Source organism: Rhinolophus ferrumequinum, chromosome 11 (assembly GCF_004115265.2).
Source record: "Rhinolophus ferrumequinum isolate MPI-CBG mRhiFer1 chromosome 11, mRhiFer1_v1.p, whole genome shotgun sequence".
Classification (NCBI taxonomy): Eukaryota; Metazoa; Chordata; class Mammalia; order Chiroptera; family Rhinolophidae; genus Rhinolophus; species Rhinolophus ferrumequinum.
The window spans coordinates 65,285,485-65,428,490 of NC_046294.1; the positions used below are offsets into that span (position 1 = coordinate 65,285,485).

The window sequence follows — 143,006 nt, forward strand, 5'->3', positions numbered from 1 at the left end:
CAATTTCTGAGTTCCAGTACACTGGAGCCATAAGGTAAAAAGATATACTTCGGAAAAGTAAAAGGAAGTAACCCCAGGCTCCAGTTTGTGGCTCCAAAGTTTTTTGTAAGTTGCTTGAACTTATTCTGCACTTTTACATAGAAAGTTTTATAAATGGTGGCATGGTTCTTTGGCCAATTCATAACAGCCCATTTAATCCATAATGTAGATAAATGGTAGCATTAGTTGTACCACAGAACTGCTAGGTAATCGTTGGTGGTCCAGGGTTCCATTCTCCATTATCTACTCCTTTTGAATTAAATGTCCCCCTGGCTGATCTCAGCCACCTCCACTGGTTGAACCCTCACACAGCAATGATCTGTATCTCTACTTACCCTCTCTGTTGAAAGCTCCAGATCAATATTACGTATTCAACTGCTGATTGGACATTTCCACTTGGAATACCCTCACACACTTAAAATTCAACAAGCTCCAAACTAAACTCGTTATATCCTACTCTTCCCTCCCTTTCTTACAGTTGCCCCTTCTCTGGTTCACCATGGTTAGAATCTTGGGGTCATCTCACAGTCCCCCAATTTCATGATGCTCTGTGTTTAAAGATGCTATTTCTCTGTCTAGAATCATCCTTTCTGCCACTCCAGGACCAGGAAAACTCTCATTCTTTAAGACCCAGCTTAAGCATTCTCTCTCCGAAGAAGACTTGCTCCTCCCTTTGACCAACACAATCCCAGAACCAGCAGCCAGTGTCCCCAAATCTACTCATTTAAAAGTGCTCCCATAATATGCAATCCACTCTCTGATGTTGCACTTCTCTTGTTGTACTCTATTTGTGACTTCTCTATCTTTCCCACTATACTGTCAGCTCTTTCAGGCTAGGAATGATCTTTCTAATGTTACCTCCGAGAACCTAGCACATTACTTACACAGGGGAAATGGCGGTCCTGCGATAGAGACATTGCACCTGGATTCAGACAACCCAGGATACAAGTCTTAATTCTTCTCAAGACTCCTCTTTCTATCTAGTAGGATCCTGGGACACATCAAGGTTTCAATCACTTAAACTTATATAACCCTCCATCCTCGAAACTCAGCATAAAACCTACTTTCTGTCAAAATAACGGTTATTTTCTGGTTCTGTTACTGGTTAAGCATTTTAAGTGAAGATTTTTTTCATTAGGTCTCTGAGAAGGTAAACAGGAGAAGATACAGTTCCACTAATGGGGAGAGCCATGGAATGAATGTCTCAAGATTTTTTTCTATAATCCTACAGGTTGAGTCATAGTCTCAGCACCCGGTCTAATTCTATGTTCTTAATTGCGATTGAGCTATTTTTTTCCTACTTCTCTTTTATCTCTGCTGTGTGCTTTGTTTCAAATCAGATGCTCAGAAAGTGAAAGAAGATAATTCAGCATGGTATTTAAGCCATTTGATTAATACTGCATCATCTTAAGGAGGGAATGATGATTAGGTGTTGTTTTTAACAATACTAAGTACACATTTTGTTAAAAGGTATTTCTAGAAAGCAACACTGGATCTGCAACTCATTTTCACAGGATGTAAGCGATAGCTCATTGATCTTACACAGTTTTGAAAAATGCTTTAATAAGATTTTTTTTTTTGCATTATCACTTGAGGCCATTAGTTTTAAGAGCTACAAAAGAAGTTATCTTTTTCTCATATTAATTTTATACTGATTTATATTTTATAAAGTTCATGCTCTGATAAAGACAAATTCTAGCAATTACAGGTGAAATTTTGCTTGCAGGCAATGGAACATAGGAAGTCTGTGATGTATGAAATATAATGATCATACCTTTCTGAGGAAAAACCAACACAGTGAAGTAAACAAGTAGGATCTGAATGTCAGTCAGATCTCGACCAACCAGACTATTCAAAAAAATACCATTAAGGATAGCATAAAAGCCTGAAATTTAGGGCAGAGTAATAAAATCTAATTTAAACTGTGTAAGGAAAATGACTGCACCCTTTATAGTATACCTAGAAATTGCTAAATAAAAGATCTTAGCACAGAGTGACCTTGGGCAAAGCTATGGACCCCGGCCTGGGTCTGATGGGTCATCCTGAGCTTACCTCCACCACAGCCTTTCAAAATATGATATAACAACCATTCCCATCAGTCTCTCCCATTAGAATAAGCTTCCTTGAGAGCAGGCACTCTGCTCTTTTCATCTTTTAAACCAAACCTAGCACGGTGCCTGGCACAGAGCGGGCTCTTACTAAATATTTAATGCATGAATATGTGAAAACATCAAGTTTTTGTTTTTTCAAAACAAAAAATTCCAAAGCACTCACACAACTAAAGCAGAGCCATTCATTTCACCATCCCTCCTTGACAATGGAACTCTCTCTCATAAACACAGCTGGCTGTGTGGTACGGTAGGAATATAGGCTACAAGTTACAAAGCCAGAGTTTGATTTCCGTTCTGCCACTGATCTCCTTATTTAAAACCAGAAACTGTCACCCGGTCACATGGGCTCAGTCGGCTAATCAGAACAGTGACCTGTTTCTGACAGTGACAATAAGGGACCTATTACAGGTAAAGATAGATAGTTCTCCACTGTGAAGTACTTTATTTTTTCTGAGTATAAATGGTGTTTGTAAAACAACACAAAAGAACATACCTAAGAAAATAAAAATCACACAATCCTGCTACCGTGTTTCCCCGAAAATAAGACTGGGTCTTATATTAAGTTTTGCTCCAAAAGACGCATTAGGGCTTATGTTCAGGGGTTGTCAGCCTGAAAAATCACGCTAGGGCTTATTTTCCAGTGAGGTCTTATTTTCAGAGAAACACGAATTAACATTTCAGTGTGTTTTCTATAAATCTTTTCACATAATTGAAATGAGATTTTATCAGTTTTTGTGTCCTGCTTACATTATTCTAAAAGCATTTTCCATGTTACTAATTTTTTCTCAAAAACATCCCTTTTAACGGCTGCATATTTTGTCTCATGGATGGAATACCACAGCATATTTTTCACTATAATAAATAACGCTTGATGGAATCATTTTTACATAAATATTTTTAGACTTTTTAAAAAGAAATATGGTATAATAAACTTATATATACCCATCACCCAGCTCCAATCCATTTCCGTTCCCCTTGTCCAGGTTATTTTGAAACAAATTTCAGATACTGTATCGTTATATTATTTAATCTAATATTGATAGATATATATATATATACACGTAGAGTAGTACATTATATGTGTAATATATAGAGTATATTATATATTTATATACGCTCTACTTTATATCAAATATTCAGTCAGTTGTACATAAATCATTCACCACATTTGATTCTCTCATTACGGTAGAGCCCAAAAAATAGAATTCCAGGTAAAGGAGGTGAAAACGTTTTAGAGCTTATGATACTTTTGCCAGATTGCCTGCTAAAAGGATATAACCATTTATACTCCCACTAGGGACGCGAACGCACCTTTTTCACTGCACACTAACCCACACCATGTATTTGATTTTTTTGAAAGGCATTGTAAAAGGTTTCTTTCAATGATTTTTTCAAGCTTTAAAAATCTCTTCACTCAAAAGCTAATGCTGAGATCTTTGGAGTCAGCCAGAGCTGGGCTTCAGTCCTCAGTCCATACAGCCGTGTGATCTGTGCACGTCACTCTCTGAACATCTGCTTCTTAGCATGACGCTAGGAAAGTGCTTAGCACAATCCTAGCATCTAAAAACCAGTCAATAAATGGTCTATCTCTTTTAGACTAAAAGTCCCATGAGGTCATATCTATTGTGGGTTTTTTGTTTTTGTTGTTTTATTGGCATTTGCTTAGTGCCTGATACATAGCTGGCACTCAATATTGACTGAATGAAAAAATTCTATTTGGATAGTTAAAAATGGTATGCCATTTAAAGTTTAATTTAATCACTAATAAAGTCCTAGGCTTATTAGCTCTTGGCATTTCCAGTCTGTGATTTTTTTTAACTCATGTCCTTTGGCCTTACAACAAGGCAATTTGTCAATTTTTACCAAGTCTTTAAATATGACCACGCTCAATATCCAAAAGTTCACATGTAAGAATTTATCTTAAAGGAACAAAGCAGCTAGGTTCATATATACATAGGAACAAATATGTATATATATTATATATTTTTTCTTTATGCTGTTTAGTACTTTTGGGTTTCCTAGAATATTTTTTTATAATCAGAAACAAAAACTAATTAATGTGATTTTGGGGGGAAAAAATCGAAAAATAGGAACACTTCCTGTGGGAAATCACTATTAAATAGGTTTTTGGTTGATGGACACATGAAAAGTACTAAATCAGAGAATTCCAGTGGGAGCCTGTTCTGTCTATCATCTATTATAGATTTTATCTAAACCAACTGGAAGCCATTATTTAGGACACATTATTTAATATGAATCCCTGTAGCCATCTGAAATGTAGCCAGTCCTCCTCCTGGGTTCACCCTGCCTGGGCCAGGCACCAACTTTAGACCCAACTCACATTCTGCCTTGAACTTGGCCCTTCTTTTCAGTACGATCGCTGTTCAAAGATGCGTTAAGAATTTGAGACTAACGTTTCTGGTTGTTAAGTCAGGACATGCCTCAGTTATGGGAGGCCGTGTGGTCATGAGGAAAGGAAATTTTGATTCAGATAGGATAAGTTTTAAATCTCAGCTGTACCACATATTAGCTGTGTGATCTTCTGCTTAAGCCTTATCTATCTATAAAAAAGGGTAATAATGCCTGCTCTATAGTGTTGTCATGAGAATTAAATGATAATATGTAGATACCTTGGCCTGGCATGGAATAGCAATTCAATAAACAGTTCTCTCCTTTATTTTCCTCCTTTCCTCATTCTCTTCACAGCATCTGCTGCACTTGATGAAAAGGGAGCCCTGAAGAATACTAGGAAATGGCTGTTAGGGAGCTGGAAGTGCAGATGGAAGGAAAGCAGTGGGTGGAAAGACAAAAGGGGTTGGTAGTGAGAATCAGAGCTGGAAGACAGCCTGCATTGGTTGTTTTGTAAATGCAGGCAGGGTCTCAACGTAAGAGGGAAAGATAGCAAGCACGTGCTTTCAACACGTTGGAGGAAGGGAAGGTGGGTGTGAGGTGGTGGCATAAGAAACATTATTCCCCTTTCTGGATTGGGGTATGTCACAAATGGGCAAAGGGATATTAAGTCAAGTAAAGGAGTTTGATAACATTTCAGGTAGTAAAGACTCTGGCGAGGACAGAGTTATCTTCCTAACCTCACAGAGCAACCGTTAGCTCTGGCATTAAAATCAGTTTCTTTGACTATCAAAGGAAATGTCTAGTCAAGCTGGGGAATAAGATCAAGGTTTAAATTAAATCAACAGCAACTGACAATAGTTAAGAATTATAACCAAACTGAAACTAGAGTTATTTTTGTTAAAACCTTGTATTAGGTCACAAGTAGTATATATAATTATAAAATTCACTTGAAAATTTGTAGAGCCAAGAATTACCAAGACATCCTTGAAAAAGGGAAATAAAGAAGGAAGACTTGTTCTGGTGAATAAAAAGGCTCATTATAAACCTACAGTAATTAATTCTAAATAGAGAAATGCAACAGAATAAAGAGTTCACAAACAGATCTGTGTATGTGTGTATATATATACATATATATAATATGTATATATATATACACACACACAGTCTCTTAATAAATCACTAAGATAGCTTTGCAGAGCAGGGGAAAAGAACAGTCACTTCAACAAATGGTGCTGGGGCAAGTGCACCATATGGACTAGAACTTTCCATATGAAACAACATTCCTATCTCACACCACACATAAAAATCAATTCGCAACTGGACTGTAGAGTTCAATGTGAAAGGCAAATCAAATAAGCTTCTGGAAGATAAAGAAAAATTTATGACATTAAGATAGGAAAAGGTTTTCTCAAACAGGAAACAAAACATTAATCATTAATCATTGTTGAGCTGGACTTCCTTAAAATTAAGAACTTTTGTTCCACAAGACACCATTTGCAGAAGAAAAAAGCAAGCTACAGACTGGAGATTTCGCAATACATATATCCAACAAAGGAACTGTATACAAAAGAATAGGATATAAATTATATATAATTATATGTACAATGTATACTTACATAAATATATCCTAGAAATCAATTTTAAAAGGGCAGACAACCCATTCAAAAACAGACAAAAGATCTGAAAATACATATCACAAAAAAAGGATTTAAAATTGCCAAAAAAACATTTGAAATGTTCCTCAACATCAATTACCAGAAAAATGAAAATTAAAACCACAATGAGATACTATATATCCACAAGTATGACTAAAATTAAAAAGACTGACAATACAAACTATTGCAAGATTAGAGAGCTTCCAGGACTCTCCTATATTGCTGGTGGGAGTGTAAAATGCTATAAGCGATGAAAAAGTAAAAACTACAGATACATGCTGCAACATGGATGTATATGTTGTATAAAAGAAGTCATACACATAAAGGATATATGATGAAGTTACTATTTGGTTAACTTACAAAATAATTTGTAATTTAAAGCCTGCCTGGAGAAGCAGAATTTCCAGAGCTATTTTTAGTTTTTTTCCTTCCCCCAAGTCAAATTGTTGTCTTTTCAATCTTAGTTTGTGGAGGGTGCTGTTCAGCTTCAAGTTGTCCTTTTAGTCTTAGTTGTGTCGGGCGCGGCTCAGCTCCAGGTCCAGTTGCCATTACTAGTTGCAGGAGGCGCAGCCCACCATCCCTTGCGGGACTCGAGGAATCGAACTGGCAACCTTGTGGTTGAGAGCCCACTGGCCCACGTGGGAATCGAACCGGCAGCCTTCGGAGTTAGGAGCAGGGAGCTCCAAGCACCTTAGCCACCGGGCCAGCCCTTTAGTAAGTTTTAACTTCTGTAACACCACACCAAAGTATATAGAATGACTGTAAAATGAATGCCTTCATTTCATGAGTCCTATTTCTTGACTATCGTAGGACCAACAGAAATGCAGTTGCGCCTCTCCGGCAATGGCTTTTTGCCTCTAGCAATTTTCTCAAAGTCCAAGCACACCCCACAATCAGTTCCAATGCATTAATAGGAAGACTGGCGTCACATTGATCAGTGTATAGTGGAGAAAATACTGATTTTTAAATATAACAAACATGAAACCCTTGAAACGAAACAGGCAGTGAGATCAGGGTACTTAATGCACTGGTGCTGGGCACCGCACATGGATCACGAGGACTGCGCAGGGTCTTCAGGGGGCAGAAGATGGTGGCCTGGGCCTGGCAGCCTAATATCCACTGCATTTGTTTCGGCTATTTAAGGATTATGTGCAAGAGACCTCTGAAAATCACTTTATCACTTCTGACGCCAAGGTACAGAGATTAAACTTTTATTTGGCACAAGTTGAGTGATAACATCTAAATTACACATTGGAAAGCAGTGCAATTATCCCTCAAAACAGACAATGATAGTTTAATTGAAAGCAGTTGTGGAAAACTCAGGATGTTAAGACAAATAACAAAGTGAACATATACCGTGATATGGGGACTAAAATATCTGACTACACAATTTGGGGTTCTAATTCAATGTTTGTTAGTAGTCATGCCAACAGTAACTGGAAAATATGTACCTAATGACTAAGAGGTTATGTTTGGGGAGAGGATTAAGGGGAAATATGCACATTTTGAGACATATTTCAGTATCTGAATTTTGAACATGCATTGCCTTTATACTTTAAAAACAAATAAAATCAGATCTAGTGATCAATCATGGTAAAGATATACCGTGTTTCCCTGAAAGTAAGTCCTAGCCAGACAATCAGCTCTAATGCACCTTTTAGAGCAAAAATTAATATAAGACCCGGTCTTAATATATGACCGGGTCTTATATAATATTAATATAATACGAGGTCTTATATTAATTTTTGCTCCAAAAGACGCATTAGAGCTGATGGTCCGGCTAGGTCTTATTTTCGGGAAAACATAGTACAAATGTGCATGACAATAACAAGCTATGTGAACTGGTTTTGCAGAGATCAAACTAAAATTCTAGTATTTACAGACCTAGCTAATAATAAATATTAAGTTAAAAAATATTAAAAGGGAATGAGATAAGCAAATGATGAAATGTGGACATTTTGCATTCAAGAACAGGGAAGCTCTTTGGATTCAAAAAACCAAATCTTCATTCTATAAACCTTTTATAATAATCTTAACGGTAGTTAGCTTTAAAAAGCCACAAAACACTATGAATTAAATACAATGATACAAAAAAGGACATCAGATTACATTGGGGGAAAGATATTTTTAAATACAGAACATTTCCACAGAAAAAATTTACCATGGGAGACTTAATTCAATTTTTCTAATAAAAGGTTTTTCCTCTTTATTAAAACATAAAACATCTTCAACCTTTATATGTAAGAACTGATCAAAGTGGCAATTCCCTTAGTAACAGGTTAAGCCAGATGAAATATATAAAGCAATTTACACATAAGGTTAGAAGGCTGATTTTGGTATTACTGCATAGGTTTAGTATTATTGCATAGGTTCCAAATGTATTACAAAACTACCCTTTTAAATTTTTGATTTGCAGTTGCCTCATCTTATCTGCCATCTCAATGGTGGAAGCACCACCTTGTGGCAAAAATTAAGAGCTTCTGAATTACAGAAGTCAAGACAGGTTACCCAGAGCAGAGAACACTCGAGCTTCCAGACACTAGTGATACTCTCTTTCCTAACCTGTATAGAGATGTCATGAGTGCTCCCTTTATAATTATTTGCTAAATAAACCACATGACTTTTCTGATATTGTATTTTGCAATTTTAAAAGTTTAGGGAAAAAAAGTTTTTTTATACATGCACCTGAATTAAAAGTCATATGCCTAAATGCTTGAATTTTCTAAGCACCAGTTATGCTTCCTAGAACTACAATGCATCCATAACCTTGTAAATGCACTACTGTATTTTTATGATAGCAAACAAAACAGAAAGAGATATTAATATATTCTTTGGTAAATGATGGAAGGATTTTTTTTCCTCAGAATGTTTTCATCACTACTCTTTTTCAGCCTCCAAGAACAACTGCAGGTACTCTGAAATCATCTGGAATCACCTCTACACGTCTATACTAACATGTCTGAAACTGTCCAAAAACGACTAGATTGGACTGCATCAAGACAGAACATCACGGATATATGGCATAAATAACTATGAAACAATATTCAATCAAAAAGGGTTTTCTTTCATGTTTTATTTACCATATCTCCAGGAAGTGACACACACTAACTAGTTACAAAATGACATGAATTAATTGAAGGGAATTTCACCTAATTGCTATAGAATCACTTTTCCTGGGAGCTAACCACATCACATTTAGTACTTCTTTCATGCTGTAGAGCAATTTTTAGAAAGGGAGAAAGCCTTATTCTTTTTGCTCAGGGACCCGTCAGGATCCTTTAGGGCCATCTCCCTCACTAGGACCCTCACCTGTCAGGGGGAGCGCTTCATGGCCCAGAGGCTGCCCCCCAAACTGGTTTCCACTCCACCATGGAAAGTAGCGCTCACTCCTGATTTCATCTCTGCTTCATTTAAACACTGGGAATATTAAAGATATGGACAGATGTGCCTGAGAATATTTCATAGGACAATGCCTTCCCCTGAGTTAATACCACCTGCTTAAATAATCCTTATGCTCAAGTTAGGTATAGAAAAAATTTTTTAAAGAAACTCAGAATGTTATATCACAATTGTGGACTTAGGCCATTTCATAGAGCTATAATATAAAGGTGGCCTATGCAAATGTTGTTTTATAACTTGACATGTTCCAGGTATGACTATGCCAATAACCATGAATATTGCATAGTCAAGTGTTTGTTTCTACTTATGAAGTTGTTAGGCTGTTGTACTGCCAAGATCTATAACTCTGATAGGAGCATTTCAATATAGCTGCCTCCTAGGTGAAAAGAAGGAATCCTTCAGGGGTCCTTTAACAGAATCTTACAAGTGAGAATAGAATTATTGAACTTAAATCTATAGAGGTCAAATTCTTATGTCCCCCTGAATTCAAGTAAGAAAATATAAACTTAACATGAGCTGCTTCACTAAGATTTCTGGAATTGTACATGCCTAATGTTAAGACAAAATATTAATTAGAAATATTGGCATTGATAGTCCAACAGAATTAATATTTAAGTATGTTAATGTAATAGGACCATAAGGTTAATCTGACCACTCTTTCTAAAAAAGTTCTTCAATATCTCTAAGAAAAATACATTCCTTTTCCTCCTAGAAATAGATGCGAGATACAGAAAGAGAGAGAACCATGACTGACAATGGAGAGTAATGAAGAGAATTATTACCCCTCAATGGGAACACAATGTTAACCGAAATGAAAAACTCAATAATTGACAGTTTGTTCTATTTTTTAATACAAACTTGTATCTAATTTTAAGGTACATCTTAACTATTCAAAGTCGCTGTGGCTAATACTCTCACAAGCATTAGAAAGAGAACACACACTCAGTAACAATAGTGCGTTTAGGCACAGTTTCCCATAGACTGTTTCACCTTCATGAAATCAAAATCTCTAGAAATTATTAAAATTATAAGAGGTTAAAATTTACAAGCTCTTTTTCTCAACTTTGGCTAAATGTAACCACATTAAAATGCCAACATAGTCTTTGATTGTGAAGCAGAAACGTGTAATGGTATATTTCTTCTAATTCTTTCTTAACAAGAATGATATTCAAGCACAGCTCTAAGACATACACTAATACATGTCAGGAAAATAACAGCCTAAATTTTATACAGCATCCCCAGGTAAAGTTAACAACCAGATAAAAAAATAAGGAAAGTCAATGCTATTTTACATGTCCTTGAGCTGGGAAGTTTCTCAAATAATGGTGTCATGTTTAAGAAATGATACTCAAACAGAGAAATTCTTATACATTAGTTTCTGTGTTAAGTCAGTCTCTCTCGAATTCTTCAGTTAACAACAATACTATAAAAATCTTCAACTGTAAACTCTGAGCTTGTAACATTTTGACTTTTCCTGAAATCTTGAAAATTTCAAAGTGCCACTAAATATATTATCTTCTGTTTCTTCTTAAAGAACTCGGGTTCATAAAAGGATCATCGTCATCGTCCTGAAATGACATGCAATTGTTATTTTAATAACTGTTCCACACTTCACTCAAATAAAACAGAGGTTCCTATGGTCAAAACAATACCCAAAACAAAGAGTAATTTTCCCCTTTCACATGAGGGAGACTTTCATTTTTTAATTTCCTTTATAAACATGGATAGTTTGTCAATTTATGTTTTTTCTTCCTCCCTTCCTTATTAGTAGCTATTTCACTGTTGAAATACATTTAAATTCTTAGCAAGCATTAAGAATAAAAACTTATCTGGGGCGGCCGGATGGCTCAGTTGGTTAAAGCGTGAGCTCTTAACAAAGGGATTGCTGGTTTGATTCCCACTTGGGATGGTGGGCTGCTCCCCCTGGAACTAAAGATTGAAAACAGAAACTGGACTCGGAGCTGAGCTGCATCCTCCACAACTAGACTGAAGGACAACGACTTGGAGCTGATGGGCCCTAAACACACTGTTCCCCAATAAAAAATAAAATAAAATAAAAACTTATCCTGATAGATATCTTTGTGTATATACCTACAATATTGACCAAATATATTTCTCTCAACTATTAACCTTAAATAAAGGTATGGACAAACCAGAAAAATAAATACTCTTCACATCATTTCTATTTGGTTTTTGAATAGGTTTTTTTCGTTTTCATTTTATTACTGAAGTATCTGATGTTCTAAAAACTCACAGCCAAAAAAATAATGAAGCCAGATGACCTAACTCAGAAATAGCTGTAATTCTTATTTTTCATCACTCATTTAGGGCTAGAAATAAATTGCTACTCTCAGACTGAGGCAAGAAAAAAACCTAGCAAAGTAATCTTTCAAATTTTTTTTGGAAAAAGAAATAGATGGAATATTTCAGTTTCAAAGAGTTCCCATGCTGCTGGGCTGTAGGTTATATGCATCATAAGAGAAGACAGGAATATAACAAATTAACTAAGAATTTAATTAAAGAGAATGAAAACTAATGAGCCTCAGATAAGTCCAAGTTACATAATTTCATAAGGATAACATTAAGTTGATTCTTTAGTATTTTACAACTAAATATTCAGAAGAAAAAGCAAATCTGTAAATTTTTGATTTATGTTTCTTCTAAGACATTAATAAAAAGGAATAATTACTTGGTGTTAGGCTTCATTGGTGGCATTAACATATTCAAATGTTAGCTAAGTTAGCTATCTCTGGTGAGAAATGAATGCCTTAAGAAATAAAAATTCACTTTCATTTATTGATTCATTTTCTGGTACTACTATTAATAAAACTGAGATAAATTCAAATTGAAGGTTCATGGATTATTTGTTAATAGTTCTTTGCAGTAAACATAAACTATATAAATTTTAAACTCTAACATATAACCAACACTTTCAAAGTTTAGATGCTTTGAAATTAATAACCAGTCAACAATCTCTCACTTTCCTCCTGGAGGAAACAGTATTTAACTGGTAGATTGAGCTCATGCTGCCATTTTTTTTCTCTACAGCCTGAGTTCTGGTGAGTCTTCTCCTCAAGCTGTTTCAAAACCACAGCTGGGATACAGGGAACACGACAGCAGCAGTTGAAGCTCAAAATAAAATGGGTAAGTCACGTGCAGAGATGAAACTGGAGGACGTTATGCTCAAATAAGCCAGTCACAAAAACACAAATACTATATGATAACACATTCGTAGAGACAGAAAGTAGAATGCTGGTTGCCAGGGGCTGGGGGGAAGGAGAAAGGGGGACTGGTGGTTGTTCAATGGGCAGAGATTTTCAGTTTGGGAAGGTGAGAAAGTTCTGTAGCTCTGCTGCACAACAATAGGAGTATACTGAACCCTAGTGAACTGTACACTTAAAAATGGTTACTTACGATGGTCAAGCTTCATGTTCAGTATTTTTACCACAATTAGAAATGTTTAAAAATAAAAATAAATAAACGAAAGGGGTGACAGGCTTAAGAAAAACGCCTTCCAACAATTCAACAAAAACTAGCAAAGGCTCCTCAAATGGCAGCCATGGAGGAAAAGGAAAGGCCTTCTCAGTTAAGTTAGAGATTTTATAATTTTCTAATCCAGACAGTCTCGAACACATCCCGCATATGGCATTTCAGTCAAAATCTGAACACCCCTATGACAAGCAAATCATCACCGTGGACCATCTTACATATGAAATGTGTGAAGCATACAGTAAGTAACGTTAATAGCTTTTAGGATATCATCACCATCATATAAATATAAAGGACAGAAGTGTTAAACAGCTAGGCTTCTGATCCTATTGTTAACTGGGCAAGTTAAATAAGAGTTGAGTGAATATCGTATTTTAAAAATCTGCAGGCGTTTTACATCTGAGGTATTTACACTGATGAGCACTCAACGGATACTCCTTATTGACTCAACATTAGCTATAGTGCAAAGGAAGGGCATCAATGAAAACATGTTTAAAAACAATTTCCAGCAAATAGCTTAGCAGTTTCTATTTAAATTTTATAGAGTGAAAAATTAAGATTTAACAATAGTACTTTATTACCTCATCTGATTCAAAATTGACCCCTTTAGCTATTTGGCTCTGGGACAAGGATTTGCTCGATGATGATGTGTTCAACCACCTGAAGCAAAAACAAGGAAAAAAACAAAGCAAATGAACCAGAGAATTCAGCAAACGTGGCTTTCATTCTAGTAGTAGCTAATGTGTAAAAATAACTAATACATTCCCTTCAACCTATAATAGAAGCAGTAAAAACTTAACAGCGAGGAAAACGACTCTGAAGCCAGGGTCTGAATTCCAGTTTTGCTATTTACTAGCTATGTGGCTTTAGGTAAGTTACTTAGCTTCTCTGTGCCTCAATTTTCTCTACTGTAAAATGAGGATAAGAATAGTTTTTTGAAGATTAAATGTGTTAATGTATGTCAACACCGTGTTTTATATATAAGACCGGGTCTTATATTAATTTGTGCTCCAAAAGACGCATTAGAGCGGATTGTCCAGCTAGGTCTTATTTTCGGGGAAACACGGCACTTAGATCAGTGTCTGACACATATTAAGCACTACACAAATGCTTACTTATGTTACAGTGTCTACTACCATCCCCCTCTCCTACAAAGTGTGGCGACATTGAAATATTTTTTATTTCAAATCTCAATTATATTTCTATAAAAGAATCTTATGAAAGGCTCACCCCCATCTGGGGCTGCACCACTGTTTGTATTATTCCCGTTCAATCCAAATCAGATAGCAAATACTTACCGAGTGCTTGCTCTTTGCCAGGGACTAAGATAAACCCTGGGAAATATCAGTGAACAAGAGAATCATGATTCCTACCGTTATGAAGCTTAACTTGTGGTAATGAAACTGATATTCCTTTGTCTTTTTATTAATGGGCTAAATCCAGCCTGCCTGTTTTTAAGAGCCTCTGAGGTAAGAATGTTCACATTTTAAAATGGTTACATTTTAAATGATTACATAAGTACATACATAATATCCTCGATTTGGCCTCTTGGTCTGCAAAGCCTAAAATATATACCATCTAGCCCTTTAAGAAAAAGTGTGCCGACTCCTGTCTTAAATGAAAATAGTGTTTGTGAATTCTTAGCCAACCTTGGGATGTTATTATAGCAAAACAAATAGGTCTGAGGTCTTGTCTGGACAAATAGGTTGAGAATCAAGAGGTCTTATGTCCGGGGAAAAAACACAGAAAAATCCACAGGTTCTTATGCACAAAAATAAAGGTCAGGAGGATTTGCTGAGCAACATAGCTTTAGAGGTAGAGGATCAGGAATTTACCAACTGACCCATTGAGGGAGTCCTCATGGCTCCATAACTGACCTAAGCAGGAACCCGTCAACTCTTGACTTGTTTCCGTCTGTGCCAGGAAGAAGCAGATCATCAAACGCATAACACCACAATGCCAAGGTGTTGTGCTGGGGGTTTATGGAAGAAACACCCATTGAGACCTGACTGCTTTCTCATGTCTCCCCAAAGAACCAACGCAGCCCAGAAATAAGCCAGGCATCTATGACGAACATTGGCTCCTCTGATCATAGCAAGAGCCCTAAGTCTGCATGCATTAGAGGACTCCCACAGACCAAGAAACCTCATCCGTGACAGGTCCTCAATCAACGGTGGGAAGGGAGAGACATGGTTACACTGCTTTGACTTCTGTCTGAGATGTCAAAAAGTGTTTGACTTGATTAGCCTCATGTGGATGACTGAAAAATAAGGGGGTGGGGTATATCAAATTGAGAGCCAGGAGCCGTAAGTTTTCCCCATTTTTGTTCAGATATAATTTGGAGCCATAAATTAGAATTCCTGTCGAGAGATGCTCAGCCACAGTCAGGTGTAGTGGCGTTATAAGCATAAGAAAACATGTTTAATTGGCCTTACACTGTACCTGGCACATAAAAGGTACCCCAAAAATGTTAGTTCCCCCCACTGTAAGGTTTAATAGAATTCCCTCGATCTCTCCTCCTCCACCTGACCAGATGGAGCCGCATCGCCTCTCACTTGCTGCTTTGAGGAGAGGTGGTTATTGACTGTCAGCTCTATCAACTCTGAGGAAAGGTCCTCTTACTCACAGTAGAAGGGTAGAGTTTGGATCAGTTTTTCCAGGGAAAAGTAGGCTTTCCATTGCTCATCTGGCAGAAGGGAGTTTTACAACTGTAAGTTATTTCCTTTTTAAACTTAACTGTCAAAAATATTAGTGCTATTATTGGTTAGCATTCTTCCTACTGTGTTTCCCCTAAAATAAGACCTCTTATTTTACTATAAGACCGGGTCTTATATTAATTTTTGCTCCAAAAGACGCATTAGAGCTGATTGTCCGGCTAGGTCTTATTTTCAGAGAAACAAGGTATCACTCCTGTTCTATTTCCCTAGCCTGCTATTTAATTTATTTAATAAGTACGTGTATAGCTATGTGCCAGGCCCTGTACTTAGCACTTTACAAATTTTAACTCATTTAAACCTCATAACAACCCTTTGAGGTAAATATTATTTTTATTTTACAATGAGGGACACTGAGGCACAGAGAAGTAAAAAAGCTTACATAAGGACTCCACCTAGTAAGTGGCGAAGCTTAAACAGTTTAAATTATGAGTGAAATAACCATACAAACCATGCCATTATTAAATAATTCTTCAAAAATAGCCTAAATTGTGTTATTTAGTTGCCGCCATCAGAAACACAAATCTGCCAAAGCTGATTTCAGATTTCTTGTCAAAATGTTAATTTCTAAATTGCCTCTCATCATTTAAATAAGTCTTATTGCCTGGACAGTGGTCTGAGAGCTTAATCTATTATGTTAAGAAGCAACAGCAGAGACAAGTTCTGGAGCAGCAGGCTGCCTGGCTGTGTGACTAGTTGGGTGACCTCAGGTAAGTTACTTAGCCCACCCTCCGCACTGTCTTCAAAGGTAAAATGGGGATAATGAAGTTATATACTATATTTAATGCCTGGGGTGGTTGTGAACCCCAAACAAGCTAATTCATATGTAAAGGCTCAGAACAGTACCTGACATATAGGAGTGCTAAACAATTCAGTTATTATTACCTCATGAGTAAATAAGAAGTCAACAGACTTTTCTACTGAAAAGTAGACAACCCAAAATGCTAACAAAATCAAGATATATTTAAGGGTATTAAAGAAAAAATTTGTCAAACATACCAAAATAGTATTTTCATTAGTTCAAAAAATGAAAACTAAGGACCCCATACAAGCTGAATCTTTATGGTCCTCTCAACTATTGATCCTCTATTGAAAAAACAGCCCCAAAAGCTAGAACTACTTTTTTTGGTGTTTTTTTTTTCTTTTTTTGCTTTAATTTACAAAGACAAGAACCACCAAACAAGTATTTAGAAAGTGACTCTTCCTTCAATGGACTGAGATATCCTGATAGTCTTCCAATAAATCTCCTTTTCCCTAAGGAAACTTGAGTTAGGTTTCTGTCAGCTGGAACCAAAGCAGTCCTGTTCAATACATGTAACTCAAGCTCGAGAAATTAAAGTAAATCTTCATATGCGCTAACTACCTCAATTATCCTCAACTATCTACCACAGATACACAAACTGACCTGTATCTGAGCCCATCTTGGTAATTTTCACTCCTACAAAGGCCAGCATTGGCTTCAGCAACTCTATACTGTCCTGGGTTTTTTTCCTGTCTTTCTCCTGTCTTTCTTGCTGTCTTTTCTGCTTTACCTAAGCTGTAACGTTTGAAACCCCAGGATCAGAACATACGCCCTCTTCTCTTTCTACTGCTCTTTCAAGGTGATAGATCCACTCCAATGGGTTTCAGTATCAGTTATATGCTATTGAGACATAAATTTAGGTTATCAGTCAAACCTCTTAACTGAACTCTGGACTCAAATATACAATCACCTAAAACTTCCCTTCATGTAAACTTCACAGGCATCTCAAACATTCCACAACTAAAGCAGAACTTTTGATTATCTATCACCCCCTACAAACATCTGTTTCTCTTCTTTTATGTCTTTCTCAATATATGGTACTCTCTAAGTGCTCAAGCAGGAAGTGTGGAAATCAACCATGAGTCCTCATTCTCCCTCACTCCAAATACTTAATCCAGCTCTCTCCAACACGGGATACATGGCTGTCTGCAAACCAGGAAGTGGGCCCTCAGCAGACATCGAACCTGTCGGCACCCTGATATTGGACTTCCCAGGGACCAGAACTGTGAGAAATAAATGTCTGTGGTTTAAACCACCCAGTCCCTGGTATCTAGTTATAGTACACCAACTAAGACAGGATGTCAGCAGGGGCCACAGTCATTTCAAAGCTTGACTGGGGCTGCAGTACCTCATTTCAACATGGCTGTCGGCAGGAATCCTGTTTCTCACCATGGGCCAGTCCGTGATTTTAAGGCCAGGGCAAGGAAAATACAAAATGATCCTAGAACATCTTTTAGCACCGCAAAGTAAGGAAGTACTCAAAAAACTTTTTTGTTTTTAATGAGGGCATGTCAAAAGAACCCAAGACTTGATCTGAAAAGGTTCCTGGTGACCAAAGCTAATGTAATTTGGACAGCAAAATGACACTCATATTGAATTATCATCCACAGAATAAAATAAATACCCTTGAGTCCATGCTTATATAAATAAATAAATAAATGAGAGCGAAAAAAGATACTTAATCCATCCCCAATTTCTGTCACGTCTACCTGAAAATATTATCTTGAAACTGTCTATTCTCTCCCTTTCCGCTGCTACCACTCCAGCGCAAGCCTCCATCAGCTCTCTTACCTGGATTACCTACCTTTCAGGTCAGCCCATTCCACTCCTGTCCTCCTGCACCACAGGGATCCTTATAAATGTAAATCACATGGTGCCACTACTCTCTCAAAATCCTTCCCTGGCTTCCCCTGCATTTATAATAAAGTCCAAATTCCTTACCCTGCTCATGTGTTCCTGCTTCATGATGTTCTCCTGCCTTTCTTTTCTATTTTCATCTCTAACCACCTCCTTTCCCGCCATGCTTTGGTTACTGGCTCCTAAATTGCAGTAAGCTTGTTTCTTCTTCAAGAGACTTTGCATGTGCTTTTCCCTGATTTTCCCAAGGCCAAGTCTGTCTTAGTAAAATTTCAGCTTAAATGTGACCTCCTCAGGGGCCTTCTCTGATCACCCTTTCAAAGCAGGTATCTGTGGCCTGTGACTTTATTCCTTGTTGCTGCACCCTGATGATTTCCTTCAAGCATTCTGACACATATGTTGATCACCAGCTCAAATGTTACCTACCTTCCTTGTAAAACTTTCAATAATCTATCCTAGGAAGGCATTGGCACTTCCCTTAGATTTCACTACATTTGAATAAAACATTTATCTTGGTGGATTTTAGTGCTTTGATTAGGATACCACTAAAGTGTCAATTTCTGGAAGGAATGAGACATTTCTTTTATATTTCTATCCCTAGCACCTAGCATAATGTTTAACTGTGGACCTCTACTTACCAATCTTTCCAACATAGACCCTTAATTCACATAAAGCATATATTCTCAATGGGGTCAATATCACACCCATGGAATGAAAACCAGGGGATGGGGTGGGTGAAAACTCTTAAGATATTACAATTGTTTTTGGCCCTCCCAAGCTTGATCCTATCCAACAAAATTTCATTCTTTAGTATTTAATTTATAAATTAAACTTAAGTCATGTTAATTTAAATCAAATTTTATTTTTATCCTTAATGAAAAAAGGTTGAGATCACGTAAAAAGGTTTGAGAAACACTGAGACAGAGCTTTTCCCTCAATCTCCCCCTTATTTCTGTAACTCCTGCTCACGTCATTAATCTCGGCTATCACTGTCCAGCCCACGAATCCAAATAATTCCTATCTTTAAAATCTCAGGTAAATTTCACTCCTGGGGTAAAAGCTTTTTCTTCTACGAGAGCCCACACTTCTTGCTCCATTTTCTGAGGACCTACAAGCACTCATATCTAGTTTGTATCCCAAAAATTTCACACATAATTATGTACTGATTCAATCATCCCTTAATGGATTGGAATATGTTCAACTCTCTTTTCCACTATAATTTATATTGCCTGAAGGTAGTAACCATATGTAAGTATTTGTTATGTTCCCCATCAGACCTAATATAATGCTCACACAGAAAATAAGTATTAAAAAAAAGCTGTCGATTATTTTCTTAAGAAGAAATTTTCATTAACTGAGCTTTAGTTAAGCAGTATTCACCTAAAATGTTAACACACAGAAGAAAATGATTAATAGTGAATTAAGTCAAGACTTACGGTAATAGGCAAAACCCAAAGAGGACAGAAAAAACAGGGAAGTACTTTGAAGGCAGAGAAAGTCAACATGATTCTCTTTTTAATGTTTAGCAATAGCACCCTGTATAATCTAGCATATAAAAATGAGTATAAACAGAAGCTGAAATCAAGTATTAGCAAAATACAAAACTATTTTGTTAATTGGAGAGAACACAGTACTCTCCATCAAGAAAACCACTGGGTAATAAAGACAAAAGGGAATGAATTACATGTTATTTAAATTTTCAATGAAAATACTTGTCATTAATTCTGCATCAATTCTATGAAATAGTCCTTGGTCTGCTTTTCACTTCTCTACATACTTGACTAGTTGAAAATAAATCTGTTAAACATCTATGGCATAAAAATACGTAAAAGTAGAATTCAGGATAATTTTTAATTTTTTCAGATGTTTCTTTTTGCAGGAAGTCACTGCACCTACCTTTGATCTGTTTTTGAAGTGGTAGGAAAAATGTCTTCTTCCACATCTGACTCATCCACCTCAATCACCTAATGGGGTGGAAAAGAAAGCAGCAAATAGTTTTTGTGGCTATAGAACATTTATATAAAAATGAATTCGATAACTGAATCTCAGATTTTTTTTAATATTAAAAAAAGTCAAAAGTGGAGGCAGAAACCATGTAAGCAACAACTATTAAAACTAAAGCTCAAAAAAAAAAAAAAAAAAAAAAAACTAAAGCTCAGCCTGGCATCCCTCCAATGTCACCAGTCCTCATTCACACATACTCGTAGTACTCTGTACAACATGTGCGACCTCATTTCTCTCCTGGCCACCATGGCAACCTGGGTACCTAAAAGAACGTGCACTTAGCTTGGTGAATGACTCGCATAGCGCTGTGTGCAGATAGTGCCCTGTGTTTTTCTTGGGTTCTAATGAGGAGTTAGATCATCAGTGTTCCATCTCCAATTTTAAATGAGGTCTAAGCCTGTGTTGCAAGTGCTGGGTATCTTCTCTTCCATTTATCACTGTTAAATGCCATTTGTTGGTTTTAAACCCCACTATAGATATTTGTGATTCTTGATTCTAACATCAAAAATGCTACCTATTCCTCTACATTTTGTGTTGTCTTGACACTTAATACACACATTTGCTAAGTCTTCATCTAACTGATAAAGCCAAGGATAAAATACTGAAAAAACAGCACCTGAGCCCTCCCTGTCTAGGCTGACACTGAACTATTAATCAAAAGTCATTAAATGAAGCAGTTGTTGTACAAGCTGCTATGATTCTAGCCAATATTCCTAAATTTTATCCATAAAACTATCATTAGATTGTCTGTCACATGTGCCTTGACGGAATCAAATGCATTCAACATTCCCCTAAAGTACCACTGTGTATCCTCAACCAAAAAAAGAAAAAAAATTAGTTTGGCACGATCTGTTCTTTTTGAACTTACGTTCTTGTCTGATGATAGAAAAATCTATAAGGGCAGCTACCTTGCAAACATGATGATAATTTTGTTTTCAGATACGACGATCTTGAAGCATTAGCAGGCAATAGTTGATTAGAAATAATGAAATGGAGCTCAGGATAAACACTAGCATATATAAGTGAATAACAGGAAGAAGAGAAAAAAGATTAAATTAAGAGAGACAAAACAAAAAGATTAGAATCAGGACAGAAAAGAAGTTCTCTCGAAAAGGGGGTGGTAAATTGTGTCCCATACTTGAGACATCAAGAAGAACAAAAATTGAGAAAAGGCTGCTAGGGCAGTGTGATATAGAACAATGATTCTCAACTGGGGGTGATTTTTAACCTGCATGCCCATCCCAGAAATATTTGGAAATGTCTGGCGACATTTTTGATCGTCGGAACCAGGGTGGTAATACTGGTATCTAGTTGGTAGAGGCCAAGATATTGTTAAACATCTTACAATGCACGGGACAGTCCCTCACAACAAAGACTTATGTGATCTAAAATGTTAACGGTGCTGCTGCTATGAAACCTTCATGCAGAGGGAAGAGAACGGGCTCGGGAGTTAAGACACATGGGTTCTGAAGGTGAGGTAACAGGAGAAGTCAAGTCCATATCGGACTCTTCTTGGAATCCAAAGGAAGAGCAGAAGGTCTGTGTTATATCTAGAGATGAACACAGAGGTCCTTAGATTCCAACCTTTTAGTTCTTGATACAGCTTCAGCCATTAAGATACAAGCTAGAGTATTATGAGAATATACACAACAAAAGGAAGCCAGGCATACATAAACACTCTGTATGTATTGAACTCCCATCTTCGATATTAGTATTCCACGCATGGGCCCTTTTGGTTCAACACTGTTATCCTTAAAAATAGTCCAGGTCCACACATTTATGGATTTCTAATCATGTGATCCTTATTTTAAAAAAAGAAAAAAAAATGCTAGAAGCCCTGTCTAGATATTAGTCAAGTTCTCTCCAGCTTTCATGTTCTATATTTTTTTCTTCCTCTATTTAATTTTAGATGAAAGAATAGACAATTCATAATGCAGAAAACATAAATTATTAAAACACAACTATAAAACTTTTTTCCTTACCTCTGAATAATTCTTCGTAGCAACATTTTGGGAGGGCTGCTGTCTTGCAGATTTAAAGGCTATAATGAAAAAGATAAAATATCCATTATGCCGTTCTTAAAATAACTTAGAAAAATTTGCACATTTCTTTAGCTGAAGATTTTCCAAGTTCTATCTGCAAAAACCCAAGATGACTAATTATAAAACCATTTACATTTTTTAAAATCGGAAGGGAGATACAATCTTATGTTCAAATATATCAATGCCCAGCTGCCAGTTTCATATGATTTCTTGGCTTACTCAACTATAGTTAAGAAACCGTGTTCACAAACATACCTACACGAAAAGTATTTTATAGAAAAATATCTGAAGGATAAAATCTGATCACCTAATGGACTGAACTCTAAATATACTGAAGGTAATAATGTCTTCCTTCTCTTATAGTTGGCAACACTCATCCCTGTGGCTATGTTAGGTGACATATGCTTCCAATAAGAGCTTTCTTCTTCTCCCCTATTTTGTTAACCACGTTCAGTACCTAAGAAATAGTCTAGAGGCTAATTCTAAAAAACAGCTACCTTTTATTCCATGATAAAGCTTTCTTTTGAATGCTTACTTTTTTATTTTATAAACTTGATTAGAAACATGAAGTTTAGTTAACCATTTATTTTTCCAGAGGCCAAAACTGTGGAATTATGATTTTCTTTATAATAAGAAATACATATTTGGTCTTTGTCTCTATTTCCCATGCAGAACTCCTGAAACCCTCTGAATTCCTGAGTGATAAGGGCCCTAAAGGTGTCTTTTGTTATGTTAATGTCGTGACTTGAGCACTGTGCTTTAACAAACTGAGCTAACTGGCCATCCCTTAATGTCTGACTTTAGGATTATACCTAAAATTGGAGGCTGGTTGGCAGGGAAATAGCCCCACTCCTTGATTTCTGGAGAGGGGAGAAGAGCTGGAAAATCTAAATAGACCGATCACCAGTAATGAAATTGAATCAGTCATCCAAAACCTTCCCAAAAGCAAAAGTCCGAGACCAGATGGCTTTACTAGTAAATTCTACCAAACCTTCAAAGAGGATCTAATACCAATCCTGCTCAAACTCTTCCAAAAAACTGAAGAAGAGACAATACTGCCTAACTCATTTTATGAGGCCAACATTACCCTGATACCAAAACCTGGTAAGGATAACACAAAAAAAGAAAACTACAGAATATCTCTCATGAATACAGATGCAAAAATCCTAAACAAAATTATAGCAAATTGAATGCAGCAATACATTAAAAAGATTATTCATCACGACCAAGTGGGGTTTATCCCAAGGGCACAAGGATGGTTCAACATACGCAAATCCATCAATGTGATATACCACATAAACAAAGTAAAGGACAAAAATCATATGATTATATCAATTGACGCAAAAAAAGCATTTGACAAGATACAACATCCATTTATGATTAAAACCCTTAATAAAATAAGTATAGAAGGAAAATACCTTAACATAATAAAAGCCATATATGACAAGCCCTCAGCTAATCTCATAATTAATGGTGAAAAACTGAAGCCCTTTGCTCACGTTCAGGAATATGACAGAGCTGTCCCCTATCACCTCTGCTTTTCAACAGTGTTGGAAGTCCTCGCCAAAGCTATCAGGCAAGAGAAAGAAATAAAAGGCATCCAAATTGGGAATGAAGAAGTTAAATTGTCACTCTTTGCAGATGACATGATGCTATACATAGTAAACCCTAAATACTCCACAAAAAAGCTATTAGAAACAATCAACGAATACAGTAAAGTTGCTGGCTACAAAATCAACGTACAGAAGTCCACTGCATTCCTATATACTAACAATGAAATCTCAGAAAAAGAAATAAAAAAAACAATTCCTTTTGCAATTGCAGCAAAAAGAATAAAATACCTAGGAATGAACTTAACCAAGGATGTGAAAGACCCACATGTTGAAAACTATAAGACATTTTTAAAAGAAATTGAAGAAGACACAAAGAAATGGAAAGACATTCCGTGCTCATGAATTGGAAGAATCAACACAGTTAAAAAGCCATAGTACCCAAAGCAATATACAGATTTAACGCAATCCCCATCAAAATCCCAATGGCATTTTTTAAAGAAATAGAACAAAAAATCATCAGGTTTGTTTGGAACTACAAAAGACCCCGAAGAGCCAAAGCAATCTTAAGAAAAAAGAACAATACTGGAGGTATCACACTCCCTGACTTTAGCTGGTACTACAGGGCTACAATAATCAAAACAGCATGGTATTGGCAGAAAAACAAGACACATAAACCAATGGAATAGAATTGAGAACCCAGAAATAAAACCACATAAATATGGACAGATAATTTTTGACAAAGAAGCAAAAAACATACAGTGGAGAAAAGACAGCCTCTTCAATAAATAGTGCTGGCAGAATTGGAAAGCCACGTGCGAAAGAATGAAACTGGACTGCTATCTGTCACCATGTACCAAAATTAATTCAAAATGGATCAAAGACTTAAGCATAAGACCTGACACAATAAACTGCATAGAAGAAAATATAGGTACTAAACTTATGGACCTTGGGTTCAAAGAGCATTTTATGAATTTGACTCCAAAGGCAAGGGAAGTAAAAGCTAAAATAAATGAATGGGACTATATCAAACTTAAAAGCTTGTGCACAGCAAAAGAAACCATCAACAAAATAAAGAAGCAACCAACTGAATGGGAGATTTTTGCAAACAGTGTCTCCGATAAAGGGCTAATATCCAAAATATACAAGGAACACATACAACTCAACAACAAAAAAACAAACAAACCAATTGAAAAATGGGCAGAGGACCTGAAGAGACATTTCTCCAAAGAGGACATACTGATGGCAAATAGAAAAATGAAAAAATGCTCAACATCACTAACCATCAGAGAAATACAAATAAAAACCACAATGAGATATCACCTCACCCCAGTCAGAATGGTTATCATCAACAAGACAAATAGTAATAAGTGTTGGAGAGGCTGTGGAGAAAAAGGAGCCCTCATACACTGTTGGTGGGAATGCAGACTGGTGCAGCCATTATGGAAGGCAGTGTGGAGTTTCCTCAAAAAATTATGAACAGAATTACCATATGACCCAGCAATCTCTCTCCTGGGTATCCACCCAAAAAATCTGAAAACATTTATACATAAAGACAAATGTGCTCCAATGTTCACTGCAGCTTTATTTACGGTGGCCAAGACACGGAAACAACCAAAATGTCCTTCGATAGATGAATAGATGAAGAAGTTGTGGTATATATATACATGGAATACTATTTGGCGGTAAGAAAAGATGAAATAGGACCATTTGTGACAACATGGATGGATCTTGAGATTACAATGCTAAGAGAAATAAGTCAGACAGAAAAAGCAGAGAACTATATGATTTCACTGATATGTGGTATATAAACCAAAAACAACAGAAGAACAAGACAAACAAATGAGAAACAAAAACTCATAGACACAGACAGTAGTTCAGTGGTTACCAGAAGTTAAGGGGGCAGGGAGGTGGTAGATAAGGGTAAAGGGGATCAAATACATGGTGATGGAAGGAGAACTGACTCTGGGTGGTGAACACACAATGGGATTTATAGATGATGTATTACAGAATTGTACACCTGAAATCTATGTAACTTTACTAAAAATTGTCATCCCAATAAACTTTAATTAAAAAAAAAAAGAATTCTAGTGTTAGATTCAGACCCATTTTGACTGACTGGCTGGGCAATTATGGCCAAGTTCTTTGGCCTAAGTCTCAGTTTCCTCACTTGTAACATAGTGCTAGTAATGCTTCATGCAGAAATTCGTTGAAAGGCTAAAAAGAGGTAGTTAACATAAATTGCTTTGGCAAATACACAATCAGTCATAGTAAGTATTCAAATAATGCAGCTAGTAATCCTAGCAGTAAATGTATTAGCGGCAGTGGTAGCCATGCTGGCAAACTAAATGCAAAGGCAAAGGCTTCAGACGCACCTTTCATTTGTTTTAGTCACCATCCTCTGCAGACACACTTCAACGGGAAATTCTGGGCTGTCAACTTTTATTTACAACCACTGCTGGCTTTAAACTCAATATCCACCTTTCCCAATAAAAGTCCAGTACAACTACAAATCTCTGTACTCCACGGAGCTTGTTATTAGAGAATTTGACCTTGATTTTTCTCTTCATCTCTCCTTATAGCAGGGCTCTCGAAGTTACAGTTTTAAAGGTGCTTTTGTCCCAAAGTTATGGTAACTATAGTTCATACCCCATGATTAGTTTTCGGAGACTTAACCATCAAATCTAACCTGCTAAAAATGGTTTACACAGATATATAAAAAATCAATTTCATTTTTTCAAAAAAAGGCCCAATGTTGAGGTAATCAGTTAAATTGCTAAACCATTAGACTGAGTCATTTACATAAAAGAAAATTTAGACTAATTTATAAAACTTCCATTTGTATTAAGTTTATTGTAAACATCGCCACTAACTCTAATAGCAGCAATCATTTATTTGATTCTTACTAAGTGCTATACTCATTGATGTATATGCGTAAGTTCTCTTAATACTTATAACTACTCTGTGAAGTCAGTACTACATTGCAAATTTTATAGCTAAGGGATCTGAAGCTGACAGAATAATAATGGTTTATACTTACTGGGCTTACTATGTATAGATATTAGGCCAGGTATTTCACATGCATTTCTCATTAATCCTCAAAATAGCCCAATGAGCTGGATGCAACCATCACCTCATCTTACAGATGAGGACACTGAAGCTTAGAGATGGAAAGCCTAACTGATCTGCTGGAGGACATGCAGCTAGTAAATAAAAGAGTCAAAGTTCAGACAAAGGTCTTTCTGACTTTGGAACCATGCTCTGAACTTTTATGCTACACAGCCTGTAAATCATTTCTATTCAACCATTCTCAAGTATTTAATGAGCATCTGCTATGTGCCAGGCACTGTGGACACAATGAACATGCAATCCTTGTTCTCTGGTGCTTACAACGCAGGGGCATGGAGACAGCAAACAGCTGGCCAACCACAGCAGGTCTGACTCTAGCTCATGGGTTCTAAACCACCCATGGCAAAAGGCACCACAGTTAAGATTTTTGCCTGGAATATAATTCCGGAAAACTTGTTTCATATTAATTTGGTTTACATACACAGCCCCTTTCTACAAATGAATATTATTACTTCAAAAGTGATTAGTCATGCCAATTAGTGAACATTTTAAAGCACTGTTATAACTGGTCTCTTGCTTCCTCCACACAAATAGAAGCTTTATTCCACATTATCAATGGGGAACAGAGCATGAGTCATTAAAGAATGTCTTTGAAAGTCTCACTGGCATAGTGGTTCTGAAAGGAGCTGATGTTAGAAAGTAAAACAAAAATGCCCACGAAACCCCTATAAGACACAGAGTTCTAGCTGCAAAGGAGGCAGCCACAGATGAGTTTTAAATAAAGAAAATAAAGAAAAAAACCTCTGTACGTCTTCATTATAGGCTAGATTATTCAGATAAACATTTCTGCTGAAAACAACCCAAAAATTACATCAAACATTAAAAAAAAAAATCTTAATGGCACTGAAGAGCTGATCACATAGTAAGGAATTAACAGGCCCAAACTGAAGAAAAGCTAGAACTCAGAGAGGCCAGTACAGCAGAATCCTTTTCCCTGAAGCCCCCTGTTGCTTTGGGCAAATGTTAACATTGGTTTAGACGGTTCTGTAGGGAGAGGGAGAGAGCTAAACCAAGGTTTGCGGCCTGTCCAAGATGGGGAGCCTAATGCATTTTCTCCCTACCTTAAGCTGGGATCCCAATGGTTAAGGAGGGAAGCAGACGTAAACAGGATTTTACAAATACCTATCACTTGACTGGTTTTCAACGCATACATTTAAACCTAAAATGGTCTAAGACTTGTGGTGCCCCTAAAAGCCTGGAAAAACAAATATGAATCTTCTCTGGAGGAAGACATTTTCACCCAAGATCTCACATTATTCCTCCTGGTAATTTTTTGGCAGGAACAACAGATAACAAAGCACACAAGGAAACGAGTCACCATAAATGAGAACCAAGAGAAACAGCAATCAGAAATAAAGAATAGAAAAAGGCCAAAGACATTCAGGTACTGGGCTATTAGACACAGAATAAAAAAAAAATCCTTACTACCATGTTTCCCCCATTAATATAAGACTTGGTCTTATATTAATTTTTGCTCCAAAAGACGCCTTAGAGCTGATGGTCCGGCTAGGTCTTATTTTGGGGAACATGTTATGTAAATACAAGAAATTAAAAACAGGTTTAAAAATATCTGTAGAGAATTTTAAAAACTATTAAAAGTGGCATAGCATATTTAAAAAGAACCAGAAAGAATTTCAACCCTCCCTCCCCACAAAAAAAGAAAATTAAAAATTCAATGGACAGTTTTAACAATAGATTAGTTATCTGGAAGATTGATTAGAAATAATTACTCAGAATGTAGCTCTGGGAAATAAAACAAAAAATACAGGAGAGGTTAAGAGTCATAGGAAGGACAGAGCTAAAAGGTCATACATTTATTTAATTGAAGACCCAGAAAGGAAGAGAAAAAGAATAGTATAGAGGTACTATCTAAAGGGAAAACAGCTAAGGATTTTCTAGAAACAATGAGAGACACCAATTCACAGTTCATGAAACCCAATAAATCCTAAGCAGTACAAAAAAAAGCATCCCATATCTAGATTCATCATAGGGAGACTGCAGAACACCAAAGAGGAAAAATAAACTACTTAAATAGGTTAAATAACAAGGTAAACTTATTTCTTAACAACAACAATGGAAACCTGAAGACACACTTTAAATAATTCTACCCAGTGGTGTCAAGAAAAGCTTCACACAAAACAACTAAACCATGATTTAAAAAGGGAAGTTTGGGGTAAGGTAAAGGTGGGTAATTTATAACATTTACGCCTCTGTGTTGCATGCTAACCAACTTTTGGTGTTTTAACATGGAACTGTTCATATTTTGTTGACTCCTCTTTTCTAACTCCGTTTTCTCTTTTTTTATAATAGCAATAACTAACAGTTCATAAATGCCTATTACGTGCCAGGTTTTTTGCTTTTACTCTGCAGAATAACCCAATATGGCAGGGATTATTATTCCCAATGTACACGTAAACAAACCAGGAGAGTGAGTGATCTGTCCAAAATCACAAGGCTTTTTATGTGGTAAACTCAGCCTAGATATTTACCATGCTGTCTTTTGTCTCTTTCTTTGTCTTTCTCTGCTTTCATCTTAAAAACTTGACAAGAATGCACCTTTCTGGATGCCATTTCCTAAATGGCAACAAAAACGTCATACTTCTGAAGTCAAAAGCTCAGGATCTCAGCTGGCTCTCCTTAAGTATTGAATAATCCTTGAGTAAAAATACAGCAACAGAATATTTGATCGGAAGATGCCTTAAGAGTCATTTAATGGATCTTTTGTTTATATCCTTTCTCCAATGTCAGTTGTCATTCAATAAATGTTGAAAACTTCCTTTGATGGAGTCACAACTCACCTCTTTCTGGGGCAGCTTCTTCCATCTTTATATTGATAGGTTATTTTATATGATGCAAAGACTCTTTCCTCTACTGAGAACCAGTAGCGAAGTCTCTAATGTAATCTTGCTCTGGAAACTGGTATACTAGTTAACTACTGCTTGTGAAGTCTAAAACCTGTGAGATCAATCTGAGCTCTAGAATTTACTAGTTGTGACACCTTGGGTAAGTTGCCTGTCTTTTCAGGGCCTCAGTTCTTTTCTGAAAAACAGGGATAATTTAAGTACCTATGCCACAGAGCTGCTGAGAAGCATGCAGTAACTGTTTTGTAGATATTAGCTATTAGTACTATAAGTGGTTTTATCAACCTAGGGCCATTTGCTTAGCTCAGTTCCCTTATCTATAAATGAGGGAGTAGGTGAAATTGTTCTTGAGTCTTCACAGTCTATTTTATTTGATAAGTTTATTATCAAATAATAAACTTACATATCTGAATGGTTCTAGCTTTTCCCATCTCTCTTCATTGGGCTAGTAGTTATTAATCTGGAACCCATGGATGGACTTCATGGGGGTCCTTTGAGTACAACTGCATGAGTACTTCTTTAATGAAGAGACATAGCTTTCAGTAGATTCCTAAGAATCCATAACTCAAAATAGATTTAAAACCACCTCCTATGCAACTACACAAATCAAATCTATGTGATCTTTCACATGATAGAACTTAATTTATATAAAGACCTGAATTTTCCTCAGGTCAGATATTCCAAGTTCTTTCTACCCTTTTTTATATTATATGGTTTCTTTTCTGAATGATTATATATAGCAGATATCCTTCTTGAAATAGTTCCAAAGACGAGCACGGTATTCTTGGCATGAGGCATCCAATTCAGAACAGAGGGAGCACTTCCCTGCTGTAGAGATGCACAACTTCTATTATTAATGCTTAAGACACCGTTAGACTTGGACAGGTTGGTCAACCTGCACAACTTACTGACCTAAGTCTTTTTTACTTGGGTGGCTGCTAATGTCACATTCCTCTCGGAACTCTATTTGTGCAGCTGAACTTTGGGAAGTAAATACATTTTATATTTATCCTTGATAAATTTCATCTTGTGCAATTTAGTCCAACTCCTCAATCTGTCAAAAATTAATCCTAGCTATAAAAGTAATCTCAAATAATAAGGTAATGTAAATAAAATACATGTATATGGACATACTCTGAATACTAGGTAGAAAAAAAACATCACGACCTATTTTAACATATATTTTCACAAATCTGACTAATAACTTCAGTGGATCTCCATATTTTAAACCATACTATTTAAAATAGTCTATTAAAATTTTATATTAAATTATTATTAAAAATAGTTCACAGAAATAGGTCCCCTTACTTTGAGGACCATTTTTAGACCACAACATCTACATGAAATTAATTCAAAGAACCCTAACCATAATTTCTCTTAAATTCAGCTCACATGACTTCTCTATACTAACAGCAGAGGCAAAAGCTGCATGAGGAAAGAAAGTAAATAATACATTAAGAAGTAGTTTCTTCTCTCTTGATCAGTGTTAATGTACTGACCAATTGTCTTTTCTGTTTTAGTGATCATTCTATAAAAGGGAAATAATCAAATTTGTCTGAAAGTAAAAAATTATAAAAATTAATCTTTACAGCTCACCCTAAGAGCTTCAATAAATGGTGAAAATCTTTTAAATTAGCACAATTTACCCTGTGCTTCTAAGAACCCATTTGATTGCCTCATGACGGCTACACAAACCAATGAGGTTTACTAACGGGGTTTCCTAGGTCTTGCTTTGTTGGAATTTACAAATAACTGCTAGATAATCATTTGCAGTCCATACTCACCATCTGTAATAGACATATTTCTAAATGTTGACGTAGTGGCCTTTGAACTTCTGCTTCGGGTAGATGTCTCCAGAACAGTGCCTGCTGTTAGAATAATGAGCAGTCAATATACAAGTCCATCAGCAGCTAAGGTTTTTTTTAAAACAATACCAAAATGAAATCTAAATAAACTTATGTCAAAACATAGTTTATGTGTAAAAAGCCAAAGATATATATAAAAAGAAACGTCTAGAGTCTGATCAATCAATTTTCAGAGACTATACTTAGGCCACATTTGGTTCATATTGTTCCAATTAAAATTTAAGGAAAAATTTTATAAATGTAAGGATAATGAAAATAATTATCACTAGAAGAGGAGGATTTCTCTCCCTGGAGATTTTTTAACTAAGGTATTATCCATTTTACCAGCCTAAAATCCCTATGGAAAAATATTTAATAAAAATAATTTTAAAGTATTCCCAGGGATGGATTTATAAATGTATAAGGAAGTCACTGGATGACTATTTTCTATTGTTCGGACTATTCAATAACAGTGTAACATTAAACAATGATAGAAGTTAATATTAATAATTGCTTTAAGAAATCAAATTATTTTGCGGTGGTTTTTCTTTTCAAACAAATTTTACGAAGCCACTTTATAAAAATGTGGGCATCTGTATCTTATGACAGTAATAAGAATAATACTTTTTATGATCTGGAGTTTCCTTCCTGTCGTCGTGGCCATTTGCTGGCCATTTTCCTTAACAGCTCATTACTTGCCTTATCATTACTTTGTACATGTGAGAGTAAATAAGACATTAAATGTACCCAAAAGGTACATTTATGTGTGTGCAGCCATTCAGAATTTAAGTAAGTAAAATGCACATGTCAGAACTACATTAAAAGACTGACTTCATGCATTAGAAAAATACATCGGAAAGGACAATTCTGTATTTCCCACTCAATGGCCAACTCTATCTGCAAAAGACTGTACTCGGTGCTAACCTCTTCCCCGCTGAGACCCTCCTCTGGATACTACATTCTGTCCTCTTCCTCCTCTTCGGCCTCTTCCTCGGCCTCTTCCTTTGGTGGCTGCTGCTGCACTGCTGTCATCAGAATCATCAGCCATCTGTTCTGCCAAATCTCTACTCATAAAGTCATCAGCACTAAAGGCGGAAGCAGAGTCCTCTGACTGTGATCTGAGGGCTCTGGCCCTGGTCATGGCCTGAGAGGGACAAGAGGAAAAAGTACACGTGAGGAGATAATGCAACATCCTAAAAGTCATGAGTCTGGTCATTCAGACCAACATTTTAACATCGTCAACTGTCTATATCATTTTTCACTAATCGTGCTATAAAAATGTAAAACAGGAGAACCCCATCAATCAAATTCAATGCCTATGACTTGTCCAATCAATTTAAAACACTACCTGGAAAATGAGACCTTTTGAAAAGGTTTACCAAAAAATATAAAATGTCACAGAATCAGCACTTTCAGAACTGGGAGGAATATTGGCTACTGTCCCTAATTCAATAGCCCCATTTGTAAAAGACTGGCACCATTTGAGCTACTTCGTATGACAGGCTCTTAAATAAATAACAAGAAAAAAACTTACACAAAAACAGCTGTTATCTCTGGTTGATAAAATTTTTGGGTGCTTTGTTTTCTTCTTTATTCTTGAATATTACAAATTTTCTACACCACACTTTTTATAAAACATTACTTTTATAATCAGAAAAACAAGAGCAATAATCTCTTATAAATATATGATAAAAAGAATAAAGTAAAACATAGCAATTGAAGGCCTGGAAAAAGAATACAAACCTTAGGACCAAGAATATGCCACAAATTTTAGTTTGATGAGAAAATGACTAGAAAAGACACGTTTGAGACTTAACGAAATGTTCTGATTAATGCTGAAATGATTAAAAATAGAAAACAATGATGCCCTGATCTCTTCCCTTAAACCAATCAAAATGTAACACAATGAGAACAAAAATAAAATACAATACATTTTCAATTATACTAGAAAAGAGCTCTAACTTCAAAACACAAACTCTTTGAAGAGTTAATGGGTATGGTGAATATTTGACCCTGCTAAGGGAGTAGGTGGGGAAGAGTTTCAGGCAGTGTAGAGCTCTCCAAAATTGATCTACATACAGAGGGTTACAAATTAATACACACACACAGAGGGTTCCAAAAAAAAAAAAAAAAAGAGAAAGGTATATACATTTTAAGAAAGGAAAAAAACTATTAAAATTGTAATACTTAATATATACTGATAACAAAAGATGAATACAAAGTCATGTGTATACATTTTTTTGGCATCCCTGGTATATATCAAAGAGGCCATGACGACAGTCTTTCTTGCTTCAAATGATAAATTCTGGGTCTAAGAAGAGGCACCCAGAGCATTTCTAAGTTCTCTGTGATGCCATGAAATAAAGAGACAGGACTAAATGAGGAGATGAGAACAAAGCAGGCAGGGTAGAATAGAAATAGGAGTGGAGTGGGTGGTGGGAGGTGGGAAGGAATCCAGCTTCACAATGCTGCTCTGAGCTGCGGTGAAGCACACCTGTGTCAGTACAGGAAGGGCTCACATGGCATTACAACGCAAAAAGAAAACAACTTTAGGGAATGCAACAAAAAACACTTTAAAATAGTAGAAAAAGATTTCGATTCATCTTTCTTATCCCAGATGGATTCCGTACTTAGAAATTCACCTACTTGCCAAAATTTATGTGTAACCCAAAAATAATACTCTTGATACTTTCGTGGTCATTTATGGACATACATAAAGTGGTGAAAATTCTGAGTCGCCTGATACACACATGAACAGGTGAGGTCAAACAATGTGACACTCAGCCTTCTTGTTTCGGCTCTTGTACTTTAAACATGTGTCCCTTTCATAGCATATTTAATGTCATATTTTTTACAATTTCATGCTTTTGGTTGGTGACTTCACATTTTAAATGGCCCTAGAGTGCAATGCTGAAATGTTGTGTCGTGTTCTTAACTCCAAGAAGACTGTGATATGCCTTAGAGGAAATACACGTGTCAGATTAGCTTCATTCAGGCATGAGTTACAGGGCTGTTGGCCATGAATTCAATGTTAACAAATCAAGAATGTATATTAAATAAGGTGTCTTTTAATAGAAACACACATGGAAAAAATTATATATTGACCAGTTGGCAAAAATGTTGTAAACAGTGGATGGCAGGAACCCAATCCCCTAGAAGTAATATAGGGAAGGGGCGTGAGGACTATTTTTACAGAGGAAGGAACTAAGAGGTTGGATGCCAAGCCTGCTGCCTACGTGCTCCAAGACACGGAACTCAGGCAGACGTTCATCAATGACACAAAGCAATCTCTCCCTAGAAGACTAGACATTCTGTTAGGACGATCCCTACAGTTAAGTCCATGGCAAATTAAACACAGGTTGTGCTTTGCAAGAGTTAAAAACGAACCTGCCCCTGTTTTTCTTGCATCACCTTAGTGAAGTGAAAGATAAACTTACCATTGTTCGTCTGTCCTTCTTTCCCCCCATACCAATACATTTTCCATGAAAGCAGAAAACATATAAACCCTAGCCCTGGGGATGGAGGGCGTCTCTCTTCCACTACTTATTAGAGACTGCCATTGGTTGAGAGGTGGCCATTCTTTCCTTACTTACTCTCTGCTAAATAAACTTAATTTTACTTCAAAACTCTACACTGGCTCACGTTTGAATTCTTTCCTACATGAAGCCAAGAACCTCTCTTTTATTTCCTGTAACAGAAGCAAATTTCAGTGTTCACTAATTTAGTACTTTCAGTGAATTTACAGAACATAACTACCAAGAATAACAAGAACCAGTTGCTGCTGTACATTAGAAAAAAAGTAGATTTAAAAGAAGAAAGGAGACCTAAATTACATAATTAATAAGCTAGATCTAACTAATACATGTTGAACTCTATACTCTGAAAATAAATAATACACTTCTTTTCAAGATCCTACGGGATATTTTAACTATATAATCGGGTATTAAGAAAGGTATCAATACATTCTAAATAGTAACAAGAGTATTATACTGTCTAATCAACACACAATAAAATTAGAATAGGAAAACAAAAACCCTGACTCCAAACTGTAAAACAAAACTAAAATTGTAGAATATCTAGAAAATAATAATGCATGTCAGAACATATGAAATAATGAAAGCAATGAATTAAATTATTAAATTTAAAAAAAGAAATGAGAATGGGGGTGAGGGGGAAGATCCAAGGAAAATGAAAGAATCATGACAAAATATTCTGCTCAATTCTAAATAATTTGGAAAATAATGACCTAACCAGAGCCAAGAAAAGACAGTCTCAACAGACTAATTATCAGAGAAAATTGTTAAAAGAACTACACTCCTCAAAAAGTACTACACCATTTCACAGGTAAATTCTACCAAATCCTCAAAGAACAGATAATTCCACAGCTATTTCAATAGTACCAGAGCATAAAGAAAAATTCCAATTTCTTTTTATAAAGCCAGCAGAACATGGTACTGAAAACTGACAAAGGACTGCATGTATAAAGCAAATTACAGTATCTTACTTAGGAATATTAAAGCAAACAAAGAAGATCCAGGAACATGTGGAAAGACCAGCATACCCATTACCAGGAAGTTCACAAAGGGACACTGAGGATGGGTCAGTAATAGGCTGTGTGTTAATAGTAGTAATTCACCATATTAATAGAACACAGGAGGAAAAACCCCACATGCTTATTTCCGCAGATGCTAAAAAAGGCATTTAATTCATCATCCATTCTGGATTTAAACAAACAAAAAAAACCCTCAGGAATCGGTGGATCCTTCTTATATGACAAAAACCCTAAATATGCTACACACACACACACACACACACACACTTTCATGTGGGTGATCTTACAAATCAATTAGAGAAAGACCAATACCCTAGCCAAAAAGAAAATGACCAGGTGGACAAAGAACAAGACCAGGTGTTTCATATAAATGTGACTTATAAACTGTTCAGACTCACTAGTAATGAAAGTTCTATGAATTAAAAACAACAAGAAATAATTTCTCACCCCTTAGATTTGTAAAGATCAAAAGAGGTAGTAAATACATCATGATGACAAAGATGTGGGGACATAAAGTCTCCCAAATACTACTGGTTGGAATGTAAACTATTTTGACATCTTTGGAACAATCTGGCAGAATCTAGCAAAATTTTAAATGCATATACCTTTTTAGGATTATTATTTCATGGAATGAATTACCATCATTTCCAAATTCTCTACTTTGTTTTTGTCTAAATATTGTGTCTTCATTTTACGTAATGTTTGAGTTTCAACATTACATTTAAATAGTATTTTTACTCTACCTTTTCTGTGCAATAGACTTTACTGATACGTTTGAAGTACATTACTTGTAAGAATTTACCTTATGAGCGCAGGTCTAGAGCCAAGGGCAAGATGATGTTTCCATACACTTTTTTGTGAGATTTGAAAACATACTATCCTAGTATTACACTTTTTAAAATTGTGGTAAATATACGTAACATAAAAATTTACCATTTTAACCATGTTTAAGTGTATCATTCAGCGGTATTAAGCACATTCACACTGTTGTGCAACTACTGCCATCATTCAGCTCCACAACTTTTTCATCATCCCAAACGGAAACTCCAGTCATTAAACAATAACCCCCCATTCCCTAGTAACCCCAAACCCCTGCTAATCGCTACTCTACTTTCTGTATGAATTTGACTACTCTAGGTGTCTTATATAAGTGAAATCGTACAATATTTGTCCTTCTGTGTCTGCCTTACTTCACTTGATGTTTTCAAGAATCATTCATGCTATAGTATGTATCATAGTATCATTCCTTTTAAAGCTAAATAATATTCTGCTGGATATGTATTTATCTCTATCTCTATCTCTATATCTATATCACATTTTGTTTATCCATTCATCTTTTGATGGACATTTGGATTGTTACAACAGGTAGTCTGTTGGCTATTGTCAATAACACTTTAAACATTGATGTACAAATATCTGTTCAAATCCCTGCCTTCAATTTTATTGGGTAAATACATAGAAGTGGAACTGCTAGGTCATACAGTCATTCTATGTTTAATTTTTTGAGGAACTATTATACTAGTTTCCATAGTAGCTTTTATATTCCCACCAGCAATGCACAATGGTTCCAATTTCTCTGTAGTCTTGCCAATACTTGTTATTATTTTCTAGTTCTTGGATAATAGCCATCCTACGGGGTATGAAGTGGTGTCTCATGTTTTGATTAGCAATTCCCTAACTATTAGTAATGTTGAACATCTTTTCATGTGCTTACTGGTTATATGTATATCTTCTTTGGAAAAATGTCTATCCAAGTCCTTTGTCCACCTTTAAATTGGGTTGTTTTATTGTTGTTAAATTTAGGAGCTCTTTATATTCTGGATATTAATCCTGTGTCAGATATATGATTTGCAAATATCTTCTCCCGTCCTGTGGGATGCCTTTTCATTCTGTTGACAGTACTTGGTATTACAGTTTGAAAGAGGCGTTATCAACCCTGCCTCATGTTCGGATAGAACATAAGAAATTAGAGACCAGAGAAACTATAGACTGTGGATCAGACTAAGAACAGTTTTTACATTTTTAAAGGATTGTAAAAAAAATGAGACAGACCATATGGGGCCTGCAAAGCCTAAAATAATTATTGCTTGGCTTTTTATTTAAATGTGAATTTATAATTAAAGAAAATACTTAAGAGTTTTTCCATGTGAACAAGAGACCTTAAAGCATGTTTTTTCTCTAAATAAAAGGGCTAATATTTTTGTTTGCCTCTTTGCTTAAATCATTTTAGCAGGGTACTGGGATTCATACTCTGAGTTAAATGATTCTGCAAAGCTGTAAATTACAGCTTGGGAAAGTCTCAAACTCCATTAAGTCAAGTTCTAAATAGTATGCTGAGAATGAGAAAATGTATAACACCCCATGGAATGCCAAAAAAACTACCTAGGAAGCCCTGATTACCAGTCTTAAAATATAAGCTGAAAATCCAAACCCAGAAGTTCTTTCTTCTGAAAAACTCCCACATATCATTTGTTATGACCTCTGCTGCCTTCCTTGAATAAAATGTTCACCTTTACTCTTTAAAAGGTTAATGAAAAACTGAGGTTAGTGGCTTCAAACACAAAGGATCCATTGGAAAGAAATATTTCTGTAACCTGTTCAACTGAAAAGGGTAATCAAGTTTAAGCGAAATAATCTAAGAACCAGGAATCATTTCTCCGTAGCATTCATTCTCGCCACTTTTCAAGCTCTCTTTCTCCTATAAGGGCACTCTGTAAGATGAATACAAATATAATAAATGTGGTAAAGGGTCCCAAATCTACATCCTCCTCCTCATGGCTTCCAAAAACCATCTTATAAATGGTACGGCAGTTGCATCTAGGCTTATTATGAACAGTGATTTTGATGTGCTGCCTAATAGTTCTAGCAGTCTTACATTTTTAGCCATTCATTGGCTATGCACTATATTAATGTTATTATAATATAAAATTTTGACAGGACAGAGTATGGTGGCAAAGTCTATACCTGGGAGTAGAAATAGGTGCAAATTCCAGCCCCACCATGTATCCTTCAGTCTAGCCTCAGTCTCCTCATTTGCAAAATGGAAACTGAGATAATGTGTAAGTAATGCATATAGCAAAAATGCAACAAATACCATTTCCTTTCCCCCCTGGAAAACAGTAATGAAAAAAGCCATGTAGGTATCAATTCTGTTTTTACCAGTACATTTATTTAGGAGAATGACTTTGATGTCAGGAACGTTGAGTGTGAAATTTAGTGGATGGTGGTAGCTTTTAGTTTGGTAATCAATTACTGAAGGCTACAATGTAAGGCACAGTGTGTGCGTGTGAGTGTGTGTGTGTGTGTGTGCGGGGAAACTGCAGTGAGTATCGGCAGCACTGCCAGGTTAGTTTCTGTTGCCAAACTTCCTATCTCCCTCCACGGAAACAGTGTAAGTAATACAAGGGAAAGATATCTGCGAAACTTACAACTAGACTTTTAGAAGATTCTCCTGCATATTCTTTCTAGGGAAAGTTTAACAACTGAGTTACTATACTGTTCATATCTATACATATTCTAATAAACTGGAACACAATTTGGTGAGGAAGGGGAGAGTCACAAAATATCAAACTTTTATTGTAAGACAGAGGAGAGAAAAAAACACAAAGCCAAAAATGTCACTTTCCTATTTCTTAAGATTCCAGGTAAGTAGCATTATTGGATCAATCTAAAATCCTAAATCGCAAGGACGTAATGTCATATTATGAAGTAAATCAGATTTAGACTTGGAAGCTTTATTAAAATTTTTAAAGGCTTAGAGACTATCTCATGGCCTCTAGAGATGGTACAGAAGAATTATTTGATAACTGCTTTTTCCTATTTCAGGGTCTAAAATTGCTTGACATCAAAGGCTGTGGTGTTACCTAATGGACATCGGTATTTCAGCTACTAAAACAGGGGTTTCATTGGAAGAGTTCAGGGGAAACAGTAAACTGAGCGTCCCCATCTCCTTAAGCAAGGTTCTTTTCCTTTTCCTTTTTAGTGTCTCAGGTATTGACTTATAGCGAAGCAGTGTGCTGAAAGCAAAAGTAGTATTTAAGGGGGTGGGGGAAAAACTCCTAGTAATTCCTCTTTTATTGTAACAGAGAAAAGAGTGGGATTTGTAAAAGTTAATTAGAGGGCGTGTCAAGTGCCTCAACTCTTTCAAATTCACCACCTGTCTGCTACAGTTCTGAATTATTTAGGAAACGAAAATGGACTATTAAGAACAGCCGCACTAATTCAATGAGGATGAACCTCCAGGTCATATGGTTTAATATATTCTCTTTCTACATGTCTGTCTCAACTACTAAACTGAGAATCTCTGGTGGACGCACACTATACTTTTTTTCATATTTGTAATACTAATATAAAGCAGAATGGCTACCCATAATAGCTTCTATACAAAATGTTGAATGAAAACAATCAAGACAAAATCCCAACAGCATATAAATAACTTTTAAATACTAGATAGCAATCATAAAACTTTAAGGAGAATAAGAAAAGAAAACGTATTTCAATCGTGGATTCACCAAGTACCAGATAGAGGCCCAAATTTAAGCAAATGGTTGCTAACCTCAAGTTCCTAAACTCCAGAGACTGAAAAGACAGAAATGATGGTGATTAAGCTAATTTTAACATTTTAGAAAGGCCAGGGGACACTGTACATTTACCTATGATAACGCTGCTAACCAAAATACTAAGTTTCTTCCTTTTTGCCCCAAATATTAGCTCAACGGGGTAGGGTTTTACCTTATACTGATAAGATGCTTTGATAACAATTAGCTATAATTTTGATTAATAAGGGTTCTTGTGGTATATGATAGCTCTACCCCACCCCCAAACACACACAATTAAACAACTTTTAGACAAGAGCAAAAGGAAAAAAAGAGAATATTGGCAAGCAGAATATCTGTAGGCTGAACTGGAATAAGTCAAAAGCAGCTGTCCTCAGCCACCCCCTGCTCTGTCCTGTTCACCCAATTCAGGTCCTGTGGACTGACTATTCTAAATAAACCTACTAGTTATTCTAATTTAACAAACTGACAAACAAGTATAGGAATTTACAGCAGAAAAATTACCTCTCGAACTTCATCATCTTCTTCATTAGCATTTTTTTGTCTGCTTTCTCTGAAACGACGTACCTGGATTATAACAGAGTAAATCACAAACATGTTGCTTATTTCTGTAATGTAACTTATACAATAATGGGCTACAACTGATTAACAGATGGTTTCCATTACAACATAAAACTTGGAAATTTAAGTACAGTTCTGTCTCACAAAAGATTGATTTAAGAAATTATATTTTCCCAGTGGCTTTCTGAAATTTTAATGTAAGGAAATGTACTCTAAAAAAAAATAAAAAACATTAGCCCTAATCAAAATTTTATTACCTGCTGCCAAAATGCTCCAAGTCACTGAAAAATAGTCTGTCAGACTGCCAAGGAAAATTCTAATATGCTATGGGTGGTATACCCCAGTAAAGTAGTCTAAAATCTCTCTTTGAACAGGTTTGAATTATTTATTACATTGCTCAAATCATTCTTGTGCATACAGCTGCAGACATCTGTGAAATGGTGTCTGTGAAATGGTGTCTCAAGTGGGTGGGCCCCTGAAGGTCCACTTTATCAACAGCCAACTATTGAATGTTTGCTGTTTGCTGACCATGGTCCTGGTACCATGTAGGATGTACTGGTTCCCGCTCACAAGGTTTATAGTTATGTAGTTATTCATAAGCTCCATCCATTTATTAATTTACTCAGCTCCTATTTACTAAGCTCCTACTATGCAGCAAGTGCAATTGTAGGAATTAAGAATACAACAATGACCACAATAGTTAAAAATTCTGCCCTCATAGAGCTTACAGTGTGTGAGAGTGACTGTGTGTGTGTGTGTGTAAGGGTAGTCAATAAACAAAACAAAAAATTGTATTGTATTTTAGAAGGATCAAGTCACCGTGCAGGATCAAGTTCCAGTTAGACTGGGAAGTTAGTCATCTCTGAGGAACCTCTGGCACTCCCAGGGCCAGTTTATTCAGTAGTGGTCTTCACCCTAAATAACCAGTTAGGCAGGAATTGGTTATGTGACCAGAGGGGTATAAAAGATCCCCTGGGAACTTCTGCACAAATCTTGGTGTTCAATCCAGGTACACTGTGTGCAAACTGGACATGGGGAAGTTATGTCGTGTCTCTCAGCTCCCAAATGCCTCCCTATACTCTTTTTCTTCCTATACTATGTCATTTGCCTATAAATAAAAACCTTAAGTGAGTATGCTCAGTGCGGTCTTATGAGTCCTTTCAAATATCTGACCCTGTGAAATCTCTGCAAAAGGTGGTAAGTGTTCAGAGAAAACTAACGCAGGAAGGACAGGGTTGCATCTGAATAGGATGAACATGAAAGGCTTCACTAAGGGTAATACACGAGCAAAGGTTTTAAAAGGTAGGGGATGAGTCTTGCCAATAACTGGGGAAAATCATTCTACTTGAAAGAATACACGCAAGTGCCCTGGGGCAGAAGCATGCCTGGTATAAAACAACAAGGAGGTCGCTGTGGCTAAAGCAGTTATGAAGGTAAAGAAGTCACAGGAAGCCAGATTGAATATGGCCTTGTGGGCAACTATAAAGACTTATTTTAAGGCAGGAATGACTTCCTCTGAAATATATTAGAATCACTGACAGCTGAATTGAGGGCAGAACAGGGAATGGAGGAAGGGCAAGGACGGAAACAGGAAGACCAGTTTGGAGGCTCTCTGGGGGTGCCTTGGACCGCTGATAGCGATGAAGGTGGTGAGAAATAGTCACATTATGTGTGTATTCTGAAGGTAGGGCCAAAAGGATTCATAGACAAGATACAGGTACAGAAAGAGGAGTCAAGGCCGACTTCAGTGATTTTGGTTTGAGTAAATGAAAGAATGGTGCTTCCACTAGAACACTACAGAGAGAGCAGAGGCTGAGAATTAGTGATTCAGACGGGAATGTTAAACGTTTGAGGTTATCTAGTAAACATCCAAGTGGAAATACCTAGCAGGCTACAGAAGTCTTGAGTTTAGAGGAGAAATTTGGGTTAGATTTCTGAAAGTCACCACCAAACATGGTACTTAAAGCCAGGAAGCTGGATGAAATGACAATGGGAATGTGTAGATAAAGAAGGAGTCCAAAGTCTGAGCTCTGGGGACTCCAACTTAAGGTGTTGAAGAGATGAGAGGAATCAACAATAGAAATTGAGAATACACAATGAGGTAGGGAGAAAACCAGAAGAACGTAGAGTCCTAAAAGTCAATGAAAAAAAGGTCTCAAGATGTCAAATGAGATTTAAGATGAAGAACTGCCAGTGGATTTAGCAATGAAGGTCATCGGTGACCTTGACAAGAATAGTTTCACTAGAATGATAGCATCAAAACCCCGGGAATAGATGGGTTTAAGAGAAAAAGGAGGGAGAAGTACCAGGTCGGCAAATATAAAACAGTCTTTGAAGCGATTCTGCTGTAAAAGAGGAAAAAAGAAATAGAGTCGTACCTAAAGGGAAATAGGGCCCAATTTTGTTTGTTGAAAGAAATAACAGTATGTTTGTTCCGATTCAGTAGAAGAAGGAAAATACAGGAATAACAATTTTTTTAAAAGATAACACAGGATGTAAGAGTGCTCTTGGTGGTATGTAACATACCAAAAGTGCTGTCCTTCAGAGAGAAATGAGCAGGCTCGATGTGCCAACAGTGTTCTGAGCGGCTGTTCAAACTTGTACTCCTACCAGCTGAGTACTAAATATTTTTCTCAAATTGTTGCTGCTTTGACAAATAAAAAATGCAGTTGACCCTTGAACAGCATAGGTTTGAAATGCATGGGTCCACTTACATTTGTCTTTTTTTCAATAAATATACAGTTGGCCCTCCCTATCACGGGGTTTCACATCTGTGGATTCAACCAACTGCGAGTCAAAAATAGTATTTTCTACCCAAACTTGGGAGTCCACGGATATGGAGAGTCCACTATATATATGCATTGTTCTATTTTTCACATAAGGGATTGTTTATCTAAGGCATTGTTTTTATAAGGGATTTTCGTATCTGTGAAATTTGGTATCTGTGAATTCTGTGGGAGGGATCCTGTACCCAGTGGCTCACGGATACTGAGGGATCACTGTAGTTAAGTTTTGGTGGAGTCAAAGTTAAATGGGGATTTTCAACTGCACAGGGATCAGCACCCTTAACCCCCGTGTTGTTCAAGGGTTAAACAGACATTTAATTTTGAGTTTCTTTTGATCATCCTAGGCTAAACACTATTTTCATATGCTTATTAGCCACTTATGTTTCTTTCGTGAACCACTTATTCCTGTCCTTTGTTCATTATTCCACTGAAATGTTTAATATTTTTCTTAAGATTTATAAGAGCACTTTAATATTATATTAGGAATATTAACCCTTTTTCTGCCTACATGCAAATATTTCCTCCATGTCAATACTTTCTAATTGGTTTTTGACAATTTCACATGCAAACATTTAAAATTTTTATGGTTAAATCTAAAGAGCTTTTCCTCTGCGATTTTTTCCACTACTTTTATGCTTAGAGAGAAACTTATTTTCTAGATGAAATTCAAAATCTCAATCAAAACTTACTAAAAATTTGAAATGAGTAGAAATTTTCATGCCACAAGGTTCATTTTAAAACACTTTCATGATCTTCAAGAGACAATACTATCTACGGGGAACAAAACTAACATTTATTGGGTGTCAATCATATTTAAGACACTTATTAGACATTTTTCTAATTTCATCATTTTATGATCTCAACTTCATAGATTAGGAAACTAAACAAGTCAGAGAAACTAACTAGTGGTTTACCAGAAAGAAACTCAGAGCTACACTTAAGACACTGTCTGAACAGACTTATCCCCCCAAATCAGTTACTCACCTCTTCATCGATTTTATCTTCTAGGGCATCGATATGACGCTCTTTAAGAAATCGCTGTGTTTTTTCCAACTGGAATTTCACTAATTCCTCTATGGCATCTTTCTCTTCTTTGTCCACAAATTCTTGTACTGCTTCACCCATTCCCCTCTCTGTTAGAAGTGAGAGTTGCACATTCTGTAAGAGAGATACAAATCACTGGATGTAGCAAATATTCCTCACAAAATAATTCTGCATGAGCAAGGAAAGTTATAGTATGACGTTTCCAGGTGGAAAAGGACAAAACACTTATCTAGCTATTGAAAGTAAAAGAAAGGAAAACAAAACAAAACAATGGACAGTAATGAAGAACCAGATAAAGCAAGGTAGAAACAAGAACATAGTACCGGGCAGGTGAAAATGCAGAGGCCTGAGTGGCTGGGCGACAGAGGCCAGAAGTGGCAGCGGATGATTAAGAGAGATTGGATTAACCAGTGTGGTGGGGAGAATAAAGGCCCCCTAAAGATGTCCACATTCTAATCTCTGGGACCTGTGAATATGTTACATGGCAAAGGAGAACTAAGGTTATAGATGAAATTAAGGTTGCTAATCAGCTGGCTGTAAAATCGGATTATCAGGGACTATCCAGGTGGGCACAGTATAATCACCAATATTCTTAAAAGTGGAAGAGGGAGGCAGAAGAAAGGTGTCAGAGAGCAGTAATTCAAGAAAAATGGCCAGAGAGATACAATGGTGCTAGCTTTGAAGATGGAAGACGGGGGCCATGAGCCACGAAATGTGGGCACCTCTAGAAAGAAGGTGGCAAAGAAATGGATTCTACCTCAAGGCGTGCAGAAAGGAACTCAGCCCTGCTGACACTCTGATTTTAGTCCAGTGAGACCAATGTCAGGTTTCTCACCTACAGACTGTTAATAAATTTGTGTTGTTTTAAACCACAGCGTTTGTGGAAATTTGTTTCAGCAACGATAAGATAACAATATAACTAAAGATCTTAAAGAGGCATATACTCGTGACAATAAAAGTAACTTCACCACCCTGCAACTATATTATTAATAAAGTTATTCTGAACTTACATCAAGTTCAAGATGCAAGAAAAGAAAATCCTGGATTCAGACTTATGCAGTAGAGATAAAAAGAAAGAGGGTAACAACATCAACAATAATAGCGACAATAATAACATTAATAAATAACATTAATTAAGCATCTAGTTTTTCTTGGTGTACAATAGCTATAAACGAATGTAATTAACTGCCACCCTCCTTACTCCATGGAAACATTCCTTTTATTTAAACTATCAATTATACATATCCTAAATTAAAATCTGTTATTAAAAGATCGCCATTACTCAAAATGTGAACTGTAATTAAATTACCTTCTCTGCAGTTTGAAAATACTGTTTTACAAGGTCTTCTACCCTTAGAGTTAGTCCTTCTGAAGGCTTTGTAATGAATTTCCCAAAGTTGATCTCTTCTCCTAGAAAAAAGAAGTCCATGAAAACACAGCAGCTTCTATTACGTTCAACTGCCCAAACTCAATGAAGGTTGCTGTCAGTGCAGAAGGGATGGCCAAACTTTATCAACTGTCAGCTTGCTCAATGTGGTCAATTCTGAGGTAAAAACATGACATTTCTGCTAATAGCCACAGTCTTTTCCCCAAAGTCTGTATTTTTTTTTCCATATTTCCAAGTGGTATATCTCTTATCAACTATTCTCACAGGATGGTCCACAGACCTCTGGGGGGCGGGGAGGTCCCCAAACCATTTCAGGGGGTGCTCAAGATCAAGACTACTTTCATAACAATACTAAGGTGTTATTTACCTTTTCCATTATAGAGGCATTTGCACTACTAAGTCAAAAGCAATCGTCGGTAAAACTGCTGGTGCCTTAGGAAGAGCCAATGCAGTCACTCAGAACTGTACTAATAGTCACCACCATATACTCACAGTTCAGAACAGAACGAAACAAGCCAGTTTCACTTAAAAATATCCTTGATAAAACAGTAAAAGTTATTCATTTAATTAAATCTCAGCCCACATGTACATACCTTTTTAATATTCTGTGAGATAAATGAGATGTATGCTTAAGGCACTTTGGCTGCATTCCTAAGCAGGATGGTTGTCTCAAAAAACAGTATGTAAGGAATAAAAAGAGTACTGGGGAGGAATTCAAGAAGCATAGGCTCCAGTATCTGTTCTGCTCATAACCTTTGTCAGGGAAATCAATAGTCACTGCCTAGGTGTCAGACCTGGTGTTGAAAAAGGAATGATAAAAAAATAGGATCCCTGCCCACAAGAACAGATGATTAAAATACAATGTGATTAGCGCTACAACAGAGGTAAGAACAGAGTAAGACACACAGAGAACAAACTAATTCTTCTCAAAGAAGGTTGAAAGTAACGTGCAGATATCCAATGCAGCTATCATTTGAATCAAGTAAGATTCACTCACCAATCACACATATATATACATATTAGGCAGAGGAAAAAGTATATGCAACAGCCTAGAGGGTAAACAGGCACAAAATTCAGGGCGCCTCTTGAAAAGTGGTGAGGACAAGGGAACAGAAATCTTTGTTGAATTTCAAGACAGTAGAATTAATGTGACTTAATAAATAGGATTACTACGTTATACAATGCCAGACACTATGTTAGGACCATCTGCACACAGTACATCAACTAAGCCTCACAACACTCCATGAGGCACAGTTATTTTACTGATTTTACAGACATCAGAAAGGTAATTTGCAAAATGTCACACATGTAGCTAAGTAGCAGAGCTGTTTAAAACAACAAAAAATTCTTTCAAAACATACAAATAGGTCATTGTTTCAACTCAGCAATTTATGTTTAAACAAAAAAAAGGAATCATTAGAATGAAACTTACTATGGATCAAACTCAAGTAACACAAGGTGCTAGTTCTACATTCCATACTCTTATGAATGCTACATCCACAAAATGTCAAGGAATTGATAAAAATAGACAACTAAAGTACTATCAATAAGTAACTAATTAAATTCATAGCATGAAACCATAATTCTCTGATACGGATTTCTTCCCCTAAAACAGTATTCTATGAGCTGCATTTAAATATCTAAATGATTATTTCAAGTTGAATTAACAATATACACAATTTTCACCACAATTTGACATTCAAAATAGGAGCCCATTCAATCCAAGTTAATAAAAGCCTAGGTAGCTTACTTGTAAACAAAGGCCATATTTTTCTATGAAAATTCTGACTCAATAGCTCTAAGGAGAAGAGCCTCTATATTTAACGTATTTTTATGAAGAGGCACTACAGTTAACGTTTGAACAGCTTGGGGGTTAGGGATGCCTACCCCCACCATAGTTGAAAATCCGTGTATCTTCTGATTCTCCCAAAACTTAACTACTTATAACCTACTATGGATTGGAAGCCTTACCAACAACATAAACAGTAGGTTAATGCTTATTTTGTATTTTATATATATATATTACATACTGCATTCTTACAATAAAGGAAACTAGAGAAAAGACAATGTTCTTAAGAAAGTCATAAGGAAAATACACATACAGAATTATATGTATTTATTGAACAAAAAGTCCAAACCTGCAGTTCAAACCTGTGTTGTTCAAGGGTCAACTGCTTCAGTCAGACCCTTTAGCATTTTTTACAAATGCTAAAATAAGGCCAATTAGTTTTTATAAAATTTAATTAAAACTAATTACCTGATCATCAGAAACATTGAACTATAGCACACCTCATATTTCAAAAGACTGGAGTCTTCCTAAATCACTATATACGCTAAAGCTGAAATACTTAATAATACTTAATAATGCAAAATTTCAGAGTGTTTTCTCTGAACAATAATGCATAGTAAATAATATTTATTTTGAGCAATAAATTTCTAAAGTCTGCATATTACTAAGCAGCACCACTTAAAAAACCATGTCTATAGAGAAGGCTTCCATTTCTTTATTGATATCCAACAAGTTTAAGAATGGTGGCTATCTAATTTTTAGAAGACAGATTATTCCAACTATCAGTTTATTTGTCTAAGATATTTGAAAGAATCATACTAAAACATTTTCCATTATTTTATACTTCTTTTACTAAAGATAGATTTACATAAACCCTGTAAGAGCAGTTTTTAATTTGTAAAAATAACTAGCTTACCCGTGTTTTCCTTTTGTTCTCTACGCCTGAAAAAATGGATGACATCTTTTGGATTAGCTATTCGATCCACAAATTTCTGGCTAAAGCGCAGAACACTGAAAGGTTCAAAACCTCCACTATAGTCCACCTGGAAATACAGAATAAGCTCTGAAGGCTAGGAAGCAAGAGTTTACCATTTCAATTTAGGTTTATGCTCAATACTTTTAAGTTAATAAATTAATGTTCTACAATTCATGTTAAAGATGATGGTATTATACTATTTATTCTACTGAAAAAAATAAAGCTTCAAAGGTTTTATAAGCTTACACAAAACACTCTGTTCAATGGACTCAAGACACAGGAAGAATTCCCACGATGTAGGAATGAGTACTTCTCCCCATAACATTAATAATCTAGGCACCAGGAATACTATCTGAAAAGGAGGTGACTTTGTAAAAATTTTTTTATTGGGGAATATTGGGGAACAGTGTTTTCTCCAGGGCCCATCAGCTCCAAGTCATTGTCCTTCAATCTAGTTATGGAGGGCGCAGCTCAGCTCCAAGTCCAGTTGCCATTCTCAATCTTTAGTTGCAGGGCGCAGAGCCCACCATCCCATGTGGGAATTGAACCAGCAATGTTGTTGTTCAGAGCTCATGCTCTAACCAATTGGGCCATCTGGCCGCCCCAAGGAGGTGGAATTTTTAAGCAAATTTTTAAATGTTCCAAACAGAATGAAAATTCCCCACCAAAATAAAATGCAGGCCCTAGATGCATTAGTTAATTGGTCTATCACAGGGATATGCTTTCACACTTGACAAGAATAAATGCTGGAAAAAATCCATGTAGGAATCAAATCTGTGAGTTTTGAGAAATGATTACCTTCAAATACAGTATCTAATTAGAACTCAAAACTGCTCTCAAGGGAATCTCTTTTTAAAGAAGTTTGTAGTGGTAGAAAGACCTTTACAAATACTACATTTCTTTCTAAGAGATACACAGTTGACCCTTGAACAAACTGGGGGTTAGGGACGCCAACCCTCCACACAGTCGAAAATCCATGTATAACTTTTAACTCCCCCCAAAACTTAACTATTAATAAATAGCCTATTGTTGACCAGAAGCCTTATCGATAACATAAACAGTTAATACATATTTTGTATATTATTTGTATTATATACTGTGTTCTTACAATAAAGTAAGTTAGAGAAAAGAAAATGTTCTTAAGAAAATGATAAGAGAAAATACATTTACAGCAGTTACTGAAAAAACTCCACATATAAGTGGACCCACACAGTTCAAATCCATATTGCTCAAGGGTCAACTGTCATCACTTTCCTAAACTAGCCGTTCTTAAGTAATGCTCTGGGAACCGGCATTACTTGGTGATGTGGAACCGGTACCACATCACCAGCCTATCCAGACTATTCCCTAACCTCCACCCACTGACACTCTTCATCACACTTAGCATGAGCTGACATTTGTCATTTATTTGCTGTTTATTATGTCTCACACCTCCACCTCCCGTAAGCTCCACAAGTTCAAAACCTCACTGTTTTAGCATCACTGTGGCCCGCATCATGCAAAACAGAAGGTACTTAATAAATATTCGTTCACTGAATCGATGAATTAATGAGGGTCCTCTAATCCACACAGGGTACTTTTGGAATATTACGTACATGAAAAATCTCTTTTTTTGTTTCATGAATGAATTAATAATTCACCGTGTTTAGGAAAAGAAATACTAATTTTCTATTTAAGTCTGGTTGATTCTAATGACATCAGGCAAACGTAGAGGAGAAACATGGGATCTTCTGCCCTGATAAATGTGCTTCCCCCAATGCAACTACGTTTGCATTACCCAGGCCATCTATACAGACGCCATGTTATAAAACAGAAAATGTGAAATGCTCAAGCTATTGGGTCTCCCCAAAACTCTTCAACATTTTAACAATTATAGTCCAGCCTAGCTGCATTTGTAATTTTTTGCTCCTAAAAGCTTTCATAAAACATGTTCATTAAGCAAACTTTATTGAGTATCCACAATGTGCTAAGCACTCCGCTAAGGGTGGGAGCAATACGGCCATGAATAAAACACAACCTTGGTTGTCAAGAAATCTGCAAGCTGACTAGGAACACAGACACATAAATAATTGTAAGCAGAATGTGAATGGTGCTGTAAGAAGTATGTGCAGAGTAGACTGACGACACAGAAGAAAAAGCATCAATTCTGAGGGAGGTCAAGGAAGGCCTCTGAAGAGGGGAAGCTTTCCATGCATGTTGAAGGACCTAGTATGGGAGAAGGAGAGAAGCACATTCCACACAGCAGGATCGCCATGGGCAAAGGTGTGTGACAGAGCGAAATAAACTCAGCAATACTATCCTCGGAAAACCAATCAAGTTTAATTGATCTAAAATAGGACTTACCCGCAGTCGTATAAGGGGCTTATCTGGCTGTTGAGGATTTCCCAGACGTTCCCGTTCAGCATTCTCAATCATTTCTTCAATCTCAAAATAAAAATATTGTCATGACTGGGGTAGGGATACTACTGGCATCTAGTGGGTAGAGGTCGGAGAGGATATTGTTAAAATTCTACAATGCACACAACAACCTCCTGTAACAAGGAAATTACCAAGTCTAAAATATCAATTGTGCCAAGGTTGAGAGATTGTGGGCTCCCTGACCCAGGAATGATCAACTACCTCATCTTCCATCTCCCTGGTTTCAGAAATTGGGTTTAGGGAGAAGTACATGACCTCAGTCCAGTGAAACTTAATGCTAGGTGTTTATCTGGAACTACTGGGAAAAACGATTCAGCTGTAGGATAACATAAGTCTGTGGGCCAATGAAGTGAAAATGCCTTCTTTGTGGTGACAGTAAGACAGAAACCATCAGAACGGGTGGCATGGGGCTAGAAATAGAGACAGAGAAACCCACAATCTTCATTTTAATTTCTGAATCTTGTCATCTTGAAACCAGCGTACCCTCAAACTTTTCAGTTATGTGACTTACATGTGGCTAGTAAAGCTGGGATACTGGGTGAATTACTTTATTTAACACGAACAAATTATCAAATCAGGATAAAAAGAGAGAAAAGATTATGTAAATGTTTTTCAGAAAGAGGAAAGAAACTAGGAGAGGGGCTTCATTACATTTCTTCTATAGATAACATTCCTTCATCTTGAAGACTTAAAAAAAAAGATCTTTGGTATAACTAAACTCATTTATTAAACAATACTGCCTCCTTACACACTTCATGAGACTGGAACAAATATGACTTCCCTCTACTCTACTGATTCAATGTCAATAATCTCTCAACTAAAGTAGATCTCATTGACCTTTATCTAGAATTACCTTCTCTAAACAGAAGTTTTGTATGGCTTGAGTTACTTTAGGATTATCTGGGTTAAAAATGTCTGGATGATCAGCCAGAATAATATCCTCCATAAAAAACTGCCGCACTGTGTGAAGAGGAATTTTCTGCATATTCATCTTCCTTCCTTTAATACGCAGCAAACCAACATGTCTGAAATGAGGAGGGAAATGAAAGCCTAGTCACATTGTAAATTTCCTCAGGAAAATGTGCACACCAAAACTATCACATTTCTAAGTTTCTACAAAATATTTCTTTATAAAAATCATACCCTTAAAAAATATTTCTAGCAATTTAATCTTAATGTTATATCACAGGAAAAAATATTAAATATTCTTCTTCATCAGAATAAAATCCACTCATCCATCATTAAATATACAGTTTAGTAGAAGAGAGATATAACAATAAGGAAATAAAATGCTATCAGGACGATGATAGTAATATATATAATATACATTATTACATATATTATGTGTTGTGTGTATACATGTACACACACACAAAGTAAATTAGCAGCAGAACTATGAAGAGAAAAAGCAGCAAACTTACATCCCACTACCACATTTTTAAAACCTATTTTCGTCGTAACAATCAGAACTTGAGTGGATAAATGGATGAAACCTGTTCTAAAAACTGAGAAATGAGTTTAATCACATTAACTACTTTATCACATAATTCCCCCAAAGAATTAAGAGAAATAAGATAAGCTATAATATTGCATTTATAACCAGAAAAATCTAATAAATGGTATTAGGTGAATACGTTTATAAACGGACATTGTGAAATTAGTAATCATCTATAGCCCTCTAACTTGAAATTTAATAAATAAAAATGTTAGTCATTAATTTGCCTAATGAGCAGCAAAATCATTAACCCCACTGGGATGCTGCCAGGTGGAAAACAGTTTAAAATCAGGGAAAATAGCAAGACTACATCAAATGATCAATCTTCGTAAACAAATCTATCTTATAACAATACCATCAGTATTTTGAACTTATGGGGTGATTCGAATATTACAGCAGTTGTTGTTTTTTTAAATTGATTTGGAAAATATAACAATTACTTACTTCTTTACAGCTTCTCCTGGGGAAAGAGAAGTAACCACTGAACTTCCAGGTTGTGATATGTAAAAGAGTTGTTGTTCATTTTTAGTTGGAGCTATTTTACACTCATGTTCATGGCCCCAGATAATAAGATCAATGAAGTCATCCAAAAATTGTTCTGGAATGAAGTTAGTATTTCCATGTTTACTCCTATACCAAGATTTTTAAAATTGAATAATATAAATATTCAGAGATATACAGAAAATTTCATATTAAGTAAATACAGATCTTTTTTTTTCTCCTTTCATTACATAACTTCTATGTGCCAAAATTGGGCAAGGGATTGAGAATACAAAAATACTATCTAATTCCTGCCCTCAAAGGGCTTACAAATTTGCAGGACACAGACAAGTAAAAGGCACAAAAAGAGAAAGCAGTCAATTCTACATTTGGAGGCAGATCACAAAAGGCTTTACGAGGAATAACCCACTTTGGGCAAGTCAGAAAGGCATGTGCTCTATCAATAGTAAAAACCTGTAAAACGGTCTGATTATACACCAAAGAATGAATAAATAAATACAGAAAATGAAAATGAGTCAAGCCTAAACTTTGTATAATAAAAACAAGTCTCTAAATAGGTCCATTTTTTAAAAAAAACTTTTATTTATTTTAAGTGTGTTTTTCCAGGACCCGTCAGCTCAAAGTCAAGTAGTTGTTTCAATCTAGCTGTGGAGGGCACAGCCCACAGTGGCCCATGTGGGGATCGAACCGGCAACCTTGCTGTCAAGAGCACCGTGCTCCAACCTACTGAGCTAACCGGCCACCCCAACGTGTCCATTTTTTTAACATGTTTCTTTTACTGATTATAAAAATAATGAAGGTTAAGAATGACAATCTTACATAAGAGATAAGAGTTTTGCATATTAAGTAAAATATCATGTGCATAATTGATGCGCAAACTCTGGTTTTATACCTACATTAGTTGTTGTCATTGAAAGATGTGAAAACCCAAGGTAAGTGAAGACAAGAAGGAAAAGTGTTTGCTAACACTGACTTACATCGTTGGGAATTTAAGTAAAAGTGTTCAAATACTTTGACCTAGCATTCATTTAATGCGAACCAATATTCATTCATTCAAAAAATATTTACTGAGTGTCTACTGTGTGCCAGGTGTCCCAGGCTTCTTCTAGATACTGAAGACACAGCAGTGAACCAAGTCCTGTTCTAGTTCTAGTGGGGGAAACTAGCAACAATATAAGATGTATATGCATATGTGGATGTATGTGTGTGTGTATATATATATATAATTTGTCAGGTCAGGTAGTGATAGATGCTATAAAGATAAATAAAAGGAAAAGTGACATGGAAGGGGGATGTTACTGTACACAGGGTGGTCAGGAAAGGCCTCTCTGACAGGTGATAAATGAGCAAAGAACTGAGATGAGGGATCAGCATGGAAGGGAAGAAAGACCTAAGCAGAGGGACAAGCAGACGGCAAAGGTACAGAGGAGGTAATATGTTTAGTGATTTCAAAAACACCAAGGAGATCAGTGTGGCTGAACAGAATGAATACAGGGAGAGCAGGAAGTGAAATCAGAGAAGCAGCAGAATCAGCGATCTAGGAATATTTTTATGTAGAAAACATGTATCTAGGGTATGAAAATCAAACCCAAATCCCTTTCGATTCTTCCTTAATAACTTCTCAGCTTTTCCCCTTACATATCATTCTCACTGCCATCACTGTTACCATCTCACACATTTTTACTGTCATGATCACCTAATAAATCTTGCTTCTTCAAGTCTCTATTCCTTTCAATCAATCCTGCACCCTAGCAATAGATTAAACTTCTTAAAACTACTTACAAAAGAAAGCTGATCTAGCTATTAATATATTTAATATTCTGGAGAAATGCTTGCACATATGTATAAGAATGTTCGTAAGAAGATTTTAAAAAGCAAAAATCTGGAAATAACACAAAACAGTCACGAACAGTTGAAAAGTATAACTGTCTACATCAGCAAAAATGAGTTACACTTCTCAGCATCAAAAGGGACAAATCTTAGTAACATAAAGTTCAATGTAATAAGCCAGCTGCAAAATACATAACACGGTTCCATTTATACCAAATTTAAAGAAAATACTCATTATGGACATATATGTGATTAAACAATAAAGGAAAACAATGGACCGAGAAAATAAAAATTGAAGATTGTGCTTCCCTCTGGGGTATGCGGAAAGAGGTGGGGTCTAGGAAGGGCATGGGACAATGCAGTAGTGGTGCTCACTTCTTTGCTGAGTTAAAGAATATTCGTTTTATGGTTATTCTCATCCCTCATCCATAGGCCATAAATATTCTTTTATAGGTATGAATACATATTGAAAACAATTTCAAAACACAATCACACAAAGCATATCTAAGTTTTGACCAACCCTGCACTGACAACTTTCAAAGGACAAGAACATTTTACTCAAATAGGTAAGCTTGGAAACAGATTTGGGGAACCTCAACACTTGACTTGAAAATTTCCAGAGAATACTTTTACCTGTTCTGATGAATTACAAATAAGTTAAACCAAGAGTTCTCATCTTCTTTTGGTCTCAACATGGTTACTTTCTTATTGAGGAACATTCGATACAGTCTTTCATCTGGAATAGATCCTGAAATGGACATTACATTACTTTAAAACTGGTTTCTCATTTGGTTTTAAAAATGAATATGTTTTGCTTCTAAATTATGTGCTTCTCGAAGTATTTCGTTTTCCTATTAAAGATATATTTGAAGTCTGGAATCATTAACCATGTTTCCCTGAAAATGAGACCTAGCCGGACAAGCAGCTCTAATGTGTCTTTTGGAGCAAAAATTAATATAAGACCCGGTCTTATTTTACTATAAGAGCTTATTTTACTATAAGAGTCTTATAGTAAAATAAGACCGGGTCTTATATAAGACCAGGTATAATATAATATAACATAATATAACATAAAATAATGTAATATAATACCGGGTCTTATATTAATTTTTGCTCCAAAAGACGCATTAGAGCTGATTGTCCGGCTAGGTCTTATTTTCGGGGAAACATGGTATTTACACATGAATATGTTCCAGGTTATTGTATGACAACTGCTGAGCAGTTAGATGCATTCAAAGAATGTTTTCCATGTCAAGCTTACATACCTTCAAAATCTGAAAAATAATGTTTTTCACTATCCTTTTACTTATTCTAAGTATATATTTTAGTACTTTTGATCTAAAATAAACATTATAAAATACACAGAAAGAGATATTAAAAGGGATGAGATAAAAAGTAAATGTATTTAAAAGTCTTATATATATTGTTTTCAAATTTAAAAAAACTGCTTTTGAATAATTTAATGTCTTTTAAAGAATTCTTCCTCTACCCTAAAGGATTGCTTTAGTCTAGTGGAAGCCAACAAAAACAAGTAAACAAACACAAATTACAATTTTAAATATTATAAAAGAGGGGAAAGTCAGGATGCTAACTAAGATAGGGAATATCAATGTGGTACAAGGTTGCTACTTTATATAGTGATTAGAGAAGGCCCTGAAAGAAAGGCTAACAAGGGTCAGGCATAAAATCCAGGGCATCAGAAGGTCCATCTATTTAAGTCTTGAAGCACTGAGAACACTCACAAAACTGGTAGGGAGGTAAACAATTTGGGGGAAAGGAGAAGGCAGTTTAGCCATCTGGCAATTAGCTTCTAGAGGGCGGGACATTTGTAGGCAGGAAAGGAAGTGGTGGCAAGGAGCACCCTTCTCTTCTGCCCTGAAGCCCATAAAGGGTTCTGAAAGAACTCTGTGGGACAGAGTAACCTCAGGGGCCAGTCAGCTTCACTGAAGGTCAGAGAATAAAGGCATATTCAGAGAAGCTGATGATATGAGGGAATTTGCAAACTATAAAAAAAGTCCTAGAATATACAGAGAAGGGGTGGGGGTGAGAGTAGGAGATGGAGGATAGAGTGCAGTTAAGGAAACAAAACAAGATGAGAGTTTGAGATAAAATGGATGACTGAAGCATAATAGGATGTCTTTAGTCTGAAAAGTTGAGAGGATCAACCAGTTTCTGCAGTTATGATCTCTAACATTGTAGTAATTAAAACATCTGTTAGTAGCTTTCTAAAAAATATGTATTTGATTTTCTGCTCTGTAAATGTAAAATCAGACATAATACCTCAGTCTCATTTTCTGTGTCTCTAAAATATAATCACGATGCTTTTCTACTTGTTAGAGAAATTATAAGCTGGACAAAAACTGTAAGCTCCCAAGAAAGTATTCAAATTAAGTTATTCATCATAATTATTCTTTTAAATACATATACAAAGACAACTGAAGTAAATCTTCTAAGGTTTTTATACTAAAATCAAAACATAATAAAATCTATGTTGAGGCTACAGTATGAAATTTTCCCCCAATTTCTCTCATAGTATTTTAAGATTGATTTAACATGAAATATAATTTTTATAATACTCTATACACAGTAAAAACAAAAAAGCTATTTTAGTCATAAAACAAATAAAATATCAAGCTAAACTGAATCCAAGGAAGACACAATGGACTCTCACTCTACAAAGTCTTTGATCTTTCTTTCACATGGAATAAAGCCAAGCAAACAGGCTTTTACCTACTGGACACCACATAAATTGAAGACAGTCAAGTTGATAAAAGCAAATCTCCTGAGCATTATAGATGACAGCTCTAGACTAAGACTGTCTATTAAAAAATATGTGAGCCACTAATTCAGGCCAAATAAGTAATTTTAAATTTTCTAGTAGCCACATTAAAACAAAGAGAAACAGGTAAAATTAATTTATTTAACTCAATATATTAATATGGTATTTTACATTTTTCAAAGTCTTTGAAATCTGATGTGTATTTTACACTTCTAGCATTATCTCAGTTTCGATGAGCCACGTTTCAAGTGCTCATAATCCATGAGGCTAGTGATTACTGCAGTGGGCAGTTAAGCCCTAGACCTTTCAAAGACTTCCAAGGTATCAAAATGCAGTTTTTATAGTTACTCTATAATTCTAACATTCAGGATTCTATATCTGAGCCTAAAAGAAAGAAAAAATAAATAATAAGTAGATACTAAAGAAAAAATATGTTTTCACGAAAACTGCTATTAAAAACAAGTATCAAGGGCTACTGGTCCTTATTAAATACTAAAAAATTTCTACCAAAACCTATCATTTTTTTGGTACACTCATAAGGGATGTCACTCATAAGGGATGATTAGATTTGACCCACTTTTTCCAAATAGCAACAAAGTTAACGCCAGAATTTGTCAGCTGCTTAAACAATTAAATATTTACTGACATAAATACTAAAATAAAACCATCTTACCTAAACCATATAGAGCAATTTTTGTGCTTCCTTTTTGAAGCAAAACCGGACTAATGTCTATCTTCTCCACAGACACTGAACGTCCAAAGTGATTTACGAATCCAGCACAACTTAAGATATCCAAGGCGCAAAGCGCATCTGCCTATGCAAAATATTTTCAAAAAATATTAATGCATATTTAACAATGTTATCTGCATATCATATTATTACCTATTAAAGTATAGTCTACAGCTAGTTGCAAAATTAGGACAGTGTCTTCTCAAAACAAAATTACAATTCTAAAAGCATTTGCTACTTTTTTTCTATTACAAATTGCCTACTGTAATTGGAATTACATGCTAAATGCAAAGTTAACATTTCTTTAAAACTTATGCTATCTTGGCCACTGACAAAAACTAGCCATGAAATCAGTGCTCTGTAGTATTAGGCAGACTTCTTAAGATGTGGGGGGCAAAAGAATAGATAACTAGCGATTTATAATATTAATGAACAGATAAAACAAACATATTTTCAGTTTAGGACCTCCACTACTACTTCTGTATCAAATAGGTAACAAGATGATCTAATTTAGATTTAAAACTGTTTATGAAAAAAGCATTTCCTACAGATAAGCTTTTAAGAGATGAGAGACAAGAATACTTGGTAAACTGCAAAACATTACAAAATGTTAGGTGTTTACGCCTACTCCTGGTTACTTATTTTTAACCTCAGCACTAATGAAATAAAAGCATACCTCACACACCAATTAGTATTCCAGATTTTTAAAAATTATCTAAAAAGCACTACAGAAGCTTATATAAATGATAAAAAGTCAATTTGACTTTTTGACTCAATTTGACTAAAACTTGGCTTTTCACAGACAAAATAAATCGAGCATTTCTACAGTTTTAACAAACTGTAAGAATCCAAAAATTACCCCTGTGGGATCATCATGATTGCCATGAATACTGAACACTGGAATCGAAATGTTGAGATTGGTATCTTGGTAGTTCACCCATGGAAACCTTAAAAAAAAAAAAAGTAATTAAAGCTTCTGTAAAGAGACAAAAGCTATTTCCCCCCAGGATCTTCCTCCAAAAAATTAATGCAATTGTAGACAAACTGGATGATCTAAGTTGGCAAATGACCAATAGTTTGGAGCTTTAAAAGAAATTAAATCATAGGCAACAATTCAATTCAAGTCAAATATGTTGAAGTACTACACTGTATTAAAGAAAACCCAACAATAAAAGATGCTGCGTATTGTCTGAAAGAGTGGTATATCTAATCAATGGGAAGTTAAAAGGTTTTCAGGATTTTAAAAAAGCCTTTGAAAACAAGGTTTTTTATTTGTAGAAAGGGGAGGGCAAGAAACACATCCACTTTGGAATCCAATAGACCAAACTAAAAACTCCAGCTCTGCAACTTCATCTCCCACCCACTCCTGTCCCTCGTCATCTAGCTCCTCTTCTCAGGGCAAATGTTAGCAGTTTCTAGTGTACCTTTGCAAAATTATCTCATACCCGTACAAGTAAATGAATACATCTTCTTCCTTCTTACACAAATGATAGCAGGATATAAATTACTATACCCTGCTCTCATCATTTAACATACTTTTAGAAATCATTCTGCATCAGGGCATAGTTAGTTTCCTTGTGCTTTTCTGGGCGGGACAGGACTCCACTGTATTGTTTATTATAATGCGTTTAAGTAGTTATCTACCAATGGATATTTAGACCATTTCCAGTTATGTTTTACAAATAAGGCGCCAGTGAGTAATTGCATACACAGCTGCCCTTTTAAGAGGATAGGAAAATGTCTAGAAGGGAATTGTTAGGTCAAAGGATACCTGTGCAGATATAAATTTGGATAGTTATTGCCAAGTTATTGCCAATTTCCTTCCATAGAGGTTATACAAATTTACACACAATACAATGGCAATGCATAAGAGAGACAGTCTCCCCTTATTCCACTCACATAATACTTTATCAAGCTTTCAAATCTATGCCAGTGGTTCTAAATGCTAGCGCATGTTAGAGTTATCTAGTCACCTTTTAAGAAATTACCAATGCCCATGAAGCACTCAGAAAGATTAACTGGCCTGGAGACTGGGCATAAGTATTATTTTTAATGTTCCTAAGTAACTATAATGTGCACCAGAACTGTGAATCACTCACCTGTGCCAATCTGATAGCAAAGTACTTCAGTATACTTCATTTTGTATTATTCTTATGAATGAGCTTCATTTTCTATCTTTCATATTCTTTTAATATGTTTAAATGCCACTTTATTTCCTTTTCTGTGAACCATGTCCACATTCTTTCCCTATTTTTTAAATTTACTCATGGATATTTTTATTAACTTGAAAGAACTATTAATCTACTGGGGACATCAGATACTAATTTGCAATTAGTTGCAAATATTCCTCCTGGTTGAACTGCCTTTTGACTTTGCTTTGGGCAGTTTCTGCCATGCAGAAATTTACTTTTACAAAGACAAAATTACCAATCTTTTCTTTTAAGGCTCCTAGTATATGTCACACTTAGAAAAGCCTTTTCCACATCTAGATGTTCAAAAAATGATTAACAGTTTCTTCTAGTACTTTTATTGAATAATCCGTATTTTTCGTGGAGATATGAGATTGCCACCTTTACCAAATACTAAATTCCTATATATATTGAGGTTTCTTCTGGATTGTGGGTATGTAAAAAGTTTACAGGAGCCAATCTAAAGAACACCCAATGGCTAAAGCTGGTACAATTCATTTGAGCAACAGAACAGATTACAACAGTATTAAACTATAACTCAAAGGGGAAAAAATGACATAAACAATGAGTTCATACGGATGTAAACAAACTGTACATAGACACAGACAATTGCATAAATAAACAAATGGGGGACGAGGGACAAATCTTCCTTACAGAAGAATTCCAATCAATACATGTAGAAAGAATGTGGGACATAGAAAATCACCATTAGAATAGCACAATTATAATTACTGTAGGCAAGAGCCACTCACGAATGCTAAAATTAGTGGACAAACTTTAAGGAGAAAACAGAACAGTTGCAAAGCCTCAAAATATCTCCCCCAAAATATTTACTATTAGGTGGTGCAAAAGTAATTGTGGTTTAAAGGGTTAAAAAATAATTGAAAAACCACAATTGCTTTCGCACCAAGCTAATAGTTACAGCAGTTTTAACCGTGGCTATAAATTCTTTGACACTCCTTCCTCTCTGTTGGAAATGGAACGTAATTCCCCCTTTGAGTGCAGGCTGGACTTAGCGACTCCCTTCTAACAAACAGTGTATATATAGAAAGGGAAAAATAGTAACTTGACAGCGGAGAAACCTGGCAGACACCACCCTAACGAAGAGATGGAGGTTAACCTCGCCAGTGATAAGCCATGTCAATAACATGTACCCCTGACATGCTGTGAGAAGAGCACGTGGCCCCTGTGGAATATTCTTCCCCCAAAACCCATAATCCTAGTCAAATCATGAGAAAAACCCAAATTGAGGGCCATTCTGTAAAATACCTGACCAGTACACTTCAAAAGTATCCGGGTCATGAAAGACAAGGAAAGAGAGAGAAACTGGCATAGGCTGAAGACGACTAACAGACCATTTCAACTGCAATGCGGTATCCCTACCTAATACAGCGTTTGAGGAAAAAAATGAGAGTATCTTTATGACATGGGGTTCTAGATGGCTATCGTAAATAAGTCCCAAAAGCACAAATCTTTTTTTTTTTTAAAAAAAGAACACCACATTTGACTATATCAAAATTAAATATTTCAGTCAACAAAAGTCACCATAAACAAAAAGATACAACAAAAGTCAAAAGATAATCCACTGATCGGGAAAAAAAATACATACCTGACAAAGGTTTAGTATCTAGAATATATAAATAACTTTGGCAAAGTCAGTAGCAATATAGAGAAATTCCAATTTTTAAAATGGACAAAGCATGAACAGAAGAGGATACCAAAACATACAATAAAAATTTGAGAAGATACACAGTCCCACCATTACTAGGTTAATACAAATTAATATAAAGATGTACAGAAAATTCAAAGAACTACATTTACTATGAAAATAGCTTATAAAAGGACTAATAGTTAAAATGTTTATGTCTTAGACAATATTATACACAAGGAAATATTCATGTCAGCACTTAACAATACTTACTTACTAAAACCAAAGTTGACTGACTGATCGCTGATAATTTCAAACTGTACAGGACGATCACCCATGCAATATTTTCTTAATAACTCAAGGCTGGTATGTAGTGTTTTTCTTGAAGGCTTATTTTCATGAAAAAGGTCACCACCTAACAAAATAAAGTCCACCTAATCAACAGAAAATAGTATTAAAATTAATATGTTTTATAGTTAAAAGTTTTTAAACTATAGATGAAAGAGATAGAACAAAATATCATATATGATACTATTATATATGGAAGTTTAAAATTTTATTCATTTAAAGGACATTCCATTCCAATCTGGTAATTAATCTGACTCCAACTTAAGTTCCTAGCCCACCTTCAAAAAGCCATCTTCAAATTATTATACCAAGACTCTGATTCATGCAACCCAAAGTGATCGTTATTTCTTTTTTTGTCAACCAAATCAAACATAAACTTAGCACTTTAACAGAACCTAGAGAGAGGTAGCCAATTCAATCCAAATTATACATTCAATTCATTCATCAATTATTTAGACTTCCCATGGGCACTGGCAGCTGAAGAAATAGCAATCTACAAAATAGATGTTGTCCCTGCCCTCATGAAACACTGACGATGTGCAATACCCTATACTACCCTGAGGATACAATGATGAATAAAATACAATCCCTATTCTAAAAAATGTCCAAAATCTAATGGGAGACAACCTGTTACGCATCTGAAAATAAGTCAGGCTCTGACGTGCACTAGAATGGATATATGAACAAACCAGGAGCAGAGATGACATTACAAAGAATTCTAACTAAGGGGGGAGAAAATTTGTCTGAGGATAGTGAGTCTGGGAGGGATGTGCTGACACACGGTGGCAACTGAGTTGCACTACGAAGGGTAAGTCAGATTTGAGGAAGAACATTATAGAAGCAACCAGAGAGGAGGACGAAGATCATACAGAAAAAAAGTCCACCGCTTTCAAGAAGTGTATAATCTACCTAAAGAAACTTGATGTGGGCTACAGCAGTGAGGGGGAGCAGAATACTCCCCCACAAAATGTGCCACTTTGGCGTGTGTGATTGTTTTGAGCTGAAGACAGTTAAGACCCAGCAGACTCAGGAAAAACGGTTTTACCTCTCCCTGAACTGCCTAAAAGCATTTCGATAGGTAGCCTATACTGGAAGGAGCTATTATCAGAGATAACTTACCTGTATGGCAGATCTTGTTTACCGAACATTTGCTCATCCCATCTTCCTGTGCCTTCCTCCCCTTTAGAGTCCCAGACAACCAACCCTCTTCTCCTTCAGCTCAGGATGGCACATAAGCCTCAATTACCTGACTACTAGGGAGTCTGATATTTTTACGGGGCTCTCGTATATATGAAATTTGTTTTCTCTTGTTAATCTGTCTCATGTCAATTTAATTATCAGACCAGTCAAAGAACCTAAACAGGAAGAACGGGAAAGTTTTCCACTCCTACAGCAGTCAGAGAAGCTTTAATAAAAACGTGGAATTTCAGCTAGGTCTTCAAAAATGAACACGATTTAAGTAAAAGAAGAAAATGACAGTAATCAACAGTATAGAACAAAACAAAACAAATTAAAAATAATTTTAGGAGGAAGACGTAAGGAATAGTTGTTTAAATGGTAGTTTCACTTTTGCCAAAATGAAAAAGCTCTGGAGATTGGGTACACGACGATGTGAATGTGCTTAATGCTACTGAAGTATACACTTAAAAATGGTTAAGATGATAAATTTTGTTATGCGTATTTTACCACAAGTAAAAATTTTTTTTAAATATTTTAAAAACTGGTTTGTGACTCCAGGGAACACTGAGAAGGACACAACGTGCTTTAGTGGTTATTCCTGCCCAAAGTGAATCTAATCATAAAGAAATGCCAGACATATTCAACTGAAGAATATTCTACAAAATAACTAGCCTGTGCTCTTCACCAATGTCAGTCATGAAAGACAAAGGCAGACTGAGGAAATGTACCAGATTACAAGAGACATGACAACCAAACGCAGAATGTAATCCTAGATAGGGACTTGATTATTACCCATCTGCCCCAGATTGCTATGCCATTACTGAGACGATCGATAACATCTTAAAATTACAGGATAGCATTGACTCAATATTAATTTCCTGGTTTTGATAAGTACACGGTTGTTATACATGTGATTTACTCTCAAATGGTTCAGAAAATCTGTGTGTGTGTATGTGTGTGTGTGTGTAAAGAGGAAGCATAAAGCAAATGTGGTAAAATATAGGAATATCTGGGTGAAAAGCAAGGAATCCTTTGTACTATTCTTGTAACAGTTTTGTAGGATTGACACTGTTTCAAAATTAAAAGTTAAAGAAAAAAAGAACTAAGGAGTAGAAATAAACTGGTTAGGTGGCATAGGCCCACAAATAGAGGGCTTAAAAAGTCAGGGAGAAGACAAGAAGTAAATACAATACTATGTATCTGGAAGTACCATCAGAGGGCTGGGGTGGGGGCAGTTAACATTGAGGGATGTGGGGAAGGGAAACAAGAGGAAATAGAAGGAAAGGACAGAGGAGGAAAAAAAAGCTGATGCTCAGGGAAAGAAATATTTTAGCACTTAAGAGTTAGAAAAGAAAGGACACAGGATTCTCTGGCAGGAAACAGACCTCCTTTGGCTGCAAGTTTGTCTGCCCTCAGGGAAAGAGGAATCCATCTTAAAAGGAAATAATTCTAAACATTCCCTCATTCATTATCAAATATATGAGAACCTACTGCTTGCTAGATCCCTTCTAGGTACTAGGACACAGCATGAGCAAACAGAAAAGATTTTTCACTCTTATGGAGTTTATTTATCTTCTAGTGGAAAAAACAGATAATAAACGTTAAGCAATTCAACCAATTATTTCAGATGGTGCTATGAAAAAATAAACAGAGTAATGTGATAAAAGAGTGGAGAGATCAGGGAAGACCTCACCAGAAAGATCAAACTTGCACCGAGAAGCCAAGCCTGCCAAGATCAAGACGCTGTCAGCAGAGAGAACCAGACAGAGTTGTAAGGAGATGAAGTATCCTAGCAGGGACCAGATCAAGTTGAGCCTTGTAGTTTCAATTTCATTTTCGATTCAGTGAAGGCCACTTGCAAGATTTTAAGCAGCAGTGATGTGATCCGATTTATGATTCTAAAAGTTCACTTTAGCTGCTATACTGAACAGATGTAGGGGGAAAGGATGGCCGTTGAAAGACCAAGGCGGAGCTACTGCGGTCCAGCAAAATATGATAAAAGTTTTGCACTAAGTTTGTAGGCATGAAAATGGAGTAGTGGAAACGTTCCATATATTTTCAGGAGGAAAAACCAAAGGACTTGTAGATAAACTGATTAGAACTCTGAGGAAAAAGTCAAAGTTGAAGATATTAATTGCAAGTCACCAGCATTTACGTTTACCCCAGCTCTCTCTGGCACTGACATTTCAACTGCCTGCTGGAATGTTTCCTTGAACATCCTATTGGAATCTCCCAACTCAAATAGTCTACATCAGAATTCATAAAGAAGTCCCTCTTCCGTATTTATTTTTATTTATTTATTTTTGTCCTTTTACAGTAAACCAGTGATCTAGCCAAGTAACACGTTTCTCTGATATAGCAAATTAACTGAACCCAAGGAGGGGGTGTGGGAACCTCTGATTTATAGCCAGTGGGTCAGAAGTGCAGGTAACAACATGGGCTTACAAATGGTATTCTGAGTTGGAGAGGGTCATTGGAACCGCCAATCTATATCCAGCTGGTGAGAAGCACAGAGCCTGGGCCGCCATCTGAAGAATGTGTCTTGTAGGACTAAACCCTTAATCTGTGAAATCTGATGCCATCTCTGGGTAGATGGCGTCAGGATTGAGTTGAGACCTTGCTGGTGTATGAAAATTGTTGGTGGGGGAAAATGCTCCCTGCCCTACTACGGAACTGGGTTTGGGAACCCAGTTTACAACGTTAATAACAACGGATTCTGGTTTACTCCCAATCAGATTTATATTTTTATAAAAACAGAAACGGCATGGCTGACGTCAAAAGTAAATCTGCACTTGGACCCTTGCTGTTGTGAGTATAAGTGGTTAGCACAACTCTACCTGCAAAGGAACTTACAGCATGAACTCAAAGCCTTTGCCTGGAATGCCCTTGGACTCTCATCAAGCTCGACCCATGGTCAGGGAGCTATCTGGAGACAAGACAGACGTAGAAACACGTAGGCAATGAATATTCAGAGAGACGAAAGCCAGATTACATGACGGTGGAACTCTGACCCATAACCTCTATGGTAACAAGCCCACACGGTTGGCTAACGACTGTGTTTCTCTTTTTTGCCCCCAGCCCATAACCTCCAATGAGAACCTTCCTATTTTCACTATAAATCGCCCCATTCCCTGCCTGCCTTACAGTCTCTACCAAACACAAGGGATGGTGGGTGAACCCCGTGCTACAGTGGTCTCTGGGTGTCCTTATTTGGGTGGGGTTCATTTCCACAACACCCACTTCCTGAGTGAGCAACGTGGCACAATGAAGGAGCAACACTGGAAAACACAGGTAGTGTTAAAATACGATTCAGGAAAACTGTGCAAGATTCCCACGTAAGCATTAAAAATTATACTGGTTTTAGTGTCATTGTCGATGACATAGTGAAGCTCCTGCCATGTGAAGTAAAAAAAATGCAGGGCAGGAAATCACTAGTGAGGAGCACCTGCGGCTGCGTTTAAAAAAAATCAAGCGCAGCAGCTGCCTGACCACGACACGCCTGTACGTGTTTCTCAGTGTCTGTATCCTCAAGCACCCGCTGGATCTGCCATGGCGCGATTTTCAAACAGCTCTGGGAACTGGGCATTCAGAACCCAGGAGCTCCCGGCTGCTCCCCGCCCCCCTTCCTTATTTAGAACCTATTTCTATCATTGCTACCACCATTCACCCAAACTTAACAAACTTCAGAGTCACTGCCATCCCCTTTTCCCTCATCCCTACACCTACAACTAACCAAAGTAGGCAAATCCTACTTTGGGAATATTTCTTGCATTCACTTCCACTTTTCCACCCCATGCTACAACTTAGAAAAAGCCTCAAAGTGGTCTCCAACTCAGGCTACACTCCATCGCCAGAAGGAGATGGGAGTATAAACTCCTCAATCAAGCACTTGAAGCTCTTATTAATGCAGCTCAAACCACATTTCTAGTCTTCCAGCATACTTTCTAAAACATGGTCTCCCAGTGAGCCAAACAGACTTGCTGTTTCCCTAACACACACTTCTGAGGGCTTCCTCCTGCTTCCTGTGAAATGTACATTCTCTATCTTCTTCACCTACCAAAAGCCTTCAATGTCCAAGATTAAACTCATCTCACTATCCTCATCTAAATATGATCTCTTCCACCTCGAAACTCCCAGGAAAGGCTGTTTATAATTTTCTTATGGCTCGTATCACAAATGACATTGCCTCTGAGCATTTTGGACAGTTGTCTTATCTCACATACCGGTCCACAAACTGTTCTTTGAAAATAGAAACTATGACAGTCATCTTTATATTTCAAACAGAAACTGCCACAGGATCCTGCACTCAGAAAACACCCCATATATATTTGTAAATTTTTTTAGACTATTTACAAAAGTAGCTCCTACTTGAATTAAGGGCACAAAGCACACAAGACCTGCTTTGAGTTTTTAGTATATTGATATTTAAGCAGGTAACATGAGCCTATAAAACAAACCTCTAATTTTAAGAGAGGAAAAAAAGACCGCTAAGTAAGGGAACGCTGTAGAAACTGTAAAAATGTAAACCAAACTCACTTCATTTTGCTGGGCAAGTCTTAAAATTTCATCAAGTGTGGCAAATGTGTCGTTTCCTCTGACTGCATCTTTCTCCATAAATCCCAAATGAATGTCCGTTGCCACTAAGATTTTAAATGTATTTTCATCATCACTGTATTAAAAAACAAGAAATGTTTCAATATATTAAAAAGATGTTCAAGCAAATTGAAACCTAACTTTATAAAATAAATAACAACAGTTATGAAGTAAAGCCACTTTTCTAGTCTTAACTCTGAAAATATCAAGTATTTAACAGCTCTTTAACGTCACATAGTCTGCCTACCACTAATTCAATACAGAACAAATGTAGATGAGTTTTTAAAAGGTCTGTGACTACTTCAAAAATGTACAGCCTTGTTACAACCAGTTTTATATACTCATTTATACCCTGGAGCTGAAAACTTGATTGTTTTCCTATTCTGTTCCACAGCAAAAACCCCAGATTTGACCCCATATCTAAAATTCCTATGTACCTATTTTGCACTCTTCCAGGAAAAAAATCAGAGGTAACCAGACAGCCCTTCCTCTTACTTTATAAGTAGAATTTTTCTTAATAAGCTAGTAATTTACATTCAGGCCCCTGAAGACACTTGCTTGACTATGTTCTCTGTACAAAGTTAGTTTTTTGTTTACAATTTGGTCAAGTAACAAAAACAATTATTTACAATTCCACCTAAATCTGGTAGTATTCAAGATTGAATGGACAACTTGACTTGGAAAAAAAGTCCTGGAAGTACACACTGTTCCTCAATAAAGTCCTGTTCCCCTTCCCCAATAAAATCTTTAAAAAAAAAAAAAATCTGGTAGTATTCAAAGGTATTTTCATGTGAAGCAATAATGTAAGTTATTAATATTCTCTTAAACTTAATGTAATTTTTAACATTCTTTAAAATATTTTTGTATCTATAATCTCATATCAACTCACACGTAAAGAGATAGGTATTATTATTTCTGAAAAATGAGAATGCTAAACACCGAGAATTAAATGAGTTATTGCACAACTAAGTGGTAGAAACAAGACTAAAACTCAGGATTAAAACTCAGGCTACTTTTTTGGAACCATATTGAACTTAAAAAAAAATCTTTCATATATATCTCCAAAATTCAAATCTTTATTTACAAGATATTTTTCCAGAAAAGATTTATCTTCAGAAACTTTAAAAATGATATGCACATAGTTCTGACTGCTAGGTACACAGAGAGACCAGAATACTTTCATATCAAATTACTACCCTATGATTCCACAGCAACTTATATAGTATTTCCCCATGAGTCTCTCATTTAAACATCAAAATTAATCTGAGAAAGGCATTTTTATTCCAATTATACAAATGAAGAAACTGAAGCAGGTTAGAAGATTGCTAATTTGCCCAAGGTCACACAGTATTTTAACCAAGGAATTAAAACCAGGGCAAAAGATTCCAAGTCTAAAGCTTTTTCCAAATAACTGTTTCTTGTCCTTTTATTTATTTTCATTTCACTCAAATTCATTTCTGATTTATTCAATACTAGAGCCATTTACTTCTCTAAAAATCTGTACAACAGACTTGTCTTGACTACTCAGATTTTGTCATAAAAGTTCAAGAATATTTATAGCTCAATATTTTAAGACAAAACCTAAGAACATAAACGTACATATAATAGCAACATATACCAAATTACTGCAAGACCCAATCTATAGCTGTATATTATCTTTTAGGTAATAAACATTATAGTATGAATTTTAACCATTCCAAATATTCTTTTGGTGACTGTCACTTCTGTTCATAGTCACGCTCTCCATTTACTAATTTAATAAATGTTTTTTCTTTTAGGGTGATCATAGTTGATGACCTTTAGAAACCCTAAGCAACAAAGAAGATTCCAGAAGACAGGTGCTTACAGGGCATCTGAACGACTCATTTCTATGATTAGTCCAGCTCCTCTAGGACCAGTTTCCTCTCCAAGTACCACTGGGTTCTGCGCTGAAATGTCAGAAAACTCACTCGATTCCAAATTCTAAAAACAAAATTATATTATTATAAAACACACATGGTAAAAAAGCAGACTGTCAATTTTGTAAGAGTTTCATTTTCACCTAAGCACTTACTATACTTTTAAGAGTAAATTATAGAAAACAGCCCATCTTCAGTGCCATTCTCGGTTCACCATTATGATTAAGCTCACTTCCTATTTTCCTTTTCCCTGCCCTATGGGAAACTTTAAATGAATGGGCAAAAAGGGTCCCACACAGTAATTAAGGTTCAGCACAAAAACTCGGGAAGTACAGAAATGTTTCAGGTGCTTGTATATGCTACTCTGGAGCACGGAGGCGACCCTGTAGGTACTTCCACTCAAACTCAAGATTTTCTAAAGGAATGGGCTTGTTTTGGAAAGAGAATGGCCCCAAGTTTAAAACTAATGTAAACAAACAGAAACACGTGGTCTGCGGAGAAACACCTTGAGGCGCCAATAGAACAAGTGAAAATCACCGGCATATTTGGGGAGGAGCCGCTGCTAGCGCGAAAGATTCCCACGTCCAGATTCCCAGTTTCTTGGGGATTGCAAACCTCAATATCCCCCCATCACTGGACGCCTAGAAGCCAGACGCGTCATCCTCCAGCACCCCTCCTCCGCCCACTCGGCCCCTTCTTCCTAGAGGTTCAATCCACTCTGGGGTTACGCCCGGGTTCCTGCACATACAGGAGGCGGGTACGATTCCTAAATTACCTCACACTTAGCCTCTCCAAAGCTCCCCCACCGGGACCCGAGGTTGTCTTTTACCGGGGAAGAAGGAGCGATATTCGTGAGCAGTGAAGCCACGGCACGACCTGAGATCGCTTCTGAGAACCCGCTAGGCCGTGAACCTGAATTACGCGGGAGAGAAAAAGGCAGTTCTTTCTCTCGCGATACCTTTTTGATGACGTGACGCTTTAAGTCCTCTTCGGTTTTCATTGGCTGCCGAAAGCCGTGCGAGAGCAAGGAAAACAGCAGCGAGGCTCCGCCCTCGAACAGCAGCCAATCCTGAGGGCCGAGGGGACGAACCCCGGAAGCGAGGTTTGCGGCGGCGATTTTCCCTTGTGTGAGGTGGGTAGCTCTTCCTTCCCCGGGACCACGCTTCCATGTTGCGTTGTGCCACCTAAGAACTCCTGGGCCTGTAGGGGTGGCTTACCTGTCGGCCGCGGCTGCGTCGTGGGTCCTAGGCAGGGCTGGAAGCGCTCCTCCGCTCCTGGCTGTTTGGAAGGCCGCTGGAGCGACGCCCGGGCCTGTGAAGTGACCAGCCGTTGCCGGAGGGCCGGGACTGGTGGCCTCCCTTACTCCCACTCCCCAGAGGTAGAACGTTCGGATCCTCAGTTTTACAAGCCTTTCGCTGCTTAGCCCTGGATCTCGGGTTCAGTACGTCTGTATTGCTTTGTGCTGGCAGCACTAAAATATGGTGCAGTAAACAACTGTGCATCTTGATTTAGAAAATCTGGGCTTTCGGTTCCATTGAAGTTCCTTGATCTAGGGCAAGTTGTTTTAATCTATGGGAACCCCCGCCTTCACCTGTAAAATGGGGTTTATGGCCCTCCCTGGCCCTGAGTTGTTGGTGAGGGGTTGGCAAATTAGATCACTTTCAAAATGGAATGGGTCCTTTAAGTTAAGACACGTACCCTATTTCTTCCCGGTGGAATATCATCAAGTAAGACTCCTGATTGACTTTTTAAATCCTGAATCAGGGAGATGGACCTGGGTTTACCTTTGTAAATCAAATTCACCAAGAAAATTTTATATGTAATTTATTGTATCTGGAGCAGTAAATTAAAAAAAAACTTATAAAAAGGGAGGCTTTATAAAAAGGAAAAGGGGGCCTAGAGCTATGCTGTAATTTGATAGAATTAACGAGTGAACTTTATGTTATTTACTGGGATTGTTTTATGTATTGATGTATGATCACGTTTGTGTTGCAAGATTCAGAGACTAGTTTGAGAATAAAGAAAAATGTGGGAACTGTTAAAACAAGAAAATTCTGATAGTGTCTCTGGTAGATTGAAAAGCTGGCCAGGCCTCAGAAATTCTTTAGTGAAATCCTTACATTTTACAATGAAGTAATAAGCCCAGAGAAGGTACTAGTTATGAGTGATAGATATAAACTGAAACTTAATGCTCTTGACACTAGTAAAATCTAATGCTGCATTAGGATTGAATACTATTAAACTTACAAAACTAAGTAGAAAGAAAGAAATTTCTTCGTGGTATAACTAACTCAAACTTCTTAGAATCCATTCCAGTCAAAATCAAGTGATAGGGTTTTAATTAAATTTAATTTTGTATTTTTGAATGCCTGCTGTATGAAAGTGGGACATAAATACATGTTAAATATAGTCCCTATCCTTAAACTTATAATCTTTTAAGCGGCTAAAACAAGAACAAAAACAAGAACAAACAAGTGGAGAAATAAGACAATATGTAGCACAAAAAAAGTTAGAGATCTAATTTGGAAGATCAGGAAAGACAATGAAAGAGGTAACATCTGAGAAGAGCTCTGCAAGACTGGTAAGATTGCAACAAATAGTATAGTTGGGAGGCTGAGAAATGGTATTTTTATAAGTACATTTTTCAATTACGGTTGACGTACAATATATTAGTTTCAGGTGTACAACATAGTTATTAGACTTTTGTAAACCTGACATAGTGATCACTCCAATAAATAGAAATGGTATTTTTAAAATGTCTATTATTTTCTCTGGTTAAAGTTTAATATACTGTGTAACTCTGAGCTGATATTGGTTTATAAATTAATATGGCAGCCTAGCAGAATAAGCATTTCCTTTGGGAAGCCCTCTCTGATCCTTTAGGACTGGGTTAATTATGACTTCAGCATACTCATTGTGTCTGGACGTGGCCCTATCATAGTGTTTATCCCCCTGTCTTTGCCAGGCACCCCAATTAGACAGTAAGCTTCTTGAGGTTAAGACATGGACTTTGTTCATTATTGAATACCAGTACCCAGAGACTGGCACATACCAGGCATTCTACTTACATTTGTTGAACGAAGGAGTGAATGATAGCCAAAATTCAGTTACGAAACAAGAAGTTAACTTAGGAACTGTAGTCGTCTATCAATGAATAGAAACACTTTTAAAGCAGTGAATTTTTCCAAGCCTGAAATTATTAAAATAGTAAAAGGATAATTATTACAGATGTCATGATAAAGATATCTGTCCTGATAAGAGATTGGGACAGATGTCCTTTAGAGGCTATTCCATCTCTAAGAATCCCTGATTCTTTGAAGTAGTTTTTTAGGAGCTAAAAGTTTTTGTTTCTGCTGTATTGTATCTATATGTCTAGTTTATAAAAATCATGAATGTGTCTGTCTATTATAATTTAAAAGCTTCAAGCATTGATCACTCTTAGCATAATACAAAAGTATCTAAACCAATAGATTCAAAATAAGTACAGGTATACCTCAGAGATACTGTGAGTTTGGTTCCAGAACACCACAATAAAGCCAATTGTAATCTTTTTGCTGGTGGAGGGTCTTGCCTTCAATTTGTAAAAAATGCAACATCTGTGAAGCACAATAAAGTGAAGTACAATAAAACGAGGTACACCTGTACAATTATAGCCACTGACTTAGTAGAAGAAAACAAAACAAAATGAATATTAGGCCGTTAAAGATATAGATAACTAAAATCTATCAGCTCCAACATTTAGTGAATATAAAGGGTGTCAAGAAACACCAAAGAGTTTAGACAGAGTTTATTTGTGTATATTTGCGAGACTTATCTGTGCTTTTGATAAAGCTTCAATGACTGTTTTGCTAATAATTTTTGTTTGTGTTTTCAGATCTTGATGAATAAAATAAAGCACTCATAATTCATCTCTAAAAAGATTATTTATACCCTGGCATTTGAAATGCTTTGTATTTAGAATTGTAGTAAAGAATGGAAAAAGAGAAAGTAAATGATGATGGACAACCAGAGCCAGAGAATTCCTTGGACTTTTCTGAACACTTTAACCAACTTGAATTGTTAGAAACACATGGACATCTTATTCCCACTGGAACCCAAAGTCTCTGGGTAGGGAATTCTGATGAAGATGAGGAGCAAGATGAAAAAACTGAAGAGTGGTATCAATTGCAAGAAAAAAAAATGGAAAAAGATCCCAGCAAATTGCTCCTTTGGGCTGCCGAAAAAAATCGGGTAAAAAAAATATATCAATTAAAAAAGAAACTATAATATTGTAGGAAAAGTATTAGATTTGGAGCCAGAACACCTCTCCCTGAACCTCTACATGGTCTGTAACTTTGGGCAAATCCTATTTCTGAACCTCTATTTTCTTATCAGTAAAAATGGCCACCATAATACCTGCCTCTTTTATGCAGGTTTTTGAGGATCAAATGAGGCAATGTACATGAAAGCACATCTAAAGCTACAAAGAATTAGGTATTTGGGGGGCTTGAAGGATAATTAACTATAAAGACCACAAGCAATCATCTCTATTTTTAAATCATTTATATTAAATCGTTAGGATCATCGTAGAGACAAGTATTCAGGAAAGGGAGGATGGGAACTAACTTTAATTGAATTCCAGTTATACAATATGCCTTATTACATTATTGATTTAATCCTCATATATCCCTATAAGATTGGTAATATTTTTCCTTTTTATAGATTAAGAAATTGAGATTCAGGAATATTAATTTGCCCAGGATCATGCAAGTAGGATGATCGAATTTAACATCAAAAGTCTACTTCCACTCAGCCACTTCTGCCTTGTTTTGCTAAGTTCCCCCATGTGTCTGTTAGTAAACTCATAACTAAAAAGGTCTTGCATTTTTGGATAGCTTTTTAGCTCACGAGCACACTGTATCCCACCAGAGGTCCATAGATCAAACTAAAAATCACTTCCTGAAGACACGTGTCTAAGGTTGTTTTAGTTAGAAGGAATTGAGCTCTGTACATTTCTTCGTTACCATTGTATTCTAATAAAGAAGTTTATTTTTAAAAGTTTTTACACTGTGTTTATGTGTATGATACTCCTACTACAGAAAAATCAATCTGTTACTATGTTTTCGTCACAACTGACACAAAATACTAAATACAGTTATAGCCTGTATTACTCATGTAGGACTAAAGCATTTGTGCAGTAAGCCTTAATTGGACAAGAAGTAAATATATCGTTTGATAGTCAGAGAATCACATTCTTAGAATCAACAGTTTATGTTTAACACCAACTTGTTCATTCTTAAATCAGTTGCCCTCTCCCCTCCAAAAATGAAAGCTTACGTTCAGTTTAAAGTCATCTGCTAAGAAGGAAGTTTTTATTTAACTTAATTAAATCTATAATAGCACCACTAGACAGCTGAATTTTCTTGGTGTACTTTTCAGTTTGAGTGGGATTTTTAAAAGACATCTTTTTCTCTCCTCAGCTGACGACAGTGCAGAGACTGCTTGCTGAAAAGGCCACTCATGTGAACACTAGAGATGAGGATAAGTACACCCCTCTTCATCGAGCAGCCTACAGTGGAAACTTAAATGTTGTCCGTGAGCTGATAGCACAAGGAGCAGATGTGCACGCGGTGACCGTGGATGGCTGGACACCCCTGCACAGTGCTTGTAAGTGGAATAATACTAGAGTAGCTTCTTTCTTGCTTCAGCACGACGCAGATATCAATGCCCAAACAAAAGGCCTCCTGACCCCCTTACATCTCGCTGCTGGGAACAGAGACAGCAAAGATACCCTGGAACTTCTCCTGATGAACCGCTACATCAAACCAGATCTGAAGAACAACCTGGAAGAAACAGCATTTGATATCGCCAGGAGGACAAGTATCTATCAGTACCTCTTTGAAATTGTGGAAGGCTGCACAAATTCTTCACCTCAGTCTTAACACTTCTGATCCTTTTCTTTAAGTTTCGAAGTACCAGTGCCTCTTCTGTGTGAGATGTGAAAAATCCCCGTAATACAAAGTTGACATCAAACATCTTACAACAAAAAATTCAGTGGTACTCATTATATAAATTCTTTCCAAGTGAATTGCCTGACCATGATGTCAGAAGTGTTTTGAGAGTTGTTTGCGTTGATCTTTAATGATTTCTGTGGAGTGTGTGATTTTTATCAGAAATAATTTTAACTAAAAAACCTGTCACGGGTTGTACAGAAAACTAATGATATTTTTGGTGCTGATCCAAGAAAAACGTATTTTTAAATATTCCCCATCCTGAATCTTTGTTAAAGATTTTTGTGAAAGTATTTAGTATACTGACATGTATTTTTATAAGGTAAGGTAACTCAGAATTTAATTTAAAAGTCTTCAATATACTGGTGCAGTTCAGCTGTCTCCTCTGTGTTACCATAGCCATTTGCTTTCATTTTAAACCGTAAGAACTAACATAGCGTCTTGAATCTTCCTAAGTTAAAAAACGGATGTTTGTCTTTTAGAACCTAGACCATTTTCAGGAAAGTAGTTAGCTGGGTGTTTAATCCATGAATGTTGTATACTGCCTCCCCTACCACAATTCACACAATCCTATGGACAGTCCTACCTCACCCAGGTCCACCTACATAATCTTTATTCTACTGGTGAGTCAGCGTGACCTTTCAAATACGAACACAATGATACCTTGGTCCAAGAGATCGTAATGTATCTACTATCTTGCTGGTTTTACCTGCCTAAGCCTCCTGATTCGGTCACTGCTTATATAGTCTCTCAAGTTCACAGGAAGTATTGATTTTTCTAGGGTCCTCATTTTATACAAATTTTACAAAGGGAAAGAGACAAGGGAAAAGGAATTCCACGAGTGAGGGGATGATTATTAGGGCTAAAAACCACAAAGTGGCTCAGGCTTTTTAAAAAACCCAGAGTGTGGATAATGACAAAAGCATAAATATAAGTATTCAAAGAAATAAAAGTTTCAAACAACAGAAAAGGCCATGAATTCTTTTTTTACCTGTATACATCTTCCTTGGATCCATAACATATTTATTCATCAGCATACATTTATTTAATCTCTACTCTTAGCCTCTCCAGCAGTGGTTTCCCGTTGGCTACCTAGCCCCTCTGTGACTATTCCCAAAAGGATTTCTCTTAACTTTTCGACACAAGAACACACTAGAGAAAGGGAGCTACATCAGTGGCTCTTCAGTTACACCAAGGTTTGTCTCTTTTGAGCCAGCCCTTATGATCCAATCACCCTAGACTAAGTAAGAATGTTATTTAATCAAATATGTGGGGCAATATTTAGCTAAGAACAAAATGGGATCATCTCAGAAAAGTTAAAAATAATATATGAACTGAATCATTGTGATAAACAGGATCTCAAGAGTTAGGAGAGCTTCAATTTTTCGTGATCTCCGGCTAGGAGATGCTTAGGTTTTAGGGTATCAATATCAATGACAGGAGTTTTGGTAGAAAGTGAGAGGTCACTTTCTGTTTGATCTGGCCCAATTTAGTGATACCAAATGGCAGGTAAGCTGATAGACAGTGACAGTAGAATAGGACCCCATCTATCCCAGTAGACTGCTAATTGAGACTGCCTAATTAACTTAAAATCGCAGAGCCAATAACTCCTTTATTAATTGGAAATGAGTTGCATCCATGATTTTATGTAAGCTTCCCACTTAAGTATGGAGCCAAAGAAGCCACCTCGTTTCGGATCAGGAACTAAGATGTGACTACTCCCTTGTTTCCAGGCCTCAACACTCAACCAGTGCATGGAAATCCCTGAGGACAGAAATTAGATTGCTTCCTTTACTTTCCTTAGTATTCACTAGACTCTTCTGTCTGCAGAAGTATTTACTAATAATGCTTTTGACTATATTACTTACCTGTACTTTCCAGTTTGCTTTAAGAAGGCTAAATAGCTGTTTGCAAACAAAATTGTCTCTAATCCTACAAACTTTACCCAAAGACTTAAAAAAAAAATCTACGTTTTTCACAACCAAGGGCTTAATTATGATTAAGTTACATACTTGAAGAAGAGGTAACTTTCTGTCATTGTTCAATGGACACATCATAATTCTTATGCCCAGCGTGAAATTAGTTGGCTTTGCTTTTTTAATCTTAAATATGCTTCTCCAGGGAACTTTCTGGCCCACAACCTACCACTGTGATGGGATTTAGAGTCTTTGGATGTGAAAACATCCATTTATCGACCAATTATCACATCCCCAACTATACTAAATCATGATCAAAAGAGGCCCAGAGAAGTAACCCTTGCTCTTGAGACTTATGTCCAATACCAAAATGAAACCTCTGGATTAATTTTGGATTCCTGACCACATATACCACCTTCACCCTACCTGAAATGGCTCTAGGAATTTATGGAACTGCTTTGGCTCAGGGAGGTACAAAATATGATCACAAAACAACTGCTTATGCCTTTACAGTAGTTAGTATCATGGGATGCTCTAGTCTCTATAGGATTACCAGATGACCATTCAACGTGTGTAATATGAAGTGCTTTTTCTAAAGGGAGATTAAGATCTCTGTTTATTAAGTTCAGAAGACAGTAAACTAAAGGATTGAGTGCTGCCAACTGATGATTGAAATTCCTAAAAATTTCCCTTTGGAGCCCTAAAATTTCACTTCTGCGAACCTAAGTAGAAATGGTCTAAATCAGTACTATCACAAAGAAACAATGAGAGCCACATATGTAATTTTTAGTTTTCTAGTAGCCACATTAAAAACAGGTGAAATTAGTTTTAATAATATATATTATTTAACATAATCCAAAATACTCATTTCGACATGGGATAAATATTTAAAAATTACTGTTGATATTTTACTGTTTTCGGTAGTATAAGTCTTCAAAATATAGTATGTATTTTATGGCACATCAGTTCAGACTAGCCATGTTTGACTCATGGCTTTTCTATTGAACAGTGCAGGTCCAGATACCTGAAACGTTCCCTGGAGGCATAGCAGAATGGTTAGGGAGGAAGAGCATTAAACTCTGAGCCAGACACATCTGGGTTCAAATCCTGATTACCACCCATGTGTGACTTTGGGCAAATAACCTCAGTGTCTCATGTAAAATGGAGATAATATCTATTTTGTTACAGTTTTGTAAGGAATATGTATAAGGTACCTATTACATGATAGGTACTCAAAACATGGTACTGAGTGGTTCCTTTGCCCAGCGTTGCAAGCAGGAATGCCCTTCCTGTTTTAGATAGTTGGATCCTTGAGATCCCAAACTCTCCCTTTTATATTCCTGTATATAGTTCCCTCTCATGACTTCCAGTAAAATATGCAGCATAGAGCTTTTTTCAAGAATCCAAACACCTCCACACCTAGAAAACACCTACCCCATCTTCAAAGGCCCCTGACAGGTGTGTGTCAAAGATCTCCAACAGAAGAAAAAACTCAAGACATAAGCAAAATAAAGCAAAAGAATTTCAGCAAATAATTATAAGAATTTAAAAGATACGAGATTCTGAGTGAACGTGTATTTCCAGAATGGATCCAGGACCTTGAAACTGAGAATGGCTTATTGCTCACTCTATGTGCAGCTTCTCAGGGCCTATCAAATGAGTTTCTCTTTAAATTTATACCAAATTTTCCCCCTTTTCAGGGTAGGTCTTGTTAACACTGAGCAAATGGAATAAAACCACAAAAATAATCATTTTTGGTTTATCACTTGAATTAATCAAAACTTAAGTAAATCTAATAGTTCTCACTATGAATTTAATAAATTGCCATGCCCATGAGCACAGGGTTTGTAGGCCAGAAAATCTGCTTAATGAAATATATAGCTTATAAAAATCTAAAAGCAAGCTGCTGCCTAATTTTTTTTCCTTCCTTCCCTTTCTATTATATGTTCAGTTTTTCATCTCAACTAGATGTACAATACTTGAAAATTAAGAAAATATCATGGGAGAATTAATGTGAGTTTATAAGGAGCACTGTCTCTTGAGCATTCATTAGAATTCTGTTTTCAGACACAGCTGCCTTAAACAGGCAATTTTTAGCAACCAAGAAGATGAGAAAGTGAGCCTACCATTATTTGAAAACTCAGGTTCCTATCAGGGTTTTCCAGACCAAAATTTAATAACTCAAATAGAAAATGTCTTTACTGAAGGGATCAACTCTAGGACCAAGACATAGCTGTGCTGTGAGAATCATACTAAGACAATACCAGACTTACCAGACAAAAAGCACTCGAGTTCAGATTTGCTTTCATGTGCTTTTGCATATTTCTTACTTGAAGACAGGCAAATCTTATCAGAAGAATCAAAAGGAAGAATCGTATATTAGGGTCCTTTCATCCATTCTTTTGATTTTATTCTTCACCCTTAGATAGTGAGGAGGTTTTGGAGTCCATCTGGAGAGGTAATTGCATGTCAGGGATTCTCACACTATTGACATTAGAGCCAAACAGTTCTTTGCTGTGGGGCATCCTGTGCGTTGCACAATCTTTAGTAGCCCTCTTGGCCTCTGCTCGTTAGACACCAGCAGCACCTCCCACTTCCCTTCCGCACTTATGAAAACCAAAAATGTCTCCAGACATTGCCGAACATTCCCTGCTCTATGTCATCAAAAGTAAGGCAAGAGATTTCATAATTTGGCTAGTCTCAAAGCTGTTTTATTAGCATGCAATTAAATTTTATTTAAAGCATCTTCTCCTTTGATTCCAAATATTCATCAGTGTACATTCAAAAGTTACATAATCATTGATTCTATTTTAAATTTTTAGTATTTTATTAATGAGATCATTTAAACACATTTAAAAATTGAGCTAAAACGTACAGTTAGGATAAGAAAAGTTTAACACAGTGTCATTTGTAAGAAAAACTCCCAGGTTTGGCCTCTAGGAAATGTACACCTTAAATCAGATGAATTTAGAGAAATTCTAACTTCTGGGTATTAATGGAAATGATAACCAAATCCAGATTTTTAATAGGTTGCTCCATTAAAAGTGTAAATTTTTTATTGCATTGTTGGATAAAACGATATAAAGTTGATACACAAGCTTTTTAGCTCTGGAAAAGAAGGATAAGTAAAGCGAACAGCTTTTGTCAGAGAAGAGTGAAGTGGGGCGGGAGCTAACAGGTTCCAGGCATAAAACAACTGGGGAAATAGATGATAATCTCTTAATGTCATTGCAGATCTAAAATTCTTTTAGTTATTTAAATAGAAAAATAATATGGTGTAATTTATTTTGGCAATTACTTTCACTTTAAAAATTAATTCTTGGGGTGGCCGGTTAGTTCAGTTGGTTAGAGCATGATGCTAATAACACCAAGGTTGCTGGTTTGATCCCCACATGGGCCACTGTGAGCTGCGCCCTCCTAAAAAAAATAAAAATTAAGAAATAAAATAAAAATTAATTTTAAGATGAAATATGTCAAAACCATAATGTAAAAATATTCTACATTTAAAAAAATTCTACATTTGTGAATCAGCCTTCCCCACTCATCTTTTATGTAATGCACAAATGAAGCAATCTCATCTGATCTTGTTTATGAAAGTTCTTGTATATCCAAGATGTGATACACCAAACCACTGTGATAATATTCATGGCTAACAATTGAGTGCTTACTGTGTGTCACCTGTACTGTAGGTGCTCACGTTTATTATCTCATAGAGCCTCACAGTAACCCCGTAAGGCAGATGCCATTGTACGCATGAGGAAATTGGGCTTATGGAGGTTAAGTAAATCACCCATTGTCATGAACTGTTTCCAGAAAGCTCACATTCAAATATTATAGCTTTTCATCTATGGTGTCCTTGCATGTTAATATCCATGTACCACCAGCTAATCTATCAAATAATCATAACAAAAAATGCCATTTTCTTTAATATTATTTTACATCGTTTATTTATGACATTGTTTGAGGGCATAAAGTGTACCACTATTAGGAATAAATTGCCTTTCATATCATAAAACACAAACAAATAAAAATTCCATCAAATCATAAGAGCCAAAGCAATTTTTAAAATGAAAAATAAAGTTGGGTGATTTATACAACCTGAGTTCAAAACCAACTGTGAAACAGCAATATCAAGACAGTGGAGTATTGGTTGAATAGACATATAGAGCAATAGAACAGAATAGGGTCGAGAAGTAGATCCAGATAGAAACGCTCAATTCATTTTTGACAAAGGTGTTAGAGATTTCAGTGAGGTATTTTCTTAAAGAAACAGTGCTGGAACAACTGAATATCCATTTGGGGAAAAAATTAACTCATTTCTAGACAGCAGAGCAATGGTTGCCTGGTGACAGGTATGGCAGTAGGACTGCAAAAGCGCAGAAAGAATCTTTTGGAGATGGTGGAAATGTTCTGTATCTTGATTGTGGTGGTAGCTTTGTAGATGTCTACACCTGCCCAAGTCATTAAATTCTATTCATTAAATGGAATGCAGTTTTTATACATAACTTATTCTTCAATAAAGTTGATTTTTTAAAGTAGGTATCCAGCGCTAATTTCATCCTCTCATTTTCCATAGCAAGTAGGGACATATGAGGACCTCGTCACCGAATTCTAAGGGTGTATCTCCGTTGGGGCTGCAGAGTCCAGTGAGTTATCCAAAAACATAGATTTCACCAATGCACTGGAATTTTAAAATCCCGAGTAAAACACCCTTTGTAATTCAAGGAGCAGTTTTTCCATTAAATGATAGAGTAGGAAACAAAATAATTGCAAAAGTTTGTGCAAAAGTAATGGTGGTTTAAAAGGTTAAACATAATTGCAAAAACCGCAGTTACTTTTGCACCAACCTAATACTTCGCTGAAGAAAAAAACAATAACTTTAATCATCCATTGCTTATTCAATTGCCTTGTTACTAAGCAGAAGAGACTTGAGATGACTTCTGTAGGTGTATTCAAAATCTATAGGATTAATTACAAAATGTAAAAATTTACTTAGTTTTTGCTAATATACCATTAAGTAATACAAAGTAATATATTAACTCTAGTAATACGTTAAATTTTTATTTCTTTGATAAAGACCTCAATGATGTTTTACATTAAATATAATTTTTAACTTTTTACGAAAAAAAATTTAGTCTTGAGTTTTGCCTCCATCTAGTGGATATGTTGGTCTTTTACATTTAATTAAAATGAAACAAAGACAAGTCATCCTGTTTCTGTTGTTCATTTTTAATTTTTTTGGAATTAAAAAAAGAAAAATTGTAATAACAGGTCCCTGGATAAAACAGTAAATTTTATACTAATTTTTATCAATAATTTATCCCTCCAAAATTTGAGTGGTGCATAACTGAAAACACACATATAATAATTAGAAAACCAAAAGACATTAGGAGAAAAAAGGAAATACATCACCTAAATTAATAGTATGGTTACTGCAATTGACAATTAAATTATCTCCAAGCTTTTGATATTGGAGACAAAAACAGAAAAAAAACACAATTGCATAATTCTTTATTATTTGATCAAAATAAACCACACTTTTTTATGAGTAAAATAATTTTCAGACCAATTTTTTCTAACTAAAATATACTTAATTTTGTATAGTCTGTAGAGGTGTAGAAAACAGTAAAGTTCAGAAATATTGATGAATTCTACAGAGGGAACACACCATGTAATTATGACCCAGATCTAGATATAGAACACAACCAGCACCCCAAAAGTCTACTTTGTGCTCCCTCTCAGTGCTCCTTGAAAGGGAACCACTATTCTAATTTCTGTCACAATTGTTTCATTTTGCCTACGTAAATGGAGTCATTTATTATGTGTATTTTTGTGTTTGCTTCTTTTAATCAATAATACATCTGAGATTCATCCATATTTTTGCATGTAGCAGAGGTTTTTTTCATTGCTGTAGAGTATTCCATGATTTGATACATATAATACTTTACACACACACAATACTATATGCACACACACACACACACACACACACACACACACACACATTGTTGATTTTTGAAGGACCTTTGAATTCTTTCCAATTTGGATCTTTTATGAATAGTGCTGGCATGAATGTTTTAGAATATGGTTTTGGTGTACACATTACGCACTTTTGTACATACCTAGTGTTAGGACTGCTAGGCCATAGGGTATATTTATATTCAGCTTTAATAAAAATCGTCAAAACCGTTCTCCAAAGTGGTTGTACCAATTTATACTCTTAGCAGCAATGAATGAGAGTTCCAATTGTTCTATATCCTTCCAACCCTTCCTACTGCCACCTTGTTGGGTTTTTTAAATAGCCATTCTAGTAGTAATATCTCATTGTATGTTTAATTTGCAGTTTTTTGATGACTAATGATGTGGAGCAATTCTTTAGGTGCTGATTGGCCACCTAGATCTCTTCATTTGTAAAGTGCTTGTTCATCTTTCTCCATTTTCTTATTAGGTTGTGTGCCTTTATTGATTTGTAGGAGTTCTTTATGTGTTCTGGACACTAGTCATTTTTTGGATATATGGATTGCAAAAATGTTCTTCCAATCTGTGTCTTGCATTTTCACTCTCTTAATGGTGATTTCATGAAGAGAATATCTTAATTTTAATGATTGTTAATTTATCAATTTTCATTATGGTTAGCACTTTTTTTTTCCTGTTTAAGAAATGCTTGGCTACCCTAAGATCATGAACATATTTTTCATTGTTCTTTTCTAGCTTTAGGATTTTACCTTTAGTGCTATAATCCATTTTAAGTTGATATTTATGTTTAGTGTGCGGTAGGAGGCAAGGTTCATTTTTTCCCATATGAATATCCAATTTATCCAATACCACTTATTAAAAAGATTGCCACCACCATCCCCCCACCACCACCCACACACACATACACACACTACATTGCAGTGACACCTTTGTTATACATCTGGTGATCATTTATAGTTGGGTCTGTTTCTAAACTCTATTTTGTTCCATTGATCTATCTTTCCTTCAATACCACAGTTGTAATACTGTAGCTTGACAGTAAATCTTGCTATCTGGTAATATAAATGTTCCAACTTTCTTTTATTCTTCAAGGTTGCTTCTGCCATTCGTGGCCCTTTGCGTTTCCTTTTCAGTTTTAGAATCCTTTTTCAGTTTCTATTTTGAAACAGCCCTGCTGAGATTTAGATTGGAGTTATATAATAGATCAATTTGAGGAAAATTAACATCATTATAGTATTGTTACAATTCTTGAAAATAACATATTCCTTCATTTATTTAGATATTCATGAATTTTTCTTGATAATGTTTTAGAGTATATAAGCGGAGGTTTTTTCTTAGATTTATTCTTATGTATTTGGTGGCTTTTAATGCTATTATACTGTTTTTTATTATACTGTTTTTATTATATTGTTTTTTACATTCTATTTTCTATTTATTTGTTGCTGTATAGAATAATAAAATTTATTTTTCCTTATTGACTATGTCCAGTGACCTTAATAAGTTTATTAATTCTAAGAGTTTATACATTCATTTGAATTTTCTATGTGCACAACCATGTTGGCTAATAATAAAAACAGTTTAATTTCTTCCTTTTTAAAAAATGTTCTTAATTCAGAAAATTACATTGCATGATTTTCAAATGTTAAACAAATCTTGCATCTCTAGAACAATCACAGCTTTATTATGATGTGTTATCCATTTTTTAACATGCTAGGTTATATTTGCTAATATTTTATTTAGTATTTGAATAAGTCTTCATGAGGGAAATTAACCTATTCTTTTCCTTTTTTATAGTGTTCTTTCAGATTTTGTATAAAGACAAGTTGAGAAGTATTAACATTTTTTTTCTAACTCCTGGAATAGTTTGGGTAGGATTGGTGTTATATCATTCTTAAATGTTTGGAAGAATTCAATAGTGAGGCTTTAGGTTTTCTTTGTGGGATAGGTTTTAATTTTGAATTCAGTATCTTTAGTAGTTATATTTCTATAACTACTTCTATTAAGGTTATATTTCTTCCTGTGCCCATTTTGGAAAGTTGTGTTTTCTTAAGTGATTTGTACACTTCATTAAAATTGTCAAATTTACTGGCATCAAATTATTCATAATATCTTAATACCTTTTTAATGTCTAGAAGACATTAAGGAGTCATTCAATAAATACCTATTAAATGAACAAACAATGCAGAAATAAGTGCAGCTGCTTGAGATAAAGGAGCATGTGCTCTGTCTCCAGGGGCTGAAATCTACTGGATTAGATGATCTCTAGGCTTCTCACTGCTCCAAAGTGTCATGACTGGTATGTTCAACCAGCAGTTAGAAATGTAAGATTGGAGTCAGGATAAAGATTGGTTCTGGAAGTATTTAAGAGGCACAGCACCTTAAGGTGCTAAAAAAAAGTGTTGGGATGGAATGAAATAACAAAAGGAGAGAAAAGAGCAAAGAGGGGACATGAAGGAATGTCTACATTGATGAGTTTGGAATTCTGAAAAGAGTGGTGACAGTAACAGGGATATGGCCACTAGAGAGGTAGCTAGAAAGTCAGGAAAATGCAGTTTTGGAAATCAAGAAGAGACTTTCAAGGAAAATGGGGTATAAATCACTGTTAAATGCTATGAGAGAGGTAAAAAGACATGAGAGAGCATATCTCGATTTGGAAAGTAAGACTTACTTGCCAACCTTCAAAAGACTGAATTCAATAAAGTGGTGCGAGTGGAAACAGACTATTGGCAATTGAAAAGTGAATTGGGTGTGAGCAACTAGAGACCAAATGATCTTGTCAAGAAAATAGGTCACAAAGGAAAAGTAGACTCATATAAGCTTGAAATATTTAGCGTGGCAAAGGGAAGGATTTTATATTTTTGAATAGAAATTAAATAATCAGTATAGGGATAAGGAAAGAAAAAAATCAATATACAGAAGATAAATAATAGCAATGTGGAGGAGTTTGAAGTGGAAAACTACAGAATGGGACAAAGTATTTGCAAATCATGTATCAGATAAAAGGTTAATATCCAGAATATATAGAGATATTTGTTCACCCACATCAGTTACAGCATTATTCAGAATAGCTAAGAGGTGGAAGCAACTCAAATGTCCATCGACAGATGAATGAATAAAGAAAATGTAGCATATACATAAATTGGAATATTATTAAGTGTTAAAACAGAAGAAAATCCTGTCACAAAAGACATGACTCTTGAGGTCATTATGCTAAATGAAGTAAGCCAGTCACAATAAGATAAATACTGTATGATTTTACTCATATGAGATCTAAAGTATTCAAACTCATAGACACAAAAAATAGAATGGGTTGTTGCCAGGGGCTGAGGGAAGGGGGAAATAGGAAGTTGTTTTCCAATGAGTATAAAGTTTCTGTTTTGCAAGATGAGAAAGTTCTAGAGATCTGTTACACAACAATATAAGTATACATAACACTTAAAGATAATCAAGGTGATAAAAAAATTATTAGTCATATAAAAAACATCATTTCAAATGTTTGTGATTGTCAAAATGCCCTAAGTAGTCTCACAAATTAAATTTACAAGTAAATGTTACAATACAGATTTATAAAATAAGTATTTAGAAAAGATAATTGACTGTTTAAACCAAAATATTAACAATTTTTATAGAGTTTATGACGTATCTTAAAGTAAAATGTGTATCAACAATTATATAATGGCTGGGAGGGAAAAACGGAAGGTTCTTAAACTATACCTGAAGTGGTATACTCTCATTTGAAGGTAGCCTGTGAAAAGTTAAAGATAAACACTAAAGCAACTAATGAAAAAAAAACAGCAAAGAGTTATAGCTAACTTTCATGATAATTACACTCAGTAGACTAGGGGAAAAAGGGAACTTCCTCAACCTGATAAAGGGCATCTGTAAAATCCCACAACTAACATCGTACTTAATGGTCAAAGACTGAATGCTTTCTCTCTGAGGTCAAGAACAAGACAAGGATGTCTGCTCTCACCACTTCAATTAGACATTATACTTGAGATTCCAGCCAGGGCATTTAGGCAAGAAAATAAAATAAAAGGCATCCAGATTGGAAAAGAAGTAAAAATGCATCTATTTGCAGATGATAGGATCTTGTATATAGAAAAGCATAAGGAATCCCCTAGAGAAACTATTAGAACTAATAAATACATTTAGCAGTGCCCCAAAATACAAGATCAATATACAGAAATCAATTGTATGTCTAAACATTACCAATGAGTAAACTGAAAATTATATTAAGAAAATTTCATTTACAATACAATCGAAAAGAATAAAATACTTAGGAATAAATTTAACAAGACATGGAAAACTTTTGCCCTGAAAACTACAAAACATCTATGAAAGCAATTAAAGAAGCACTAAATGTTGTTACTGAGCACCAAACTTGGAGGCCTCAACACTTTTGATTTTAAAACTTACTGTGTTAATCAAAACAGTGTGGTATTGGCATAAGGATAGACATATAGATCAATGAGATAGAATTGAGAGTCCAGAAATAAACCCTCACATTTATGAACCATTGACTTTGACTAGGGTGTCAAGATAATTCAATGGAGGAAAAAATAGCCTTTTCAACAAATGGTTCTGGGAAAACTAGATAACCACATGCAAAAGAATGAAGATGGACTCCTACTTACATCACACTATAATGTTAATACAAAAATTAACTCCAAATGGTCAAAGATCTAAATGTAAGAGTTAAAACTATGGAACTCTTAGAAGAAAGCATAGGGGGGAATCTTCATGTTATCAAATTCAGCAGTGATTTCTTGGATATGACACCAAAAGCATAGGTATCAAATGAAAAAATAGATACATGGGATTACATTAAAATTAAAACATTTTAAAATCAAGGACACTGTCAACAAAGTAAAAAGGCAACCTATAGAATGGGAGAAAATATTTATAAACCATGGTAAGAGATTAATATCCAAAACATACGTATAAAGAACTACAACTCAACAACAACAAAGACCACAATTCAAAAATGGGCAAAATTCTTGAATAGACATTTCTCCAAGGAACATATACAAATAGCCTATAACCACATAAAAAGATGCTCAACATCACTAGTCATTAAGGAATGCAAATGAAAACAACACAGAGATATCACTTCACACTAATTAGGATAGCTAGGGAGGAAGGAAGGAAGAAAGGGAGGAAGAAAGGAAGAGAGGGAGGGAGGGAGGAAGGAAGGAAGGGAGGAAGGAAAAAGGGAAAAGAACAAATGTTGGCAAGGATGTAGAGAAATTGGAAGCCTTGTGCGTTGCTGGTGGGAATGTAAAATGGTACAGCCACTTGAAAAGCTTTGAAGGTTCTTCAAAAAGTTAAAAATATAGAATTACTGTTCAGCAATTTCGTTTCTAGGTATACGACATCTGACAATTAAGTTCGCAAAGTCATCCTAGAAAAAGTGCTACATACCTCATTGCTGAATATCACTACGGTCACCTTCGAAGTACTCCCCTTGGGAAGCTGTGCACTGACGCCAGTGCCTAGTCCACTGTTCAAAGCAAATTTTGGAACTCTTTCTCTGGAATGGCCATGAGAGCTGTCGTCATATTACCCTTGATGTCCTGAGTGTCATCAAAATGTCTTCCTTTCAATATTTCCTTTATCTTCAGGTAAAGAAAGAAGTCATTGGAGGCCAGATCAGGTGAGTAGGGAGGATGTTCCAATACAGTGATTTGTTTACTGGCTAAAAACTCCTGCACAGACAGTGCCATGTGTGCTGGTGCGTTGTCGTGATGCAAGAGCCATGAATTGTTGGCAAAAAGTTCAGGTTGTCTAACTTTTTCACGCAGAGTTTCAGCACTTCCCAATAGTAAACTTGGTTAACTGTTTGTTCAGTTGGTACAAATTCATAATGAATAATCCCTCTGATATCAGAAAAGATTACCAACATTGTGGCAAAAAGTTGATGAACTTAATTGTCAAAATTATTCAAAAAACTTGAAAGCAGGAACTCAAACAGGTAACTTGTACACCAATGTTTATTGCAGCATTATTGGCAACTGGCAAAAGGTGGAAACTATCCAAATGTCCATCAATAGAGGGATAGATAGACAAAATGTGGTATACATCTACAAGGGAATGTTATTCATTCTTAAAAAAGAATGCAATTCTGACACATACTACAACATGGATGAACTTTAAAAACATTATGCTAAGTGAAATGAGCTAGGCACAAAAGGGAAAATACTGTATGATTCCACTTCAAGAAGTAGTCAAATTTATAGAGACAGAAAGTAGAATAGAGGTTACCAGGGACTAGAATGGAGAAATTGGGAACTTGGGTTTAAGGGGTAGAGTTTCTGTTTAGGATAATGAAAAACTTTTGGAAATGGATAGTGGTGATGGCTACTCAACATTGCGGATATACTTAGTACCTCTGAATTGTATACTTAAAAAAGGGTTAAAATAGTGAATTTTATGTTATCTATATTTTACCACAATAAATATAAAGTAGTTAGACCTCCAGTTCCCCTGTTCTGAGCAGCTAGATAGATGCCCCCCACCCCAGATGACGACTAGAGGTAATTCTCTGGAAAAGTCAAAGAGGCTCTCTAGACTAGAAGGTACGAAGCACAACTGAGGGCAAGACCACCATACTGAAACAAGAGAACTTCATGAATACTTACATACTTCATGTTGAGTTTTCAGTTTTCTTCTCCCACTCATTTCCCGGGGTGCTGGCATCAGACTGAAATCCTCCAGGAGGAAGCTGAAAGACTGACCCCATGGAGAATCTGAGCAGTTCAAGAGATAAGATCTTAAAATACTGACATCAGGGGTTCCCCAACTAAACAGCCCAGACAGATCACCCATCAGTGAAACCTCCAGTCAGTAAGTCCCACTTATGTGCACAGATTCATATTCTTTAATGCTAGATAGGGCAAGATAGTCAAGGATCACCTGAAGATTGAGGAAAGCTGAAGAGACTAAAACAGAGACTAAAACAAACAGGGACAGGTAACTTGGAGGAAGCAGCAATTATACAAGGAGAAAATAAAGTCGGAAATGAAGTATATCATTAATATCCTCAGAGAGATATGATATTGCATCCATGACATAAGGCCAAGGTGTTATGTAAAAAAGAATATTCAAAGAGCTCTGAGAGGTTCAAAACATAATAGCAGAAATGAAAAATAGAATGTTTAGAAAATAATATTGCAGCAATCTCCCAGAAAATAGTGCAAAAATACGGATATAAAATAGGAAAAATAGGTCACAAAATCAGGATAGCTAACATACAAATAACAGACAAATAACAGTAGTCCCAGGGAGAACAGAAAGAACAAATAAATTGCAATGAAACAATTAAAGAAAATATTTCTAAAATGGAGGACATAAGCTTCTAGGTTGAAATGATCTGCCGACTGTCCAGCAAAATGGTTGAAAATTTGACCTGTATCAACGTGTATCAGCATGAAATTTCAGAACAATGAGGACAAAGACAAGATCCTCCAAGTTTTTAGAAAGAAAAAACAGGTCCTATACAAGGGGTCAGGAAGAGAATGGCAGCAGCATTCCATGGCAACAGTGGGTACCAGAAGACAATGGTACAATGACTTTAAAATTCTGAGGAAAATTGTTTTTCCAATCTGGAATTCTATATCCAGTCCACCACTTTAGTAGAGAGTAAAATAAAGACACCTGCAAACCTTTAAGGACTTGGACATTTTATCTCCCATAGACCATTTCTCAAAGAACTACTGGAGATATACTCCACCAAATAAGTGAGTATACTAAAAAGGAAAAAGAGGGATCCACAAATAAGGGATCCAACACAAGAGAGAGGCATGATGGTGATGAGAAATCCTTAGACAACAGCTGTGCAACCACAGGTCTAGAAAGCGTCCAGTCCAAACTGGAGCAGATCACATGTCTTTCTGGAAGGGACTTTTTAGCAAAGATGAAATTGATAGGATTCCTCATGTGTTTGAACATATTAAGAAATTTACACAAGGACGAAGTTCGGGGATTAATTCATGAAAAGGACATGAAAAACCAAGCAAATTTAAAAAATACAAGGCAATTATTAACTCCAGGTAATTAAAAGGTTGTGTAGGAAGGAAAAATGATCATAGGCGATTACATAGCACAGCGGTGACTGAAGTTTACATGGTCATAGTAATGTAAACGCTCCAGCCAAAAGTTCAGCTTATCTATATAAGGAGTTTGAGGGGACAGCAAATGTATGTGAGGTGGTGAGCATGAAAGAGAGCTAAATTCTCATCTTCCATAATAGAAAATCAGCATATGCGTATGATATCCCAAATTGAAAAACAAAAAAAAACAACAAATAACAAAAAACCCCAGCAAAACAAGCATTTGGTTATATGGTTGTAAATAGTAAATTATCAGCCAAAAGATGTGAAACTGCTTGCCTCTGGGATCCCCCATATTTGGTTACCAGCCTTGTAGAACTATTTAACTCTGTAAAAATAATGCACATTTAGCTTTCATAAAATTAATGCAACATAATTCACTTTTTAAAATGGCTGCAAAAAACCAAAATAAAAGCAACCTCATGCTCCAAATAAAATTCTAGGTTTTCCTATTTGCTGTTCCAATCAAACAATTCTGAATTTGATTTCCTCAACAGTACAATTAGTTATTATAGGGATTGAAATATATCGTGAATACAAAAGTGCTTGGAAACTACAATAATTGTTTAATAATAATAATAATAAAAACCTACAATCCCAAAGTTGGGAATCCTCAGCATTCATTTATTTGATCACGTTGTGTGAAAGGCAGGGAGCAGGAAAGGACAAGCATGACACTGAGTGAATGAAACCAGCGATCTTAGGTTGAACTCACCTATTCAGTACCTGCTCCCGCCCCTACCTGTTTCAGGTGGTGATCTATTCTTTGGGCTTTGGTGCCGGACTTCTCTGAATTGGGATTCCGGCTGTGCCACTTCCTAACTGAATAGCTTGAGACGATTTCCTTAGCTTTTCTGAATCTCAGTTTCCCTACCGGGGAACAGTAAAGCCTCTCTTGCGAAATTTGCGTGAGGAACAAAAGAAAGATTCAAGGCAAGTCCTTTGCTTTGGTAAGTAACTAATCGCAGCTCCCTAACTTCCGCGCCTTCTTGGGCGCGAAGGAGGCCCAAGGAGAAGCCGGTTGAGAGCGTCTGAGGGCGGGGAGGATCCGCAGTCACCATGGCAACCGGAGACGCCTGGCGTTTCCCGGACGCCTGCAGTGGAACCGAGAGGAACAACCGCGAAGACCCCGGCGTTATGAGTGGGGAGGAAGCGATGGGGGTGACTTCCGTGACGGCTCCAGAGAAGGGCCGCGACGGGGAGCAGCTGGCCGGGCCGGGGCGCTGGGCACGCGGGGAGCACGGCGTCGATGGGCTACAGGAGTCCCGCAAACAGTGTGAGTTCCCCTCCAGCCGCGGATCGAGGTGCGGTGTGGAGAACCGGGGTGAAAACGCAACGCGGGGAGAACCTGGTGAGAGGGAAACTGGGGGAAACCAGAGTGAAACTGGCTGAAGCCGTGGAGGTTTTGGAGGCAGAGGGCGGGGCTGCTGTTTTGGCAGAATCCCCAAGCTCTCCTTCACAAAAGGCTATCTGGGCAGGGGTAGCCTCCGACTTAATTAGAAGTGGCATTGGCCTGAAAGGTATTGAAAAAAAAATTGTACATATGTCTATATAAAAATGTATAAAAATATAAATGATAAAAATGTTACATATAATGTAAATTTAAAACTTACATATAATAAAATATGAAATTTATAATATATGTACATTTTATACACATAGAAACATGTGGATCATTTTTGCCAATTCCTTCATTTTACAGACTAGGAAACTGAAATCTAGACTGGAAAGAAAAAAGTGACTTGCCCGCTGTCACTCTGAGTCAGTGCTGGAGAAATACTGAAAACACTTAAACCCCCATCTCTTGGACTCTCGGTCCATAAATTATTACCTGATCCATTTAGAATCTCACAACTATGGGCCACATTTTAACACTGCTGTTTCCTCCCCGCCCTGCCAAACACACAAACAATATTCAAATAAGTAACAGCAGTTCTGGACGCAGCGCTCATCCATACTGTAGGTGCTAAGGAATGATGATAGTGAAAATAATAGGCAAAAGAGGAGCAGGAGCGGTTTCCAGTCTTTCAGCAGCATCTCCTTGATTGCCTCTCTAGAGAGCGATCTCTGCTCTGGAAGCTCCCTCAGTGATCCGCCGTCCCCAGAGGGGAGAGTTAGACAGAAGCGACTAAGCTCTGGAGCCTCAGGGGACCACACACCCTTCTCCCGTGAGACCTTATCAAGGAACCACGCAGAACTTGCTGCCTTCCAGTGAAAGGGCCTCTTTCCTCAGCATCAGCCCTAAGATGACTGCTTATGATACCTTATTCCTTTTATTATTATCAACAGCATGGAGAGGCCTTATTTAGAGCAACTAAATTCATTATATTTAAGTATTCAGTATAATTCGCTAATTCCTTATTCCAACTTAAAGTTCTATCTGGGACTTTTACCATTAAGATGCTAGAATTTAAAGGCTCTTTATTAATGTGGCTGTAGGAGTAAAAGGTGGAATTAATCATTCACTCCTCAACTCAACAAGTACTGAGTCCTTACTGCTGCCAGGCATTGGGCAACTTGCAGGGAAAGAGTAATGAATTAAGGCAGATGACCAAACATCCTGGAGTTCACAAAGTCAGGGTCAGGGCATACAAAGAATTCCTGCCTCAGCCTCCCTGAAAACCTCTTTCTAGGGCCTCAGCCTAAGTAAAGACAGGCTGTTCCCACCCAAAGTACCCATTCGATTTTAAAATGTTTTTTGGAAAATACTTCAGTCTCTCTTTTTTTGGAAATGTCTTCAGTCTCTCTACAACTTCTACTCCCTCATCACAGAGCTGTTCTCAAATACATACAGATAAAGTGTGGTTCTTTCCCACCGAAATTATATAATTTCAACCTTGAACTATATAAAGGTGGCATTTTGAGCACCCACCAAATCTTTCATGGATTTCAGCATTACCTTTAAAATAATTCATAGCACTCTCACCAAGCTGGCTGACCTCTTCCAACATTCTTCTGTTTATTACATCACTGAATCCAGTATTCTAGGGATAATCAGATCAGAATAGTGTGGTGGGACTATAACCTCCTTTGATCTGAATATCACACTTCTATTAAATGGGTCACAAATCACATTAGATGTTTTGGCAGAAGCTTTATATTATTAACACATATAACAAATGTACTCTATGACATCCATAGTTTCTCTTTTCCCCCTTTGTTCAACGGAAAATATTCAAACCAGGTTTTTTCTATCCTATACTTATGCATTTGTTTGATCCTAAATACAAGTCGTTATATTTATTCCCATCAATACGATCCTAAGGATTATAGCACTTCATTCCAGGTGTAGAAGTAGCCCTTCTCTACAGGACTACTCAAAAGTAGTCCTGAGTTTGCCATTCCCCAAGTTTGTATCATGCTGACATTTGAGGAGGTTGCTGGCAGTTCCTATATCCAAATTAGAAAATGAGATGATGATCCCAACAGTTCCAAGTGGAGTCTCTAGAAGCCCCTGATGTGTCAGTCAGCATCTTTGGCATGCACATCCTGCCTCCTACAAATACACTTTTTCAAATACCTTGCTGAAATGCAGGTACATTCTGGCTAAATCTCTCCAGCTAATAACTTTGGGTGTGGCAGAGTCAGGTAGGCAAGGCTTTTAATTTTTAGTTTTGTGACTTCTGGGAGTTACTTTTTCACCTATGAAAATGGGAATAATTATACTTGCCCATAGGGTGATTGTGAGAGAGATAATATATGGAAGATGTCTAGGTCATGGTAGCATTCAATAAATTGTAGCAATTATCAGCTCTTAACAAAAGAAAGCGGTTTAGTCTGGAATAATACTGTTTTTAGCAGTCCTTAACATTTAGTGATCACAGCTCCTCCTTGTCTGTACTCACAATCAATCTGTTGACGAATCCATTCAAAACATTGGTGAAGAGCAACATTAAGCTGCTTTGTTAGTTTATAAAATGTTCTCTCTCTCTCTCTCTCTCTCTCTCTCCCTGTCTCTTGCTTTCTCCCTCCCTCCCTCCCTCCCTCCTTTCCTTCCATTTCTTTTTTGGAGCAGGGAATATTTGCCTATAGCAGCTCTTTTCTACTCTTCCATTGTTCACAGTTCCTCAAAACCTTTAGTGATTTACTCTGTAAATTCTCATAGCAATAAGGCTGAAATCTGTCAGACTTGAACTTACAGCAAGTGATCTCTTCCTCTCTACTGACCCATTACAGATTTCCTTCCTTCTTAGACCCATTTCTGCCTGAAGATCACGATTTAGTGAAAAAAGTTTAAACCAAAGTTAAACTGGAGTAATGCTGACCCCCTCTCTCATTTATATGACTCCTAACTTTTGGGAAATAAGAACAAGACCCAGAAAGTGTCTAATTCTCCCTTGTCCCTAAGGGTATGCTTGGGTCTTCGTGACCAGGAATGACCCAGGGCCATGGCCAGAAGCAACAGGTCTCTTGCCCCATTTAGGCCAGTCTGTACACAAGCCAAATTTATTCATTTGTGTTCTTTATTGGTTAGTCTGGAAAATATGAGATACCTGCCATATCTTGGTGAGCTTAAAGTCAAATCTTCAGTAGCTGAAATATTTGGTCCTTTTGGTTTTCCATGGTTCTTTGAACTGAGCTTTTGAGTACTGAGACTAGAACTACTGGTTCTCGGACATTCATCAGGCTGAATGGGTAGACATGCGCATAGTCTTTGAGCTCTAATTTAACAATGCTTAGTTCTGTTTGAGAGCATGCATTTGCTGAACATCTACGATTATGCCCAACTCTGTTCTAGGACACTGATGAACTGAATAGACAATATCCCTGCCCTTAGAGCATTTATGGTCTGGTAAGGAGGATATATATTAAACGAATGGTTACATAAGTGATTGTATATAAAGTAAACAAAAGATTGCAATGATGAAAAGTAACCAGAGGCATTTCAAGATTGTGGAGTCAGGGAAAGTTTTCTTAAAGAATTGAAATTTAGGGCCAGCCCGGTGGCTCAGGCGGTTAGAGCTCCATGCTCCTAACTCCGAAGGCTGTCAGTTCAATTCCCACATGGGCCAGTGGGCTCTCAACCACAAGGTTGTCAGTTCAATTCCTCGAGTCCCGCAAGGGATGGTGGGCAGCGCCCCCTCCAACTAAGATTGAACAGGATACCTTGAGCTGAGCTGCCTTCCAGATGGCTCAGTTGGTTAGAGCGCGTCCTCTCAACTACAAGGTTGCCAGTTTCGACTCTCCCGCAAAGGATGGTGGGCTGTGACCCCTGCAAATAGCAACGGCAACTGAACCTGAAGCTGAGCTGCGCCCTCCACAACTAAGACTGAAAGGACAACAACTTGAAGATCAATGGCACCCTCCAAAACTAAGATTGAAAGGACAACAACTTGACTTGGAAAAAAAGTCCTGGAAGTACATACACACTGTTGCCCAATAATAATAAAAAAAAGTCCTGTTCCCTTTCCCCAATAAAATCTTTAAAAAAAAAAAAAAACAAAGAATTGAAATTTAAGGCTACACCTGAAATTTGATTAGAAGTTACCCGGGCAAAAAAAAAAAAAAAAAATAGAATGTACAAAAGCTTTGATATGGGAATGGGCAGAAGAGCCATGTTGGAGCTCAGAGAGCAAAAGAGAAAGGCTGCCAAGAGAGCCTGGAGAGATAGGTGGAGTCAGATAGCACAGAGCAGAAGAAACATAGCTAAGTAAAAGGATGGAAAAAGAGATTTCCGAAAATGGAAACAGCAACAAAAAATCTGGGGTAGCTATACTTATACCAGAAAAATAGACTTTAAAACAAAGGCTATAACAAGAGACTGAGAAGGACCCAGTAACTCCACTTCTGGGGATTTATCCAAGGAAACCCAAAACGGTACTTCAAAAGGGACACGTGCATCCCTATGTTCATTGTTTCATTGTTTACAAAGGCCAAGATGTGGAGACAGCCTGGGTGTCCATCAATGGATGAATGCATAAAGAAGAGGTGGTGCATATATACAATGGAGTATTACTCAGCCATAAAAAGAATGAAGTCTTGCCATTTGCAACAACATGGATGGACCTAAAGGTATTGTGCTGAGTGGAGTAAGTCAGAGAAAGACAAATGCATATGATTGCACTTCGATGTGGAATCTAAATAACAAAATAAATGAACAAACAAAACAGAAACAAAATAACATTTTAATGGTTGCCAGATGGGAGAGGGGTAGGGGGTGGATAGAAACGGGGAAGGGATTAAGAAGTACAAATTGGTAGTTACAAAATAGTCATGGGGATGTAAAGTACAGCATAGGGAACATAGCCAATAATATTGTAATCAAGTATGGTGTTAGATGGTTATTAGACACATTATGGTAATCACTTCATGAGTTATGTAAATGTCTAATCACTATGTTGTACACCTGAAACTAGTGTAATATTGTATGTCAACTGTAATTGAAAAATACATTAAAAAAATAAATGGGAAAAAGAAAAGAGTCCCCCGGAGAGCTCCCTTGGTCCTACTATTATGGGAGGACACAGCTGTTTATGAACAAGGTAGTGGGCAGAAGAATTAGTATTAATGTGTTGATTGCAATGTATTTCCATTTTCATGTATCATTTAAGTGCGTAATTTTAAGGTGAACTGACTATATAGAAATTGGATTTCCAAATTGAAAACAAACTTAATCTAAAATGTGATATTTTTTTTGATTATTGCCTTTTCTTGACTGGTGGAATCATTGAGAAAAATATGATGTTGAAGATCAGTTCTATTAGACATTGTAAAACCTGGATTTAGAGAGGAAGGGTAAAAGAGAGGGAGGGAGAGAAGAGGAGAGGCAGCCATAGTTCAGGGGTAGAAACTCCTTATCTGACTCCAGTTTAACAAGAGAAATAATTACTTTGTTTGGGTTCAAGAATTGAGTGCAGTTGGGCCCCTGATGGAGGAGGTACAAATTGGGAAAGGTAAGCTCATGATTTGGGGCTATAACTCCCAAGAGGCAGGGACTCCTCGTGTTTTATAATGCCTGTCATATAAAGGGTAGGCCATTATTACTTTTTTTTAAGTTTTTGGTTTTTTAAAAACTTTTATTTCCTTTAAGTGTGTTTTTCCAGGACCCATCAGCTCCAAGTCAAGTAGTTGTTTCAATCTAATTGTGGAGGGTGCAGCTCACATCTGCCCATGTGGGGATTGAACCAGCAACCTTGTTAAGAGCACTGCGCTAACTGAGCTAACCGGCCGCCCAGGATAGGCCATTATTTTAATTGATTCCTTTTTCTAACAATTAAACTTACTCATTGAGTTGCATTTTTGTGTGTATAAAGAAGAATACATTTGCTGACTTTATAATGATGATCACTTGAAGTTGAGATTTGTCTTCAAGAAACTCATTATATGGGCAATTTTTTCCCCTGAGGGATACATCTATTCCATAAAATGGTTATGCACTGATTATCTAAGAATACACAATGGTGACTTTACCTTTTCTTGTTAAAAAAAAAAGAAAGAAAGAAAGAAAGAAAGACAGAAACATAGCTAAGTTACGTAGAACAAATAATATAGCCCTCCGCTATAGCAGGGATGTCCTGTAAGGCCAGGTTTAGAGGTCAGGACAAAGTCGTATGCCCATAGGTGGTTCACTACCGTTCAGGTTCAATCTCTAAACCTGATGGCTAAATAATGTGGAGGCTGTTCTTATATATCTGTCTTGCAGACTCCATGCATGCATCTGAGTTATTCATTGCTGTGCCCTCGCCCCTAGCCAAATGCCTGGCACAGAGAGGGTCTTGAATAAGAATTTATTGAATAAATGAAAGTTTTCTTGAAGCTAATGAGGAAAACTCCATATGCTTCGTCATACTACCTAAAAGAGGTATCTTAAACTTACTCCCAAAGTTCAGGAATTATATAGAAGTGCGAAGTCCCAAAAGAACCAGAAGCTACAATGAAAGAGATCTTCCCAAAAATAGAGTCTGCAGGGTAAATCATCTGCATTTGTATACATGGATATGTCTTTTTAAAAAATAATTATTCATTTAGGTGCAATGGCTAGAAGGTTGGGAAAATTTTATGGTAAGCAACCAATTTTATTAATGTCTTTATAGGGAAGAAATTTTTATATTGTGAACCACATAAGAGGATTAAGGAAGTACTGGAAGAAGAACTTTATATTAAGAGAGATGAATGCCACATTAAAAACTCACCTGCAGGTAATCTCAGTGACAAATGAACTAACTGTATTTGTGAAATGGATATGAAATTGCCTATTTGAGAGCAGAGTGATTATTTATTACAAAACCATGACTATCCAAAGAAAAATGGGTCTTTGGAGGAAATTCTTGAGCTAATTTTATAATTATTTTGCCTATGCCCGGTTAAATTGTCACATTTAGGAAAACTGAGCTAGGTATCAGTATCTACATTGCTAGCCCACATTTTTGGTAGAGTTATTTTTACTTAATGACAAGCAGAATTTTTTCTCAAGTGCCTGAAAAGCACAATAACATCTTCGATGTTTATCAATATAGGTCTGACCAATAACTAAGTGGTTCCCAAAGTTTAAACGTTATCAGAATTATCTGGGACCTTGTTAAAAGCAGATTGCTGGGCCCCATCCCTAGAGTAACTGGCTCAGTAGGTCTGGGGTGGAGTCGAAGAATTTGCATTTCTACCAAGTTGATGCTACTGGTCCAGGGACACCATTTTGCAAATCACTGACCCAGAAGAATCTAAGTCATTTAAATAGGTCAACTCATCCAATGATTTTAATGCATATACACATGCTGTATGAATTATATAGTCTGGGTATTGATAGCTCTCACTGATGGTTCACTGAAAGAAGATATGCTCTAGAAATTCCAGAATCCTCGCAAGGTGTCAATTTTGATGCCTGAGCCCATCACTTTCACAGTGATTACTGGGTGCATACTTCATGCTCTTTAAATCATCAGGTTTTTATTGCAACCTTCATGGGTACCAGTATTGCTAGAAGAAATAAAAGAATTGTAAGACATGACTCCTATACTCAGAGAACGTGACATTTTCTGAGGAGGATTGTTGAATGCCTGGCAGGTAAGGCCCAAATTCTCTAACAATTCCTAAGAGCGGAGGCTGCAGTCCCAGAAGTGCATCATTTCAGACTCCATGACATATTTTCTCTCTTTATGTTTCAAAATCAGCCATAGGAACACCTTTCAGGCCTTCTGTATCACCCACTCTTACAAAAAGGAGAGGCCAGCAAAGTGGCCAATTTTGTTCATATGGTAACTTGAAGGAAAGTTTAAAGTCTAGTTTGAATGCTGTGAATGAATTCAGAATAACTTAATAATTATTTCTCTGAAACCCAGCCTACATGTACCATTTCCCTGGTGGTTAAAAAAATTTTTTAAACATATACTATTTTTTTAAGTATTTACTATTATATTTGGGGTTTACTTTCATTTATACACTTATAAATTTATAAGTTATATACTTATTTAGTTGGATGTTGTATTATTCTATATAGTTGGATGTTGTATTATTCTTATTGGATACATTTGATTATAAGACATTCTAAGTGATTAGGAAATATTCGGTTTATAAAAATCCATTTTTCTAAGCAATCGGTTCGAATACCTTCGTACAAAATGGTTAATGCTTGGGTTGCGTTTTTGTAACATCCACTAGAGGTCGCACAGAGGTGCTATTTTAGACGAAAAAATTTTCAAAGCTGAGAATCGATTCTGTAAGGTTAAATTTTACAGGGGTTCTATTTATGGAAAACAGAAACTGCTATTTTTCTTCTTCTTCTTTTTTTAAATGGCTGGAAGTCACATGTCCTTGTTCACAACAAGGAACCAGCACCTAGAGAGGGTGCCATACTCTTCCCACTTATTCTGAGTGTTGGCAGTTCTGGGCCAGTCACTGGACCTTCTCTAGCATCTGACACAGTTGTTTCAGATGCTACTCTTCTTTTTAAAAACACTCCCTCCACTTAGTCTCCAGGTCACCATGCTCCACTCTCCAGGTTTGGCTCGTACCACTCTTTCTCATCTTTGCTGACTGTCCTTCCTCCCAGGCTCTAAACTTTGGAGAAGTCAGTCACAGGCCCCTTTCTCTATCTATATTCACTCCCTAGGTGATCACTCCGATTATGCCAATGACTCCAAAATTGATATCTCTAGCTTCTGCTTTTCCTCTGAAGTCCCAAAAGCCTACTTAACTTTCCACTCAGATGTCTAATAAGTCTCTAAAACTTATGTCCAGCACAGAACTCCTATTCTATACGCCAGCTTTTAAAAGCCCACTCTTCAACAGGTCTGCCCCATCTCAAAACTGGGTACCACCATTCACTTGGTTGACAAAATCAAACACCTAGAAATGAAATCCTCAAAAGCCATATCCAGTCCATCAGGTAATCCTGATGAATCTGCATTTGAAATATATCCTAAATTTCCCCAACTGCAACCTTGCCCGAGCCTCCATCATCTCTTGCGGATTCAGCAGTAACATCCTCTAACAGCTTCTACTGTTTTCCCTTACAGTCTGTTCTCTATACAGGAAGCAGAAAGCTCTCTCACAGACATAAATCCTTGCACATCACCTCCAGTATTGACACTCTCCAATGGCTTCTTATTCTTAGTTTGCATTTTAATCTCCTCGCGTGGTGAGCTAGCTTCTCTGAGCTCATCTATACTTTGTCACTCCACTTCAGCTACACAGACTTTCTTAATATTCTGGAACATGCCAAACCTACTCCCACCTCAGAACCTTCACACTTCACCTAGGCCATCAAATGTCTTTCCCCCGCTTGATTCAAATTTCAATTCAAATTTCACCTTCTCAGAGGTAAACTCACCTCGAGGTTAAAATAGAAACTACTACCCTCACAAGTTACTCTCTAATCCTTTATATTACTTTCTGCTTCCTGCCTTTTTCTATTATTCCCTGAAATTATTTATCTGTTTGTACTCTTTGTTTTTTACTATCTCTCCCCCTAGAACATAAGTTACCTGATGACAGGGGCTTTATTTTGCTTACCACAAATACTCACAGAAACCATGTGATACAGGTATAATGATCTCCATTTTACGGATGAGTAAACGGAGATTTTGAGACGTTTTTACTATCCAAGGTCATTAAGTAAGTGGCAAAACTGGATTCCAAATTCAGGTCTGACCCCAAATGCCACTGACTTTCTACTCACTATTGTGTCTCTGGTGACACGCTATGGCTAAATCCAGTGGATACTGCTCCACCTTGGCTGGCTAGAGATTGCTGTACATTTGATATAGTTGGTAGCTCTCTGCTTAAACCTTGTTCCTTCCTCAAGTTCCTTGATACTAAAATAAAATGTCCTCATTCTTTTCTTACTTCTCCGGATATTCCTTCTCATCCTTCTTTAAGAACATTTTAAATTAACCCCCACCCCCAAATATTGATGTTTCCTGGAGTGTTACCCACAGTCTTCTAATCTTGCTCCATTAGCTCTTTCTAGATCATCTCAGCTATCCCCATAGTTTTCACCACGACGCCACTGCAATGCCACTGAAACCTGTGCCTCCATGTGAAATTTCTCTTCCTAGATGTCCCATAAGTACTTAGGATCAACGTCTAAAGTGAAACTCATACATCTGCCCCATTTGCTCCTTCCCATATGTTACCCATCCCAGTGAATGACATGGCTTGATGTCCAAGTCTACAACCAGAGAGCCATCCTCCATACCCACTCCAGATCACCACATTGCACGTCTCATTGGGCTCTCAGGGGTATCTTAGTTTGGCTTAGGATCCCAAGCTGTTGACTCCTAGGATTGATTAATCTTGCAAGCATGTAGACATATTGATTAGTATTTCTGCACTGTATTTTTTATTATAAATATGAGATCTGACAATTAAGTCTACAAACTTGTTGCAACGATGTTGCTAACTTTTTTTTATATCAGAGGGATTATTCATTATGAATTTGTACCAACTGGACAAACAGTTAACCAAGTTTACTATTTAGAAGTGCTGAAAAGGCTGCGTGAAAAAGTTAGATGACCTGAACTTTTCGCCAACAAGTCATGGCTCTTGCATCACGACAATGCACCAGCTCACGTGGCACTGTCTATGAGGGAGGTTTTAGCCAGTAAACAAATAACTGGAACACCCTCCCTACTCACCTGATCTGGCCCCCAATCACTTCTTTCTTTACCTGAAGTTAAAGGAAATATTGAAAGGAAGACATTTTGATGACATTCATGACATCAAGTGTAGTATGACCACAGCTCTGATGGCCATTCCAGAAAAAGAGTTCCAAAATTGTTTTGAAAGGTGGACTAGGCACGGCGTCTGTGCATAGCTTCCCAAGGGGAGTAATTTCAAGGTGACCATAGTGATATTCAGCAGTAAGGTATGTAGCACTTTTTCTAGGATGAGTTCGTGAACATAATTGTCTGACCTTGTACACGAACCATTTGTCAATATTTCAAAAATCAGGACCTTTTACATATAAATCTAGATTTCTAGATTATTTTGGGTGAAGAGAAAGGAGGGACGATAAAGGAAGATGTGACAACAGAGTTGACATTCACACCTGGCAGCAGTGACTGGAGTTGGGTTACGCTGTCCCTGCTGGCCTGCCTAGTCTAAGGTTAACCATTGCTCACCAGGTTCCCCAGTCAAGTTGGGCATAGCACAAGCCATTTATGATCACACATTCACTGCAGACTTTCTCTCCTCATGGTAGAAGTATGAAAAAATTACTTCTTTGGCATCCATGCCTCCAAGAAAAGTGGAAGGAAAAAAAAAGACTAAGAGAGGCAATTATTCCTTATCCCTGGCTTTACTTACTTATATTATGTAATATACTTGAATTTGTGACTTTATATAAATGATACATACTATTTCCTTTTTTTCAATTTCCAGTATCATTTATTTTTCCGAGAATCTGGATACAATTACCTGTAGCAAGACAGTGCTCAATACTATTTAAGCCTCATTTTAAGTTCTTTGAACTACTTCAGTATTTGTAAATGTGAGAATTCACATTCCAAAAACTGGAAAACTAAAATTTGACACACCAACAAATTTACTCAGTATTGATGATACAAAATTGTAAATGTAGCCTGTGGACTTTAATATTACAGAATTGGGCCTTTGTGCAGTAGCTTACACATCAATAAAGTTACTCTTTGCTTATCTGTCCTAACCTTTGAAGTGTTGCACCAACAGACCCCTCCCATAGATTTTTACTATATAAATAGATGATTTCTTCCTTTAAGAAAAGATGAAAAAAACCAAAGTTCCCACCCAGAAAAATAATGTTAACTAAAAATTACCAAATTCTAAAGTTTCAGCCTATGTAGCACCAAACATATTCTTTAAGTCTCTTATCTAAGTAGTACATAGGAAGTTACAGTGTTGAACAAAAGAACATACAGGTTTCTCATTAAACTTTGTTTTAATGGGTCTCAAAATTCTTTGACAGATTTTTGGTCAAGTTGTTTCCGTTAAAAAATACTGATTTTAAAAACTAATAACTTAAAAACTGCCACACACACCAAAAATACAAGTGGCCCACAAAACATTTTCCTTTCCTTCTGAAGGTTTTACGATGCATTGTAATCATTAACCAGTCTTTTACTATTAAACTTAAATGGCCAATTGAGACAAATAGTTCTGAGACCATTCTTCCACCACTGATTAAGACTGGGTGGCAGTCTTAATATTCATTTAGCCTTCTGAGCTTTCTGGGCAGGTGTGGTGACCTTGCCAGCTCCAGCTGCCTTCTTGTCCACTGCTTTGATGACACCCACAGTAATTGTCTGTCTCATGTCACGAACAGGGAAATGGCCCAGAGAAGGGTAGTCAGAGAAGCTCTCAAAACACATGGGCTTGCCAGGAACTATAACAATGATGGCAGCATCACCAGATTTCAAAAACTTCGGGCCATCTTCCAGCTTTTTCCCGGAACAAAGGTCAATCTTCTTCTTCATCTCAGCAAATTTGCAAGCAATGTGAGCTGTGTGACAATCGAGCATAGGTGCATATCTGGCCCTGATTTGGCCTGGATGGTTCAGGATAATCACCTGAGCCATGAAGCCAGCTGCTTTCATTGGTGGGTCATTTTTGCTGTCACCAGCCACACTGCCACAACGACCATCTTTGACAGACACATTCTTGACATTGAAGCCTATGTTGTCCCCAGGAAGAGTTTCACTCAAAGCTTCATGGTGCATTTCAACAGACTTTACTTTAGTTGTACTTTAGTACAACAGTGTACTTTAGTTGTAACACTGACCGGAACAAAGGTGGCCACCATGCCGGGTCTGAGAACACCAGTCTCCACTCAGCCCACAGGGACAGGACCAACACCACCAATTTTGTAGACATCCTGGAAGGGCAGACTCAAGGGCTTGTCAATTGGATGAGTTGGTGGCAGGATGTAATCCAGAGCTTCAAGCAGCGTGGTTCCACCGGCATTGCCATCTTTATGGGTGCCTTTCTGTCCCTTGAACCAAGGCATGTTAGCCCTTGGCTGCAGCATATTGTCACCATTCCAACTAGATATTGGCACAAATGTTACTGTGTTAGGGTTGTAGCTAGTTTTCTTCATGTAGGTACTGACTTCCTTAACAATTTCCTTGATCTCTTCTGGCTGTAAGGCGGCTCAGTGGAATCCATTTTGTTAACACCCACAATTAGTTGTTTCACACCCAGTGTGTAAGCCAGAAGGGCATGCTCACGGGTCTGCCCATTCTGGGAAATACCTGCTTCAAATTCACCAGCACCAGCAGCAACAATCAGCACAGCACCGTCAGCCTGAGGTGCCTGTAATCGTGTTTTTGATAAAGTCCCTGTGTCCTGGGGCATCCATGATAGTCACGTAATACCGCTGGTCTTGAATTTCCACAGGGAGGTATCAGCGGTGAGCCCACGCTCACGTCCAGCTTTCAGTTTACCCCAGACCCAGGCAGCCTGGAAGGAGCCCTTTCCCATCTCAGCAGCCTCCTTCCCAAATTTTCTGATGCTGCTTTTGTTGATCCCACCACATTTGTAGATCAGATGATCAGTAATGGTAGACTTGCTGGAATCTACATGTCCAAAGACATCGATGTTAATATGTGTCCTTTCCTTTCCCATTTTGGGTTAGATTTAGCAGTGTTTTTTACTACACCTGTGTTCTGGTTGCAAACCAGAAAAAGCACGATTTCTTAGATATACCCAAGTCTATCTAAATTCTAGAGACCCAAAGGTGTATGCATGTATCCAAGCGTATTTATGTAACTATGTATGCATTTGTTGGTTTTGTTTGAATTTTTAAACAATCAACTCAACGTGCTTTCACAACAATATGCTTGGTGCAAGTGAGATTTGAAAACATGTCCACGCTGGACTTCTCCTCCACCATTGCTAAAACACCAAAACATGACCATGCGGCAAAATACATGTGCATGAACTTATTGAAGAGCTTATACCATCTATTGAAAGGGGGATTCATCTTGAAGTTAAGCAACTTCATTATTGTACATTTTATGTGACTAAGCTAATGACGACAATTATGGAAGTGTCCAGAAACAGTGGACTTAAATGATTTCTGTGCTGTTTTCCTTTTCCTTTGGTTGAATGAAATTGGTAAAAGATCAAAAGATCCAGAAGTTAGGTTTTATGGATGTCTAACAGAGTGAACGTTACATTTCTTTTGGAGCATTGTTGTTTGTGTAGCAACAGGGAACTCAGGAAAAAGAGCTTTTCAGTCTTCTGGGGCCCTCAGCTGAATGAGCTACCGCATCTGTTCTTGTGGTCATGTTACGACCACAGTTAATAAGAGCTATGAAGACACTGAAATGGCCAAGATGTCGAGGTAGTTGTTACTGTGTACCCCGTATGTGGATGTAGGGAATGGCATCAATGACACAGAAAAATTGGGCTGCCAGGCCTCTAAGTCCTCTCTTCTATGTGCTTTTGATTTCTTCCAGGCTCTTGATGGAGAGACATGTAGGCTCAGTAAGAAGCATTGGATGCTGGGGTGAGATGCCAGGTGGGCAAAGGGTCTCTCTCTCTCTCTCTCTCTCTCTCTATATATATATATATATATATATGTATATATATATATATGTATATATATATGTGTGTATATACACTTGTGTATATATGTATATATATATACTTAATATGTATATATATTATATATATACTTAATATATCTATATACATTTTAAGAAAGGAAAACTGTATTAAAATTGTAATACTCCATATATACTGATAACAAAAAATGAATACAAGTCACGTTTGACTTCTGCAATTACAAGAGGTGCTCAAAGTGGTTCCCATCAGCGTCCAGACACTTCTGGTTACAGTGAACTACTGCTTGAGCAATGTTGACCAGAGTAACCACTTGTATACGTTTTTTTGGCAGCCCCAGTGTATGTATGTGCATATTTATATGTATGTATATATGTTAATGATGGTGATGATGGTAATGATAATTATTACATTCACAGTGTGTCTTCTGACAGAGTTTTTTACAAAGTATCTCTATTAATTCCTGCAACCCTGCTGTGCTCTGATTATTCCCATTTTGCAGATCTGGAAGCTGAGTCTCAGGGAGGTACAGTGAGTGACTTGTCCATTGTCAACAGTGAAATATCTCATATTTGAATACAGGCTTGTCAGAAGCTGATGTCCTTGCTCTTAGCCATTGGGTTATACTGTCTCTCTTTAAAACATGAGATTATGTTTTTTGAGATGAAAAAGGTTTGGAATTGTATTGGTAGCAAATAGTACTCTCTTCGGTAAAAAAAGAAAAAAGTTGACACAATTTTCTCTGGTTTCAGGTTCAGTTTAGGTTCAAACTTGAGGTAGAATAGAGGTTTCAGAGGCATCACACATTCCTGTCAGATAAGGAGAGGGTCCCGGATCTACATGAAAGATTCTCATCATCCTGAAGAAAAGAAATGCAATTTTCTTATCAGATCTTCTGTCAGATGAAAATGGAATTTGGGGCAACTTATGGAACTTTCTGGATAAGTAAGAATTTAGTGAACATCATCATTCACATATTCTTAGTGAGTTCCTAAAGATTTTCCCCTTCTTACAACTTTTAAACAAGAAGAGGTTAGCTTGTGAGACATACATTATGGAATGATAGCATTCATTTTTACCAGTTATCTTAAAATTATTTCCATATTCCTAAAACTTCTGTAGAGAACTTTGCAGAAATAAATTAATGGTCTAATTTAATGTTTTTAAATTACAAGGGCTTTTGTATTTTTCTGGCTAAAATCTGCAGAGGTTAAGTAGTCATGAAAAGTTTGATTAATGAAACGTACCAATGACTTTCAAAAGTGCCCTGCCAAATCCCTTAATTTGTGTCTCTATGTGCCTTAAGTACAAACTTAATTTTAATTCTGGTTTATTTATTATGTGTAGTACCAACTCAGCAAATGTAAAATGTTGCTCAGCAAGTATAGATATGTTTGTTATTCATTAATTTATTCAAGAAAAATGTTTTGTGTACCTACAACATGCAAGGAATTTACTAGACACCAAAGGCATGTCAAGATAATTACAGAGCCTAGAAGTCACCAAACATAAAATTACTTAAATTTTTCTTCCTTTGGTCAAATCTCTAACCATGTTTGCACAAAGGAGGCATAGACTATATGGCTCTAAACTGGCTTTTCAAGCTTTAATGTTCATTATTCACAGTCCAGAGACAGCTGAAGGGAACAAAAATATTTTTAAAGGGTGAGCTTGCCTTCCCCCAAAGACCAGGCCAGGTCCCAGTGGCTAAACTTTCCAGCATAAAAGCATGAGTTAATAACTTTAAAATTCAGGATACAAACACACCTAAAAAGGTCCCTGAGTAGAAGGGGTGGGGCATGAGAAGGGAAGAAAGAAGAAGAATCTCTAGAAGATTCTGAGCTTCGGGAAAGGATTGAATTCTTTTCTCTTAGCTTTTCTCTTGTGCCTGCTGCCCTTTTCCTTTTCAGGTTAAGCGTGTCAACACTGAAGTTTCTCTGGCCCTGCTCCCCACTTTGTCTTCTTTTCTCCCCCTTGGAATGTGCATGGCCAGAGATGAGGGAGTTGGGTTTCTCTTTAAAGAAGCGTTTTCTTCAGAGGGTATTCATGCTTCTTTCCAGATCTCTTTTTCTCCAGTTGAATATATCACCCTTCATTAACTTCTTCACCTAAACATCATATGGGATCAAAGTAGTGCTATTTTTTCCAGCAGCCTCTATCCCTGAGTATAGTAAATACCTATGCGTCACTATATTTTGCTTTGAGATTTTTCTCATGAATTTCTGAATATCCGCATTTACATTGCAGGTATTTTCCCTATTAAGTTGTAAACTTCCAGCTATGCCTGTGATTACATCTGAAGGAGCACAGCTACATTAGACCAGTACAATTCTTCTATCTAATTTCATGGGGTTTTACTACATAGTTCTGACTTCTGATTTTAAATTGCTTTCCATTTACCAGAGCTTCCCACAATGTAGAACAAATCTAAATCCATTTCCTTGGTCTCTTATAGGGTGTCACGTTCGGGCAGTATTTAATAAGCGCGTGGACTCCTAAATCTGCGAGTCTATAACCCAGAGGCTTGGGAAGCAGCCCTTTTCTATCTCTAGATGGGATAGAAGAGGAGGAAACTAGTCTGAACGGTGGGGGAAGATTTAGGTTAGATATAAGGAACAGCTTAAACATTGTAAGTCTTGACAGAAGGAGATTGTGAAGTAATCCTGGAAGGTCTTTGAAGAAGAGGCAGAAACTAATCTTGATAGATAGCTGATTCAGCTCCTCCTTTCAGGAGGGGAAAAGGAGAGGCAAGTAATGACATTCAGCTCAGTGAGTCAGCTCCGTGACTGGGCCTCTAGAAAATGGAATCTGAGTCTATGATTGGAGAGGAAAACCCTTGACTCTGTAAAAATAATAGCTACTACTTACTGAGTGCAAAGCACTTTTTATCCATTTCATCCAAATCCTATAATAATCCTTCAAGGCAGCTATTATTATCCCCATTTCAAAGATGAGGAGACTGAGACATAGTGGGTTAAATAACTTGTCCCAAAGGATACAAGTGGTAGCTGGTGGAGCAGAGACTAAAACCCAGATCGCCTCTGACCTTAAAGCCTGGGATCAAATGTCAGTGTGGATGCCAGCGGGTGACCTGGATCTGTGGACAATATTTGGCATTGAATTTTGCAGCTTCCGAAATGGGAAAAACAACTTACAGCACTAACCTGAATTCACTACCTTACTTGACTTGGGTCACAGTTTTCTACAAAGTAGATTTTCACCAAATGCTTGTTGATTGACTCTGAAAACTTAATAATTCACTATAGGATACGGAGGAAAGCCCAGTAGAAATCATTACTGAACCAATACTTAGTGAATGGTATGTTAAGACTATAATTTGCCTTGGTCAAATGAATAGACATCACATTTCAAATATTTTGCTATGGTGTTTTCCAGTGAGTTTATTGTTTCTTGCAAGGGGAGATTAAACAACATCTCTAGTTCATGGCTTTTAAAGAGTGTTGAATTTATTGGGTAAATTAATGTGGTAACTTTGGCTTATATTATCTTTCAAAATATTTGTGCTCTAGGAATTAAATCAAGATCAGACAAGATAGACTGAGTGAAGTCTGTATGTTAACTGGTATTTATTGTTACTCTTTTTGTGTTTTGTTATTTATATTTTTATATTGGCTTTTCATCTGCTTATTTATATAATTAAGCACCGTAGAGGTTTAATTGCATAGGAAGTAATTGAATGAATGGACTAGAATAAAAGATTAAACAAATAATAAATACCTAGGGTGGTTTGATTACTCAAACCAAATAAACCTCCATCCAAATGACTGAAAAATAATAATCACCAAGTAAATAAAAAATACTTTGTGCTAAAACTAGAATAAGCTAATAATTATCATCTTACTTTTGAAAATATTAACAGTGGCCCTGGAAGGGATTTGGAGCATTAAAAGGAACCTCCCAGTGGGAGGCTTGAAACCAGGACAGCCGAGCAGAAACTCTTCATTGCCACAAGCCAAGTACTATTCGAGGCATGGAGGGCTGAGAAGTAAGACCCCAATACCCTTTACTTCCCCCAAAGCCCTTGAGGAGGCTGGACAGTTTACACATCAGTGGTGTATGCTGTATTCAAAGTTCTCAGTCAAAATTCAATCTTGTTTTGATTTGCTTCTCTTAGGCTACTTTTAGTTTAGCCACATTGCCTCATTGTGTAACAGTAACAGTTTCGCTAACCAATTTATCCCAGGGACACGATAGAAATTCATACGCTGAATTATACTCCAGACTCTTTCCTTTGCTTTTTATCTACGTAAGACTTTCTAGCACACAGTTAGCTTCAGTGTGGAGGAATCTTGCACCATCCTTTCTTCTAGATGGGGTATCTTTGTTTATCGGTGGCACTGGGGAAAGGGAGATGAGGGAAGTAAGGAAGAATAAGGCAAGCACTTTGCTTGGCTCCCTTAATTTCACCCTATTTTATATAAGAGGACACCAGGTTGGGCCCAGTGTACTATTCCTCAAAGACATAAAATTGAGAAGAAAACATTCCTCATTCCTCATTGTCGCAGCCAGCGTCCGCCAGGAACATTTGTGGCAGGCTGTAGAGAAATCAGGTCTTGACATGGAAGCACAGGCAGTGTCCAGATAGTCTAGGGACATAAAATGCGGTATACAGTTCCTAAAAATAGCTCTACAATTGGGAGGTTACCCCAGAGTGAGAAGAGAGAGGTGGGAAAGTGCCAAGCGTGGGGTTACCTAAGGTATGACTTACAATAGCAAATGCTATGTAGCACTTATAATGCTAGACTCTTCATATATAATAATCTATTTAATCTTTACAACAATCACATGAAACAGGTGCAATTCATTTTATAGTTGAGGAAACGGAGGCACAGGAAGGTTGAATAATTTTCCCAGAGTCACTCGGCTAGTAAGTGGAAGTGCTGAGATTTGAACCCAGGCAGCCAGTCTCCAGGGGCTTTTAACCACTAGGCACTACCGCTTCTATGAGACAAACAGGGTCGAGGAGCTGGGTGTCTGTTGAACCTGGAGTGGAGTGAGAGCTCAGCAAAGGTGTCACAAAGGAAGAGGGTCCCTAGGGAGACAACCTGAAGAATATGAATTCAGTAGGGAGAAAACATAGCCACTAAGAGACTGAGACACAAGGTAAACAAACAAACAAACAAAAACACTTGTTACTAAAGGGGATTCATGTAGCAGAAAGGAACCAGTATAGAGACCTGGGTTTAATAATAATAAAATAGTAGTAGCTACCATTTACCATGTGCCAGGCACGGCAGTGTCTTATATAGTTATGTAATCCACACGATCATATGGGATGAGATTTTAATCTCCATTTTCCAGGTGAGAAAACTGAGGCATAGAGACATTATATTACCCAAGATCACATGTCTAGGAGGTAGTAAGGTCAGACTACAAATTTGTGTCCATCTGACTTCTGCGATTATGCTCATAATCTCTAGGCCATAATGGCAGAGAATCCAGTCACTGGACAACAAGGGTGGAACCAGTTTTGGGTGGTGGTTAAACAGGCTCATATGTTAGGGCTGTGGGAATGCAGGGTGAGGAACCTGGGAGGCAACTACACTCAAAATCCACAAAGATTTCAGTGTCCTGAAGTAATGGTTGATTCAACCCAAGTCTGGGCCACTTGCCCATTGGGGGCTGTTTATTTCAACTTTCCAACCAATTTGTCAGGTCCCAATTATAGTGGGTAAATCCATCAGTCCAAGAAAACTCATGAAACAATTTATTTAAAGATGAATAATTTTCTAAATGCCATATTGTAAGACTGGTTTGAAGAACAAATTACCTTCATTTGAAGACATGGAAGTCTAATAGATTACCCAATTCATCAACTGGGGACATACGATAAAAATATGTATTTCATTTTGACCGTAATTGCATTACTTCCATCCATACAATTTAGGAGACACTTGCTCATGGCTTCTGCTCATTGTTACTCATCCACACTATCTTCCTAGCAGCCCCCAGTCCTCTACCTCCCAGCCATGTCAAGCCCTTATAGTGATCATGTTATAATATGTAACTTTTATTATTATACATTTTAGCTTCATTTGTGTAAGTTGCCAGCTGCATTTTGCTATATAAACTGCTACTCTCTGCTATACAAATCACAACTGATGAATCTTTATGAATCCAACTGATAACTAAGAATTAGACATTTCTCATTATCAAGGAGATAAGGTAGATGCAAGGCACAGAAATACCATAGATGAACAAAATCCGCAAACAATTTTCAAAAATTGACCAGTAGTAATTCATACACTATCAGAAGCTCCATGAACACAGGAACCACGTCTCTTTCACTCACCACTGTGTGTCTAGAACCTCACACGGGGCCTGTCACGAGAATGATCAGTGAATGATGAACACGGAAGTATATGTTGAATGCATACTACACATTCAGAATATTCTTGCTGCTAACGCACATATGTCTCCCTCTACACAAAAACATATGGTTTTCCTTACTTGAGACAACTAAATTAAACAGAATACAAACAATACAGCAAGAAGCAAGGGAACCTATTGACTGTATGAACCATGAAAAGTTTCAGTCAACCCTTCTTGTCATCTTTTTTCTTATTCACTTGTACTTCTCTCCACTTTCCCATGGACAACACGATCATTATAGCTGTGAATTTTCCAACACTTAGTACACGTCATTTAAAATTTAAATTTAGGACCACAATCACCTCATTATAGTTCTAAAACACATTTCTGGTAGAGACTGTGAACAGAAGTTTCACTTCTATCACACCAACAAGTTTTATTCATTTACGTTTATCAATTTTCTTCTTATTCTGTGGCATATAACAACAACCACCGTAAGTTGTCTAGCCCAGTGCCTACAAGTTACATGGGTATCTTATTAAAATTCAGATTCTGATATAGTAGGTCTGGGGTGGGGTCTGAGATTCTGCATTTCGAATGAGCTCCCAGGGGATTCGATTCGAATGCTGCTTGTCCAGACACTATACTCTGAATAATGACAGTCTACAAAACTGAAGAGTGGTTTCTCAGTTACTTAGGTCACGTGGGTGTGGCTTTTACATTCTGCTCTACCAAATGAAGTACTCTTGGGAACATTAAATCAAATTTAGATTAAACTGGGGTTGGGATTAGAGAGCATTTCCCCAGAGTAAAAACTTACTTACTTGTTCACATATTTCTTTACACTAGGATAAGAAGAATACATTTTTTTCTATTGAGAAGAAACCTCCTTCTCCTGATGTCTAAAAAACAGAGAAGAAACCCAAGCTTGTTTCACAGTTTAAGATGTGTTTTAAAAATGTATATTAATCTATAGTTTCTATTATTGGTGTAACTTCTTATCTATAAATTAATCCAAAGTAATGACAGACTATTGGTGACGTTTGCTAAGAACCTGAAAACAATGAAGGAAAATATTAAACTTATTTTTAGTTGTCACATTTGGAATACATTGGGCTTCTAATTCAGATTATTTTATTAAATATGTAAAACATGATCAAACAAAGGCATGTTTATTGAGTCTTTACTTCAAAGTAAACTTTATAAACCTTAACCTTTTACTAGGGTATCATGTTCATCTATTAAAAACAAAATATGCCTGATCACGGCACTGTACACCTGAAGCTGAAGAATAATGAATGCCAACTATAATATTATATATATATGTATATATAAGTATGTATACATTTACAAGAGGCAGAGTACAGCATTGGGAGTGGAGATAGTGGAAATGGGATGGCTCGGTGCGATGTCAGAGAGATAGTGGATGGGGGGCGGGGGGTCCACAGTGTGAGGGATATAAATGATAAACGTCTAAGTAAAAAAAAAAAACAAAACACCAAAACAAAACAGATAAATCCAGGTATAGGTACAGGTTAGTAAATGAATGACATAGATGAAAAGTCTCTGACTCACAGGCAACCATTTTCATGCTAGCCTTGATAGAGTTCATCATTTTTCTAGAATTTGTCCACTAAATAGTAAGCAGCCAGGAAATTTATGGCGAGGTCTTAAAAAAAAAAAAGAAGAAAAAAGGAATTTTGCTAATACTAGTAGGTTAAAAAGAGGTTAAAAGGAGGAGGAAAAAACCCAACCTCCGCCCCCACACCAGTTGTCAAAGCAATATATATGCAGTAGAAAAATTGGAAAATAAAGAAAAAAACTCATCTGTAATTCAATTCCCAGAAACAACCACTGATAGCAGGTTGATATCGTTTTATTGTTTTTTCCTATGCATGTTTTACTTTACATGTTTGAAATCACGTTGTATAATATCTGTATTCGTTATCTCTGTTAACATAACATTATATAATTTTTCATTCATTAAAATATAACTTGAAATAATTACATCAAAAATCTATATATGTTTGTACTAAATTTTTGAATTTATTACTCTATTTTTTATCAGCATTTGGGTTTTTTGGATTTTTTATTTTATAAATAACTGTTGTGATTTACTTACCCTCCTCCCCTTAAAAAAATTATTTTCCCTAGTATTCTGGTTACACGCCTTTCATTCTCCTTCCTCTCTATGCTAAGATCACCTTAAAAATTCCTCCAGTTTTTGGTTCTCAAGTTCATTTCCCAGTTTTAATATAATAAATCAAGTCAGGTAAACAAAGATTTGCTGACTGGGTATTTCCCTTCCCCACTTAAAAATATTTACACTGTGAAACAGTCAATAACCTCTTGAGTCAAACTTTTCCAGATTTAATATAAAAATTTCCATTTAGGAGAGATCCTACATGTAAGCCAGTTCCAGACACCACCATGTTTATGGAACTCTCTCATCACCGGCTACTTCAGTAACAGTGGTCAGTCCAGTGGTTAAAATTGGAGAGATTACATCTTCAATTAGTTAAGAAATAAACACCAAAACCCACCTGGGGTTGGGGTAAAGCATTTACTATTCTTACAAATCGAAAACCTTAACCTTCTAAAAATTCTTACCATCCACCTTTTTGTATGTATGTTAGGATTACACAGAGAAAGTGCTGTGGGTGGGCAGTATTGATTCTTATTCGTTCTTTAGAAATGATATCCTGTTTGCACTTGAGCTCGCAGTGTGACTTTACAAACAGGCTCAGGGATGTCCTCTCTCACTTCCACTTTACTCCTGCCTGGTAAACAAGTCCCTCTCCCCTAGTCCCCCGTTTAACCTCAGCCCTACTGCCTGGGCTGAGTTCTCCACAACAGCTTCTTCCTGCCTGAGCAGCACCAACACCACCCAGGACTGATTTCATGGCACTGTTTCCTTTCTAGGGTATCTGTCCTTATTCTACTTTGGGGTCCTGATTCCTTTTGTGGTTAAACGCTGTTCTTCATTGCCCCATCGCACATCTTACTAACTGAATTCACGTACATAGTCTTTCATGCCAGGATGCTTTGTAATAAAGAATAACTGAAACCGTCTAAACACCAAATGTAGAGGGTAATTTTAAAAAATACTATATAATATGATAGATCTGTTTTCTGTTTTAAATTTATTAAGCATTTTAAAAATAAAAACTCATTGAATGCCAGGATTATAAGAACACTTCTTGAAAATGATAATAATCCACAGCAATCTTAAACCAAGAGCCATTTTCATACAATATTCATAATTTCATAATATTTTCAATAAAATATTCCTCATTTTATTCATGAGGAATAAAAAAAATGCTTTTTTTCTAAAGATGTTTGCAATTTGCTCACTTTCATTCTTCATTTTATATGCTCCTGGACCTGGAATCCTTGAGTTTCCTCCCTTTATGCCAGAGACAGTTGCTGCAGCATACTGGACAAGTTGGTGCCATAGACTTGCACCTCACTCCCTAATTTGGCCAAATAGTTGTGGCAAAAGTATCTGTGAGCCACACAGATGAAAAGATAAGAAGTAGAAAACAAAAAGTCAAAACAACTGGGAAGATTATTGAGCTGCATGAGATGGGACACAATTTTTCTGAAAAGATAATTTTTCAGTCTTACTTTTAAAGAAATATATCACTTGGTTTATCTTATCAACCTATTCTTTGTCTTACAACCGAAATATTTAAAGTGACAGAAATAATGAGGAGGACTTATTAAAATAAAAATACTATCACAGATTTCTGGTCAAGATGGCAGAGGAGGTAAATGCTGTGCTTAGCTGCTTTCACAACCACATCAAAATTACAACTAAACTACAGAACAACTATCATTGAGAATCGCCTGAAGTCTAGCTGAACTAAAGCCCTAAAACTATGGACATACAGAAGAAGCCACCTCAAGACTAGTAGAAGGGGCAGAGATACAGAACTTGCTGGTCCCATACCCGCATGTGACCATTAAAAATCAGGAGGGATATCTCAGCTGTGGAGTTCCTCCTTGGAAGAGCAAGGGGTCCCAGCCGCACACTAAGCTCCCCAGCCCAGGGTTCCAGTGCTGGGGAGAGAAGTCCCCATAATTTCTGGCTGTGAAAACCAGCAGAGATTGTAGTTGAATAGGACATGGGTGGCTGCAGTACTAGGTGTCCTCTTAAAGGGCCCATGCATGGACATTCTCACTGATGGACTCACTTGCTCTGAGCTCCAGTGCTGGGGCAGCAGCTGGAAAGTCACCAGGGATATACAGGGAGGAACTGAGCTATCTTGCTTCAGGGCAAGTGTTGGAGGGGCAGCTTTTTCCTGGATGGAGGAGCTGGCGAAAGCTATCGTTTCTTTGTTGAGTCCTCCCGGCTCCCAGTGTGCAGATGCAGGTGGCTGCCATATCTGAGTCTCCATCAACCTGGCTAACACTGTTTGTCCTACCTGCCTGGCTGATTCCCTGAGACCCTGCCCCACCCAACTTTTGGGCACAACCAAGCTGCTTCCGGTGGCTTTTCTGTACAAACAGCCTCATGCTGCAGACTTTCCTAAAATCTCTCAAATATTCACAAAACTCAAACAAACAGCATCTGGCTTTGGCATATCCTGTACCTCTGGCTGAGCAGCCCTAAGTCCAGCACTAGTGACAGCTGGCCTTGGTTTGTGGCTTGGCTTCTTGAAGCACTTCCAAGACCAGCCTGAATGATAGCCATCTGCAGATTGCTTTGTGGCACATGCCAGGTGGGCTCAGGTAGGGCACAGTCTGCAGCTGAACTTGGCCTGCATCGAGTCCTATCCCAGGAAGCCCAGAGCTGGCATGCCCACTGGCCAGCTTCAGACCAAACCATAGCATCATCCAACTGTCTCCAAGGACAACACACCCAAAGGGCAGACTGGGCAGAAACCAGAGCCCTGCTAAAGTGAATCCTGCTCTATAGGGTCAGCCCCTGCACAACAGCTCCTCCACTGTAGCCAGTTCTCACAACCAATCAGCCCGAGGGACAATCCCTCTCACTGACATGCAAAAAGCAACCCAGGCTCAACTACAACAGGAAGGCACACATAACCCACATAAGGGACATACCTGAATCACCCCGTGCTGGTGACCAGGGAGATTGTACTACTGGGCTCCACTGGACACCTACTACATAAGGCCTCTCTGCTAAGACCAGGAGGCAAAGCAGCCCTACCTAATAAAAACAAATGCAGGGGGGCAGCCAAAATGGGGAAACACAAAAAAATATGTCCCAAATAAAAGAAAAAAGCTCCAGAAAAAGAACTACACAAAATGGAGACAAGCAATATACCAGACACAGAGTTCCAAACACTGGTTATAATGATCTCAGGGAGAACTTCAACAAAGAGATAGGAAACATAAAAATGGAGATAGAAAACATAAAAAAGAACAAGTCAGAAATAAAGACTACAATAATGGAAATGAATACTACATTACATGGAATCAACAGTGATTAGATGAAGACAATCTAATCACCAATATAGAAGATAAGGTAGCAGAAAATACCCAAACAAAACAGCAAAAGGAAAAAAGAATCCCCCAAATTGAGGATAGTTTAAGGGACCTGCAGGACAACATCCAGCATATCAACATTCATATCACAGGGGTAGAGAAGGAGAAGAGAGAGAACAAAAAATGGAAAACCTATTTGAAGAAATAATAATAGAAAACTTCTCTAACTTGGTGAAGGAAATAGATATACAAGCCCAGGAAGTGCAGACAATACGAAATGAGATAAACCCAAACAGGCCCACACCAAAACACATTATAATTAAAATGCCAAGGTTTAAAGACAAAGAAAGATTCTTAAAGGCAGTTAGTTACCTACAAGGGAACTGCCATAAACTGTCAGCTGATTTCTCAACAGAAACTTTGCAGGCCAGAAGGGATTGGCAAAAAAATATTCAAAGTGATGAAAAGCAAGGACCTAAAATCAAGATTACTCTACCCAGCAAAGCTATCATTTAGAATCGAAGGGCAGATAAATAGCTTCCCAGATAAGAAAAAGTTAAGGTTCATTACCACCAAACCAGTATTACAAGGAACCTTAGAGGGGACTTCTTTAAGATGAAACAAACAAACAAACAAAAATATAAAAACATGAATAATAAAATGGCAATAACTACATACCTATCAACAATTACTTTCAATGTAAATGGATTAAATGTTCCAACCAAAATAAAGAGTGAATGAATATAGGCTGAATGAATAAGGAAACAAGACACTTATACATATGCTGCCTACAAGAGACTCACTTCAGATCAAAAGACACACAGAAACTGAAAGTAAAGGGATGGGAAAAAGATATTTCATGAATACGGAAACAAAACAAAACAAAGACCTGGGGTAGCAATACTTATACCAGACAAAAATAGACTTTAAAACAAAGGCTATAACAAGAGATAAAGATGGACTCAATAATCCCACTTCTGGGTACTTATCCAAAGAAACCCAAAATGCTACTTCAAGAGGACATGTGCATCCATAAGTTCATTGCCGCATTATTTACAATAGCCAAGATATGGAGGCAACCTGGGCTTCTATTGATGGATGAATGGACAAAGAGGAGGTGGTACATTCCAATGGTGGTACAATGGAATACTGCTCAGCCATGGAAGGGAATGGGTTCTTGCAATGTGCGATGGCAGTGAGGGACCTAGAGGGTATTGTGCTGAGTAGAGTATGTCAGACAGAGAAAGACAGATGCAACGTGATTGAGCTTATATGTGGAATCTAAAGAACAAAAGAAACAAGCAAACAAAACAGAAACAAACTCATAGATACAGAGAACATTTTGATGGTTGCCAGATGGGAGGGGGGTTGAGGGGGCTGGGTGAAAAGGGGAAAGGGATTAAGAAGTACAAATTGGTAGTTATTGTATGAAATAGTCATGGGGATATAAAGTAAAGCATAGGGAATATAGTCAATAATATGGTAATAACTATATATAGTGCCGGGGGAGTACTAGATGAGTTAGGGGATCACTTCTTAAATATATAAATGTTTAGACACTATGCTGTGCACCTGAAATTAATACAAAATAATGTTCAATGTCAACTGTAATTGAAAAATTTTTAAAAAGGGGAGAAAAGGTGAAGGGGAATAAGAGGTTCAAATGGTCAAGCATAAAACAAATAAGTCATGGGGATATTATATACAGCATAGGGAACATAGTCAATAATACTGTGATAGTGTGGTATGTTGTCAGATGGTTGCTGGACTTTTGATTGTGTCACTTCTTTAGTTATATATGAGGTCTGACAATTAAGTTCTTGAACTTGTTGCAACGATATTGCTAACCTTTTTTGATATTAGAGGGATTATTCATTATTATGAATTTTATCAACTGGACAAACAGTTAACCAAGTTTACTATTTGGAAATGCTGAAAAAGCTGTGTGAAAAAGTTAGATGACCTGAACTTTTCACCAACAATTCATGGCTCTTGCATCAGGACAATGCACCAGCTAACATGGCACTGTCTGTGAGGGAGTTTTTAGCCAATATATATATTTTTTAGCATATATATATATATATATATATATGTATATATATATATATATATATATTAGCATATATATATATACACACACATATACATATAGTTTTACCCTATGTATATATATATATATATATATTAGGTGATAAGTAGAAACCATTATAAAGTCATGTTTTCAAAGTTCATTTAAAGGCATGGGACAAAGCTTATATTAAAAGAGGAAAGTTGAATACAAATAGTATTATAATATGATCTTAATTTATATATACTGCATATTTATTAAATACCAAAATATAAATAGCGGTTGTCTTGTGGTAGAGATGGGAGAGGAGCAGTATTTTATTTTCTTCTTTATACTTTTTTCTATTTAAAAATTTCATATAATAAATATGTTCTCTATATATGAGACAAACACAATAAATGTTATGAAAAAATCTTCCCTGACTATACCAAGGTACCTTTATATCTTTTATTTCTTACTGTGTCTCAGTTACGTTTTGTCTTTATTTTCTTACCATTCACTTATAATGAATGGTAAATGGTAATGACATTTCTTAAATAACAAACCCTTATCTTTTTCTGGTGCCTATACAATACATGATGCCACTTAAAATGATACTAAATTTTGTCTCCAACGCTGGCCTTTTTTCTTTTCTAAAGTTGCCTCCAGGAAGTCCCTGTAATTATAACCAAAAGAACCCTTATTACTACAACTGCCTTTAGTTTTATCTGATTTAATTATAGTGCTTGCTTGGAGCACATGTGTGGGCTAAATAGCTTTCTTCTGGTTTATAATTCGACATCTGTATAGCTAAAGGAGGGAGAATGGAAACTGTGGAGTGGAGAGATTCCTCCCCCAAAGGAAACCTGATTTCCTGTAACTTGAAAAACTTCCTTGACAATCTGACACACCTTGCCTAACTGCTTATAAATGGAGATAAGAAAGGTGCAAAGATAGGTGCCTTTGTGTGGTGAACACACAATGCAATATATAGATGATGTATTACAGAATCGTACACTTGAAACCTACATAATTTTACCAACCAATGCCACCCCAATAAATTTAATTTAAAAAAATAAATAAAAGATACACATCTAAAGGTATCGAAATAAAAGGTCTTTGTACTCTAACAATAGCACTTGATCAATACAGAAGTGACAGAGTGACAAAGTCTATCAAGGAAGTGTTTCTTCAAGAGGAAAGTGGGCAGGGTTACTGAAGGCCTAACACATCATAGCTTCTGACATCAACCTTTGGACTCCTTAAGTCTGGAATTGCTCTGAAGCTGTAATTCAAATGGGTGCTTTGAGTGTGATGGCTACTATCCCATAAGGATAGAAATGTTTGTTCACATATACCTCATGTGCCTGGCAAATAATTGGCATTCAATAAATGTTATTGCATGAAGTTATACTTTTGCAGGTTTATAAGCTCAAACAAGGTCTGACCCTACTATAACCCTGCAAATGTCAATATAGGCCAATTCTCAGTCCTGTATTTCTTGGAAAACACGTTAGAACCAGCTCTACAAGGTGACAATAATAAGAGTCATACCATAATATATCAAAGTAAAGAAAAACTCAAGTATTTTTATATTTTAAAGGAACACAGCAAATCCTGAAGTCATCATATCAAAATCTTCTAACAATAATCCTCTTGGCTTTTTCTCAAATTGTGGACTGGGAAATGGGCCCAGGGGAGCTTCAAGGGAGCCAAAAAAGCAAAACAGCTATTCAGTGGTAGAAGTGACGAGCAGTGGGCTCTATAAATGGGTGGTGAGACAGCATCTCCCTCTCTCATTCACATCTAATTTCTCTTCTCTGACTTAAAGAGTAGTTTCTATTTCCCTGCTGTCGTGGATGACACAGGAAATTAAGTCTCTGAATAGTGAGCTCACTCAAGAAGGGAGTTCCCTTCTTACGCAGAGCCCAGTGGTGCTGCCAGACAGAAATCGTTCTTGCAGTACAGTTAGGCCATGCAGGCAGTGTTTATGCATTCACTCACCCGTCTTTCTCTTTCTCCCAAGACCAAATGTTTGTTGAATTGTGCTAAACATTATTAAGGGTAAAAACAGACCAAAGGTTCTTTTTGGAGTGGTTGAAAATAATCCTATTGCAACCAGCATTTTCAATGTGATTTCACCCTCATGCATCATGCAAGATTTCTGTGTTGTGGTTTATTTAGCCACAGTAAGCTTGACCTGGAATTATAAAGTTTGGCTGTTCCACTTCTTCGGGAATGATTTTATTCATTGCCATAGGAGCAACATGCATGTACCTTTCCATTTCCACACTTTTCCAAAATCATTTATGTCACTAATTTTGTTTACTTTAATCCAACAAGTATTTCTTAATATTGCAAGTGCCTCAGACAGACCCCTTTTAGAGGAGGAAGCACAGGAATGAGTGGGATGGAACCCAGCCCGACCACTATTGTGGTCTGATTGGCTGCTTTGGGGAAATGTACTGATTAAGGCAGAATTACCCGACTTCTAGGGAAAATGCCTCTTCCCTCCATTTTCTTTCATGAAGTGTGCCCCGGGTCTGTGTGAGAAGTGGGGTCAGGACAGAGGGAGGAGGAGAGTAGTCCAGATCCCTTCCTCCATCTACGGAGAGTTGGGCTGCCTCCCTGAGTTAGGGTCTTGTTGCCTGGAGTGTGGCCACATCTAAGTACTGATGCAGGGCAGATACCAGGGAAGCCCAGAACATAAATCTGAGTTTCTGAAGCTGCAGCATTGTACCAACTCACGGGACTGAAGACCAAAGTAGACTTGGGTTGAGGGTAGGAGGATAGCACTGGTGAACCTCAAGAGGACTTGGGAAGGCCAGTATGCTACTTACCATTTTTACTCTACACTTGGGTACTATTTATCTTAGTCATTATTTTATAGCCTAAATTCTTTTGCATAATCTTCATGAGTGCAGAAATTGAATAGTTTAGTAACTTTAGTGCCCCATGAAAAATTAATAGTGGTGTTCATTCATTTATTCACTCGTTTATCTATTCATTTATTTAACAAATAGTTTTTAAATACCTCGTATGTGCCAGGCATTGCACTGTGTGATATTAATATATTTATTTCTGACTGTCGTCAAAATTTCACTACATACATTTTTCTGAACATCCAAAATCCTTGCATTATCTGTTCAGTCAAGTAAGTACACAGGAAGAACTTGAATGCACAAAAGAGTAAAACCCTAAAATAAATATAGTAAGTTCTCATATTGACTATTCCTAACAGTGCCTTTTACAGGAATTAAGATTTTGCACTTGGATAAAAGGAAAAGACCTTGTAAGTTGGCGTTAGGTTTATTTTTCTATCATGGATTTCATAGGGCAATAACAATATACTGTGGATTAGTGTTGAATTTATACAAATCTTAATAAATTTTTTTGTTTTAGTTGTTTCTTTTTTCCTCTCTCTATTCTTTCTTAATAATTATTTCCGTACTCACCTGCCAAAGGAAACAATCTCCACCTATTTGCATAAGGATTAACCTTTCTAACCACACCTGTTCATGGGCTGCTTCCCATTTCCCAGTGAGCACATAATACTGGAAGGGACTCTGAATTGCCCTTTTCTCCAAGAACAAAAGAATTGAAAGTATACTTAGCAGGTCAATGTTAAGTCACTGAAATTTCAGATCCAATCAAAAATAGCAACCTACTTGAGGGTAGTCTCATGGAGCCCAGGCTGACAGAGCTTGGTGCTGGTAGGAAATGTGTTCTCAGAAAGTGTTCTGGGGCTTCCCAAGGAAAGATCAAATGTCTCTGGTGGGAGCACCAGGACAGGCTTAAAATGAACTATTTCCCTGGGGAAGAACAAAGAATGAGTTAGGCTTTTAGGAACCACAGTTGGCCTGGTTCTTGCTCCCCAAGCATTGTGTCCTATATGAAATTTGGAACTGAATAGGTCATTCTTGGACACATGGTGAGTTGATTACTCATTCAGCTTAATAAAATGAGCCTTGATTTATGAAGCTCTCTTCTGTGGTGCTTTATCCATCTTCAGGTTCCAAAAGTCCTTCTTTATACCTGGCCTTGTTGTCTTCATGTTTGCAACTGAAAACCAGGTCTTTCTGTGTAATATTTTGTGGGAACGGAGAGACCTTTAAATACACAAAGAATAATGTGTTTATTGTTACCAAATTAAAAAGAATCATAGAATGTTTAAAGTTCTCAGGTGATTTACAGTTCATTTAGAATAATAATAATTCCTTACAAATGGTTATGTTGTTTTTGCCTGTCCACCATCCCTTCCCTCTTCTTCAGGTAACAACAACACTTCATTTCTCCCTTTGGGAAACTCCCACCCCCCGCCCCCTTGTTAGTTCCTGAGGTTCAGATGGGGCTGATTCTATCCTGTAGTTCAAGAAGAGGGTCTAAAGAGACATCTTTGACCACAGTGGTTGCTTCAAGAATGAGCCCTTGGTCCAGGCTGGGCCAATAAGAACCAGCCTAATTTGATGGAGTTTGTGGTGCCTGCCATTAGAGTTCTGATTCAGACATGTGTAGAATCTTCCACTGAACGCTTAAGAGGCTTCTTAAGGTCACAATAAGTCATTCACATAGCCAATTCCTCCTGATACCAACACACATCCGAGTGGGGAATACAGATACTGACAGATCATTTCACTAATACATTAAGAGAAGTCATTCATTCAATAAGTATCTATTGAGATGATAAATGCTGCTAGATACCTGGATCTGTGCATGGGATAGAGTTATGAATGAAACCGAAAGATGTATAAATGGAAGCACACCGTAGCAGCATAGAACCTACCCGGCATATGTGCATATGGGTGTCCAGGAAGGCTTCCGAAAACAACGGACTGGCTTCCTAGTATCTCGGACTCTATTCTCCTTTCATTTTCTTCCTCATTCTCACAGCTACTGTCTTGTTCAGGCCCTTTTGGTTTCACATCTGAATACACGCAATAGCTTTCCAACTGGACTTGTTACTTCTACCCTGATCCCAATCCCAAATACCTAACTCATCCTTTACTTGACAGAATGATTTTTTCTTATAAACATTTTACTGAAGTATAATATACACATATAAAAGTACATACCAGTATGCAAGGATACAGTTTGGTGAATGTCCCCAAGCAAACACACCCAGTAACCAGTGACGATATCCATAAACACGGCCAGCACACCAGAAGCCCACCTCATGTTCCCTTCCATATACTCACCTCCCCTTACAATAAGCGTTTAAAAATACTAATCTCTATTTTGCTCTCCTGCTTTATTAAAACCTTTCAAGGACTCTCCACAGCCTTCAGCATAAAACCTCTTCTCTTTAGCCAAACTAAACCCTAGTAATTCCTAACCTAATGTCCCAGTCAGTCCTCACTGCCTGGCCTTTGCAGTATGCTGCTCCTTCTGTGAAGACTAATATCTCAGCTCTCTTCCTCCCCCACTTTAATCTTTCCTAATTATTCCAGGAGCCACTTTCTCAAAGCCTTCCATGAGCCCTTCCCCTGCCACTGTCTGTTTCTCTCATAGATTCTTGAAGGTAGAAATAGTGTTTTTCATCCCAGTTTCCCAATTGTTAAATGAATCAATGAGAACACCTGGCATTATTGCTTTCCCTTAACACCTTTCCTCTCTTTCCCTCCTCCCCTCCATTCTTTTTAAATAAGAACAAACCATTGACCTGTGAATAAATCAAGGTGTATGACCTTCAATTAGTACAGTCATGTGCCACTTAACAAGAATATGTTCTGAGTAATGTTGACATTAGGTGATTTTGTCTTTGTGTGAATATCATAGAGTGTTCGTACACAAACATAGATGGCATAGCCTACTGTCCTTGGCTACAAGCCTGTGCAGCACGTTACTGTACAAAACAACAGGAGACAAATCAAGCACAAGAGAAATGATACAATCAAGAGATGCAGTATTCAACAGATGAGTGAGGCTGCGGCTGGTGTAACACAGCATACTGTTGACAACAAAATTTCTTTTCATAAGTAGAAAGAGTATACTCTAAAATAATGACAAAAAGTATTGTATGGAAAATACATAAACCAGTAACATAGTCGTTTATTATCAAGTATTATGCACTGTACATAATTCTATGTGTTATACTTTTATACAGCTGGCAGTGCAGGTTTGTTTACCACAGGAATCACCACAAATTGAATAATGTGTTGCACTATGACCCATAATTATGATGTCACCAGGCAAAAGGAATTTTTCAGTTCTCTTATAATCTTATGGGAACACCGTCGTATATGCAGTCCATCGTTGACCGAAATGTCCTTATGGGGCACGTGACTGTAGTTTGCAGAGAAGTCATGATTGGTTATCATTGATCCAGCCATACTCTCCTGCTAGGAATCCCCTCCCCAGCACACCAAGATAAGACTAAAGTAGGGACAGTCTGTGGTCTTGCACCTGACCAGTGTTAAGTGGACACAATGGAAGTTGATATTCATGAGATCTGAGCCATTTTGCAGGAAAAAGTTGGTTTAATTGGGATATCTGGAGGACTTAAGGAAACACTGGGAACCGGGGAAAGAGGCAAGCATGCAGGTTAACATGTCCTGAACACAATGATAGGCTCTATCTAAGACGTCTTACTTAACAGTGGGGGAGGAATGTGCATAGATGTATAGATTTTTGAATTGCATAAAAAGAAAAACCAACATGCCCTTTCCTTTATTTAGTTGAAAAAAGTTATTTGTGCATTTATAGCTTTCTCTTTTTAACTAAAAATAACAGTGGAGCATCACTGAAATTCCTGATTTCAATGACAATTTGCTTAATAGCTTGAAAATGATTCTATGAAATTAAAAAAATAGAAACATTATAAAAGGTTTTAACGTGTAGGAGAAAATCTTCCTAGATTGGTGGGTATAGCCAAAGCACCTCATGCTGTCCATTAAGCTCCCAAACTCCTACTATGGGCTGGGAAGTCATTTTTATAAAAGCATTTACAATCTGTACTTGAACTTTAATCAAAAAGTTCTTCACAGAAAAATCCAAATGGCAAACCCACGTTTATTTTCTGTATGCATAACATCAAAAACACCTGACAGGCTGGCCCCTTTCCCAGAAAGTCTGTTTCTCCCTTAACATCCGGTAACTTACGTGGCACTGGGCTGCCGCACAGTTGTGATCTACTAAAAGTTTTCTCAAAACCTGCCTCCTCTCCTTAGGTCAGCAGAATAACTGCCTCCTTCGGCCTATTTAGAATTTCGCTGAATAAAAGCTTAATAACATAAATGAAGGCCAAAACCCAGAAATTAAAATTCAAGCTGTAGAGGAAAAAATTCCTCAAGTGACTGTAGAAGTAAATGTGTTGATAGTTGCCTCATTAATAAACCTGGAGAGGCTAGTGTGCTACTTATCCTCTATATCCTAAATATAGATAGGATATAGAGCAACTGGGATGAGCGACAGGCCCGGGTCCGCTACTACCACCAGCTGAGCCAGCACGTGCTCGTGGACGTGTTCGGCAAGGGTGGATCCCGGCGGCCAGTGCATGACATTGGGCTCTATATCCTAAACTTGGGTGCTACAATATTTATCTTAGTCATCAGTTAATAGTCCAGTGTTTCGCATAATCTTAAGCGTGGAAATTATTTCTTAAGTGCTCAGTAAAATTAATGGTGAAGTTCAAACGTTCACCTCACTGAATAGGCAGGAAGTTCCCTGAGGACAAAGGCCTCAAGGGTCTTTATCTGTATCTTTGGTTTAATGGGTCCTCCTAGCCCTAGTACAAAGAATGCTACGTGCCAGAAGTCAGAAGTGTTCAGTGTGGGAGCAAAGCAAAGGACGTATTTCGATTGCTCAGAAATCTATTCTCTGCTGGGCAGTAGGCAAAGGGAATGTTCTTATGACAGTACGGTTTAACTATTCACCTGAAAACTTGATTTCACAAAATGCGCAACCTCTCTAGTCCGCGCGTAGGGGAAATGACTGCACAACCGGCCAGTCTCGGTGGGTCACGAGGTCAAGGTCACCGACACCTCTCCAGCTCTCTCCCTCCGGCAGGCGTCGCTTGCCGCAGCAGGGCTGTGAGAAAGGAAGTGGACTCCGATCCTCAGTTCTGCCAAGAGGCTGGGCATCCCCGGCCCGCCCTCCCTGGGTGCCTGCGCCGCAGCGATTGTCGGAAGGTCTCGCCCCCGCAGCACTCACCCAGGGATGAGCCGGGTCCTCACTCTGGAAGGCGCCGGTTTGGGCCACCGCGATTGAGCGCCGGAGCGCAGCTGGGAGGGAGCTCCGGGCGGGCCCCGGCGCAAAACTAGAGCAGTGGGCGCGCGCACAATGGCCCCGGACCCCCCGAGACGGGATCGGGAGTAGCGGGTGAGGAACCTGTGGGGCGTGGCCGCGGAGTCCGGGAGCAATGAAGGAGGTGGGAAGTGGGCGGAGGTGCAGCAGGATACGCCCGGGGCCTGGCCGGGCCGGCTGGGCTAGGGGCTCTGGAGAGGGGAGGGACGCGGCGGCGCCCGGCTGGGCTGCCCAGCTCGCTCAGCTCGCCCTGGCGGCGCGCCCCACAGGGACTCGCGGAGAGGGGAGCGGGACCTGCGGGCCTTGGGATTCCGGGACTGCCCTCTCCGGGTTCAGGGCCAGCGGCGAGCGGCAACGACGGCTTGAGCCGCAGCGGCAGTATGAGAGCGGGCGCCGCTGCTTCACGCCAGCGGACGCGCGGCCCGCGGCGGTGGCTATGTCTGCGCGCGCCCTGGGGGAGCCGCGGGGGCCCGTGGCCCGCCGGCGGTGCGGGCGGCGCGGAGCCTGGGGGCTGCCTCGGCCCGCCTCGGCGCTGGCGGCCGCCGGCCTGGTGTTCACGGCTCTGGCCGCCTACGCCTGCTGGGGGCAGCTGCCACCGCTGCGCTCGGCCCCCAAAACCCCGCCGCGGCCGGTGGGCGTGCTCCTGTGGTGGGAGCCCTTCGGGAGGCGTGACAACACGGCGAGGCCGCCCCCCGACTGCCGGCTGCGCTTCAATATCACCGGCTGCCGCCTGCTCACTGACCGTGCGGCCTACGGGGAGGCCCAGGCTGTTCTTTTCCACCACCGAGACCTCGTGAAGGGACCCCCCGACTGGCCCCCACCCTGGGGCGTCCGGGTGCGCACGGCAGAGGAGTTGGCGTTGCGGGTGTTGGACGACGAGGAGGAAGCTGCGGCGGTGGCTGCCGAAGCCCTGGCTGTCTCTGGCCCCAGGCCCCCGGGCCAGCGCTGGGTGTGGATGAACTTCGAGTCACCCTCCCACTCCCCCGGCCTGCGAAACCTGGAAAGTAATCTCTTTAACTGGACGCTCTCCTACCGGGCCGACTCGGACGTCTTTGTACCTTATGGCTACCTCTACCCCAGGACCCATCCCAGCGACCAGCCACCAGGCCTGGTTCCCCCGCTGGCCCGGAAACGCGGGCTAGTGGCCTGGGTGGTGAGCAACTGGGATGAGCGACAGGCCCGGGTCCGCTACTACCACCAGCTGAGCCAGCACGTGCTCGTGGACGTGTTCGGCAAGGGTGGATCCCGGCGGCCAGTGCCTGACATTGGGCTCCTGCACACGGTGGCCCGCTACAAGTTCTACCTGGCTTTCGAGAACTCTCAGCATCTAGATTATATCACCGAGAAGCTCTGGCGCAACGCGTTGCTGGCTGGGGCGGTACCGGTGGTGCTGGGCCCCAGTCGTGCCAATTACGAGCGCTTTGTGCCCCGCGGTGCCTTCATCCACGTGGACGACTTCCCAAGTGCCTCCTCCCTGGCCGACTACCTGCTCTTCCTCGACCGAAATCCAGCTGCCTACCGCCGTTACTTCAACTGGCGCCGGAGCTATGCGGTGCACACCATCTCCTTCTGGGACGAGCCTTGGTGCAGGGCCTGCCAGGCTGTGCAGAGGGCCGGGGACCAGCCCCAAAGCATAAGCAACTTGGCTCGCTGGTTTGAACGGTGAAGCCACCCTCTCCTGGATGTAATCCAGGGAGGCCAAATCGTCAGCTTTTGATCCTCTGCTGTGCATATCTCCTTGAGTGCCAGATCATGGGACTAAGCTTTCCAAACACCCAATTTTACTCTATGGGAAGAAAGTGATTTACCAATTAATATTATTTAGCACAAAGACTGGGTGGTAAGGATCCCTGGTTCTCATGTTTTTTCCTGCAACTAGCAGTTGGGCTCCCTCTGCTGTTGATTGATGGGCATGAGTGTTCTGGGGTGAAGGGGGTCCTTCCTCAACCAGTGCAGAGGTGAAGAAAGAGCTTAATGACAAGAAACTGTGGGGGCAGTTGCTGTGAATTTCTTCATCTGCCACAGGTCATATTTGTGGCCTATGCTGAACCGAGTCCAAATCTCGTACACTCTGCTCCTCGACTCACATTTCACTGAGCCAATGTGCAGCAAACCCCTGGTTTTAGAAAGAGCCTTGTTGCAGGATAGTGGAAGGACTGTGGCCACAAGGGGATCTTTCTTGGTTGGATTCCTCAAAGCCCCAGCTCCTAAGAAAGGTGAGGAGGGTCGTCCAAGAATCCACTGACTGTTCCTTAACAAGTACCGTTTGTTCCCCTGCCTCATGAATGGAAATAAGATGCTGGATTGCCCTCGGAGAAGAGTTCGGATGAATATATGTGTATAAGTGTACCTCACTTTACACAGATATACCGTATTTTGCTGTGTATAGTGTGCACCATTTTACCCAAACTTGTGAGGGAAAAATAAGGATGCGCATTATACATGGGTAGTACTGATTCCATTTCCCTGAAAGTTTGGGCCAAAAAACAGGTGCACATTATACACGGCAAAATACGGTATTCCTGAAAAGCTGCTTTTCAATCAAATCCCAAATTCACTGCCCTAGGGGAGTTCAATATTTAATCAAACCCTATGGAGAATCCCTTCACAATGTGAATGATCACCTCCTAACTAATTTCTTCTGTGTCTGTTTTTCCATAATCTCGATGTTTTTAAAAAGCGCATTAATATTACAGATGTGAACATAAACTGGAAGCAACCTTCTTCCCTCTTCCCAGAAAACCAGACTGTGTTTACAAACAGAAGAGAAAGAAGCCACAGTGTCACTTTCCACAAAATCACTTATTTTGTGTATTTATTGGACTCGAAATTTAAACTGCGGTGTTAGTCCTTCAAGGGTGTTTGCATTACCTGTCTGCAGAACAATGAAAGGTATTGTGCTGTATTGTGGAATCATGCAAAAGGAAAAGATTCCTTGTGTCTGTTGATGGCAGTTTTTTGTTTCTCTGTCAGTTTTTTTGTTAAGTGTTTAGTTGCTAGGGAATGGAACTTAAATTAGTGCCTGCGATGAACTTTGTCTTTGGTAAAGGGTAAATCTGCAGTTCTCTGTGGGGCCAGCAGGCTTCCCCCCTAGTCTGCATAGTATTACGTAATACTCTCTTCATTTCTAGTGCCTTTGAGACTGTGCCATGGGACCAACTCTGAAAATATACGCATTGACTTTAGAAGTTGTTGAATGACCAGTATATTCCGTAGGGGTTACTGTGTGCCTACTCCGTGCTAAACACTGGGCTTGGGGTACCACAGGAAAGACAAAAATGTGTAAAACAAGGTCCCTCTCATTAAGGCTCTTACAATCAACCACTGTGAACCAGTAAATAGTGATCTGATAAATCAATTGGCGGAATCTGTTTGTGTAAAGTGACATTCATAGTGATACAGACCGTAAATGAATTATTAGAAAGCCAGTTGATTTACAGCCTGAAATAGTTTATTTTTCTCCTTGATTTATTATAATAAAGACCCTCAATGATTAATTATTGTGGGTAGGGTCCAAGATTATTTGTTTTATACAGAGTTTTGCTGTAAACAGTAATTTTGCATTTGATTACTACAATTAGCTGAATCAAAGTTTTATCTCTGCATTTGTTACAGACTCACTTAAATCGAAAAAGTGCTTCAATCCTCTTGTATCCTTAAAAGGAGAAATTAAAATCCATGGACAAAATTTACTTATTAAAATATTACAGCATGGGCAGAATTACAATGACAAAGTATCAGCTATTCAGTAAAGAAAAGGAAAAATTCTATTCTTAAAATGAGTATTTATGAGATATTGGCCAATGACGTTGGTGTTCCTGAGAATCTACATGGGGCAGTGGGAGAGAGTTTGGGTTTTGAAGGTAATCTGGCTCAGATTTGAATTCCAGCAGTGTGACCTTGGGCAAATTAGTAATAACTCTGAGCCTCAGCTCCCTTATGTGTAAAATGGGGGAGAAAAATACTTCACAGCTCACAGCATTTCAGGAAATAAAATAGGTAAAGGTGCCTAACACACGGTCACTCAACTGATGAGAGATTTTCTCCTTTCCATGCAGTGATTTTAGGCTGCTGCCATATCCATTTATATGTTAAAAATTAAAGCTCAAGGTATGTTACAGAATATATCTAAAATAAAAGGAAGGTCCTTTTATAATGTACATCAAAATGAATCCCTAAAGCTAAGCTATATTATTTCAACAATCATCATTGCCATTTAGATTGAGTTTGAATTTGCAAACTAGGAGGAAGCACCTGTTTTCTTTGAAAATCAATTTTTTTGTCTTTGTTTTGGTTAGGTTATATAGTTAAATAAGTAACTGTTGTTTTACTAATGCTCTTCTTAGTATTAAGTCTATTTGGCATGAGGAAGGTATAATTGCATTTTTTATTTGCAAATTTTGGGCATAGAACAAACACTGTTTTTCCAGGCTAATATTCTCAAAGACCAAGAAAAATATGGCAATTGCTTATTTTATATTATTTTTCATATCATTCTAAATTGAGTAGGTTAAAATTTCACATATGTTGATATAAGATGCATATAAATGCATATAGATTTCAAAATGTCTTTCCACTGATTGCCACGCCCTTCCTTTAAGACATAAACTTTTCTTATAAATTTATTACAGATTTAATACTTTTAGCCCTCGGTGACTCTAATTACATGACTGCACCTGGAATGATATTTGCATCAGGAAGACAGTCTGACTTGATTTCGGTATTCACAAGTTTTTTCCAGTTTCCGAGCCCTTCCCTGGCTTGGAATTTAGAGGAGACAGGGTGGTTTCATGGATAGAGCTTGCAATTTGGAGTCAGAACCTGAGTATGTGGTTCTGCCACTTTCTGCCCCTGTGGCCCTTATTAGTCAGGGCCTACTTCAACTCTTTGAGTTTTAGCTTCCTCCTTTATAATGCATGAATGCCCCTACAAGGATTAAATATGATGATGTATGCCAAGGTGTTTTGTAAAGCACTGTACAGTTACAGGATGCTCTAAATTTTCCAGGCTCTAGAAGAGGGGTTGGCATACTTTTTCTGTAAACAGTCGGAGAGTAAGTAAGTACGCGTATTTCAGGCTTTGCAGGCCAGTAGTCTCACCAATCAGCTCCACTGTTTCAAAAGCAGCCATTGACAAAACAGAAACAAATGGGGTGACTAGATTTGGCCCACGGGTTGTAGTTCATCAACTCTGCTCCAGACTTTTAGAGATGTAAGGAATTGGAGAACTTAACCTGATGGGGGATTCTTAGAGAAGGGATTTAAGGTTGGGATTTTAAAATTTTGGAGGCAGATATTCCTGGGTTCCTAGACCAGCTTTGCACATTTCCTAATTGTCGTATCTCGGGCAAATTATTTAAGATTTCTGTGTTTTGATAGTCTCATTTCTAATTGAAGGTAATTATATTCAAGAAGGAGGTATTGGGAGAATTAGATAAGACACTTAACTCAGTACAATGTCTGGCACGTAGGAATCCCCTGGACGATGTCAGCTGTGATACTCACTAGTCCATTTTACAGAAGAAGCAGCTGAGGTCCTGACCCATTGAAGGCCTTGCCTAAGGTGACAGTAGTAGTGGCAGAACCAGCCATGCTTGTGCAAGTCACAACTGCTTTGAGCCTCTGTCACTTAAATTGCAAAAGGAGGGAGTTGGACAAAATTTTCCCTTAAAGAACTAATTCACCTCCCAATGTGCCTTCCTCAGTCTGGAAATGACTTACTACACAGCACTAGTAAATGGGAGAAAACCACACACCAGAGAGGGAGACTGATTTAGCATATATATATATATATATATATATATATATATATATATATGTATGTATGTGTATATAGAGAGATATATATACATATACATATCTATATATATAGATATATGTATATATCTCTCTATATATATAGATATATGTATATATATCTCTATATATAGATATATGTGTATATATCTATATCTATACATATATATATATTTTAAAGTGTTAAATGCCTTAGGTGTCAGGGAAGGGAGACAAGTCATTGGTAATTAGTATGGTGAGTAATTGCATTGAATTTATAATTGCAAGTCATTTTTGGATGTGTCTCAGGGACTTTTATGCTACACATTCTTATAACAAATCAAATATTTATAGATACGTATTTGGGTTATTTTGACAAAATGATTAAAGTAATGAGATTGAAAACGAGTCTTTCTTTATGGTGTGTGTTTCCCATGCACTAATGTGGTTAACCATGACACGTGGGAAGTTTCTTGGTCAAGGGGTTTCTCTAAGTTCATTGGTTCTAGGTTGGTAACTGAAATGTGATGGCTTTGCCTCTGAGTTGTACCTGGTCCTGTTCAGCTCGACCTCTTGTCTTTCTTCCTTGGCTGCCTCACTTTAACCGGGTGACTCATCTCCAAGGGCATAAGTAATATACTCCTTTCTCTCATTCCAGTTTATTTTACTAAGTTCTCTGATGCCCTCTATGTACTGTCTCTAGCTCCTGTGCACTAAATTAACCAATGCCACTTTTAAGGAGGTGGAATAAAGTCTGGGATTGTGATGGTGGGGAGAGGTATCTTTCTTAGCAGATGGTGCTCAAATTATTGAAAGGGGAAAATAGGAAATTGGAAAAAACACTGCATCTTTTTTTCTGCTTTCCTTACACACACACACACACACACACACACACACACACACACATGAACACACACACTGACATGTTCATTTCAGAACAGATTTTGAAAAATGATGATGTCCAGCTGAGGCTAGGAGTGACCAGAAAAGGATTCAGTAACGAATGAAGGAATGAGTAAAAACACAAATGCACTATAAAGTAGAACAGGTGGTGAATATAGTCGAGGAGTAAAGAGAAAAAGGGAAGAAGGAAAGCCATTGGGGTAAGCAAGTAAGAAGAGTTTGAAGAGAAAGTGACATTAGAAAAACTAAAAGGAAAGGGAAGATAAGGGTTCAGTGACAATGAAGGAGGTAGGATAAGGGAGGAACATATGCACAGAGAATGAGGGAATGGTGTAAAAGCCACCATTCACTGCCCCTTTTCTAAAAAGAAACCTTTGTTCCAGCTTGAAATGCAGCATCTGTTGGCAAATGGGGAATGAAATCAAGAAGTCTGAACTCACTGACAGGGAAAGTCAGGAACTTAACAAGGAACGAACAACTATTTCAGCAGAAATATAAAACTGTCCCTTGATTCATTACAACAGATTCTTGAACTCAAGTGTGCCTTTTTTTTTTCCCATGGAAAAGTCACATTCATTGCAGTTGTTGTTTTTTATGTTTTTTTTTTTTTTAAGAAAACTCCCACTTGGCATACTTCAACTGTACTCAATATCCACTTCTAGAGAAATTTATTACTTTTTTATATAGCCATAATCAGCAACTGACTCCTTTGGAGAAGAGTCAAAGGACTCAGTACATTTAATGCACTTTCTAGTTTCGTGTGGAACCCTATTATAAAACTATTTCAAGTTAAGTTGTAAAGAATTGGATTTTTGAGATCTTCAAATTAATGTTCTTAAAAATTACTGAATCTTACCTAAATATACTAAAAAATAGTGCCCTATTAGACCATTAGTGCTAAAAATCTTAATCTGAATGATTTTTAAAAGGGGAAAAATGGACTATTCAACAATACTTAAACATTTCTTCAGTGCCTTCTGTGTGCAGGACTGGGGATGTAAATAAAACAAAGACAAAGACTCTACACTCAACAAGTGTATTCTAGTGGGAGAAACAGACATGTTGACAGATAATCCTAACACATAAGTGTTGTCATAGAAAGATGTGTTCGATCATGTGCAGAATCACAGAATTGAAGGAAAAGAAAGCAGTAGCAGCCTCAGAGGGGTCAGAGGACTACGTGTCAGGACTGAACCTCCTTCATCACAAACTAAATCTTAATATTCTTTCTGAGAAATGTAAGTGTGACAGCCTCTGGTCTCAACACATCTACCTGATTATTTTCACTAATTCTACGGTTCAAAATAAATGTCATTATTAAGCATCACCTTCAAAATGACTAATCTCTCTAGGGATTAATCTTCTAGCAACTAGGAATAACTGTCTCACCTATGGTTTTCTTGTTCTCATAATGTTAGGTAAACATTTTAGAAATCTCTGTTCCACTACCTGAAACTTACTCTGAACTACAATTAAGCACAACCATCTTAGTGAAGAGAAATACCTTTAGATAAAAATGAGTCTTATCTAATGACTTATCCAGCCTCCTTTTGGAAGTACAAATTTGTGGCTTTTAAACGGATTCTTTGTCAGAAATTGTAGTTCACTAATATTTGTTATTTATTAAGCTCCTACTGTATACAGGGTGCTTGCCATATTTTTTTTTTTCCCCTTTACATTAAAAGCACTGTGGTAGGCAGCCTCTATGATGACCCGCATTTGGTTCCTGCCTCCTGGTATTCACACCTTTGAGTAGTTACCTCCCTTGGAGTTTGGTCTGGATTTAGTGACTCATTTCTAATGAACAGAATATGGCAGAAGTGAAAGGCTGAAACTTCTGAGATGAGGTTATAAAAAGCCTGGTTTTCTGTCTTGGGGAGCCTTTCCTTGCTTTCTAGCTTGTTCACTGGGAGAAAAGCGAATGTAGGTGCCCTGTGGCAAGAAAATGAGGGATTCCCTCTGGCCAACCCCAGTGAGGAACGGAAGTCCTCCGTCCAATAGCTCAAGAGGAACCGAGTCCTGCTAACCAGATGAGTGAGCTTGGAAATGATTCTCCTCAAGTTGAGCCTTCAGATGAGACCCTGGGCCTGGCTGACATCTTAACTGCAACTTCACGAGAGACCTTGAGTCTGAGATCCAGCTGAGCTGCACCTAGATTCCTGACCTCAGACTCTATATATTATGAATGTTTGTTGTTTCAGGATTTGTCTGGGGGTATAAGTTATCCAACAATAGATAACTAATGCAGGCATCATCCCCACTTTAGAGATAAGAAAACTGATAAGGAGGTTAATCTTGTACAATCATGCAGATAGTACCTGAGCCAAGATTCTTATACATGTCCTTGTGATTCCAAATCTTTCATTTATAGTACTCTGTACTCTGTCAGTAAGTCTAAATTTTGTAACTGTGGTGTGTACACGCCCCTCTGTCTTAGTTTACATAAGTCTCACTAATCTTCAGCTGCTTATATGAACAATCTTAACTACACCGAATTTGGATTTTCTCATTTATAAAATACGGGGGCATATACCTAGCAATGGCTTACCAGGAAGCTTGCTGGGACATTTAGAAAGAAGCAGGAGCCAGGACTGGGAAGGGCTTAGATAACGTTGCCTGACTCACTAGAGGCAATGCCTTTGCATGGGTTGTGATCTTGTGGGCCAAGTACCAGAATCTCCAGATGGACATGACTTGGGGCCAGATGGGAAGCAGTGACCTTGCTGTTTCAGGTGGTCCGTCAATGATGTCTAAGCAGGTTCATAGCCACAGGCTGGGAGTGCAGAAAATGGGGTCTCGTCCCTAGAAGGACGAGGTTGGTGTTATTGACATAAGAACATCCAAACATGTAGAGAATTTTATAAGTTTATTTGAGCCAAACTGATGACATTGCCGGGAAGTAAGATCTCAGATGCTCTTGGAGAATGACAGTTTCTTTTACTTGGAATTAAGGAGGGAACATAAGGAGTTTAAACGAATGTGGGAGAAAGCATGGTGGGGATTGGATTACAGGACAGTTACCAAAACTATGTGATCCCTCGAGGGTGCTTTTGCCTCTAAGGGGTCTGAAAAAGAGGATTGCTCTGGTATCTCAAAAGTGTGTTAACCTAGATGCACAAGAATAATGGGCAGGGCTTACTTAAGACAAAGATAAACCTTTTACTAAAGAAATTATATATATACCTGGGGAAGCCCCTCCTACAGGTGCTACTGCTTCTTGTCTTGGTTAAAGTCTGTCATTAATTTTGACATTGACAAAAGCTAGAGAAGATTCTAGGTCTTTTGAGCAGGGCTGGGGAAACGGGCTGGAAAACACAACTGCATTTCTTAATGGGTCCCTCTTAATTGAGCCAGGTTCCATCATGTCACTACCTTTCTAGTTCTTTGCATTCTCAGTGATGGAAGCACAGCGAGTACTGGTAACATGAAGAAATAGCACTGGCTCTAGAGTGATACGGAGCCATGGCCATTGATTTCAGCTCCTGACTTCTTGCAGCCAGGGCCTTGGATTTTCTCAGATGCCCCAATTTACAATATTTTGTGATGTATGCATCTTTACCTCCATTTCCCAGTTTGGGGTTTTAGAATGTGGTACCATAACTTTGGAGGGCAGCCTCTCTGCTCATGGATTGGTGACTGAGGGTGTATGCCATCTGTGTGGAATGCCCCAATTCAATCGGGACAAAATCCTTTTGGCTGTGAGTGAATGGGCAAGGGAGGTGTGTGCATGTTGGGCTGCCAGGGAGACGTTGGTATGCAGCAACGGGGGCTTCTGATTATTTCTTTGCTTTTAGAGAACCAGACGTTTAGGGACTGACAGAGTTTACCATATTCAGTAGATGCTTTCTTGATTTAAACTGAAAATTTTGAATAACAAAAAAAAAAAAAAGAAAAAAAAAGCTTTGGTAGCTCTCTACACCATTTTGATCTAAGTGTTATTGACATAGTATAGATTTGTGGATCTCTCCTTACATAGGCTTGTCTAAAACTGGAAAATTAGAGTGTGTCTATCCTCTCCGAGATATCAGATATTTCCTATTTTGTTACAGTATCATTACTCTGGAATTATGTTCATAGCTAAGGCATCTTTGTTCTAGAATTATGTTTTTATTATTAATAACTGCGTATTGCACTACAGGCAAACAGAAATAACTAGAAACTATGATATGATAAAATTAGGGCAATATTCCAATTACCAGAACTCAAAATTATTACACTGACTCTCAATACTATTTTAATAACAGCTTGACAATTGTTTGCTTTTCTGTTTATACCACATTATGTGCATATTTATTTATATTACTTGAATTCTATATTGTACCAACTCATTAAATTTTAAAGATACTTGTGAGAAGCCATTGTTATGCCAAAAGTATATATTAAAAGTACTTTTTTGTTTTTAGGTTGTTCCCGCACATGCAGTTAATTTTTAAAATTTATTCATGTTTGTTTCATTCATCTAAGCCTGGCTCTATCCCCAACTAATTTTTTAAGCAAAGTGTATCATCCTCTTCTCTCCATTCCTGTCACTTCTCCTTTTCCTCAAAGCAGAGTAGACAGAATTATAGTTATATTTCAGTTATTTGACATTATACTTGAGATTAAATCTGGGCCTTAAGAACCACGATCAAACTGGAACAGTATATAGTAACTTTGGCTAGTCTGAGTTGCCTGGTCATCTTGATATTGTGCAAGCGATGAAACTAGTATTTCCTGAATGGTGTTGATCCATAGCCAAGGAACGCTAAAATATGTGAGTCCCCTCCAACCTGGTATGTATTATCTTCTACAGTATAATCTTAACTTTATCTTTATAAATTTCACATTTGAAAACAGGTGGTGGGATAAGTAGAAATCCAAATCAGTCAGTAAGGCATTCAGATGTATTAATGCACAAGAAACACAGAGACACAAATTTACAGTTCCTATCTATCCATCCATCCATCCATCCATCCATCCATCCATCCATCCATCATCCATCCATCCACATCCAGGCAAGAATCCAGTCAGCCATTCATTTAATCAATATCTGTTTACACATAATGGGTATTCTACTAGGTTCTGGTGATACAGAGTTGGAAAACCTGGTCCCTGCCCTCAAGGAGATCACAGTCTAGAAGCAGACACAGACAAATGAAGCTACAGTTTTCAAGTGGCTTGATTAGAGTCATGGCAAAGGAAT

The 143,006-nt window shown here is 37.4% G+C and overlaps 4 protein-coding genes across 9 annotated transcripts; 3 read left to right on the forward strand and 1 right to left on the reverse strand.

Moving 5' to 3' along the window:
* Positions 1-10,854: 10,854 nt before the first annotated feature.
* On the reverse strand, positions 10,855-71,997 carry MRE11 (MRE11 homolog, double strand break repair nuclease). 4 transcript variants are annotated; one of them, XM_033121638.1, is made up of 20 exons: positions 71,937-71,997; positions 71,056-71,171; positions 69,153-69,285; positions 63,363-63,523; positions 60,112-60,199; positions 59,196-59,337; positions 56,377-56,491; positions 53,857-54,042; positions 52,771-52,942; positions 51,843-51,923; positions 49,440-49,566; positions 46,657-46,757; positions 45,288-45,461; positions 41,461-41,523; positions 32,773-32,992; positions 31,789-31,872; positions 22,405-22,463; positions 20,315-20,382; positions 13,627-13,705; positions 10,855-11,124 (listed from the first exon to the last, which is right to left on the reverse strand). In XM_033121638.1, the coding sequence occupies exons 2-20, from the start codon at positions 71,073-71,075 to the stop codon at positions 11,068-11,070; spliced, it is 2,130 nt and encodes a 709-aa protein (XP_032977529.1). In that variant the 5' UTR covers positions 71,076-71,171; positions 71,937-71,997; the 3' UTR covers positions 10,855-11,067. The 4 variants fall into 4 exon arrangements, with proteins under 4 accessions (XP_032977529.1, XP_032977528.1, XP_032977530.1 ...); XM_033121637.1 differs by having other exon boundaries at positions 71,883-71,995; XM_033121639.1 differs by lacking the exons at positions 71,056-71,171; positions 71,937-71,997 and adding an exon at positions 67,470-67,542 and having other exon boundaries at positions 69,153-69,221.
* Positions 71,998-72,134: 137 nt separating this feature from the next.
* ANKRD49 (ankyrin repeat domain 49) lies at positions 72,135-79,439 on the forward strand. 2 transcript variants are annotated; one of them, XM_033121940.1, is made up of 3 exons: positions 72,135-72,239; positions 74,982-75,337; positions 76,567-79,439. In XM_033121940.1, the coding sequence occupies exons 2-3, from the start codon at positions 75,080-75,082 to the stop codon at positions 77,026-77,028; spliced, it is 720 nt and encodes a 239-aa protein (XP_032977831.1). In that variant the 5' UTR covers positions 72,135-72,239; positions 74,982-75,079; the 3' UTR covers positions 77,029-79,439. The 2 variants fall into 2 exon arrangements, with proteins under 2 accessions (XP_032977831.1, XP_032977832.1); XM_033121941.1 differs by lacking the exon at positions 72,135-72,239 and adding an exon at positions 72,251-72,485.
* Positions 79,440-93,843: 14,404 nt separating this feature from the next.
* On the forward strand, positions 93,844-116,745 carry C11H11orf97 (chromosome 11 C11orf97 homolog). 2 transcript variants are annotated; one of them, XM_033121112.1, is made up of 4 exons: positions 93,844-94,451; positions 101,134-101,238; positions 112,956-113,081; positions 116,258-116,745. In XM_033121112.1, exons 1-4 carry the CDS (start codon positions 94,160-94,162, stop codon positions 116,260-116,262), a joined length of 528 nt encoding a protein of 175 aa, XP_032977003.1. In that variant the 5' UTR covers positions 93,844-94,159; the 3' UTR covers positions 116,263-116,745. The 2 variants fall into 2 exon arrangements, with proteins under 2 accessions (XP_032977003.1, XP_032977004.1); XM_033121113.1 differs by having other exon boundaries at positions 94,148-94,376.
* Positions 116,746-130,897: 14,152 nt separating this feature from the next.
* On the forward strand, positions 130,898-136,938 carry FUT4 (fucosyltransferase 4). The gene has a single exon (XM_033121769.1). The coding sequence runs from the start codon at positions 131,263-131,265 to the stop codon at positions 132,811-132,813; it is 1,551 nt and encodes a 516-aa protein (XP_032977660.1). The 5' UTR covers positions 130,898-131,262; the 3' UTR covers positions 132,814-136,938.
* Positions 136,939-143,006: the final 6,068 nt, after the last annotated feature.

Excerpts from the sequence above, each read along its gene's own strand:
- MRE11 (XM_033121638.1), bottom strand. The coding sequence starts at position 71,075 with ATGAGTCGTTCAGATGCCCT. Across the intron at positions 59,338-60,111 it reads ATCATGATGATCCCACAGGG|GCAGATGCGCTTTGCGCCTT; the intron begins GTAATTTTTGGA and ends TATTTTGCATAG. Across the intron at positions 41,524-45,287 it reads AAGATAAAATCGATGAAGAG|GTACGTCGTTTCAGAGAAAG; the intron begins GTGAGTAACTGA and ends GTTATAATCCAG.
- ANKRD49 (XM_033121940.1), top strand. The coding sequence starts at position 75,080 with ATGGAAAAAGAGAAAGTAAATGATGATGGACAACCAGAGCCAGAGAAT. Across the intron at positions 75,338-76,566 it reads GGGCTGCCGAAAAAAATCGG|CTGACGACAGTGCAGAGACT; the intron begins GTAAAAAAAATA and ends TTCTCTCCTCAG.
- C11H11orf97 (XM_033121112.1), top strand. The coding sequence starts at position 94,160 with ATGGCAACCGGAGACGCCTGGCGTTTCCCGGACGCCTGCAGTGGAACC. Across the intron at positions 94,452-101,133 it reads CGCAACGCGGGGAGAACCTG|GGAAGAAATTTTTATATTGT; the intron begins GTGAGAGGGAAA and ends ATGTCTTTATAG. Across the intron at positions 101,239-112,955 it reads CATTAAAAACTCACCTGCAG|TGGCCCTGGAAGGGATTTGG; the intron begins GTAATCTCAGTG and ends AAATATTAACAG.
- FUT4 (XM_033121769.1), top strand. The coding sequence starts at position 131,263 with ATGAAGGAGGTGGGAAGTGGGCGGAGGTGCAGCAGGATACGCCCGGGG.